This window comes from Zootoca vivipara, chromosome 3 (assembly GCF_963506605.1).
Source record: "Zootoca vivipara chromosome 3, rZooViv1.1, whole genome shotgun sequence".
In the NCBI taxonomy this organism is placed as follows: domain Eukaryota; kingdom Metazoa; phylum Chordata; class Lepidosauria; order Squamata; family Lacertidae; genus Zootoca; species Zootoca vivipara.
Window position 1 is genome coordinate 23,046,580 of NC_083278.1, and position 144,179 is coordinate 23,190,758.

Below are 144,179 nucleotides of genomic sequence, written 5' to 3' on the forward strand. Positions count from 1 at the left end.
CGACTAAACAACAACAAGGTGCAATTACTATTTTAAATCAATTATGTGGAAAGAAGACAAATGCTATGCTTTTGTTCTCTTTGATTTTTATAATATCTTGAAGCCGGAAAAGGTATCCATTAGATACTAATAAATGTACTGTACTCTGCAATGTATTGATTCCCCTCATGCTATATGCATTCTATTTTTTAAACAGTTTGGTAAGACTCAATTGCAAAATTTAGAAGAAAATTAAATATTTTGAAGGATCCTAGCATTAGCAGACAATAGCAACAAATTTATTATATTGTTGCAGACCTCATAAATATGAAACCTCGAAATCATGCAATTTTTAACATGCATGGGGTGTGGGGTGTGTGTGTGTGTGTATAAACTCAGAACAGAAATCAACCAAGACACCATCAAATTAGCAAAATCTCTTTATGTGTTTGAAAAAACTTTTTACATTTGTAAATTATGACAAAAAGGGGATAAAATTACATACAAACAAAATAGAATAACCCCCAAAGCACTAAAATCATATGCAACCTAAGGTCCAGCAGGAGTCAACAAACATTTACAATATTTTCCACGCAAGTAGGTATTTACTTAAACCAAGGAATTCACATACAATCGAAACAATGAAGAGTTGGCACCATTACTTCCCTTGCTTCGCAATTACCAATAGTTCAACAGAAATATAATGAGCACATGTTTGCTTAAACATAGTTTCATAAAATCCACACTTTGGAATAAGCAGGAGGGACCATATATTTATTTGTAAATAAAATAAAATAAAATAATGCCATATTGCAAAAAGACTCTTGCTACCTCCAGCTTGTGAGAAAACTTTCATAGAAGAGCAATTTGCCAGATTTTTCAAGACCAATAATCTAAGTTGAGAAAAGACACCATGTGTGCTCTCACCTGGCTGGTGGTTCAGCACACAGAAAAGCCCCAAGGCTAAGGAGACACCAACCTCCTTCTCCTTAAAGAAAGCCAGTGTGCTGCAATTTCCCATCATCTGCTTTCACCTCTCATATAGTCTAGAAACCAAGTGCAAGGACAGGCAAGGAGCCAGGAGCCCTGCTTTGGGAAACCTCTGCCATCTTTTACATTTGCTTCAGTCCATAACAGCTTTTTAAATCTGCCCTATGGTTGGCATTCCATGCCCTTAAATGGGGGGCATGATGCTCTGAGATGCCAAGGGCATCGGTGGCCAAGTTTCGCCAGCTAACAACACCACAGGAAAACTTGGTCGAGACGATTCAACCATACACAGAATTCCATTTGACTGTAAATATTGCACCTTTTGAAAGCCGTGCGAGACACCGTCTGGGTACTGCTCCATCCACAACCTCCTCCTTTCACACTGAGACACCCTGTTATGTTTGTTTTCCTTTCAAAAGGTGAGACTTAATTGGGGCAAGAGGCATGGCAGTAGTAACCAGACAACATACCATTGTCTAAAGAAGACTTTCAGATGCAGCTTTTGCTTTCTGAAGCCAGACACTTGTGTGGTTCAATTGACTACTCCTTACCTGCCGCAACAAGGGGATACAGGAGGATAGGCAGGGTCAGGCAAACATACCAGCTAGTTCAGACTAGCATCCCTTCATTCATTCATCTACTCCCACCCACTTAGAATCTAGCCAGCGGGCACAATTAATGAGTCACTCTTAATTAAATGCAACAAGAGATTACACTGCATAGAGCCAGAGTTAGTGAGGACAGGCACACGTGATGGATTTTGTCAAGTGGTGTCAACTTTACTTGGGAATATTATTAATTTAGCAGCAACTAGCCATCATTATAGAGAACCCCCTGCAAGACGATGGTTTCCTAAGGATTTCATTTGGTCTGCTTTGTTAAGCAACCCCCTCTGATTCACCCTCTTGATTACTATACAAAATGGAATGTCCTTATCTGTTGGGTTTCACACACCTCTCTGTATTTTGTAATCAAGGCTTTGGCTCAAAAAAGTACCAAAATTTGTATTAAAATGCACAAAATATTTTGAGGACAAAATGCAAAATACAAAAGCCACAGCGAGCGTTTTTGGATTTTTAGAACCGAATGTGCAAACTGAGGATGTACAAGGCAGAACGGATGCATGCAAAACTGACACGGGCCAGAAATAGAATAATCTGTTGAGTTACCACCAGCTTAGTCCCATACCCTGCTCTGGAATAATTTGAGCATCCAAACGGTTGACTGATGCAGGCATGTAAACTCAGATGGCGACATCGTCAAATGCCCTGCAAGGAAAAGTTTCTGGAAGCAATGTAATGCACAAAAGTTCTGTCCGTAGTTTAGTATATGGTGGCTGTGTCACATGGAAGAATCAATTAAGGGATGAACGAGCCTAGGTAGTGTTGATAACTTTGATTATTTATTTACTTATTGGGGGGGGGCATCACAACCCAGAGGGGCTGAACAGAGCAACGATGTCACGGCTGTATCCACATCTACTGGTGCAGCAACTGGTCCCAGATCAGGCACAATGCTGTCACTCGACAGCAGTGAAGATGCCTTGGGATTCAACGGATCCAGGGCTAGCGCAGCCCCGCCCCCTCTCCCTGCCATTTCAGGCCCTTCTGGTGGCTGTTGCTGGTAGGGATTTCACTTGTGATACTTTTGCCCAGCTGTACATTTAGTGGGTGGAAGGGAGAGGTTGGCGCTGATGGAGTGATCCTTGTTGGCAGTGGCTGGTAGGAGGTTGGCTTAACTGGCAGAGCAGGGCAGACATGCTGCTCAAGCCACAACCATCCCAACCTAGCTGTGTATGGCAGCCCCCAGTATTTCTCCACCTTTTCCTGCCTTTCTAAGACAAAAACCAAACAAACAGGGAACGTGTCAATCCCCTGCTGGACGGCTTTGGTATATCTCCATCCGAGCTAAGTCTATCACTCAATTTAATTTGAAGCAGAAAAGTCACCAAAGATCTCATATCCTTCATGTCTTCTTTGGCTGACAGCCTTATAAATGAAGCAAGAAGAAAAGATTAATTAACGTGGATGAGATCAGAAGCAGACCATCAAGCAACCAGGAAGAATAGAGCAGTGGGAAACAGGGCATAGGTGCAGAGTTTATATTTTAAGACAGATACATAATGAGAGGAAATTAATCATACTGCCTTAAAAATGGTGTGAGCGTGTAACCAAGCAACTGTGCCACATTCATTTCAATCTTTTGTCCTTTTTATTCTCACAATATTACTTTTAACAAAAAAATCTACATTTCCTTCTCTAATGAGATAGTGTGTGAACCTGTTGCTGAAACCAATGAATGTTAATTTTAAAGCATCTAGTACATACCCTTATGAGTTTGTGGGTGCCAGACCCATTCTAAACCCTGGACCCAGCAAGTGTTAAAATATAAGCCAGGCTAGGACCCTCGTACTTACAGGACCGCCTCTCCTTGTATGCCCTGCAGAGGACCCTAAGGTCCACGAATAACAACAGCTTAAGGGTCCCAGGCCCTAAAGAAGCCAGACTATCCTCCACAAGGGCCAGGGCCTTTTCAGTGATGGCACCAACCTAGTGGAATGCTCTGTCCCATGAGACTAGGGCCCTGCGGGGCTTGATATTCTTCCGCAGGGCCTGTAAGACAGTGTTATTCCACCTGGCCTTCAATGTAGCCTGATCCCCCATTCCTTTCCCCCTTCCTTTTTTAATGAAGAAACCCTTCTGGGTCCCCACATCAAAATTCTTCCCTGGTCTCCTTGCTGGCCTTAGAAGGACTAACTTGGCCAGTTAGCCCTGGCAATGCTAGATTTATGTTGTATTTTATGCTGTTTTATGCTGTTTTTAAAGTCATTTTAATCAATGTTTTATATTTGTTGTTAGCCGCACTGAGCCCGGTTTCTAAACTGGGAAGGGCAGGGTATAAACATACGGTATCATCATCATCATCATCTTCCTGTGTTCTGGTAATCGACTGGGTGATGGACCATTAAGAGAGCAAAGGAGAGGGGGCTCAGTGCCAAATGGCGAATGGGTGGGATCCATCCTCCAGCTTTGAGAGCGTTAGAAGGACCAAGTCAGAGTTGGAGGGTGGAGTTTGCTGTGACGTGACCTAGATAATAATAATAAAAAGCTACAGGAGAGAGAGAGAGAGAGAGAGAGAGAGAGAGAGAGAGAGAGAGAGAGAGAGTGCTCACTACGACCAATTTCAGCTTGGATCCAAAGCTGTGGCTATGTGAGAAACAAGACCTTCTTAGGGTATTAATACTGTGAGCCCCTCCAACATAGGCTCAGGTTGTGTGAATAAACCATATACAGTGGAACCTCTACCTGTGACCATAATCCGTTCCGGAGGTCCGTTTGGAGGTTGAAACGGGTCGCTGGGAGAGGCGCCGTTGTGCGCAGGTGGAGACGACGATTGCCCACTTCTGTGCATGTGCGAATGGTGATCACTACTCCTGGGAATGCGCAAACTTGTTCGCCACTCTCAAGAACAAGCAACGCAGAAGGAGTACGGAAGCTGTTGCCCTTCCAGTGCTGTTGGGCTCCATCTGCTACCAGCCTCAGTGATGATGGGAGTTGAAGTCCAGCAACATCTTCAGGGCCACCAGTTCCCCACCCTTGCATTATGGTACGACAGCCCATCAAGATCCCCTGCCAAGCAATCACAGTGCAGTTTACAAACAGGACAACATATGATTGAGGTGGAGTGGGTAGACTTCAGACTCATGGGATCCGTCTCATCTTTTTACTAGAATCTCAAGGTTTGCAAGCCACCAGAGCCAGTTGCAAAAGACATACTGTGAGACTCAAAGAACAGTGAGCCCAGGAATTTACTTTGAATATAAGAGCTGGTACTTCCACACAACACAAATCCACCACAGAATTTGAGGTGAGGATGTGTCATGGAGCTGCTTCTCCCACCTGGACCTCCTCTTCACCTTTTCTTGATTTGCGGGTGGCCTCGGCTTCCCCAGGGGATATGGGGCATACAAAAAGTGCACGTCCTTTGGGCATGTGCTGAGTGTCGTATCATGAGTGAAGAGGGGAATGGTGACTCAGGGATTGCCTAGGGTGCAAAATACCCTTACACTGGCACAGGCTATATTGACCTGTAGTGCATAACAACAACAACAACAACAACAACAACAACAACAACAACAACAACAACAACAACAACAACAACTCAGGGGGGAATCATATTATTTTCAATGTTTTAAATCAGGTATAGGCAAACTCAGCCCTCCAGATGTTTTGGGACTACAACTCCCATCATCCCTGACCACTGGTCCTGTTAGCTAGGGATCATGGGAGTTGTAGTCCCAAAACATCTGGAGGGCCGAGTTTGCCTATGCCTGATTTAAATGCTCAGGATTTCCCAGCTGTAAGCTGTTTCTTCCAGGGAACTTTCTCAGTCTTCTGGGGCTGGTAACCCTGAGACAGATGTGAGCAAGCACTTTCAGGTGCTTTGACCCCACCCTGTACTAGTGGCAGCTTCGCAGAGCACGCCCACCCTTTCATGTGTGTTTCTTTTTCTTTCTTTTTTAACTTCTCAAGAAGGAACATGTTCGTTCTGCTTGCCGCTTGACTCCACAATCAGGATGGTAAGAGCCCTCAGGCTTCCCCTCCGAACACACGAACCACCTGACGTGGGGAGAAAAGTTATTTGCTCTTTGAAACAGGGACAGCCCCCTTTTCCTGCATCTATTTCAGGGCTCCAGATCTGTTTTTTCCACTGGACTATCAGATCGGAGCCATCAGAGCAAAAGGCATTTCTGGGGGTGGGGGTGGGGTGGGGTGGGGGTGGGGAGATGGTTCTTGCCTCAGTCGTGGGCAGAGCCAAGCATCCCCCCTCCACACCAGTAGGATCCAAAAGAGCTTGCAATGCGTTTGCAGAGGATAGTCGGTGAATGCAGGGGGCTTAATGCACCCCCCACCCACCCCTCCTACGTAGCAATACGAACCTTCCCATAATAATATTCCCGCTATCGTGGGCGGTGCGGGTTTGGAAACATGCATTTTCTGAGATAACATCTAGCACCCAGCAGAGAAAAAGGGAGATGGAGAGGCAGATGTAGAAATCAAAGGAAAAGACCAGCGGGAAAGGGAAGAGATTTCTGCTTGCCAGTGGATATGTAGAAAGCTTTGACAAGCTCCCATTGCGAAACAGCAATTATTAATGCCGGTGGGTAGAAACAAAGCCCACAAACACATGTCTGTACTTAAGAAACCTGATGGGATTGTATAAACTGGGTGCGAGGCACCCAGGCCTCCTGTCCTAGATGTGGCAGGATGCCGAGGAGGGAGCAGGAACTCAGAAGCAAAATATAGGATAGAGCAGGGAGTCGAGGGAGCCCAGGACCTGCAACTCTCTGATCCCAGGCCACACACCTCACTGATCCCACTCTGCACTCTACTGAAGTCCTTTTTTGCCTGGCTGGAGTGCATCCTTGAATGACAAGAATCCTGCCTGCCTGCCTGGATGAAAGACAGAGAGAGGTGGAAATGGGGTGGGGGAGGAGAAAGTGTGCATAGAAATCTCTGGGTTTTGTATGGCTTGGGTGTAAGAGCTGCATCCAATTCCCTGCTCACCACTGAAATGGTTTTAGTCCCAAAACATCTGGAAGGCCGAGTTTGCCTATGCCTGGACATAGTTATTCTTTTTGGATGACCTCCCCTTAGGTAAAAGTAAACGTACCCCTGACCGTTAGGTCCAGTCACGAACGACTCTGGGGTTGCGTGCTCATCTTGCTCTGTAGGCCGAGGGAGCTGGCGTTTGTCTGCAGACAGCTTCCAAGTCATGTGCCCAGCATGACTAAGCCGCTTCTGGTGAACCAGAGTAGCGCACAGAAATGCCGTTTACCTTCCTGCCGGAGCAGTACCTATTTATCTACTTGCACTTTGACATGCTTTCGAACTGCTAGGTGGGCAGGAGCTGGGACCGAACCACAGGAGCTCACCCTGTCATGGGGATTCGAACTGCCGACCTTCTGATCGGCAAGCCCTAGGCTCTGTGGTTTAGACCACAGCGCCACCCGCGTCCCTTGACCTCCCCTTAGGGAGTTCATAATCTAAAGGGGCTCCAGCTCGGACTGCAGGTAAAAGAGAGGACATTTGGTACCTGAGAACGAGGAGGAGAAAAACTAAAGTTTAGGGTAGCCACAGCCATTGATTTAAGTGGGTCTACTTTGGGTGCGATTTGGCTGGATGCAATGCTTTGTCAGCAACATATAAGATACTTAATCTTTTCTCTCTGATCAGCTGTTGCACTATTAATTTATGTCAAGTTACTTTGCAAGGTTTTCATTACCTTCTCCCTTCCTTTCTTCAACGAGGCTGGTTTAAGTCCTCTTGATGGATAGTGGTATGTGACTTGCTTGTATACCAAACATTTGAAAATTACTCACCTCAGTTGTCATAACCTTGTGGATTCTCACTTCATTAGTTCTAGAGACACTTGGGTGAGAGGACAGAAAGAGCTTGGTTCCTCCTGGCCCTCCTGTGAAAGTTTGTTAAGTCTAGAGCACTTAACTTACTGAGATAGCAAGTCTTTGTAAAAAATAATTAGTCAATATTCACCTTTAAATCTTGGCAAAGAAACATAAATACATCATTAATACGCCGTGTTAACAACCTGTGAGGAGATGCCACGAGGCATGTAGTGAACAGGTATTAATTAAACACTGATGACATATCCTCCTATAACAGAGAATGTATTTTTATAATGGATGGGTTCCTTCAGAAGGGAGGAGACAATTGATTCAGTTTGCTTTTGAATGGAGAGCCTACCCAATCTGCATTTTCTGAAGCAGTGTGAAAACTGAAACACAGCCAACCTTTGAAATTTGCACTTACCCAATGTTTGTGATGCAAGTCTCCAACCAATGTTTACAAAAAAAAATGCATATGTTGGTCGGGGGGCGGTGGAGTGTGCATATATTCATAAAAATGACTTGCAAAAATCAGAACATTAGTCAAAACTGCATGCAAACAGGTGTGCATTAGAAGAAACTCGTGAATGGCTGCAGAAATGTGGAGAACTGAATTGAAGATTGGGAAAATGAGAAACTGAGAGGACCAAAATGGACAGTTGTGCTCATCCCTGCACCCCTCTAGTAGTAAATGTAAGAGGTAGCTGCTGAAAGGGGGCCACTGAGATACCCTGAGGTCTGCAGAAGTACAAAAAAATGTTTTGAAATAAAAACTAGAGATAACAAACCTCCAAAACAAAACTTTCAATGAGGGCTGAACTAGGGATGGGGTGGGTGGGGATTTGTTTATAATTTACATTTTAACATGAACATACCCCACTGCTTTTTGTGATGGTATTCCCCTCTACTTTTGCTGCCCATGGCAGCCATCATGTGTTGGCACCCAATGACACTTTTGTCAAGATTTAAGTACCTTGGGGTGGTTGTTTTTAATACTAAAAATACCAGTGGCCCCACCTAATCCACACTTTTTGAAACAGTATGAGAACAGAAGCACAGCTATCCTTGGAAATTTGAGCTGTAAGTGCTGTTGTGTGGCCCTTGAAGGCTGCTTGTGAGGGAATGAAGCCCTCAGACTTTTAAAGGTTTCCCTGCTCCTGCTGTAGCACTCTCTTCTGACACTACTCTTCTCCAGAGCCGGTCACATAGGAAGAAGAAATGCTGCGAAATAATGTCTCTCCCGCCCCCACCCAAATTCTAGAAAATTATTGATAGAGCTTAGATAATTAATAGGGTCTCACTCTACATGTGTCAAGGCCACCAAAACCAATTTCTGCCTCCAAACTTGGCCAAAAGCCCTTCTGAAATGCAACCAGAAAAATCAATTTTATCCGCACAAGCATTGCTTTTCATCTAACAAGTACGACGTTTGTTTGGCTGGATAACATCATTATGCCAGCGGTTTGGTAGTGTTTGCATTGCTCAGCGTCAATTATTGCTTCTGTAATCTTTGTGTTTTTGTGTACTGCCCAAGTCAGTACGTTACCAAAGCCACACTGAGCACAGGGCTGATATTTTATACTTAGGCAGTGCTATTTTTATAGAAAAAGAGGTGCCAGAACTCACCATGAACACTTCCCTTGTTCTCTTATAATGGCAATGGCATCCACCTGAGAGGAGCTAGAACTGAGTTCTAATGAGTTCTGGCTGAAAAAAAGCCCTGTACTTAGGTATAGTAGATGTCTGGGTTATGTAAACACGTTAGACCACTACGAGAAGAGATTACTGCTGTGGTAACATGGCTCCTGGTCCACCAAAAGCTTGCTGGTGTACAACACTGCAAGTCTACGTTTTTAAAACGCTATTTCTCTGAATTGGTTGGAAAGGAAGTCCATGAAGTGGTCACATCGCTACACTGAAGTTCCATACCTGTAAGTCATTTGCCAGCAATTTGAAATTGTGCTAATTATTAAAACAGGAACATTATGTGTTCCTTCAGTTTCTTGAAAGTATGTTCTTTCCTCTATGGCGGAGGCTTTCATTTATCTACCTCAGGGTTTCCCAAACTTGGGTCTCCAGCTGTTTTTGGACTGCAACTCCCACCATCCCTAGCTAGAAGGAGCAGTGGCCAGGGATGATGGGAATTGTAGTCCAAAAAACAGCTGGAGACCCAAGTTTGGGAAGCCCTGTTCTGCCTCATTCTCAGGGCGCTTGAGAATTTCCATAACATTTGGGTGTGTGCTGGCTTTTGAGCTCACATTGTTGTGAGGTGGCCACGGGTGGCAAAAAAATGTGTTTTCCTTCCCACTAAACGTTTCTCCAGCACTCTGCTACCTCCCCAGATTCCTAGGATTCCTGATCTGGGGGAAAATAAAATGAACAACTTCTATAGGCTGAGTTACCTCGTAATGTCAACCCCTGGACCTCAACTGAAGTGCACACAACCAGGAAGGCTTAAGAATACCAACTACTGGTAAAATGATTTCCAGAATGAATGAGAGAATACTCACAAGCACCGCACAACCCACTCAAAAGCAATTGGCTCAAAAACCCTGCGCTCCACATGTGAGAAAGTCACCAAAAAAAAATCCCCTCCACTTTGGTAATTTTCAAATGCAATCTCTTTTCTCACAAATTGATGGAGAATAATAGTTGAAAGATGTATGGATCCTTCCATTTCAGCATGCAAGAATCCAACTGTGGTCGTAGGAAAACGGACAAGAAGAAGAACCCTTAACAAACATGACATCTCTTTTTGCACTTTGAAGGCTCAGATCACCAAGCTTTCCCTTTCTTGTCTGGAGGGAATCCCCCTTGCAACTGGAAAATCAGCTAAGAGATGGACATCATTGGAAAATGGATGGTTCATCTCTATGAGGTTAACTGTCGTCTTGCACAAACAAACTTCAAAGTCACCAGGGTGTGGGGGGAGGGGAGGGGGAAAGCGTTGAGCGGCTCCATGTGTTCTCTGACAAGAGCTGCGTGTTCTGGCAGCCTTTGTGGCTTCTTGCACCCCTGAAGGGATTAGCATTGTGTCTACGTGCTTTTTTTGCTTTTTTGAAGGTTAGGCAGGTTCTTGCTATTGCTAAAGCATATCTATCCATATATATTTGACAGCTAGCTTTTGCAAACAAGCCTTTCCCAGTCCAACCTTGATTGTGACATGCTGGGTGGCTATTACCCAATTCTGTATTTTTACAAAATCTGGTCATGCAGCACAATCCTACGCATATATATATATATATATATGCGCAGAATTAAGCCCCGCACTGAGTGTGATGGGGGCTTTCTGCTGAGTATGTGTACTGTATGGTTATGATGGAAGTCTAGACTGTTTAGTATATCTGAATGTCTTATATGCATTGCCTGTCATGATTGAGTCCTGCTTGCAGGTGTTTCCATATAATCTGATGCTTTGCCTATTGATTCAGAAGCAGGTTTGACTGAGATCAGTGGAATTTGCTGCAAAATAAGTGTACACGGGATTGCAGCCGTAATTTCTCTCTCTTTATCTTGCTTTCTCTTCTGCTCATCCAAGAAGACTATAGCAATATGGGCAAAAAAATAACAATATATATATATATATATTCATTGCCCTGTTCTGTTAAGGATGTTTTTATTTCAGGACACAATGATTATTTCCCAAGCTCTCCTGTCAAAGTCAGGACATTTGGCAAGCCAGAGTTTTAATTAACGTGCAATTGATTATCTATCATATGATTTGGTTGCAAATTGCTGCAACGTCTTTGTGCAGAATTTGGCAGTTTTCCACATGGTGTATGACATAAGGTACTCTAAAGGACATATTTGAATGTGAACTATACAAATTGTCAGTTACAAACAATAGGATCATAGGTGACCTGAGGTATGTGTGTGGAAGTGAGCCATTCATATGAATCTCCCCAAGATGTTGGGGGGTTGGAACAATCACCACGAGATGTTAAGGCGGTTCTTAAATGCTGGGAAGCTGTGGACACCCACTTTGGTTGTGAAGAAACACCATCCCTGTGTCATAATACAAGACACGGTGGAAGATCTGACATCTACTTTTGTAGGAGTTCCTGGCTGTATCCCCAGATAGCAGGATCTTCGGCCTCCGTTCTGATCTTTGGTCTAAACTACGGTAGTTGGTTTTGCTCCTCTGCAAATTTCCTGCTGACCATGGTGAAACCAGCCTCCTTGCCCTTCAGAAGAGTATCGTAATCCATAATTAGTTTTTTAGATGCTTAGTTACATCACCTCCTGCAGCAGTTCCCACAACTACAGACTGCTAAATTTATGGCAACTCCAGGGCAATAAGGATCATATATTACTATTCTGAGGCCGAGGATGAGAAAGACTTGGAAGCTTTTCTCTGTCAGCCGTGAACGTGACAGATAAACTATCACTGAACTGGGGAGAGTTTCCTGGCATTTTCTGTGAAACTGAGCCTGGAATCCCACAAGTGAAATAAAGCAAGCTTTAGAAATGTCGTAACTATTTGGATTGGGAAAAAGTTCTGGTAAAGAGTGTGTCTTGGACCACATTTTCCCCAGCCGTCTTTATTTTATGATAAATGCAGATCAATTCCCATTAGTATATAATATTCCAGATATGTTTAATCATTGTAATTGTAATATAATTCCCTTTTATACTATCAAAAACATAAAAAACCACTTCCATTGCCAACGTTAATCTGTTCGCTTCCTTTCCTATTTTTCCAGTATTTCAAACACTTACATCAATTTACAAATAAATACACTAATTACTGCCTTTGCGTGCTGTTTTCTGACTTGTTTAAATCTCCCCTAACATGTCTTGGGACATGATGAAAGGATGAGAAGATTATCATGAAATAATCTATATGAATCCATAAGGTTAGAATTCTGTTTGTGTTCTTTGGATATTTCAGAGATGGGGAAAAATGGGTCTCTTTCAAAAAAATGAATATAAAAAATTTGCATCACAGTATCACATTCTTATCCCCTGCTCCCCAAATTGTGTGGAAATGTGCATGTTCTTCTTTGGTTAGGTGTAAGTGGCTATCCTATTGGTTGCTACTGCTGGAGCATGACATGTTGCGGAGAGAAAGAACCCAACCAGGAGACGCCATTTGCTTTTTCCGTTGTGATAGGAGAAAGTGGCCCTTGAAACAAGTGGTTCCCAAATGCTTAGCTTATGGCAAGGCAGTCCCATTGCATCCTCTGCTAGGTGCAGCAAACTTTCTTTGCTTCCTACATTGGATCCTTTTGTCTTCAATAGTCACTTGGTGTGCAGATAGGTAATAATGCTCATCACCATCTCATGGGGGGTGGGGAGGGTATCATTCACCTAGCCAACCCCATCAGCAGAAGCCAGAACACAAGTACTGTACTTCCACTTGCACAATGGGGTTTTCCCCTCCTCCTCCTGTCCCCTTACCCCCCCAATATATTTTTTAGACTCAGAGGAGTTAGAAGAAGTTCCCAGAACAGCGCACAGGGGGAGGAGAGTGTGTTTTCTAAGCCGCAGTGATTGAGCAGATGGAATCATTGGTAGAGTGCATTGCTTTCATGATTGCTGCATAGCAAACAGCTGGAACAGCACTACTTCGGGCAGTTAGTTTGTGTGTTAGTATTTGCACACAGTGAATTACTTGTGCCCTGTTTTCTTGGGTACAGGACAGAGTCTCCCCGACTTTTCTTCCCCAGGATTAGGAGAGACTCAGCTTCAGGCCCCGAGGAGCCCTGTCAAAGAGTTGTATACTCCTCGGTTTAATCACATCCTGCTGGTTGCAAACACCTGCTCGAAACCCAAATCAATAGTTGAGTTCAGCGGACAAAAGAGGTGCAATTCAGTTTTGATGGAAGGTGTGACAATTATATGCCCATTGGAAATTATTTCCCTTTAGCAGAATGCCTTTCATCTCCCCGCCCTCCCCCAACCTCAGGTTTGTGTAGTCTGATCTGATAAGGTCTGCTAGTTGCCCTTGGAAATTAACAGTTAGATGTATTAAGATTCACCCCTAGGAAGCTTCTTTGCTTTTAACTACCCATGCTGCCTACAGGCAATGCCCATGTCTGCTGAGCCGGTTCTCTTGAAGACTTTGCACTTAAGCAAATGAATTTGCGTTCTGTGACCGAAGCAGAAAAAGGAGACTTGGAATAGGTGGTGGATTTGTGTGTGATGCTGTCAGAGTAAAAAGTGGTGGGATAGAGTAAACAGACTGGATAAATGCGTTTCCCAGAGAACAAAATATTTCTAGTTCCCAGAATTTGAAGATCAAGCTTTCGGTTGAAAGCTCTCCACACATCACACGCACCCCCTAAAAGGGGAATTTGTTCACATTTTCTACTTCACAGCAAACTTCACAGTTCCTTATAAATGTTTATGCATCCTGGAGAGCTATTAACTTTACCTTCCTATCTTTATAAACATTACTAGAGTGAACATATTTACACTGGTCTACGGTACCAGATTAATGTTGCTGTGTTCCAGTCAATGGGCTTAATGTTACAATGGAAATCAACCGGACTTAAATGTGCTTATAACTTCAGGTGAACTGCTGACAACTGGGCCATAAGAAAGATCCAAGCTGTGTCTTCTTTGCTTCTTACCCTAGCCATTTTTACCCCAGATATTTCCTCCCTATCTGCAGATTAAAAATAATTCAGTGTGGAAACCTGAAGAATGCTGAACCCCAGACTTGGAAGGCTCCAGCCTCATTTTGAATTCAGTCCAATCCCTTTTGAGCTGGGACCCACTTAAAATGGTGCATTTTCTTGCTGGGGGATCATGGGGGGGATTGCAAGCCCCACTAGCCCTTGTGACAAATTGACGCAGTTTTGAAATGTTTATTCCTACCTGGCTGGCAAAGAGTTAAGCCACCTCCAGCCTGACTGACATAGAATTCTGATGGGGGCGGGACTGTGCCCGGTTCAAAAAGGAGGGAGTGTCGGTTTGGTCAGTTAGAGAGAGGGAGGAGGGTGTGGTGTGATATGAAGAAAGTGGAGAGGTCAGGAGACAGTGAATTTAGATAAGATTTAGGAAAACTTGAAGTTAAATGTTTGACTGAGTTTTTTTTTTGTACAACGGGGAAAAAAGCAGATAAATACATGACATGTTAAAGAAACACTTATGCTTTTAAGACAATAAAACTTCATCTCTGTTTTGCCAAAAGGGTCCGTCTTTATTATTCCAGTGAGGTATCAGGACTCACAGCCGTGGTGGCTCAAGAGAGGGCAAAACTCACCTCAGGCAGGGAGGTGGCAGTTTGTGTCCTGGAGTTACACGGAGGAGGCTTAGTAGGGTAACCTGAGGCGCCAAGAAGTTGCCAGAGTGAAAAGGGCAAACTTTTACAGTGGGGAATCAAACTGAGGGAGACCCTTTACTGTAGGCAAGAGGTTATTCCATCGGACAGCCTAGAGTTTCTTAAGGTACCAGGCCACGTAAGCTGGAAGGCTCTCCTTATTAAGAAACCCACAAGTAAAAGGGGTTTATTTTTGGGGTGGCAGGAGAAGAGGGTGGGTGTTTTCCCCTCTGAATTCCTGTGTCGCATCGATAGTAACAGAGAGTGGGACCCATCGTCACAGCCCTCCTTATCAGCAATCAGCAGTGGAAAGTGTTCAGAACCAAATACCCATAGTAGGTGCAGATATCACTTATCCTTCTCTTCTCTCTTTCTATGCTTCACTCACCCATAATATATTTATACCCATTGATTCTCTCTCTCTCTCTCTCTCTCTCTCTCTCTCTCTGTGTGTGTGTGTGTGTGTGAGAGAGAGAGAGAGAGATACCTTTCTTCACCGTATCCAAACATCATCCATCCATCCATTCATTCTTTCCTTTTATAGGTTTCTAATGCTGTTTTACTGATTTCATGCTGCTATGCGGTTTCATGCTGCTTTTTGTTAATTCTGTGCTGGTGCCGCTATTGATTGCTTTCGTATTGTGATTGGTTATATCTGTGTTGCACTGATTTAAATATGTGAACTGGCCAGACGACAGTTGATTGGATGGGCTTGAAATGCCAGTCTTGACCTGCAAGAGAGTCCAAGTTGGCCTGTAAGGTCATTTCCTTCAAACTTTGCCCATGCGGCTATCAAGTTGACATTACCTGACAGGCAGGAAGGTGGGATTTGACCCAGCTATTGAGTGGAGGGAGTCAGTCCCGCTCAGTTTGGCTGAGCATGCCTGTTCTCCTTCTGATGTCAATAGATGCACACATATAAATCAATGTTCAAACCTTCAAATAATTTAGCATTCCGGAAACAAATGCATGAAGGTAGCCTTGGACTCTTTGTTTTCTCCTGCAGGTAGCGTTGATGTGTGAGCTCTGACAAGATCAGAACGTGCAGCTCCTGCACAAGTGCTTTAGTTTCATGAAGGGGAATATTTTAGTGTGCAGGAAAGAGTGAATGGGGAGCTTGACAACCTAGTAGGAAAGAAGTTCCTGGAGCTCAGTCCTTGCTTGACTGATTGATAATCACAAGTTGGGTTGACATATGGCAACCCCAAGTCCTAGGGAAGACCTTCAGGGTAGGGAAGCCCTAACCACACCAGATTGCTGGATCAAGGGTGTCAACAAACAGGTGTAACTACTTACCACAATAGAATTGTCTTGAGCAGCAAGGTTGGGGGACCGGGAAATTGTTACATACATACTGTACATTGAAGGATAAGAATACTGTAGGAAGCAATGGCTGGAGCAATATCATTCAGCTGATGCAGATCTTTGGCACAGGGCAAGGAAACGATTGGTGGAGCAGTTGGAATTGCTAAGTGTATGATAAACAGGCCGAAGGAATGAATGAAAGAGAATGTGCATGGTTTAATGAGCTAGATTCTTGTCAGCAGCATTATAAATCCTCTGGTCAGAACAACCTTGAAATGGGCAGGGAATACAGCTCAGCGAAGCCAGCTGAATAAGAGATCGCCTTTCCTTCTCTGCACATTTGTGGGGGAGATTTCTCTTAAAGGGATCACTTCAGCTTGCAGCCTGGCTCTGTAACAACATCTAGTGGTTTCCTTAGAATACTGCCACATTCCAAAGAAGCTGGATCACTTGGGAGAATACCAACAACCACTTCAAAAAGGATTTTGATTTTTGATTATCACACACACACACACACACACACACACACACACACACACACACACACACACACACTATGGCATTGTAGCACCTGCATTATTCATATGACTAAGAACAATCATGTCTGATTATAAAGTTTCTTATTTGCACATAACAGACTTAGAACTAAATTTCACCAGGTTTTTAATCGCCATGCTTTTTTCCCTTGTAACATGCATACTTATGAAGAGCAATAGTAAACTGGAGGTGTTTTAGGCTGACACTTGATGAGGCTGCATGTTTGTTTTTTCAGATGAACATAACTGTTTCTGCCAGTGCTTTTTCTAGAAAAAGAGGTGCTGGAACTGACCACGAACATTCTCTTACAATGGCAATGGTACCCACCTGACAGGTGCCAGAACTGAGTTCCCGTTGAAAAAAGTCCTGATTTCTGTCATGTTTTTAGTGTACTGAGCCCGTTGCCATTTTGTCATCTGTGCAGGAAGCTGCCTAATGCTGCATTAGAGCATTGCTTAATCTTTCTCAGTGTTGTTGATAATGGTCCTCCAGGATTTCAGAGAAGGGTTTTTCCCTCCCCTACTTGGATATGTCAACTGGGACCTTTTCCATGCAAGGCATGTGTACAACCGCTGAGCTATAACTCCTTCCCCCACTTGTTAGGAAAAGCCATCGTTTTTCTTAGGCTATATGACCATGAGTTCAGCATATTTCTCAAAAATTCCCAAGAGCCAGTTGGGATTAGGCCTTGAGGTGTGTTATCAGAAATCCCTGTATCCCCTTGGACCATAAATGGATAATCTTTGAGACTAGTGAGGGGCCAAACTTTCGACTCTGATCAAGCAAGGTGTTCATTGTTTACATCAAGGAATTTTGCTTAAGGCTCCAGAACTTCACCCTCAAGCCAAGACATCAACATGCACTATGAATTTTAAGCAATGTAGAAAGGTGGAGGAGGAAGCTGGCACCTCACTGGCATCTAATCAGATTGTACTATTTTACACCCACCCCACACAAAATAACATCAGGATTAAATGAATACAGAGCAATTAGTTCGCATTTGGTGATGAATTCCAGAACTAAACAAAATGTCTTGCTTAATAGTGGTAAGTTTTTATTGGTATGCTATTATTTACATAGACAAGTTTCTCTCCAACATGATATGCACTGCCATACCTAATATTCCCATTCCAATATTAAAAAATGAATTCCATCTTTCAGCAAATTCAACACGATAGTCTTCCCTCCTTTGAACCAACACATTTTCCTCATCTATTTCTGCCAATTCCAAACATTTTATTAACCACGCCCACTCTGTTAGGGCCTGCTACTTCCTTTCTTATTTTTTTCCAAATTGTGACAAATCAAACCAAATTACTTTAATACAATTTCTTAAAATCAGGTTTCCCGCTCCTGTTGCAAACATATGCCGATCATTTTCTCCCACAGCTGCATCATTTCTTATTTAGTGTTCAGTTGTCAACCTTCATTCGCCGTTACGTTAGTGCCTGTTACTTCCATTCCTGCCTGCCACAAGCATACACACATACTCAGCAACTACCAGCCAGATACATACTAATGGTACCAGATTCAAAGCTACCCAATCCTCAATTACTTTGAACAAAATCAGCTGCCCGTGGATCGCCATGTCAGAGATGCCTCCAATAGTTGCGATTTGGCATCCCCTTTGCACCACATATGCAACAAATGGACATCCCTGGCTGTGCATTTCCAGCATTTTAAACAGTTTACAGAATAAATTTCATTTAACGGCAGAATATAGGCCTGCGTTCTCTACTGAGGGTTATTATAGCTGCTGTGAAAAGTAGCCCAACATTGCAACCGGCCGTCTGATTGAGAGACGCAATTGCGAGGCTGAGCAGAGGGATGCTAGGAATTGGTTTTATTTAGCTGCAGGGCCACAAGGAGCAGACAGGTGCCACTTTGTCTAAAGTGTGACTCACCACCTGTCAAGTGGAGCAGAGCCATCTGGAAAAGGGCCAAACGAGGCTCCAGTCTGTGTCACTGGGGCAGGATTCAGATCCCTGACCGAAAATGCAAGAGCACTTGTTGTGCCTTCATCTGGTCCTGGGATCTTAGAATCAGGTCCTGTGATCCTCAGCGGGGTGGGGAATCTTTTTTCAGCCTGAGGAATGCATTCATTTCATAAGCAACCTTCTGGGAGCCACACATGGGAGTGGTGGGTGGGGCCAAAGAGGCAAAAATGTGAGTGGAACAATGGGTGTGGCTCTGACCACAGGAGCCTACATACCAGCCAGGTAAAAGTCACATCTCAGTTGTCCATTCAGAGGCATTATCTCATCTCAAGGGGGGCATTCCAGGCAGGCAACAGCACTTGAGGAGCCTGCAGAGCAGAACTGTGGCCTGAAGAGAAACTTGGCAGCCAGAGAGAAATGCGTGGCGCCACCTTGGACTACAACTCCCATCATCCATAGCTACCAGAACCAGTGGTCAGGGACGATGGGTGTTGTAGTCCAACAACATTTGGCTATCCAAGGTTGAGAAAGGCTGGCCTGGAGGGTCACATTTGGCCCCCAGGCCTGAGGTTCTCCATCTCTGGTCTACAACCTCAGTGTCATGGCTCCTAGGATTGGCTTTAAAGGAAACACGGCTCTCTCCCAAAGCTTTAATTGGAAGTGCTTTCATTTAAAGACTAAAGAACGCCTATCAGCCAAATTCTACTTTTTAAAAAATTGGAACAGTTCATATCAGCCCTGGGCAATCACCCTGCATGTTACATTTGGGTGGAACAAATGTTTTAGGGTATTTTCAGAGATGAGGCAAGGCAGATTTGGAGATAGTTTAGCTTGTTGCAAATCCAAGAGCCTGTGATTTGTAGCTTTTTTGATCTTGTCACATTGGAGTGGAAGTAATTCAGTTTATACATGATGAGCATAGCTGCCAAGTTTTCCCTTTTCTCACGAGGAAGCCTATTCAGCATAAGGGAATTTCCCTTTAAAAAAGGGATAACTTGGCAGCTATGATGATGAGAATAGTGATGAAAAACTCATTTGCAAGCTGGAAGTTAAAGTGTTAGTGTAAAAGATAGGTTGAGTTAGTTCTTGAGTCGAGAAAAGTTGTACTTGCACTTCTTCAAAGAGCTGCTCTCCTTTTAGAAAAAGAATCATTAGTGCCTTTCCATTAAATAAAATCTCTAAGAGAGCCATCTTACTTTTCTAAGATGAAAGGATGAAGCCTGTAGCTTCAGCCTCACAGGCTAACTCAGATAATATAGTCATGTGGTGTATAGAATTGTAATACCTGAATGTAAATTGAATTCCTGTTTGTATGTTTAGACTGGCTCCCTATGGCTACTGTTTATGACACTCAATGTGAGTATAGACTCAGTGAAGCATCATATGCAAGGCCTAAACTGTTTATGGTTCCCACCAGACAAAAATGGTCCCCACTAGCAGGGGCGTACCCAGGATCAAAACTGGGGGGGGGGGGAGCCATGGTCATTCAGGTTGTGACATTTCAGCACACAAAAGGTGAATGAAACCAAAATTTTAAGAAAATTATATATAATTATAGCAGTGCTTTATTATGGTAGTTATTACAATTATTTGCTTGAAATTTTTTGAAATTTTTATTCTAGTTACATGTCTTATACTAATATCATTTTTCTTGGGTTCGAAGAAAACTTGTTCAAAACTTTCATTTCAATCCAGTCCTGATTTTCCTTGAAGAATTTCCGATGGACGCTCATCAAACACAGCCCAGTCAGTCTGTCCTCTCCCATTGTACTTCTGAGCCAGGTCTTTACCCTTTAAAATTTAATTTTCTACAGAAATTACTTACCTTACCTTTTTGGAACCAGTTTCTTATATCCATTTAGGCAGCCCCAATGTCTTCTAAGTGTAAATAAGAAGGTAAACTAATAGCGGGCGGCTCAGTTTAGCGGCGGGCGGCTCAGTTTAGTGACGCAGAACTCACTAGACCCCTCTAGAAGATTCCCTCTTCTCTCTGCTAGAGCCCGCTAGAGACCTCTCCCTCCCTTGAATCCCAATGGCTGGCTGACATAGATTCCTCTACCAGTTGCTAGGTGGTTCTAGATACTTCTCGGTTTTTACACCATTTCAGTGTGGTAAACAACTGATTATTTGCCATCGCCCTACCTAATTTTGTTTCGTTTCATCACTTTATAACCATTTAATTTTTTTTTGCTTCTGGGGGGGCAGCTGCCTCCCTGCCCCTCGCTGGGTACGCCCATGCCCACTAGACTGCATCAGTAGACAGTGAACTCTTCTTCACTGGAGGTATTTAAGTAGATGTTTGACAGCCCTGTTATGGATGCTGTATTTGCATCCTGTACTGCAAATCCCATAATGCATCAGGGCTTAGGCTAGATGACCTCCAAGATTTCCTGCAGTTCTCTGGATCTATTTTTGATTGGGTTTTTTTGTTTTGTTTTTTTAATCGAGGGCTACTACAAACGTGCAAAAAGCAGCACAGGGGGAAATAAAAACAAATGAGTTAATGGAATAACAAAATTAAGCAAATCAATGGTGTCCTATATGCACATGGTCATCTGCAAGGGATTCCCACATGGTGGGGCTGATGTTGCCAGCCTTCATGTCATGTTTGAAGAATCTTTGTAAGCGTTGCCTGGTGCCTGAAGCCAGCTCCCCGTAGAGCACACCCTTGGGGATCCTGCCACCTTTCATTCGTGGAAGTGACCGAGCCAGCGTAGACGTCACTGAGACAGGAGTGCGAGCATGCTGGGCAGTGACCAGAAGAGGACTGACTGATGGGTGGAGAACAGAGAGAAGAAACGCCATGGTGCAGCTGCAGCAGCTCAACTGGACTCCTTCATCTGCCCCAGCTGCAACAAAACATGTCTCTCCCGTATTGGTCTCTAGAGCCACAGCAGGTGCTGTAACCTTCCAACAGTTTGACTCCCCACCTCCCAAAAGGTGCACTCCTCCACTGTCTCCCGAGAAAGTCAGATTCCAACATCAACAACATGCATGCATATAAATTATGGCAGATGGTTATAAGCCGTAAGAATGGCTATGCAGGCCAGAATCAGAGAAAGGTAGCTATGCTTAAGTCAATGGAACCATTTAGGTTGTGACTGATCTAAGTCCCATTGACTTCTGCATCCTAATCATAGTTAGCTTTGTCTGGAGCAGGGCAAAACACTCTTTGCTCTTTGATTTTGCTTGCTCAGTAAGAGACCGCTCAACCTGCCCTGTAAGTGATCTGTAGGACTTGTTCTTGTTGCCAGTGAGGCACCCATTATTAGAGGCCATATGGGAGCATGCTATGAGGCTGCTTCAAAGAAATGCCCCTTTGAGCATCTGATTGTGAATTTAAAAAATACAATGAGATATTTTAGCAAGTAACTGTGCAATTCTATGCATCTTTTTCTGAAAAGCAAGCCCCATTAAACTCAACGAGACATACTTTTCAGTAGACATGCATGGGATTGTGCTGGTTTTAAGTTAATAAATAGCTGCTATTTCCTAAGGCCTTGCTGCATAAGCATAAGAGTGGTTTTAACCCACAGCAATTCAACATGAGAAATCATGGCATTTCAGCAACGCTGTAGTGTTGCCCCTGGCCGTGTGACAGGCAGGTACAACAGTCCAGATGTTTAGGCTAGGAACACAAAGCACATTAATCCTCAGCAATTCCACTGCAGGGCTTTGTTCCACAGCTGCATTTCACTTTGTGCTCAATCACACATTGATCAATGGCAACAATAGCTTTGAAAGAGAACGTTTGATTTGCTAATGCGCATTGAGTCATGAAAATCGGCATGGCTTAGGAAACAAATTGGGAAGAATCTTGATTCTCTTATAAATATGTTAGATGATCTCTTGCATAGTTTCAGTGTTCGCTAGTTTTACATGTCTGACCTGAGAGCTTTCTTTCAGAGAGGCTGCGCCTACCTACTTTCCTTCTTCTTATGCATACAAAACAACAGAAGTAGATGTCTGGTATCAGAAACAGGTTCTCTGTAAGACCCCCACTTACACTGTCCAGGCTACCAGCATGTGGGAGGTAATTCTTGCCAGCATCATTAAACCTAGTTCATTGTTGTGCTTCAAACATGTTGAATGCTTGTCTTCCAACTATAACAATTTGAATTCTCTGCCACTATTACAGTGGTCGCTGCTATCATTCTGTGCTATGTCTGTCTATTTTAACCTGACAAAGGAGTCCATTTATTTATATTTCCTTTCCAGAAGCTAAGATGAGTTATTGCCATTTCTAAATCAGCAGTGTGCAGCTGCAAGATGTTTCTTGTTCGAGCACATTTCCTGTTTGTTCTTTAAGTTTTAAACACTAATGTATTTCATCCCTTAGGTCCAAGGTAAGGTTTATGTTTAAGATAACGATCACACCTCCATCCATCAATAAAATGACTCACTTACATGCAATAGATGGCAGATAGAGCAGAGTGGACACACAATCCACCTAGCCCTTTCTAGGACTTGTTCATCCACTCATTCATCTTGTGGGCCTGAGGAGATGATGGCAAACTAATGGACATGAATCTGGTATTAGCTCTTGTCCAGAGAAATGAGGGCTGCACGGTCTTCCAGAGTGTTCCCAGGCAGCATCTTAACCATTGTGTAATTCTTCTGCATTTATACTTTGCCCTACACAGACACACACAAACAACTTTTATTTTGTGGTAAGAAGATTTTTAGCCCTATTTCTATAGTCTTCTTGCATGAGCAGAGAAGAGAAAAGAGAGAGAAATTATGGCTGTAATCACATGCATACATACTTTGCAGCAAATTTCACTGATCTCAGTCAAACTTCCTTCTGAATCAATAGGCATAGGACAGGCATCCCCAAACTTCGGCCCTCCAGATGTTTTGGACTACAATTCCCATCTTCCCCGACCACTGGTCCTGTTAGCTAGGGATCATGGGAGTTGTAGGCCAAAACATCTGGAGGGCCGCAGTTTGGGGATGCCTGGCATAGGATCTGAATCAATAGGCATAGGATCAGATTGCATGGAGCCACCTGCAAGCAGGACTCAATCATGGCATTGCTCTCATTTTAGATTTAAAACCATGTGCAGGAATAATCTCTGTACAAATCACAGCCATCAAATCTATCAGTTACATGTAAGTTAAAAAGGTCAAAGGCCCCTGGATGGTTAAGTCCAGTCCAAGGTGATTATCGGGTGCGGCGCTCATCTCCGCTTTCAGGCCAAGGGAGCCGGCATTTGTCCACATACAGTTTTCTGGGTCATGTGGACAGCATTACTAAACTGCTTCTGACACAATGGAACACTGTGATGGAAACCAGAGCTCATGGAAACACCGTTTACCTTCCCGCTGCAGTGGTACCTATTTATCTGGCGTGCTTTTGAACTGCTAGGTTGGCAGGAGCTGGGAGAGAGGAACGGGAGCTCACCCCATTGCGGGGATTCGAGCCACTGACCTTCTAATCAGCAAGTCCAAGATGCTCAGTGGTTTAGACCACAGCGCCACCCACGTGGGCTGTTTGTAGATCAGGTCAACTCACTTATCAGGGGTGTGGAGGAAATCAGGAGGCAGGAAAGTCAGCTACCACCAGCTTCCTTCTGCACATTTGACTCTGGATCCAATTCATTATTTTTTCTCCCATTTATATCCTACCAATGAAGAGGAAACGGAAAACCTAGACAAAGCTTTTGTTCACTGGTAATAGTGCTGCTGAATAATTGCTATGGCTTCTGCAATGATATTGACCAGGGACATAGCAGGGCTATGGTGATTTAGCTTTTGTTCTGGGAAACTCTGATGTTCACTCAATTGTGTTTTCATCTTGACTTAGGTGGTTATTACATTGGTGTGTGAAGCGAACATAGATCCCAGAAGGAAATTAAATGCACTTAGTTCCTCTTCATCACTACTGCCATGAATTAAATCTGCTGAGCTCCAAGTAATAGCAGCGCTTGAGGAACTGCTGCCTCTAACACAAATTAAAGCTAATTAACAAATGACAGAGAACACAGCTTAATGGTCTCCACCTCAGATTTAAAACATTTGCTTGTTATCCGCCCATAAATATCACATTGCAGAATGTGGCTGAAGCTGGCTTTAAAGGGGATTCATTGCCAGTGCAGGTTCCCACATACGAAGGATGGGCTGACAATTTAACACAGTAAAAATGATGCCAGTTCAAAAGAAGAAGAAGCCTTCATTCTGGGCCCACCTACATCTTTTCAGCATTGTGAAGATATTTTAAACCATGAGCACAAAAGGAGCTGCCTAGAACTATCGCTTCTCTGGTGTCTTGCAGCTTCACCAAGTTCTCTGTTTCTCAACCAGAACTCCATTTTTCCAGAAAAGAGATGCCAGAACTTACTGTGAACCTTGTTCTCTTATAATGACAATGACACCCATCTGAGAGGTGCCAGAACTGAGTTCTGGTGAGTTCTGGCTAGAAAAAAAGCCCCACTCTTATCCAAATGGAGAGACTTAAATCAGTTCATACAGAAACAGTATGCCATAGTTGCTTATATAGTGAATGTATCACATATTAAGCCTCATTTTTAAAGAAACAAAGTGTTGACAAAAGGGAAGTGTGGTAGAGAGCATCCTAAAATGCCAGGATTATCCCTCATGCCTAAACAGAAAGGCACTTTGAAACCACTGTGTTGTGTCTTAGCAGCCACATTTCCCCACTCTGCTGAATTTGTGCTGTCTCTGATTTGTGTGTCAAGGGACTGTGTGCGCACCACAGCTTTAAGACGCATTCAGGGTTGCCAGGGCTGTTTTAAGTATATCTGGCACCATGGTGCAAAGATCCCTCCGGTGCCCCCCCCCCGTTTCCCAGAGTTGCTGACCTTTTTATAGTGCTGCTGGCAGCTTTGCGGGGCTGGCGGAGATGGGCAGCGGCTGGAGGGTGGCTCTTCCAGTGGGGAAGAGGTGGAAGCTCCGGGCATGGCGAGGCAGGTGAGGGAGGGAGCTGAAGCTGGGAGGCACCGCGCCCAGCCTCCACCTCTTCCCTGGTGCCTGTGCCGCGGTGGCCACGGCAGGCAGAGGCTCTGGGCACAGGGCTGCTGCAGTGCGGCATGGCGGAGGCAGGCGAGGGCAGCGAGCTGATGCTGGGAGGCGTCGCATCCAGCCTCCACCTCTTCCCTGGCACCCTCCAGAACTTGGCGCCCTGGCGCCCCACGCCACTTGCCTCTATGGGCAAGACGCCCCTGAGGGTTGCTCTTTTTCCCAATTTGAAGTTAATTCGGAAGGAAAACGCATCAATATGCATTGTTTTATCAGCAACAGCGACAGGCTAGATACAGGCTAGACATGGATTGTGTCGAATGTTGTGTGTACACCACTTTTCAAAGCAGTGGTGGGAATGCACCGGATGTGGAGTAAATAGGAGTGTGTACACAGGCTGGATGAGTTTTGAACAAACTGTAAAGCAAATCCGGCCGATTCTCTTGGAAGCCTTGCTTTGAGCAGAGGAGGAGCTTTAGGAGTCCTAGAGGATGGCAGGATACTGGCAAGAACTGCTAAGTCATCAGAAGATGTTGAAAGAGAGAGAAGCTGGGTCATAGGGGACCCAGTGCAGCATTTGCTGTGAGGAGAAGGGCCAAAGAGCAACCAAGTCTGCAAATGAATAACATTAGAATTGGCGGTTTTACACAGGGATTAGTCAGCGATGCAGTTAGGTAATTGCAGGCTCTGAATTAAATAAGCTTATAGAAACCCACCCCCCCTTCTTGAAACAGCAAAGTGCATTTCTTCACTTTCTTCAAAATGTGGTAAGCCTTGTTGCATTTGAAGACCCTGTTGCCCATTTTCCTGAGTGGGGACCTGGATTCTGTCCACACCCCCCCCCCCAAAAATCCTGCCCTGACAGTGCTGCTGGTCTTACTGGGTGCAGCAGGTCCATTTAAACTGATACTTTATTGCATAATTATTAAAGAAAGAAAAGCAAAATAGAAAACACACACACACACAAAGAAGGAGGGAATGGTATTAAAAAACAACAACCAATCAGTTAACATTTACAATAAAATAAACACCAATACATCCACCATAATTTATGTATACTGATCAATATATGTCATCCAAATGTCCAATTAGGTATCCAGACGAAGTTGTTTATGAAAAGTGCATAGCAAGAGCATTAAGGCCTTCAGCCCACTGCATAATACAGTTGTACCTTGGATCCCGAAAACCTTGGTACTCGGACCTTTTGGCTCCTGAACGCCCCAAACCCGGAAGTGATTGTTCCAATTTATGAACGAACCCGAACGTCCGATGGGACTTCCGTGGCTTTCAATTGGCTGCAGGAGCTTCCTGCAATTATCAAACGTTTTGGAAGTCGAACAAACTTCCAGAACGGATTCCGTTCGACTTCCAAGGTGGCGAGTGTTTATCCTTATAAAATCAAAGTATAAGTCTCTTAGTGACCATAAGGCTCATGCATTCCATATTTGTTACCCTGCCGTTAGTTCCCACACTACAGGGAAATAATTCAAGAGTACATGAACATTGACAAATATCAAGGATTTTGCCAAAACAAGATTAATACGGACAGCAGCTTCAGACCAGAAAGGAGATATTACTGGACCAATCATATGCCCCAGTGAGGCATTTCTAGCATTATACCTGCATTAGACAACAGATTCTTTTAGAGACTGCCCAATACACCTGAAACATCTATGCCTGTCTCTGACACCAATCTCACTCCATTGCTCAGGGTTTAGGGATAGGCACCAGCAAGTGTTTCCATTCTGAGGTTTATCAGTCATTTCACAGCTGTGCAGCTTAATTCTTCAGACACCCACCAAATCTCTCATATCACAGTACAGTATCTTATCTTGGGCTCCGATCACACACTGCTTAATTTCTTTAAAATATATAATTACGGCTCACCCTTCACCAAATGGTCTCAGGGCTAGGGTTACAAAAATATCGCCATTAAGTATTATGTACAGTTGAAGGCCACCTCATGAGAAGAGAAGAATCCTCGGAAAAGACCCTGATGTTGGGAAAGATTGAGGGCACTAGGAGAAGGGGACGACAGAGGACGAGATGGTTGGACAGTGTTCTCGAAGCTACAAACATGAGTTTGACCAAACTGTGGGAGGCAGTGTAAGACAGGAGTGCCTGGCGTGCTATGGTCCATGGGGTCACGAAGAGTTGGACACGACTAAACGACTAAACAACAACAATAGTTGAAGTAATCGTAAAATTAAAAATGCAATACCAACCAATATCTGCATCACAAAACCCCAGGATGGGACATCAGTGAACAAGGCAGGAAGACAGAATCTCAGTCAAAGGCATCTTGACCAATCATCACAAAGCAAAGAGAGATGGCACGCACTGCATCTCAGAGAGGTCGTTCTACAGCCTAGCAGCCACCACATAAAGGCCCTATCATGTAGGGCTGCCTCCTGAACCAGAGAAAGTGGTGGGGGAACCAAATGGGCCTCCCTTGCTGATCTTAACACCTGGGTAGGGAGTTACAGATACACCTGTTTAGGAATGTCCCATTGAACTTAGTGGGTCTTGCACAGGATTCCACTGTGATATGAAACTGTAAGACAGCAGAGAAAATGAAATTTCTTTCTCCACATTGAACTCAAAAGAGTTATTTGATCTGCCTCTCTTGAGGCGGCTAGAAATCTTTGAATTTCCCTAAGCTTCCTTAGCATTGGCTGCATTTCAGAGAATACACATTATTATCAATGCTATTTGGAAAAATAATAATGGAAATGCTCTTTCCTCTGTCCCTTATGAACTCTAAATGTTCAGTAACTTAATTTCAACCTGCTGTCTATTTACTACTCTGATGTTTCCTCTATGTTCGTAAGGAGGCTTAACTGAGTACATGGAATGTTTTATGTTCCTCACCCTCCGAAACGTATACACAAACAGCTTGTTTATATTTCATGATCTCCCACTGGTGCTACTGAATCCTCTGCTTCTTTATGTTTTGAGCAAGATTCCACTCCTCAGATTAACAACTATGTAGCTGGAGGCCCACAGTAAGATGGCAATAATTTCACACCATGCTGAAAACAATATAATAAAGCTGTTGTTTTTTAATTCTCCTATTGAAGAATACAAATGTGTTTAAGAGGCCGGGTCACACACATGTATAATCAAACTCTGTTTGAATTATTTCAAGGGTTTAGCTTTACTATTTTTTAAAAGGATGGCTTCTCCACCGCCACCGCAACACTTTTTAGCAGTTTCTATTTTAGCTGTAAGGTGCCTTGAATTCCTGTCAGAGAAAACCCTGCTATTTGCATGCTCTGCTTTCTACAGGATAAATCTCTCAGTAGCTCCTAGGGATGGATGAATCTCACAATTTTGTTTCTCTAAGTTTCTCATTCTTCCAACCTTAACTCCAGTACTGTTTCTGCAGCAATTTGTGATCCTCGCCCCCCGCAGAAAATCTTCTTGAAAAATCACCAGGATTTTAGGGTGAATATTCCTTTTTTCTGTTTTATTGAAAGAAGAACAGGATATTTTAATGCCACCATCATCACAGAGGTGTCTGTGGAGGGGATATATATTGATTGAAAATGTATTGTCTTGTAACTTGTGAATAAATGTTGTTGTTTTTTAAAGGATGAATATTTCCTAATGATCATACTTTTGTATGCAGTTTTGAAGAATATGCACATTTTCGGCAAGCAGGTTCCCCATATATAATGTCTTTTTGTATGTTATTTTCACTTACACATGCTTCTTGTGCATTTCCCCATAATGTATGCATTTTTGTGTGCATGCTGCTTGGTTGGAGAAAACTTTTATGTTATAGGGCTGGCATACAAATAATATAAATTAGTATGATTGCACTGTTAGTGACACTTAACTGTTTTTTAAGCATGTCTGTATAAATATCTAACATCATCATCATCATCATCATCATCCCACCCTTCCCCCCCCCCCAACAGCTAAAATTTAATCATTTTGGATTGCAGATATATTTTTCATAACATTTACAGTGGTACCTCGGTTTATGAACACAATTGGTTCCAGAAGTCTGTTCATAAACTGAAACGTTCATAAACTGAAGTGAACTTTCCCATTGAAAGTAATGGAAAGTGGATTAATCCGTTCCAGACGGGTCCGCGGAGTACTCAACCTGAAGCGTACTTAACCTGAAGCATGGGTGTAATTGGTTCCGGAAGTCTGTTCATAAACTGAAGCATTCATAAACTGAAGCAAACTTTCCCATTGAAAGTAATGGAAAGTGAATTAATCCGTTCCAGATGGGTCCGCGGCGTTCATAAACCGAAAATTCATAAACCAAGGTGTTCGTAAACCAAGGTTCCACTGTATATATAAACATATTTAAAATACTCTTGCTGTTGCTACTGTGGAAATGCAGTTTTGATGCACCACTTGTGGAAGGGGACTGCAATTACAGGGAGGGTGGGACCCCATAGCTCTCTCTTCCAACTCAGCCTTGCTACCACTGCACTTTCAGTCTTTGCCCCCTCCTCTATAATAGTGGCAGGCTGCATTTCACATATGTAGGCTGCTGTCAACGGCCCTTTATCTCTCCTGCCTGTTCTATGTGTAGTTCTGGCCCAAATCTGGAGTGAAATGAGTGTACTTTCAAGTATGACACAATTTCCCACAGCACAGGTTTCAAGGTGACCTTGCCCTGCGTCTAATCAACAGAGCCACTTGCTCTTTTTATTTTGAAACTCTTTTGTTTCAAAATCTACAGCAAACTACAAATCCTTGCCAGGGTTGTCGTTGTCGTTGTCTTGCAAGGGGGAGCAGGAGTAACATACAGTGCTTTCTAGGGAAACAAAACATTTGAGATTTGTTGCTTAAATTGAAATCCTACCACGGTCATCTCTCTGGAGGGAAGCGCCGCTAACATTCCGGAGATTTTTGATTATGTTTTGAAAAACAAGGCAAACAGCCGTCAGGCCAAAGCAGTATGTGGCATCTCCAGAACATTTTTCCTGCCAAGAAGATTGCTTTCATGGCGCAGCTGGCCATGTGGATTTATACAACAGCATTTCAAAGTACTTGGAGCGTCCGTTGCCATAGAATTAAACTTCACTTTCAGGGAGAAAGCTTAGTTTGTGATAAAAGACATAATAAAATAGGAGGATGATTCTGAGATGCCAAGTGTTGGTGTTGACCTTTAAAGCCCTAAACGGCCTCGGTCCAGTATACCTGAAGGAGCGTCTCCACCCCCATCGTTCTGCCTGGACACTGAGATCCAGCGTGAGGGTCTTATGGCGGTTCCCTCGCTATGAGAAGCCAAGTTACAGGGAACCAGGCAGAGGGCCTTCTTGGTAGTGGCACCCACCCTGTGGAATGCCCTCCCACCAGAGGTCAAAGAGAACAACAACTACCAGACCTTTAGAAGGCATCTCAAGGCAGCCCTGTTTAGGGAAGCTTTTAATGTTTGATTTCTGTATTTTAATGTTTTGTTGGAAGCTGCCCAGAGTGGCTGGGGGAACCCGGCCAGATGGGCGGGGTATAAATAATAAAATATTATTATTATTATTATTATTATTATTATTATTATTATTATTTAACATAATTTTTATTGATTTTACAAATTACAAAAAACGGTACATACATGAACACCTTTTCCACCTTCTTCCCACCCCCCTCCATGGGTCCTCCCCTGCCACAGAAGTATCCCACGCAGGTGAGCAGTCAGAGATGGTCCATTTTATGGTTGGATTTCTGTCCTCCTCCCCCTCCCCTGCCCCCAAAGCCCCCCCCTGCCACCAGAGAGCTCCAGGAAATCAGGGCAGTACGCAGGAAGGCATCCATCCAACCATCTATTCTCATACCAAAAAGAATAAAAAAGAAGAAAAAAAGACAAAAAAGGAAAACAAAAACAAAACAAAAATAATCTTTTTCCACTCATAATTAATAAACCATATTTTGTGGGCTTCCCCGACCTCCCGCCTTCCCCGGTTTTCATCCCTTTTTTATCCTCTTCAACAGTTTCTTTAATCTATAAAATAATTACCTTTATACCTTGTACTATTTTAAAACTTGACTATTATCATTTTCACCAAATATCTAAATCATTAAAAAATCAAACTCCAATTTTTCTTCCCGTGCCTAATTCCCCCCCCCTCTATAAGCCTCCATATTTTCACCTTTTTCCAAAATCAATTCACTTTTAAACTATAACTATTCCCAATCTAACCTTTCATCCCCAATTTCCGGCTCCAACCCTCCAATCCAGCAAGTTCCGTAGTCAGCAGTCCAGTTTTAATCCTAATAATCCATCCTATTAATCACAACCTCACTCTCCCTTCACCCCACCCCCTTTTTACAGTATTTTGCCATCCATGCCTCCACACAGCACCCCTGAGATTCTTCTCTTCTCTGATTATTTTTTTCCACTTCCCTGTGGGCATTCTGGAGTTCCAGTGAATCCAATCGTACCCCCCTCAAAGGAGGGGCACTCCACCTGACTTTTTGTAGAGTAAAATCGTCTTTTCTTTCGTGGTGAGCTTCATTTTGTATTATATTATCACAGTCATCGTCTTCATCTTTTCGTTCCAAATCATAGTCCCCGTCATTGTCAAAATCCTCCAAATCACTGTCACTGTCATTCTCACACTCGTCCTCCTCAGTTTCAGTAGCTTCATCCTCTAAGAATTCATATTCCGCCATCACCATCTGGAATTGTAGCTTTAACTCTTGCTGTTGTGTCTCATCTTGACATAGTCCTATTCTTACTTCCCACATGATGGTCAAAACAGTACGCTGGAACTCAGGCGAATACCTTTTTGTTGACATAGTTCAATCCTGTCAAGATCAAAACTTGTCACATGGGGTGGAAAATGGTCACAGTTTGTTTTCTCAACTCCATTTTAACAAGCTGGCTGCATTCTCCAAGTCTTAATACATAGAAGTAAAGTCCAAACTCATATTTCAAAAGCATATAAACAAAAAAATTCCAAAAATAAAAATAAAACTAAAATTCCACTTATAAATCCTGATCAGCTCCCTGGGTTGTCTGGGCTGCCGGCTCCCGGGGAAAAGAAAGGTCTTTCTGGATCTTTTCCTCTTTCTGCAGGGTATTCACGTCCATAGTCTTTCTCCCCTTTTACCCTGCATCTAGGGGAGATCCTCTTTAATGCCTTTGAGGGAACCTTTTAAATTAAAATCTTCTGTTTACGGCTTCGGGTTTCTATTTACTGTTTCTTAAACTGCCGGTGGGGGGCGGGGTGGCTTCCATTCCCCCCCCTCTCTCCCAAATTATTATTATTATTATTATTATTATTATTATTATTATTATTATTATTTAAAAATAAAACGATAAAATATTAGGCCCTGCATCAGAGGACTACTGTAAAATATATTCAAAAGTAGCTCTGGAAAAATCTGCTTAACAGACAAAATTATGGTACTCATATAATCTTTGACATCCTTTGTCGCCAACTGGTGACTATAACTCCCAGTGGTGGACATGAAAGCCTTGTGATTAAGACAGGTGTGGAATCAAGCAAATTAACAACAACAACATCATTGTTGAGTTCAGGATGCCTAAGTAAGAATATCATATACTGTAAGGGAGCATGTGGCGCTGTGGTCTAAACCACTGAGCCTCTTGGGCTTGCTGATTGGAAGGTCGGCGGTTCAAATCCGTGCAATGGGATGAGCTCCTGTTGCTCTGTCCCAGCTTCTGCCAACCTAGCAGTTCGAAAGCGCACCAGTGCAAGTAGATAAATAGGTACCGCTGCAGCGGGAAGGTAAATGGCATTTCCGTGCACTCTGGCACTCGTCACAGTGTCCCGTTGCGCCAGAAGCAGTTTAGTCTTGCTGCCCACACGACTCAGAAAGCTGTCTGTGGACAAACGCCGCCTCCCTCAGCCTCAAAGCGGAGATGAGTCAACTTTGACTGGACTTAACCGTCCAGGGGTAATTTACCTTTTTATTATATACTGCCCAGACTTACCAGAAAGTAAGGCCTGTTGAAGCAATGGGGCTTCCTTCTGAGCAGACATACATAAGTCTCATACTGTAACTTTAAACATGACTGTGGTAAGGAACTTTACTTGCATAAGGCACTGAGAAATATACTGCTTTGTAGTGCCTGTGTTTTTTGTTTTAAAGTGTTATCCAGATGGCTTAACAGTGTTCACTTTGAAGATTAGGTTTCTGGAGTTGTTTTGGGATTCATGCCAGCCTTCTGTGCAAATGAAATGAACATCTTCCCCACCCTGGACAATGCTCCCCTAGACCCATTATTACTGAGGATTTCATTGGTTGCTAGCCTGTTTCTAAAGAGCATGTTACATCTTTGCTTTCACATGGCTTCGGGTACCACACTCTGCCTGAACTACCTGTCCGGTACCAGGCTGTTGTATGATCTACTGATAAATCAGTACAGTACTGGTAGTTTTAGAATGTGCTCTTATATCTAGTAAGCTATTAGAAGGAAATGAGCGCAGATTTTTCAGATCAGGTGGCAAGAAATGAGTGCTGTTTGAAGGCAAACTGCAATAAGTCCATGTTGAAGCCAGGCATGGTGTTTAGTGACATCTAGGGACCATATTGCGTATTTTCCTCACTGCATCCAAAGGTTTGAAGTTGAGATCAAAACTGTTATCTATGGAATGTCAGATGCGTTTCATCTCCACAAACGGCAAGTTGGCCTTTCTAGGTGATTGAGAAGCAAGCGAGGCATAAAGTTAGGAATAATAAATTGGGAAGAGAACTCCTAATTTCCTGTGGAAGGGGGAAAGGATCCACAGTGGCAGAACTCTGATTGATTAATTAATCAATGAATTAAATTTATATCCTGCTGTTCCTCGCAGAGGAGTCCAGGGTGGCAAACACACACAGGGTAACAATTAAAAACATCTGAAAACGATTCCAGTCCAGAAGACCACAAATACAGTATGTGCTGCTCATGTGCCATAAATGCTGTTCTGCGTGTGGGTGTGCAATGCCTTATACAAGGATGTGCGTGCGAACTTGTGCAAGGGAAGCCAAGCTTCTAGATTTAAACTGGACTCCCTTCATTAAAAAAAGAGAGGCTTCACAGTCTTGTTTTTCAGCCGTGTTGCAAACCTGCCTTCGCGACTGAACAGCCAGACGTGCTCCCACTGCCACCATTGCTTCAAGCTCCAGCCCATTATTAACACCCCTGAAGGTACTGCTCTCAGACTTCTGCCTGTTTCTAGCCCAGTTCTCCCTCACACATCTCTCTGGCTTTTGTCCTCACTACCAGTGAGGTGAGGTAGGGAGCCCACACATTGCACAGAGCAACTTCCTTTCTTATACAGAGCACCCATAGTTGGGGGCCATATCGTTTTTGCTTTGCTAATTCCACAATCCTCCATTAGATCTTAACCCTTATTGGATCCAGGAATTAAAAGAGACTCTGGAATCATACAGCCTCCCTGCTTTCCCCCAATAGCATATTTTTGTTCGAAAAATATGTCTAATACTGTAATCAGATATACAGTGGAACCTCGGTTTTCGAGCGTCTTGGAACCCAAACGATTCGGAACCCAAACGCCGGAAACCTGGAAGTAATTGCTTCTGTTGTCAAATGCACCAAGGTGTGTTTCTCCGTTCCCCCCCCCCAATGGATTTTGCCGACTGCCCATTGATCCTCAGTTTTCGAACATATCGGAAGTCAAAAGGTCTTCCAGAACAGATTACGTTCGAAAACCAAGGTTCCACTGTGGTTCATATTGAACCCATTACCAGTAAAAGAGAGAGGAAAGATAGTTTCCCTTCAGACTTCTGTGTGCAAAGATGCACTATTTGCCCTGCTACAGAAACAAAACTTGAAACATAAAACATTTCCATCTTTTGTTTAGCTTCCTGCTATTCTGTTTACAACTCTGTTCCAATGGTTTTCCATTCCGACCTTCCGACTCATGATGTAGCTATTGATTTTGTAATTACCTTGTTCTGTGTTTTCCTTCCAGGTTGTCTGTAATCAGGGGTGGGGAAGAGACAGCTGATTCTATGGACCAAGCTAAACATTATCTGATCCATGTTTCATCCCTGCATCTCCCAATAACATCTTGATCCAGGATAGGCAACCTGTGACCCTCCACCTGCCATCAGACTCCAGCTCCCATCAGCCCCAGCCAACACCACCAGTGGAAGATGGGGATTATAGTCCAACAACAGCCTACAGTTTTCCCATCCTTGAACCAGGTAGAGCAGATGTGCAACACAATGCCATTGCATTCAGTCTTCCTCTAATGATCTTCACAGTGCACTATTGCAGAAATCTTTCCCGTTTACATGGCAGTGGCGTGTGAGGTCTTCTGTTTTGAGAGACTTGGCCTTGCTGTTCCCCCCGGTCATATTTCTGCCAGTATACTGTTTTAATAAAACTTGGTCCTCTTACAGGGTCTCTAAACACCACAAGAGTCTTTGATCTACAGCCATAGCTCTTTTCAGAACACCTCCTGGAAAACATAAGATATATTTTTCCAGATGGGTACGGAATCGGACCCAATATGGACTAAAAAGTGTCTACAAACTGGGCCATTTGAGTTAGGGCAGTGTAAACAAACTCCACCAGCCTCCTGTTATTTATTTGTTTATAGCATTCCTCCAGCGTTAACTTACAAACGTTTGAGCCTATTTTTATCAAGTTTAATAAAAAAGCCTCTCCTGGGTTAAGAAGCCGGAGGCCAAGTTTCTGCCTGGATCATAGCCACAAGGCTGATCTACAAGATTCAGAAAACGCAGGTTGGCTATGTAAGCAGGAGAGATGTTTTAACTTCAACAGCACTAGCTACTATTGCTCTGTTGTAAATTATAAAGTTGACTTGAGGGGAAGTATATGGTTTTAAGGCTGAGCACACACACACACACACACACGAGAGAGAGAGAGAGAGAGAGAGAGAGAGAGAGAGAGAGAGAGAGAGAGAGAGAGAGCTTTTTTCAGCTGGAACTCACCAGAACTCAGTTCTGGCACTTCTCAGGTGGGCGCCATTGCCATTATAAGTGAACAAGGGAGGCGTTCATGGTGAGTTCCAACACCTCTTTTTCTGGAAAAATAGCACTGTGTACACACACACACACACACACACACACACACACACACACACACCACTATTCCGCTTTACAAGCCGACGAGCACCGCTGTCACCCTGAAGCTGTAATTGCCACAATGTCCATCTGGCGGTTCCCTCACTGCGAGAAGCAAAGTTACAGGGATCCAGGCAGAGGGCCTTCTCGGTAGTGGTGCCTGCCCTGTGGAACGCCCTCACATCAGATGTCAAAGAAATAAACAACTATCTGACGTTTAGAAGACATCTGAAGGCAGCCCTGTTTAGGGAAAATTTTAATGACTGATGTTTTAATGCATTTTTAATCTTCTGTTGGAGTGGCTGGGGGAACCCAGACAGATGGGTGGGGTATAAATATTAAATGATGATGAGGATGTACCAAAATAGCTAGAGCTGTACAAGACACCTGCCTCAAACCTTACATAGCTAGGAGTCAGTGTTAACAATAGGAAGCTTGATGATTTGACTCGGCATAAGGAACCACCCTGTGCTTCTATAATTAAGATCTACATCAACTGCAATGGAAGCTGCTGAAAATGGAAGATAAGGCCTTTTCATCTATCATGCCGCATCCATCACACAGCTGGTTACTGAAGCAAAGAGGGGCGAGTTTCAGCCTAGAGAGGAAAAGGTTGCACATGATTTAACATCATGATTGACGTTTCGAGTTCAGCTGTGGGACTCAACCCCATATTTGATACACAAGGGGTGGTGGTGGCGGCGAAACACTTAAGACCTGCTTGTCCGGTGCAACAATATGAATGGCCGCTAAGTCACGAAAAGCATAAGACAACTTCCATTGCTTGTTCCCTTCAGATGTGTTGCAGTTGCAAGAACTTCCTTTCAAATACAGCCATACTTCGGTTTAAGTACGCCTCGGTTTGAGTATTTTCAGTTTAAGTACTCCGCGGACCTGTCTGGAACGGATTAATCCACTTTCCATTACTTTCAGTGGGAAAGTTCACTTCAGGTTAAGTACGCTTCAGGTTAAGTACGGACTTCCGGAACCAATTACTCTCATAAATCGGGTTAAGTACGCTTCAGGTTGAGTACTCCGCTGACCCATCTGGAACAGATTAATCCACTTTCCATTACTTTCAATGGGAAAGTTCACTTCAGGTAAAGTATGCTTCAGTTTAAGTACTCACTCCACGCCCCTTTATCACGGGGAAATGTTCCATACCCTTGTGCGATCCCACCACTGACGGATCGCTGTACAGAAGGGTCCTTCTAACAGGCTATCCCAGCATTGTTAGAACGTTACATATTGTTGTAACTCCAGCCAGACTGGAATTCATTTAATTCTGAAGGTCTTGACCTTTTCTTGAGCACATCCTGCAATATTATAACATGAAAAAAATAGATAAGACTTTCCTCTTTTTTTTTAAGCGGGGCAATAGGTTACCTAGTCCATGTGAGGAATGTGGAACTTTCTTCCCAATTCAGCATAATATTCAAAGGGATCAAGTTTCCTGGAAGCCTAGGATATGAGGAGGGTGGGACAGAGAAGAATAGTAAGAATAAATGGGAAACACAAAGGCAGCTTGAAAATAAATTCCTGTGCTTGGAGCTATTTTAGGATTATGTGAAATGGTAATGTCGCAAATTGGACTATCCAAATGCTCATAAGGTCGTAAGCAATATAGTACCAAGTGCTTCCCAGGAATCTAAAAACAAGGAGTCTTTTACCCTGGCTGATCCTGCGTTTCTGAATATTTTTCTTGGGCTTATGTTTTCCATAGAATTAGTCAAAGAAATCCATTTTCTAACTAAATCCAGTGATGTGCATGCTACACTTTAGAAGAGCATGGAAATCTGGTGCAGTTCCTCACTAAAATATGTTTGTTTCCAGTGGACTGTGATCAACCTTTTACCATTTACTACGTTCTAGTTGCAATGACTACTTGTAACTTCTATTGATCACTTACAGATGTCAGGCTAGCAAAGCCATCTTTACCTGCAACATAAGCCTGGGGAAATGTGCACAGCTCTACAAATCATGCAAGATTCTGCATGGAGTCCAGAACGGTGCTGGTACTTGTTCTTGTTATTCTGTCACACTGTAAAAAGGCATCTTTTCCTTTCCTTTAGCTAGCAGAAGAGATGGCTACAGAAGTTAAACTGGAGCAGCTGGCTGTACAAAGAGTCCTTGGCACTCCTAGGCTGCAGTTGACAGACTTTGGGTTAGTGCTGGCTGACTGCAGCTTCCCAAATGTGAAATAGGATAAATTAATGAATTGCCACAGAGACCGAGGATACCAACGCTGCTTTTCCAAAGAAAACCGTTCTTGCAAAAGGTGTTTTTGAACATTACAACATGTACAGAAGGTGGTGGGGTGCAAGCGGTAGCTATCCAAAAGTTTGAGATTGCTGCAGAACAAAAAAAGAAAGCACTCTGAAAGAATTAATATATTGTTGTGGATTTGTGGGTGCCCTCCCTCTACCATGTAGTGCTCTGATTTAATTTATTTTTCATATTATGTTTATGCATGTTTATGTATGTGAATATTGTTATGTGAGTTTATTTGACATGGTTTATTGTGCTGTGTGTGTATGAATACACACTTACATATTGATTCAATGCAAACCACTGAGACCCTTTGGATAGTAAGTGGCTTGTAAATTAAATTAATAATAAAAATAAAAATACAGAGCAGGTCCGGCTCCAAGCAAGTAATCTTATTGATATGTAATACATAAACAATACACCAATTGAAATTACGATTAAGCAGTTTTTAAGAAAGAGAAGAGACAAAATATAGGTTAATTCAAATATTAACAGGGTAAGGTAAAGAGACCCCAGACCGTTAGGTCCAGTTGCTGATGACTCTGGAGCTGCGGCGCTCATCTCGCTTTATTGGACGAGGGAGCCTGCGTACAGCTTCCAGGTCATGTGGCCAGCATGACTAAGTCACTTCTGGCGAACCAGAGCAGCGCCCGGAAACGCTGTTTCCCTTCCCGTCGGAGCAGTACCTATTTATCTACTTGCACTGTGTGCTTTCAAACTGCTAGGTTGGCAGGAGCTGGGACCGAGCAACGGGAGCTCACCCCGTCACGGGGATTCAAACTGCCAACCTTCCGATCGGCAAGCCTTAGGCTCTGTAGTTTAACCCACAGTGCCACCCGCGTCCCTATTAACAGGGTAGGTTCACACTATACATACATCGCTTTGTTGTTACGACCAATCCAGTGCTGTTCTTGCAAGGATAGAATTCATAATCCTTCAAACTAGGGAAGTGCAAGGTACTTTTTTTTTTTAAAAAAAGGAGAACATGTGAGGGGTAGTATGGCTGATCCATTAGACCATCTGTAAAATAGACTTAATGAAAGGTAGTTGTACAGACAAATCAAATTCATCCATCTTCGTTAACTATTCATTATTGGCTCGGCTTAGCAAGAAAGCCTAGGGAATTTTCCGGCCTAGGGCCGTGACCTCCATAGACGTGAGGGTCTCTTATTTTGGAAATCTGTTTATTTTTATTATTTGCACAGGGTACCTAAGTGCCCACGCAACTGGTGTCCCTATAAATAAAACACAAGATGTAAACAATTGGGCCTTTGTAGGATTTAGCATTGTTCCACCAAAGTTTCCCCTTGCTCTTTTCCCAACTTAAGATTCCCACCGCTTTTGCCTGAAGAAACATTTTCCGTTCCCACGTTCTTGTTTCTTTTTAATAACATGCATTTAATTATGAAAATAAGACAGGGCCACGGGGTTGCTTTGAGACTGATGGGTGCTTTGGACAGCTGGGGCTTTCAAGAAACGACAAGTCTCCTTTTTGTGGGAATGTAGTCCCGGGACTGATGTTCTGTGAAACTGAGGCCTGCAGTCACGAGGCAAAGACATTCCAGGGACTCCCCTTTTGCACAGCACACTCCTTGCCCTTTTGCATCTCCTAAATCGGGCATTGTGTTTGGATGTAAAGGTACACAAAGGCTGTGTATTGGGGTGGGGGGAGTCACAAGAGGCCCCCCAAAAAAGGCTTTCAACTCTCATTGACAGTTGTCCAGGATCATAGAGTTGTACAAGTCAACAGGTGACTGACAATGCCATGTGAAATATACTCGGAGTCAAGAGTGAATTTCATGCTCTTTATTCAGCTCATAGTCATCAAGGAGGAGAAGAGAAGACGAATCGCTCTTTTCCCAAAACCATCTGCTTATATACATTATTTACACAATGGGCCTTGCGTGATTGGCTACTTCAGGGCTACACCTGTGGGCCAATTATATTGTGGATTGACTTTTGCCTGCAGCCTGATTGGCTGCTCCTCCAGGCCAATCAGGTAGCAGATTCACTTCTGCCAGCCGCCTGATTGGCTGCTCCAGCAGGCCAATCAGGTTGCGGATTCACTTCCACCTGGCGTTGGATTGGGTAGCTCCCGCTGATTCTGAATCCTATTGTTCTAGGATTCAGCTCAGTACATAACACCATGCAACTCCAAACATTTGCGAAAAGGAGGCCACTGAATGAGTCAGATGTTTAGTATCTACAACAGGCATCCCCAAACTTCAGCCCTCCAGATGTTTTGGACTACAATTCCCATCTTCCCCGACTACTGGTCCTGTTAGCTAGGGATCATGGGAGTTGTAGGCCAAAACATCTGGAGGGCTGCAGTTTGAGGGTGCCTGATTTACAAGAAGAAATGTTTCAACATGGAAGAGATGCCACAAACGAGCTCTGATGCTCAAAAGAGCAATCAGTAGCTGAACTGGGTTCCACACAGTCACGAAAACAAATTAACCAAAAAAGACTCAAAAACAAAAATGTAAAATAAATAGCAAAAACAAAAGCGCCAAACTTAAGTCTGTTTGACTTCTATAATGTATTTTAAATCTTTGTTGGAAGCTGCCCAGAGTGTCTTGGGAGACCCAGCCAGATGGATGGGGTACAAATAATAAATTATTATTATTATTATTATTATTATTATTATTATTATTATTATTATTCTGAAATGTTTGAAAACCAAAGTGCAGCTTCTGATTGGTGCAGGCACCCCGGAAACAATAGCCGACAGTTGCATTGGACGTTTGGCTTCTAAAAAATGTTCGAAAACCGGAACACTTACTTCTGGGTTTTCGGTGTTTGAGAACCAAGACGTTTGAGTACCAAGGTACCACTGTATGCTTATTGAGACATTCATATTCCTTGTTTATGACCACTTTTGTAACCATGCAAATCTTTCCATAGTGTATGCTGCATGGAAAGGCAGCACGCAAATAAACAATGCTGGTGATGAAAGATGCATCAATATGAGCAGTGCTATTTTCCTAGAAAAATAGGTGTCATAAGTCACCACGAACACCTCCCTTGTTCTTCTAAAATGGTGATGGTGCCCACCTGAGAGGTGCCAGAACTGAGTTCTGGCAAGTTCCATCTGAAAAAAGCCCTGAATATGAGGCTAACTGTACTAAGTTCATGCCTTGGGAACTACCACTTCTCTCATCCTATGATCAGGCCTCTGCCAGGGTCATTGCCTTAGTTTCTTTTCAACTATGCAAATGCAGATCACAACTTTAATCCTATGCATGCTTGCCAAAGCTGAGCGGTTAAGTGCATGCTTTAGCTGCAGAAGATCCCAAGTTGAAGTCCCGAGGTCTCCGGCCAGTGCCGCTCTGCCCGATTTCCGGTGCCAAGACATGGGCAGAGCAGCACCCGAAATCGGTTCTGCGCATGTCCAGACATGTGCAGAAGGAGCCTCCCTGGCAGGTAGGAAATCAGGGGAATTACGGGATTTTTTTCTATTCGGGATAACAGCGGGAAACGGATTAAAATCCGGGGGTTTCCCGCGAAAAAATGGGAGACTTGGCAGCTATGGACCTTGAGGGCTACAAGAGCATCAGCTAGCAACAAATCTGCTCCTTTTCTGGGTTGAAGGCAGGTGGCTGCTATCCAGCTTCCAGAAGTGGCATTTGAGGTGCAATGGGGGATATGAAATGCTGCAGAAAGACTCCTCCCACACACAAATCTAAGCCTTCCTTACATTTGCAGAGTGTTGTGCACAGCCTTTAGATCCAAGACATTGCCTCTCGATAATGGTGATGAAAATAAACTACTAACATTGTTTTTTTAAAAAATAAATCACCAGCTTGTAACTTGCTAGGCTTTTGCTGCCCATGCACTCCCCGCCCCCAATTCCTGCTTGCCCTCGCCTGGCGTTCTTCTCCCCCAGCAATCAGGTTTCTGTTGAAAGAATGCTGCAGAAGAGTGGAAAGCGACTTTCATCCTCTCTTAATGATCGGATCTCTTCTTCCTGAGAAGAAACAGCCTGGAGGTCTCGGGTGAAGAATGAGATTTTCAGCATTGTGACAAGAATCCTGTTTGACAACCCTGTTTATGTTGCAGGAAATAATGACTGCTGACAATTTTGAGGACCACCCGCTGGATTATTTACTTTCAGAGTCAACTCTGTTTAGATAGTGTTACAGTTTCGCATCTGGCTTGCCCGCACATGCTACTCGAATGCTGTGTTTCAGTTAGCGCAATGCGCCGGGAGTGTAATCAATAATGTGTATATGTCACGTTGTCAAGCAAAGGCTATTAATATCACACTCTTGAGGCTCACATTAAACATTTTGCTCACTTAAAAGGCTGGGAGCCCATTAATGGAATTGGGCTTTCTTTATATAATAGGGATGGAAATGCTAGTGGAACAGCATGTGGATGATTGTGGGTCACTTTTAAGATGGATGAAAGTAGTTTGTGCTTGTATTAATTCAAGGGGCACTAGCTGGTCCTTATTTCAGGATCAAATGTGCTGTTTAGCCCCTTTTGGACTGTGGTACAGAAAGGGAAAGGGAGATTTTGTGCTTACATGAGTCTGTACCGTTATTAAGCCCAGGACCAGCGTGGACTGCAGTGTACAAAGATGAACTCCAGATTCACTTTACAGTAGCTTATATGTTCCTTTTGAAGCTGCTTTATATTGAATTACTGTGCTCTCAATTTTTGTTTTGTAAACCATTTTGTGATGGCTTTATCCTAGAAGTCAGAACTGTTTCATAGAATCATAGAGTTGGAAGAGACCACAAGGGCCATCCAGTCCAACCCACTGTCAAGCAGGAAACACCATCAAAGCATTCTTGACATATGTCTGTCAAACCTATGCTTAAAGACCTCCAAAGAAGGCGACTCCACCACACTCCTTGGTAGCAAATTCCACTGCCGAACAGCTCTTACTGTCAGGAAGTTCTTCCTAATGTTTAGGTGGGATCTGCTTTCTTGTAGTTTGAATCCATTGCTCCGTGTCTGCTTCTCTGGAGCAGCAGAAAACAACGTTTCTCCCTCCTCTATATGACATCCTTTTACAGTATATATTTGAACATGGCTATCATATCACCCCTTAACCTTCTCTTCTCCAGGCTAAACATACCCAGCTCCCTAAGCCGTTCCTCATAAGGCATCGTTTCCAGGCCTTTGACCATTTTGGTTGCCCTCTTCTGGACACGTTCCAGCTCGTCAGTATCCTTCTTGAACTGTGGTGCCCAGAACTGGACACAGTACTCCAGGTGAGGTCTGACCAGAGCAGAATACAGTGGTACTATTACTTCCCTTGATCTAGATGCTATACTCCTATTGATGCAGCCCAGAACTGCATTGGCTTTTTAAGATAAATAATTACATAAAACTTGCAGGTTTTCCCCAGCACGTTGTCTACATGGCTGGTTGTGCTCTACAGCACAAAACCAGGAACGCTGGAAGTTCCCAGGATGCTTGGCCCCTTTGGTTCATACACACTAGGGCAGGTTACAGCCAATTGGCTGGATCTGGATATGTGGAGCCCTACCGTTAGGCAAAATGAGGCAACTGCCTCAGGCAGCAGATGGTGGGTGATGGGGAAGAGTGGCAAGATGTAGGAGGGCAAAGCTACATAGCTCACCCAGAGTTCCCCAAGCTAGACTACTGACCTCAGCTGCTGTGGAGGACATTGTCTCATTGCCAGCATTGAAATAAGACTCAGTTGCCAATGTGAGTGGCTTTTGTACATGGAATGGAGGGGGAATTGTTCTTTGCTTCAAGCAGCAAAATGTCTTGGACTGGCTCAGAATCCAGACTGCATCAGTCACACTTTAATCCGAGCAATCATATCTGCTGCTATGGAAGTATCCACTTGAGCGCCATTTTGTGGAATGTACCCACGAAACAAGGTGGGACTGGTTTCTAAGTAAATATGAGTGGGCTGTTAGTCCGGATCCAACCCAATGTGCTTATCCTCAGAAACCTCCAGGTAGAGACTGAGGCACTAGAACGACAGTTATCTCCATGGCCGGTGAGGCTCTACCATAAACAAACACAGATTCACCTAAAAATTAAGGCCTTCGCAGTTAAGGAGGTGTACTCAAGCAGAATGTGCCATCAGTGGGGCGGAGGGAAGGATCGGTGCGAAAGAGGTATTCCTCTCAAGGCATGCTGTCATTCCAGCACATGCACGAAAACGGCTACTTCCCGTTTACCCATCCATGTTACAAGAAAGCATACCTATGGTGTTTCATAGATAGCACCCTGGTTCACACGCCACAGTAATCCATACCTTGGCTCAGCTGCCATGCTAGCCTAAAAGGCAAGTGGGAGAACAAATTTGTGTGCAACTCTTTGGGAGTCAGCGCAGTCCTGGCACACCATAATTTGGCTTACCGTGCAGTTTGAATGAGACCAGCTGAAGCTCAAAACTGATTATTAACCCCTTAGCATTTTTTTAAAAAAAACAAACAAACAAGTGTTCCGAGCAGCTGAAAGGCAACATAATTGTGCAGCAGTGCCAGAGGGCCAAAAGTGAGCAAATAGCCTGTGATTCTCTAGCCCGGATAGCTTGGTTGGTTACAGCATGGTGCTGATAACAGCAAGGTTGCAGATTTCATCCCCGTATATCCCTGCATTGCAGATGATCCTCAGGGTCCCTTCCAACTCTACAGTTCCACGATGCTATGAATGCCTCTCTTACTCTGTTACGGAGGATTGGTGCTATTTTGAAACCCTGCTGTCAGAGGGCCTGGTATGGCTACTCTAGAGTGACGACTCCAGCATGGTCTTTTAAGGCTTTTATTAAGTGCTGATTATTTACAGTGTTCAGAGCAGTAAAAATGCATCCTTAAGGTGAGGTGTCAGAACTCCTGAATGGCGATTGGCGCGTTTTCTTCCAGCACCACAGCTTTGGCAGACCCAACCTCTTCCCCCTACGTTTGCGTCGCAATTCGGGAGTTGGGGGGATTGGCCTCCCCCCCCCGTGCGTCCAACTTCCTGTCCCACCTGCGGCCTGGGCTCCACAACCTTGCCTGAGCCTCGGACACCACTTCCTGACTCTCCGCTGGAGGCAGAGCTCTCCTTACTCTCTCCAGCGCTTGGGGATGGGCTGGAACTTAAGATGGGAGGGACTTCCCTGTATCCCTTGTCCCTCACATCCACCCCCCTCCCAGGCTCCTCTCCCCCCCTTCCTAGTGGCTCTCTGCTTGCTGGGGACGAGTGAAACCCCAAGAAGTCTGTGGCATCCGACCCTGTGGGTGTAAAAATTTCCCCCCAATCCTGCGATCTTTCTCCTTCCCCCTGAGAAGACGGGAATCCCAAGAAGTCAGTGGCGTCAGAGCTGGTGGGAGTAAAAATGTTCTGCCAGTCCTCTCCTGCCTCTGACGTCGTCGACCTCGGTGAAACCCACACCTCTTCTTCCGTGTCCTCAAATTCCGCTTCCCATCTCCATGGAGAGCTGCTGCCTGCTATCCCTTCCTCCTGCCCCTCCCCCTCTCCCTCCCTTTCCATGTGCCAGGGCTTGGGCCTGTGGGGGAACAGGGCGTGGAACTCTTCCACTAAAAATTCCTCAGGTACTTCCGTGGCCGGTATCCACTCATTGTGGGACGGCGGAGTGTCCTCCCATGCTATCAGGTACTCCAGCCCTCTCACCCCTCTCCTTGAGTCTAAAATCTCAGTTGCCTCATTGAGCTGTCGGGCGTCTCCCGTCTCCCCCCCTCCCTCTGGAGGCTGATCGCTGTCCCTGAACCTGGTACTTTCCCTGTACGGCGACAGCAGCGATCTATGAAACACTGGGTGCACTCTCATGTCCTCCGGCAGTGCTAGCCTGAAGGCTACCGGGTTGACCTGTTGCGGGACCGTGAAGGGGCCCAGCCTCCTGGGTGCTAACTTTTTGCATCGCCCCCTGGTGGGAAGACCTTCTGAGGATAACCAAACCTTGTCCCCCACCCTGATGACCTCTCCCGGTCGCCTGTGGCGATCTGCCCCCTTCTTGTACGCTTCCTTGGCCCTCTCCAAGTGTTCTCTGAGCTGCTGGTGCACCGTCTCCAGGTCCTCTGCCCAATCCTCTGCCTGTGGGCCCTCTTCCTCCTCCTCCCCCTCCCTCTCCGGGAAAGATCTGAGGTCGCGCCCGTAGTTGGCCTTAAAGGGCGACACCCCTGTGGAGACGTGCACCGCATTGTTGTAGGCAAATTCTGCCAGTGGCAGGCGATCCACCCAGTCCGTTTGCCTCTGGCTGACGTAACATCTCAGGTACTGCTGCAGAATGGCGTTGACCCGCTCCGCCTGTCCATTGGTCTGCGGGTGCCGAGCCGTAGACAAACTGACCTCCACCTGCAGGAGGTTCATTAGCCGCCGCCAGAAACTGGAAACAAATTGGCGGCCACGATCCGAAATAACTCTTAAAGGCAATCCATGCAGTCTGAATACGTGGTCAACAAACAGTTTGGCCGTCTCTTCTGCCGAGACCGCCCTGGCACACGGTATAAAGTGGCACATTTTGGACATGAGGTCCACCACCACCAACACTGCGGTCTTGCCCCTGGACGACGGCAGGTCTGTGATGAAGTCCATGGACACTACTTCCCACGGCCTGTGCGGTGTGGCTAATGGCTCCAGCAAACCTGCTGGTGGCGCTCTGACCACCTTTGCTCGCTGGCAGGTGTCACATCCCCTTACATAATCCCGAACATCCTCCCGCACCCCTGGCCACCAGAAGTGTCTCATGACTAGGTGAGTGGTTTTGTCCCTTCCGAAATGACCCGCCGTTGGGTTGTCGTGCATCTGCTTGAGGGCCTTACCTCTCAGCTGTTTGGTTGGCAGGTACAGGGCTCCCCTGTAAAAAAGCAAACCCCTCCTTTCCTCAAAGTCTTTGGCCTGCTCCCTCCCCCCTCTCAGTTCTCTGAAGATGCGGGTGGCAAATTCATCAGCTGCTGTCAGTGCTGTGAGTTCTGCCTCGCTCACCACTGCTGCTCCGCATGACCATGCTGATGGGGGGAAAATGTGCCTGGGTGCTGGTGGCAACTCCTCCTCCATGTACTCTGGCTTGCGGGAGAGGGCATCCGCCCTGACATTCTGCTCCCCCGGGATGTAGTGGATGGAGAAGTTGAAGTTCGAGAAGAACTCTGCCCACCGTATCTGCCGCTGGTTGAGCACCCTGGCAGTTCTCCAGAACTCCAGGTTCTTGTGGTCTGTGCACACCTGGATGGGGTGCTTGGCGCCCACCAGGAAGTGTCGCCAGTGCTGGAACGCAGCGTGGATCGCGAGAAGTTCCCTATCAAACACTGTGTAGTTGCGTTCTGGCTGGGTCAGCTTCCTGGAGAAGAAGGCACAGGGTCTCCACTCTCTGTTGGCGTCCAGTTGCAACAGAATCGCTCCCAGAGCCTTGTCCGAAGCATCTGTCTCCAGGCGTAGGGGCGCATCCTGCACCACGTGGAACAGGTGCTGGTCTGAAGCGAATACCCTCTTGAGGCTTTTGAACGCTGCTTGTGCCTCTGGTGTCCACCGGAACTTCTGCTTGCCTCTCAGGCAGTCGGTGATAGGAGCCGTGACACGAGAGAAGTTCTTGATGAACTTCCTGTAGAAGTTAGCGAAGCCTAGTAGGCGTTGGGCATCTTTGCGCGTCCTGGGGCTGTGCCAGTCCAGGATGGCCTGCACCTTGTCCTTGTCCATCGCCAGCCCCTTGTCTGACAGCTTGTAGCCCAGGAAGTCCACCTCTTTGGTGTGAAACTTGCACTTCTCCAGCTTCACATACAGGTGGTTGTCCTTCAGGCGCTGCAACACCTCCCTGACATCCTTCACATGTTGCACTGGGTCATTGGAATAGATAAGGATGTCATCTAGGAAGACCAAGCAGTTCTTGAAGAGGAGGGACCCCAGGACGTGGTGCATGAAGGCCTGGAAGCATGCTGAGCCCCCTTGCAACCCGAAGGGCATCACCAGATATTCAAAAGAGCCCAGAGGCGTGAACATCGTGGTTTTCCATTCATCGCCCTCCCGGATCCTGATCAAGTTGTACACCCCTCTTAGGTCTAGCTTGGTGAAAATCTTGCCCCTGCGTGCCGCTGTCAGGAGATCATCCACTCTGGGCATGGGGAAAGCCACTGGCTCTGTCACTGAATTCAGTCGTCTAAAATCCACCACAAGACGGCGCTGTTGCGTGTCTTTCTTGTCCACCCAGAAGACCGGGCTGCCCCCTGCTGCCTTGCTTTCTCTGATGAACCCCCGCTTGAGGTTCTTGTCGATGAAAGCGCGCAGATCCTCCAGTTCCTGATCTGACATGGCGTACAGCTTGGCTGGGGGTATCGTTGCCCCTGGCACCAGGTTGATCTGGCAGTCAAAAGGCCTGTGTGGGGGTAGGTGGTCGGACTCCGCTTCGCTGAAGACCTCCTGCAGGTCCCAGTACGGCTTGGGTATCGCCTCACCCCCTTTGACATGCATGGTGGCCACCGTGGCTATCGGAGGCCCCTCCCCTGGTTGGTGCTGCATGCAATGTTCCAGACAAAAGTCCGACCCAAACGTGATGCATCTCTGGTGCCAACTTATGGAGGGGTCGTGGCGCGCCAGCCAGCTCATTCCCAAAACGATGGGGGGGGTCTGAGATGGTTGTGACGTTGAAAGCCAGTGTCTCTGAGTGCCTTCCCACCGTCATTCTCATGGGGGGGGGTTTGATGAGTGATGGCCCCTCCCAGCAACTCTCTGCCGTCAATGGTGGCCACGTGCAGGGGAAAATCCAGCTGCAGAAGTTGGATCTGGTGCTCTTCTGCAAAGTTTCTCGAGAAGAAGTTGGCTGAGGCACCACTGTCAATTAAGGCGAGGACTGTCAGGGGATAGCCATTTGGGAGCGTTAGCGTGACTTCTAGAACCACTCCTGCTCTGGGAGGGGTGGGCTGGCTCTGCTCCTCTCTGTGCGGGTGGGCGGGCTGGGGCTGTTGTCTGCTGACTGTGCCTGGCTGCTGCCCCTTGTCTCCTGCAGCCAGGCTGTCTCGTTTCCCTGCTGTGGTGCTGCGTCAGCGGGGGAAGGTACAACCGTTCCCGCCTTTCCTTGCCACTCTCTGCGATGAGGGCAGTCTCTGACGCGATGCCGGGGGGAGTTGCAGAGAAAGCAATTCCCGCCTCTTCCCTCCTTGCGTCTTGGCGCCGCCGGGGTTTGAAAAGCCCGCGCGCGCGCGCTCCCCCGATCTCCATCGGTTCCGGCTCTGGGCTTGGTCTGGGCGGGTCTGGGGGCGGTCCCTGGGGTGGGGTTTGGTGATGTGGTCTGTCCTGGGAGCGTGGGAACCAAGGTTTTGCTGCGCGCGTCGCTTGTTTGTCATACCATCTGGATTCCTGTCTCACCCCCACCGCTAGCGCCGCTTTGCTTAACTGATCCATAGTCTGCGGTCTAGGACCTCTTGCCAGCTCATCCTTAACGTCTGCGTGCAAACCCAGGTAGAAGGCTGATTTCACTGGCTCACTTTGCAGATCCCACCCCAGTTTGTGCACCAGCATGGTGAATCTCGCCCAGTAGTCCCTAACTGTCGATTTTCCTTGTGTTAAGTTATGAAGCTCCTGTTTAGTGGCCTCCATTTCACTGTCGCTAGCGTACATTATTTTTAAGGCTTCTAGAAATAATTTTGCGTTCTTCATGCAAGGATTTTTTTGCGCGATGAGCGGTCTTACCCATTCCCGGGCGGCCCCCGTCAAATGCTCTATGATAAAGGAGACTCTGTGCGCGTCATCTGGGAATTCTGCTGCATGCAATTCCAGCGCATAATTTATTTCTGTCTCGAATCCTAGGTACTCCCTCGGGTCGCCGCTGAACTTGGTGACTAGGCTCTGTCCCCTTCTCACTTGGACTAGCTGCGGCTGGGGCGCCCCCCCACCTCTAGCGGCTTTCTCCTCTTCCAACTTTTTCTGCAGGTCCAATACCATCACCCTTAGCTGTTTCTCAGTCTCCTCTTTTGTCCTCACCTGGTCCACCAACTTGTTCAGCTCCTCCTGCGCCCCTCGCGCTTCCTCCTGAGCGGCATGCAATTGCTGCTGTGCGTGCGCTGTGAGGTTCTGCAGCTCCTGCTTCGCTGCTTCGGCCTCCAGCCTCCAATGCTCAGCCTCTTGAGCGCTCATCGCTGCCCTCCAAAGTAGCCAAAAAAAGATTCGGGAGTTGCTGTCAGAGGGCCTGGTATGGCTACTCTAGAGTGACGACTCCAGCATGGTCTTTTAAGGCTTTTATTAAGTGCTGATTATTTACAGTGTTCAGAGCAGTAAAAATGCATCCTTAAGGTGAGGTGTCAGAACTCCCGAATGGCGATTGGCGCGTTTTCTTCCAGCACCACAGCTTTGGCAGACCCAACCTCTTCCCCCTACGTTTGCGTCGCAATTCGGGAGTTGGGGGGATTGGCCTCCCCCCCGTGCGTCCAACTTCCTGTCCCACCTGCGGCCTGGGCTCCACAACCTTGCCTGAGCCTCGGACACCACTTCCTGACTCTCCGCTGGAGGCAGAGCTCTCCTTACTCTCTCCAGCGCTTGGGGATGGGCTGGAACTTAAGATGGGAGGGACTTCCCTGTATCCCTTGTTCCTCACACCTGCAGATAAAACAAAGGATGGTTTATCCCTTCAAACACCACACCGCTCTCTTAAATATTATCTTCACTGCTGCCACTGCTTCTGCAGATCAAGGACAATGCCTTTTGGAAAGCAGCAACCAGTCATTTATATACAACACTTGCGGAAAAGAATCCTTGGTCGGCAAAAGAAGGCACACACTTGAGAATAAGCTTTCCAGATGCCCACATCTTATAGGAAAAACTCTGATGTGATAAAATGTATAAGAACTAAAACCCTGAGAGGCACAATCTAGCTAAAACGAAGCACATGTTAGCAGGTGCCCAGACCTCTTTAAGAGAGCCAGTGTGGTAGGGCTAGGACAGGCATCCCCAAACTTCGGCCCTCCAGATGTTTTGGACTACAGTTCCCATCTTCCCCGACTACTGGTCCTGTTAGCTAAGGATCATGAGAGTTGTAGGCCAAAACATCTGGAGGGCTGCAGTTTGGGGATGCCTGGGCTAGGACTTCAACTAAGTTCAGCCATAAAACTCCTTTGGTAACCTTGGGCCAGCCCTTATCTCTGAGCCTAGCCTACCCTCTCAGGATTTTATGCAAGCACAAAACGGGAGAGGTGAGGATAAATTTGTGGAGAGCAAGCATGTATGCGACCTTGTGCTCCTTGGAGAAGTAGGATATAAATGCAAATGTAATAAATAAAAATGGAAATCAGTGGGATTTAACAGTGCTTCACTTTGGCTAGAGTATGGGACAAAGGAAGGAAAGGGGAATGCGTTTTTTTGGGGGGGGGCAAGAGCAGGGTTGTTGTTTTTAGCAGGAACTCAGGGAAACTGAGTTCCCTTACGTTTTTCAAATCAAATAATTCGGCTTGTCTGTGTGTGTGTGTGTGTGCTGGAACAGATATACACCCAGTGCCTGAGCCACTATACATCTATCTATATCTATATCTATATCTATATCTATCTCTATCTATCTATCTATCTATCTAATCAATAAAGTTGTCGCCATATCATTGTCTGCTTGAGTTTATTAATCACATCTTACATTTAGCCACTGTCCAGTGGCACTGTGACTGGGCCAGCAATAAATTAACTAAACAACTTCGTGGTGAGTTCCCCCTCCTTTTTCCAGGGGAAAAAAGCACTGGGAAAGAGTATGACATATCTGTCATTCAAAACTGAAAACCTTAGGCCTTATCTTAACGACATACAGAAGGGCAATATTTGTAGCTCAGACAGGCTACTGGCACAGACAAAATGGTGACTTCTAACTTGAAAGCTAAAAGTCATCAGCTGAACAGAATGCCAACGGTTACTTCAGGGATACAAAATGCTAGGAAATGAAACTTGGGTTAGGGAGCTAACGTGCTGGCAAGGATTAGGTGTTCCGAGCACGAGAAATTTAAAAACCAAGCTAAACTTGACAAGGGGGTCAGTTACATGGGGATATCTGATGAGAAATATCCTGTTACTATTAAAGCAAATGGAAACACCATCCATTGCTTTGGACGCACGGAGACACTTTTTTGGACGTTAGTCCAAGGCCTAATGAAGCCAACAAAAAACAAGAAAACCTTCAAAAAGGTCCCCTAAGGTTAGTGGATCCATGGCATCCTGTTTATAGCCCAAGGCAAACTCTTCTTGTTGTATGTAATACATGGGTATTTGCTGGCCCAGATTTGAAGTTAATTAAACACACATATACAAAGTAAATGACCCACAACACTTAAGTAAGTGACCCGCAGAACTTTTGTCAAGCTTTTCTATGTCTGTTTGTCAGAGCCTGATGGATGACAAGCAACCAATTAAGAGTTAAAAAATGATGGCTTGCATTTTGTAACTCAACATGTGAGTTTATTTTAGAAATCAAGTATGAGGGAAATAGACTAGGTGAACCAATGCACAAAGGATGTGCTAAAGAAATCAATCTACATGTAACATGAGAATATAGTGTGTGTGTGTGTGTGTGTGTGTGTGCACGCGCGCGCATGTGTAAAATGGGACTATATTTCATTCAGGGTTTTTTTATTAAAAAACCCCAATAACAACCAATGAAGCACATGCATCTAGTATTTTAAAGGGAGACCATTCTGAACCAAGCATTACAATAAAAAGTTCTAATTCTGGATGGACTTGTTGACCAAACTTTCAAAACTGCACCACTTACCATGGCAATGATAGATGATGACACAAGCATAACTGGCCAAAGAAAAATGATGTACAGTGGTACCTCGACTTACGAACAACTCAACAACAAGGGTGTGATGGTGAAACAGCCAGAAGACAAATTCAAAACATGGAATGGCTTTGTAAACGTTGTACATACTGTAGATGCTTGTCGGTTTTTAAGAGAATGCCGAAGAAATCCAATTAGCAAGATTTTTATTTAAAGATTTTATTCGACATTATTAATGACAAGTGTTAAATGCAAAGCACGCAACATTAAATCTAGCATCCCTGATGCACCTCGTTGCGATTAGGCACCATGATTCCACCCATTTACAAATAAGTTACAAAAAAAATATTAAAACACAAAATTTCTGAAAATATTAAATTAAAAACAAAATCTGTAAAAAAATATAGGGCTTGATCCAGCAGAAAGAAGGCACAGGCCCCTCACAAGGAGGAGCTGAATAAGGCTCAACAGAACCAGTGTAAGGCAGGGCAGGGAAGCACTGAAAGGAAAGAGAAGCCCATGCGCTTCTCCTCCTTTATCCACAGGTGCATCAATGGGCAACAGAGATGGCACACACAATTTTCTCATTCTCTGCAATACCTGCATGTACACCTGGGAGGGGAAGGCCAAGGACAGGTAAACGGGGCTCCCTATGGCATTTCTCTGCTTTGGCCAACACGCAACTGGATCAAGCCAAATATTTGTAATTAATAATTTTTTGTTGCATATTTAAGAGCAAGTAGTTAGACAAAAAGGGCAAGGCCGCTTGAATGTGCTTTAATCCATGGTCACATAATTAGCAGGGAAAATGCCAGTCCTGCCTTGCAAACTTCCTTCCCACCAATCAAACTGTGAATCTGTTTTCGTCGTGATCTTGATCCGATCGCCCGCGTCGAAAGTCAAGTCGCCTGGCTGCTGTCCTTCAAACGGATGTAGCGCCGTAACGAATGTAGGACTGGTGGCCTTTGAGTTTCCTAAGAAACAGAAGAAGTAGAAGAAGACGACAGTTCAGGACCTGGGTTTCATCTTGAACGATACAATTTCACAGAGTGCTAAAGTCCAGTGTGCCTTGATAACAGGCGAGCTGCCACAAAGTGCAACATAAATCACCCCCAAACCACTCCACGAATGTAGACCAAATCCTGTTAGAAGTCAAGCAGGAAGCCAACCATTTTCATGCAGGATTCTCCTTCAAGCCCTCTGGTCCAACTTCATTGTACAAAAGACGGTCTACTCAGCATGTATAATATGTAGCATGTATAATATGTTGAAGATTGGAGCAATTGAGGGGAGGGAGAAAAGGGGAATGTGGTACAGAGTAAGATATGGGGGAAGGCCTACGCAGATCTTACTATGTTGCTTAGAGGTACACATCCAAGATCTGTTGACTTTCGTAAAATTCCAATACATATTGCATAAAACACAGATACCGTTTACAGAGATGGAGAGAGATAAAGTGTTCAGAGGCCATGGAACGCGATAGGGAATCAATCCATAACTTGCTATCTAAACAACAACTACAAGAGGAAGGCGGCCCATTTTCTTCATTCCCTCCTTGTATTTGGCTGGCTACTTCTGGGCAAGGTGGACCTTTGGTCTGAACCAACACTATTAAGGCTCTTCTTGCATTCTCAAGATCTAGCAATATTTGTCTATCAAAATACTTCCTGTGAACAAAATATTCAAGACACCTCCTATTGGACAGACTCAACATCTAAAAGAGGAAAATGTTGGCATTGAATGGTTTGGGCAGTTCCTACTTGTGTTGCAGGCAAAGGGGGCTAAACACTAAAAAACCCCACACTGAAGCACTAAAAAGTTAAAATCTAAAGTCTTACAGAAACTTAGATCTGAGCTATCTACCAGCTCAAGCATAACCAAATTCTTTTTTAATTGGTTGGTGTGCAAGTAAGCTGCAAGGTTTTCTTCACAGCTTGCAGAAGAGAAGATATTTAACCCATTTCACTCATACGAGAGTTTACACGCACTTTACCTTACAGTTGAGGAAGCCAGAGTGAAGGGAAAAACGAAATTAAAAACTGCAAACTTACAGGGCAAATTAGCCAAAGAACTGTGCACCTTCAATTCCAAACTAGAGTTGGTAAACCTATAGCACAAGGATATGTAATTGTTACGCAAGTTGTTACACTGCATCTGCATTTCAAAAAGATTTAAAAAATGCTCAATCTACACAAGATGGTGCTACAGTGCTACATTCAAATGATGAAAACACTATTGAGCCCTGTTCATCTGTTAATAGCAAACGCGTAGACCAAACATTTGATGATAATCTTGTCTTGTGTTTTTGTTATGCTATATCCATGTAGAATGGAGGAAGATGTTTGCTACTGAGAAAGTTCCTGTGAGTCGAGGTGGGGTGGGGTGGGGAAAGGCCTTCAACACATCTAGCAAACTTTTATCTTGGGAAACCGGCCAAGGTGCTTGCTCAAGAATGGCTAATCCATTCAACATTAAGGCACTTGTAGCTTAGTTTTATAGGAGTGGGAAGCTCAGCGGATCAGCTTGTTGTGTTATGTGACAATCCTAAATGACTGTTGCTCTGTTTGCTGCCTTGGGCACTTTGTGGAAAAAGCCGATTCCTGGGCTTGGATCCATACGGAAAGCCCTGCTGATGCCAAGGTCCAGCACTCTCTTTTCACAGTGGTCAACCAGAGGCAGCCACACCAATGTGAGCATTAAAGCTGTTGAGGGGGGGGGGGGCAACCATCACCTGAGTTCACTTTCCTCATGCAGTGGGAGCCAAGGCAGAGAGAGAATTTCCCATGCAACCAGGAACCATGACTGTGCAGGTTCTCAACCATTAGACATGCAGGGGTGGAGCCGGGGAAACTGTGTGGTGCATTTGTGTGCAGGCACACAGGCTTCCTTGCATCCATGTATGTGCAAGTGTGTGGGGGAGCCAGCTGTACTATCCCACTGGTATTCATGGACAGCCTTTCATGAAACAACATAGGGGAGAGTTTTTATATTTTACTTCAGTTCCATCAAGGGTGGAGATAGTTGCCAGATTTTTGCAACTACTGCTGAATTCTAAGAGAGCCCTGCACTTACAAAACAGAGAGCTTTAAAAGCCCACTGTTTCCTGAGAAAGACGCTTACACCCCATCAATTGCTTGCCCGTCACTCTTGAAGATTACTCTTTTAATGCAGCTCTGAAGCAGGGCAAGATTGCACATGACTTACGGAGAAGCGTTGCAGAGAAGGGGTACGGTTGCGAAAGAAGCAAAATTTGCACTAACCAGTTTTTTGGAGGGGGGGGGGGACTCTCAAAGCACCAACATTGCCATTTACCCATTCCGTTGTTTCTATTAAGGAGACATGCCTATATTTTTGTGGCTCGCTTTGCACAATGGGTTGGCTCAGTCTAACAAATCTTCATGTGTTTACGACGAAATGATTGTGAGTCAAGAACTAGAAGCGAGAGTTGCCCTTTCTCTATCCATCATTACTCATTCAGCTTTGGTAAGAACGTTTTGCCTCTGTTTCAAGCAATGCAACATTATTTAGGGAAAACAGTGTTCTGAGGCTCCTATGCACGCCACAGACATTTTCCTGCGCCACATGCCACACTACAAATGCTGATAAAGCCTGCTTATGTTGAGAAGTGACCTATAGTAAACCCAAAACATAAGCTTTGTCAAAGACCACATTTCTCTCCCTTTACCCTCTTACAAAACAGATGTTGGGAGAGAGGTTTAAACGGCCAGCAACAGTGACCTGGCAACTCCATGGCTATTAATCCAATTCATATACAAAAGTATCATTTTTTTAAAAAATTATTGCTGTCTGTACTGGGAAAATCTTACAGCGTCTGCCATAACCGATCTGTCATAATCTCTAATCATGCTCCCCCCTCCGTCAGAGCTCCCCGAGGGGAGGGTTGTAGGGGTGGTAATATAATGCTCAGATCGTCTCCCACAGGATATTCGCTCCACAATAACAGCCTGCAACAAGGGGCTATTAGACCAACTCTCCCAGATTGCAAAAGTTTGCTTAAGGGCAGTTAATTACCCACCACTCTGTTAGATACCAAGGTATGGAATCAAGTTTTGAAACTAAAATTAGGATTGTTTCTCAAAAAGGCAGAGGAAGAAAATGAAGACATTAGGGAGACGGTAGCGATGGGAATGTTTTTTGCACCATTTGTCAAGGCAGTGTGCCCTGCCACAGAGGGGAGTCCCCACGCATCTGATCCGAGTATCCTACTTTTCAGTGGCACATTTCAGATCCACATCAGGAGTCCCGGTGGCTTTCTACTTTGGCAGCATGATTCATTTGGCTAAGAAGCTGGCCCTATAAAACCAGGCTCTCTCTGTTCCTACGACATGCCCTGTTTAAAATCCATGTGCCTATTATAGCCTGGAGAAACTGAATACAACTGAATTTTGTATAGATTGATTCTTCTTACAAGTTCTTTCCAAAAAGTAAAATGAATTATATGCCTTTGTTCCTTGCCCCAAGCCTAGGGTGCTATTGGATGGAGGCGGCTTAACTTATTTTTTTTAGTTCAGCCTTTAATAACTGCCAAAAAAACCTCCATTGTACACTAAATATTATTTGTTTCCTCTGTGAAAATGGCATAGTTGCCATGTTAAGGATACTAAAAAGGTAGACGCTCTTAGTGGCTGCCTATTACTCAAGTTAGTTTTTAACAAAATGGCATTGACCCAAAACACACATAAAACAAAGACCTCAATTTTCTAGTCCTAGCATGCACTGACCTCAATCTTTATGTGCCTTTGTAATCAGCTGGCTCAGCAGCAGGAGATGGAGTTCCCCCCCACACACACATACAATCAAAATTCCACATGGTATTCTCTCTCTCTCTCTCTCTTTTTGCTCAATTCATGACAGCATAAGCCAAAAAAGATGTTTGATTTAAAATGATGGCACAAAAGTGCCAGAAATAATATTGTAATAGCAGAGCAATTTCAAAAATAGGAATTGTTTCCTGGGATTTCCTGTTTAATGATGAGCATTAAGACAGTTTATAACAACAGAGGGTGGTAAGCTTGCTAGATGGATGTTTATTTTAGATGGAAATAAGCTACAAGCCTGACTAGAGAAATAGAACCACAAAAATAGGACTGGGCTGCCTTAAACCTTTTAAAAGGGAGAGAGAATTCACCCTAATGTTTCCAAAGTCTCGTACGTCACCGTGGCTTATGAATTTACAGGAACACATTATTCTCTTGCTTAAAGATCTGTTAATACAAATATCCATTAGTTAACCCTGATCTGATTTGCTGCTTTTTACAGTTTATAATCTGCTAAAGGTTTCTTTGTAGAGACCATTACACACTGCAACTCATTGCACTGATGCCATTGCAGACATATCTCCTTCCCCTGCTTAAAAAGAAAAAATACTTCAAGTCTTGCTTTAGTCTTGAGTTAACAACCAGCCATTACACATGCAAACTGTTTACATGCATGCTCAATATTATTTCTGTTACCAAAGAAATACAGTGGTACCTCGGTTTACGAGCTTAATCCATTCCAGAAGTCTGTTCTTAAAGCGAAACTGTTCTTAAACTGAGGTGCGCTTTCCCTAATGAGGCCTCCTGCCGCCGGTAACCTTCCACCGTTCGGATTCTGTTCTTAGACCAAGGTAAAGTTCGCAAACCAGGATACTACTTCCGGTTTTGCGGAGTTCGTGTCAGGGTTGTTGTGAGTAACGACCTTCCACATGCTTGTCTTTCAGAAGCTTTTATTAGTGCACATTATTTACAGTGTAACGAACTGCTGAATCCATGTCTACTCGCTCGAGTCAGATTCCTGCACTGCCCCCCTCCGCGTTTTAAAAGGTAAAGGGACCCCTGACCATTAGGTCCAGTCGTGACCGACTCTGGGGTTGCGCGCTCATCTCGCATTATTGGCCGAGGGAGCTGGCATATAGCTTCCAGGTCATGTGGCCAGCATGACAAAGCCGCTTCTGGCAAACCAGAGCAGCACATGGAAACGCCATTTACCTTCCCGCTGTAGCGGTTCCTATTTATCTACTTGCACTTTGACGTGCTTTCGAACTGCTAGGTTGGCAGGAGCTGGGACCGAGCAACGGGAGCTCACCCCGTCACAGGGATTCGAACTGCCGACCTTCATAAAAGCCTCGGAACTGTGAAGTGCCTCCCTTTTCTCCTCCTCCTCAATTCCGGCGTCGGTGGGAAGGGTCTCTGTTCTGACTGATTCCTGTCCTCTCTTTCCCCCTCCCTCTCTCCCTGCCTATGGAGCAGGGGCTCTTGGATGTTGCCAGAGGCCTGACACTCCCTTTCCGTTTCCTGACTCCCTCCGTCAGACCCTTCGCTCTCGTGACTGCTGAGAGACGGGCTGCTTCGGATAAGGGGGGGCTGTTCTCTGTAAGCCCTCCCCCTTACAGTTCATAAACAGGACTGTTCTTAAACCAAGGTACCATTGTAGTCGAATATTCATTTCACTATCTCACCATCTACAATAATCTCTTCTGAAGTCCCTTGAGAAAACAATCAATGGCTACTATTTTCTCCCGAGATATGCCATGCTATGTGCAGCAAGGCATTGCAATGCAGTCTTATCCATGTTTACTCACAAGTAGGCCCCATGGTGTTCAGTGGTTCTTAATTCCTAGTATACGTGCATGTATGACTGCAGCCTAAATAGCGAATTCCATGCTAGGGATCATTAGGAAAGTAACTGAAAAGCTGTTATCGTATACAAATCTATGGTGCAATAACCTTTGGAATACAGTTTTGGTTGCCTAAACTCAAAAAGGTTATAGACTGTTAAAGTTTCAGGAAAAGGCAACAAAAAATTTAAAAGGAAAGGGGGTGGAGCAACTCCTGTACGAGGAAAGATTGCAGCATTTGACTTTTTTTTTTAGTTTAGAGAGAAGTCAAGTAAGAGGCGACATGATAAAAATTTATGAAAAAATTATGCATGGTGTGAAGAAAGCAAATGGAGAAAAGTTTTTTTCCTCGCTCTTTCACAGCACTGGAACTCGTGAACATCCAACGAAGCTGAAAGTTGAAAGATTCAGGACAGTTTAAAAAGTACTTTTTTTGCCCAGTATGCTGTCAAACTATGGAACTCGGTCCCACGGGAGGCAGTGGTGGCCACCATTTTGGATGGCTTAAAAAGAGGATCAGTTAAAGGCTATCAATGGTTACTAGCCACAATAGTTAAGTTCTGCCTTCACTGCTAAGAATACAAGTTGTCTGAATACAAGTTGCCGGGACTGTGCTAGTGCCCTGCTTGTGGGCATCCCATGGGCATCTGGTGTGAGAACAGGATGAGCCATTGGCTTAATTCAGTAGACTCTTCTTGTTCTTATGTTAGGACAAACTACTACATTACCATTGCAGTGCAGGAGCCTGTTCCATGTGGTCAAGTCCTGTTCTGCATCAGGAATGTCTAGACATGCACACACAGCCATCCCTCACCAGATCCGTAAAAGTGGAGAATCTCCCTTGGAGCATTAATGCTGATGGGATATTGTTCAAGCATCTTCCTAGCAAGTACTAGCAAGAGCTGTGATTTCTTAATTTGGTGTGGTTTGATCAGTGATTTAACAAAACTAAGTGCAAAGAATTTATCTTTTTTTGGATGCAAGACCTTTCAACGACAAGAAATGAACACAAGATTACATTAATTAGCCTGCTCCTTGGATCTGGCCTACAAAAGCTAAATCTTGTAAGCTTTATTCAGCCATGTTAGGTACATTGTAAATAAATCTCTCTCTAAACATCTGAACCAAAATAAAGAGAGATGGAAACTCGTGCACACTTTCAAGGAGGAGGCTGGAATAAGAACAGAGCTGGAATATCAACACTCACCCACTGCGGCAGAATAGCTGGGAAGTTCAGGGTAAAGTCTACTAGGTGTTCTTACAGCTGCAGAGGAATTCAGAATGTATTTTATTAGTTTAATATGGCCATTTAATATCCTCTTTAATAGTCTCAGTTTGATTATCATGAAGTGATAGTTGCTTTTTCCAGAAATGACAGTCATAATTAGGCAGACCAAGAGAGTACAAAATAATGACCAAAACAATCATAATAATAGTGAAAATAACAAACTGTTTTCTTTCCAATACAATACATACATATATCAAAGCAGACACGGTAGGTGTAGGGGGGGTGGGGTGGAGAACGCCTCTTCTGTGCTTACCAACTGCAGGGTGTTTTTTTTTGCAAGGATTTGTATTAAAGTTATTTCAACCAACACCTGAGTAAAACTGATGGCAGCTTCTAAAAATCAATTTTAAAAACAGCATTTAATAACCCAGCTGATCCAGCAGCTAAGGCTACAATAATATCCCCACCTACCTGGATACAAATATCAGTGAAGCTAATGAGAATCACTGTATTTTTCTGTGTATAATATGCACCCGTGTATGAGATTGGGGGGGGGGGGTTGCCCAGAGTTGTTGAACTTTTTTTGGGGGGGGTTGCCGTCAATCGCTCACCCATCTGACCGCCACTGCCAAGCACACGCCTCACCAAAGCCACCCCTTGTCTGCCCACTCGCCACCAGCAGGCACCAATTGCCCGCAAAATTGTTGCAGCAGCAGCCAATCACTACCACGCCTTGCTGCAGTCACAAATCATTCACACAATTGCCGCAGCAGCAGCAAATTACCACCACACCTTACCAAAGCCAACAATCACCCAACCAATCGCCGCTGACAATCTCCTGCTTGTGGCTGTCAACAATCACACGTCCCACCTCTGCACTATCCGTGTATAAGATGACCCCCAATTTTTAACATTTTCCTATAATATAAAAAGCTCGTCCTATACATGGAAAAATATGGTACCTCTGAGAAGACCTGCGTAAGATCAGAGTTGAAGTGCCGGTGTTCAGCAGCATGGCCCTTTCCCCTATATACGTCCCTTTGTATACAGCTATGCCTCCCCATCCTTCCCCTCCTTGATGTAAACAGGGAAAGCACCATGGACAGAAGAGCTCTGGAGGTACAGGTGGCCGGTGATGCAACAGTGCGACACCCCAAGAACAAGGCAGAATCCTACCTATACGAGTCTTGTGCACATACATAGAATCACACATCCAATCTCATGCCGGCAGTCAAGAAACTTACCAATTTATGGAGAAAAACAGAACTCAGGGAACATAAAATCAGAATGTTTTGGGGTTTTCTTTACTGCAAAAAAGAAAGCTGGTAGTTATACAGTACCTTCAGGTGTAGTTTGCGCCGGAGTCCTGCGTGATTGTCGCTTTGACGGTTGCCCATTAACCTGGCAGGGGAGGGGGAAGAGTGATGCCAATATTTTTTACCTTCTGTTACAAGTGCAAGAAACTCAAAGGTTGTGTGTGTGTGTGTGTGTGTGTGTGTGTGTGTGTGTGTGTAGGTAAAGGTAAAGGGACCCCTGACCATTAGGTCCAGTCGTGACCGACTCTGGGGTTGCGCGCTCATCTCGCATTATTGGCCGAGGGAGCCAGCGTATAGCTTCCAGGTCATGTGGCCAGCATGACAAAACTGCTTCTGGAGAACCAGAGCAGCACATGGAAACGCCGTTTACCTTCCCGCTGTAGCAGTTCCTATTTATCTACTTGCACTTTGACGTGCTTTCGAACTGCTAGGTTGGCAGGAGCTGGGACCAAGCAACGGGAGCTCACCCCGTCACAGGGATTCAAACTGCCGACCTGATCAGCAAGCCCTAGGCTCAGTGGTTTAACCACAGTGCCACCATATATATATATATAAGCTTCCGTTGATTGAAGCACTTATAAGCCGAGCCATTTGGCTCAACGCAGTGCCATAATTATTGTTTGTTCTTCAAATGTTTGTTGTTCTTCAAATGGCTGGAAAAGTGGTCCTGAACTGTGCTATTGCCGCTCGCATGCGAAGAAACCACCAGCTTGCATGTGGCTGGAACTGTATTGTACAGCATACTGTACAATAGCAAAAATCATCTCCCCTGCCCCCACCGCCACACTATTTGCCTTTAGCCCTCGCCCTGCCCCCCCCACTATTGCAAGGGTGAGGGCGCCTTGTTCTTGGCTCTTCAGAAACAGAGCCAAACAGATTTCGCATAGGCCTGCCCCACACCTTCTTGGGTTCCCTTGTTACTGCCATCCAGCTTCTCCCCTCCTGAGTTTCATATTGCAGAGTGAAAGACTCGAGGATGTCGTAGAGGTCCTGCGCCAGAGGAGGAGGAGGGATGTCACCGTACAAAATGGCACTAGCGCGGATCTCCCGACCATAGAACCTGCGGAAAGATGTGTTCCGTGTGTTTATTCCACTAGGCAGAGAAGAGCGATTTCATGCAGTACCCTCACCAGGCGTAGGCAAACTTCTAGCAGTAGGTGAGGCCAAAGCCAAAAGTGGGTGGGGCATTCATTTCCCACCACCGATTCATTCTCTTTTTCACAGACATAGAACCCCCACACCCCACCCATCCTTCTACACACAAGCACATCTACTACAGTCATCTATTATTATTATTATTAATTCAATTTATATAACACTCTTTTATCAGAAGATCCGAGGGCACTGCACAACATTTAAAACACATTACAGAAAATCCGTGATTAAAAACCTAATAGAAACACAGTGAAAAAACATACTGACAGACAGCCTAATAATAAAACGGTCACCATAATGACAGTCCACCCCCCCCCCCCCACACACACACTTTCACAGGCCGTAGATTATTTAATAGCCATAGGCCTGGGAAAGACGAATGTTTTTGCCTGGCGCCTAAAGACATGGTAGTGATGGTGCCAGGCGAGCCTCTCTGGGGAGAGCATTCCACAATTGGGGAGCCACCACAGAAAAGGCCCATTCTCTATGTCTCTCTTCCTGGCCCACATAGGCACACAGAAATGCGTGTCTGCCTCTTCAGCTGTAGGAACAGCATCAAGGAGCAGGGGATGCCCTGAACTAGAAAGCCATAGGCTGCTATGTTTATGCTCATTTTTTATCTCTATGCTCTGGAGACAATGTGCGCTTGATTCTCTTGCTAGCTAGACTGAGTGTGAAACATCCCGGCCTGAAATCCTGGAGGAAGGTGGGACCTTCCTAGGTTTTACAATGTGTTCTATGTTCTTTCATCATTTACAACATGCCTGTTACTCCAAAGAGCTTACGGTAGAGTCCACAGCTCCTCCTCCCTCTATTTTATCCTCACAAAGACCTTGTGTGGTAGGTTAGACAGAGATCATGACCCGCCCACGGTTAGGGCAAACTCCCTGGATGGGTGGGAATTTGAACATGGGTCTGCCCTGTCTCAACCAGACACTCCAGCCACTCCAACTCCAATTATATTATTTCCTAAATGTATACCCTTGCCCTTTGTGGAGCTGTCACAGTGTTCTGACAACAGGAACGAAATTTTGAGAAGAACCACCTCAACTGCCCAGCTACTTACTTGCCGTTCGTCTCCTTCCTTTCAATTAAGCAGCTTCCTTCTAAAGACACCCCGGCGAACAGCCCTCGAGATTTGCAGTACGTATAGACAGCTGCAGAGCTTCTCAAGGCAACGTCACCTTCGAGATTTCTAAGTGGGAGGAAAAAGCAGAGGGTGGGATCCAACTCAGGAGTCATCAGCGGAAGCCCTGTGCGAGGACTTGCGCTTGTGCAACGGGGCTCCCCCTCCTCCTCGGGGTGGGGGCCAGGAGAATCCCCGGATAAGGGCAGGGCGGGAAGGGAGAGAGGGGAGACTCTTCTGTCTGCCAAGCTGAAATGATTGCTCCGATGGAATAATTGCCTTAGTACAACACAGAATTCCTCCTATAACCACAGAATCATAGACTTGGGAGAGTTGGAAGGGACCATGTGGGTAATCTAGTCCAACTCCATGCAACGCAGGAATCTTTTTGCCCAACATGGGGCTTGAACCCACCCACGACCCTGAGACTGAGAGTCTCATCCTCTATCTGAGCTATCTCATCTCATGGTCTTTTCTCATCTTGTGATAAGTTTCCACATTTCACCACTACTTGAGTTCCTGTGTGTGTGTGTTTGGCATTTGTTTGGCATTTCCACATTTTCCCTCTTTTGAATAAGGCTGGCAGAACAGTATAGTGAGCTGCCAGTGGTGCCCCCCCCCTTGGTGTTAATAGTAAGTCAACTACTCTATATGAGAATAAACCATTACAAACCCATTTGTGTATATGGACCATTATGGATGTTTTCAACAGAGATCTTCACCCTAGGCTAAAGTCCTGTCCAGCCCACAGTGTTCACTGCTGCAACAAAGAAACCTTATGCTGCAAGCTGCTTGCACCCACGTAGTGCTATTAAGAATCTTTAGGGATTCCGCAAAACAGTGCAGTCCCCATGAAACAACTCTTGCTAAACAGAGCGAGCGTCCCCTCTCCTTGCTTAGGAGCCAGCGAAGAAAGACCTGAAGGATCCTAGTGAACTTGGGTCTGCAGCTGTTTTGGGACTACAACTCCCATCATCCCTAAACTAGCAGGTCCAGTGGTCATGGATGATGGAAAGTGTAGTCCCCAAAACAGCCGGAGACCCAGGTTTGGGAAACTCCACCCTAGAGAAAGCGTGTCCATGTATCCCTTTGAATTCTCTTTTCTTGGAACTAAAGGGAGAGAAAGGAAGTGGAAAGCGGAGACACTATAATAATAATAATAATAATAATAATAATAATAATAATAATAATAATTTATTATTTATACCCTGCCCATCTGGCTGGGTTTCCCCAGCCACTCTGGGCGGCTTCCAACAGAAAAATAAAACACAGTAATCTATTAAACATTAAAAGCCTCCCTGAACAGGGCTGCATTCAGATGTCTTCTAAAAGTCTGGTAGTTGTTTTCCTTTTTGACATCTGTTGGGAGGGCGTTCCACAGGGTAGGCGCCACTACCAAGAAGGCCCTCTGCCTAGTTCCCTGCAACTTGGCTTCTCGCAACGAGGGAACCGCCAGAAGGCCCTTGGTGCTGGACCTCAGTGTCCGGGCAGAATGATGGAGGTGGAGACGCTCCTTCAGGTATACTGGACCGAGGCCATTTAGGGCTTTAAAGGTCAGCACCAACACTTGGAATTGTGCTCGGAAACGTACTGGGAGCCAATGTAGATCTTTCAAGACCGGTGTTATGTGGTCTTGGCGGCCGCTCCCAGTCACCAGTCTAGCTGCCGCATTCTGGAGTAGTTGTAGTTTCCAAGTCACCTTCAAAGGTAGCCCCACGTAGAGCGCATTGCAGTAGTCCAAGCGGGAGATAACTAGAGCATGCACCACTCTGTCTAGCCAGTCTGCAGGCAGGTAGGGTCTCAGCCTGCGTACCAGATGGAGCTGATAGACAGCTGCCCTGGACACAGAATTGACCTGCACCTCCATGGACAGCTGTGAGTCCAAAATGACTCCCAGGCTGCGCACCTGGTCCTTCAGGGGCAGAATTACCCCATTCAGAACCAGGGAATTCAGACACAAGTCATGTAAGTGGGTGGAAAGCAACAGTCCACAGGATCTGGCCCAAAGACTTCCTTGCACAGCACCCATTATTGTCAGGAGCACTTAGTGCTGGTTCCTGACGTGCTGATGTTTTGTGTTAACTGTTTTGGAGAAACGCCCTGCTAAAATTCTCCCGCCCACTCGGCCAGTAGGCGGTCTCCAGAGACTGGTTTTGATATGAGGAAACAAACATTCAGTCAGCCGACTCCTTAAGGCACCATGAACTAGAACAAGTCCCTGGGGGACTATATTGCAGGCTTTCCCTCAACTCCACTCTCATTGGAGGATCAATAACACCGTTTTCAGCTTACTGAAGGTAAATAAAGCTGTACAGTAACAGCTTTTGAGAGCTCAGTATCCTTTAGCATTTCAGTGACACTCACCTTCCCAAAGGCCCAATTGCTACTGTAAAATTTCCTCCCAGGGTAAGATTGCCACCTTTTGCAAAAGCTTCAACAGCTCTCTCGTGGTTCAGTATTACCACAAGGTCTGACACCTGGGGAGAGAAAATTAAAAAGCAGAATGTTGAATCTATTTCCAGAAGGAAAGAGCAACTCAGAATTGTTTCGTTTGCCTACAAGCAGGATAACATAGAAAAAGAGGTCCTGTCGAAAGACTACTTTCGTGAAAACAAGCTGAACCAACAAATCTAGTAATTCTGGTGAATGTTTATCCTGGGAAACAAGAACTGAAGGTAGCTATTTATTAGTCTGACCAGGGCACACTGAAGGAGGTGGAAGGACACACACAGCCTGCAGGTTGCCCATCACCCCATTGGTGGATTTTCATTTTCATTTTAAATAGACAACTGTTTAATACACTTGCATGTGTACACAGGGCACCACAGTTACCTGCTTCCGAGCTATCCAAACAGATCACCTCAAGATCTGTTATTGCCCAGCCTCTGCTCACCAAATGATTAAACTGGGTATACCCCACCCCTTATTTTTTGCTGCTGCAAAAACCAGTGGGATCTGGAAAGGTTGCTTTTAAGTCATGCTCAAGCCCCCAAACTTGGGTGTGGGTTAACCACACTTGAGCTACTATACATAAGTTTTTTGGTTTTTTTAAAAAAAAGTGCTCTTCCCCTCATTTAGCTTGATAAACCCCTTGATCATATGGGAGACTGAAGGGAGTTAAGTAGCTGTCATCTCAGAAGGAGCAAAAATGTAAACAAGCCCTTAGGAATGAACTGGAATACAGATGTTCGCTCTGAAAGCATCCCTTTGTCACCTTGACTCGCGTTGGCACAACCAGAACTGAATTAAGTGCACTGTTTTCAAACAATGCCTAAGAAATGTAGCATTTGTTTGAGTGAAGGGAAGCAACCAGGGTGACTTTCTGTAGAATGAAATAAAATTAGGATGTAACCATTTTGGGGTGGAGGGGAGCAGGGGCTTGCTCTGCCGCCGGGGGGGGGGGGGGCGACATTAGGCTGAGAAAACTCTCCACACAAGCTTCTTGACATTTCATCATTTCAGGTTACCGGGGAGGGTGGCAATACAGACCACGATCATTGGGCCAGTCCTTGGTGAAGTGTAATTGGAGGTTCAAGTGACGATTGTTTTGCCCTAGTTATGCCTGCTGTACAATGCAGGTAAGTTGCATTGCTCCCAACTCAGACAAGTAGGTGGGAGGAAGGAAGCTGGCTTTCCAGTTTGACTTCTGTGGCTGCACCCTCACATGGCAGCTGCTTCCAACTTCCTTCCAAGTTGAAGTAGCTTTCAACAGAATGGGCAGCAGCATAGGGCAGCAGCATCTGCAAAAATGGAGCAGCTACACCAACCACACCTCCAGGGTTTTGTTTTGATTTCTCTTGGCTAGCGACAACGGTGCCACGGGGGAACAAACCCCCGGCAGGCATAATGCAGGGATGTCTCCAGCCTTAACCAACGTCTTCATGACCTGCATGTCTTTTAGATAACACCGGGCACATAGTCCATAAATCTTGCAGTGTAAAAATGCAGAGGAACGAGGCAGGTGTGTAAGCTACAAAGCTAATTTTATTGCTACGAACTGAACAGAGTAAAAGAAATCATGTCTCCTCTCGGCGAGAGAAGTCCGAAGAAAACAACAACAGCGGAAACAGGATACAGCAAGACATCCTATCCCGTGATCCAACAGCCTTTAGCTGGAGTGCATCAACACAGTCTTGTGACTGCTCAGAACTGCACAGTGGGAGGAGTAGAAACCAACAAATGGGTGGTATTCACCGCTAGTACTATTCAGAGTAGACCCACTGAAGTTAGTGGACATGACTAACTTGGGTTCATTATTTTCAACAGGTCTACTCCAAGTAGGATTTAGCTGCATATAACCCTCTGCTCTAGGTTTTTTTGACCTGCTTGGGCAAGAACTGGTTGGCAGTCAACAAAGCATGCACAGAAGAGATCAAAGTTATACAACACTTGCTGGCAGCATCTCAGGGCTCTGTAGCCAATCCATGCCAGTTATCCATCACCAGGAGTGAGCAGCTCTTTACTTACTTTAGAGGAAAAAACAAATTGCATGCTTCCTGTTCAAGTTTCCTCTCTGGACCCAATTCTCAAGGAAAAGCATTATAGCTGTGCTTTAGTTTGGCAAATGAATGTACAAGATAGGCAAGCAATCTCTTTTTTGTCTGCCATCACTGACACTTGAAAGACACAGGATGGGATACAAAAGTCCCTGCCAAAAGTCCCATATCACAGGACTTTGACCCTCTAGCTCAGTGCTTCCCAACTTGGGTCTCGAGCTGTTTTTGGACTACAACTCTCATCACCCCTAGCTAGCAAGAACAGTGGTGAGGGGTGGGAACTGTAGCCCCAGCTGGAGACACAAGTTGGGAAACACTGCTGTAGATGTTCACAGAATCGTAGATTGGAGAGTTGGAAGGGTCCCCGAGAATCATCCAATCCAACCCCTTGCAATGCAGGAATATGCAGCTGTCCCCATATGGAGATCGAACTTGCAACCTGGGGATTATCAGCACCATGCTCTAATCAATGGAGCTATCCAGGCTACAACTCCAATCATTCATAGAATCATAGAGTTGGAAGAGACCACAAGGGCCATCCAGTCCAACCCCCTGCCAAGCAGGAAACACCAACAGGTCTTTAAGCTGTCAAGCCTCTGCTTAAAGACCTCCAAAGAAGGAGACTCCACCACACTTCTTGGCAGCAAATTCCACTGTCGAACAGCTCTTACTGTCAGGAAGTTCTTCCTAATGTTTAGGTGGAATCTTCTTTCTTGTAGTTTGAATCCATTGCTCTGTGTCCGCTTCTCTGGAGCAGCAGAAAACAACCTTTCACCCTCCTCTATATGGCACCCTTTAATATATTTGAACATGGCTATCATATCACCCCTTAACCTTCTCCAGGCTAAACATACCCAGCTCCCTAAGCCGTTCCTCATAAGGCATTGTTTCCAGGCCTTTGACCATTTTGGTTGCCCTCCTCTGGACACGTTCCAGCTTGTCAGTATCCTTCTTGAACTGTGGTGCCCAGAACTGGACACAGTACTCCAGGTGAGGTCTGACCAGAGCAGAATACAGTGGTACTATTACTTCCCTTGATCTAGACGCTATACTCCTATTGATGCAGCCCAGAATTGCATTGGCTTTTTTAGCTGCTGCATCACACTGTTGACTCATGCCAAGTTTGTGGTCTACCAGGACCCCTAGATCCTTTTCACATGTACTGCTCTCAAGCCAGGTGTCTCCCATCCTGTATTTGTGCCTTTCATTTTTTATTTTTTTTGCCCAAGTGTAGTACTTTACATTTCTCCTTGTTAAAATTCATCTTGTTTGCTTTGGCCCAGTTGCCTAATCTATTAAGGTCATTTTGAAGTGTGATCCTGTCCTCTGGGGTATTAGCCACCCCTCCCAATTTGGTGTCATCTGCAAACTTGCTCAGGATGCCCTCAAGCCCATCATCCAAGTCATTGATAAAGATGTTGAATAAGACTGGGCCCAAGACAGAACCCTGTGACACCCCACTAGTCACTACCCTCCAGGATGAGGAGGAGCCATTGATGAGCACCCTTTGGGTTCGGTCAGTCAGCCAGCTAGAAATCCACTGAATGGTAGCATTGTCTAGCCCAGATTTTACCAGCTTCTTTACAAGAATATCATGGGGCACCTTGTCAAAGGCCTTGCTGAAATCAAGATAGGCTATATCCACAGCATTCCCTTCATCTACCAGGCTTGTAATTCTGTCAAAAAATGAGATCAGATTAGTCTGACATGACTTATTTTTCAGAAACCCATGCTGACTTTTAGTGATCACAGCGTTCCTAAGTGATCACAGCCAATTCCTAAGCATTGGCTATGCTAGCTGAAACTGATGGGAGTTGCAAATCCAACATCATCTGGAAATGCATGGGTTCTCCATTCCTGACTACAACTGAGCCTCTTGTAGTCTAGCTACCATAAAGAAGTACAGTCATACCTTGGAAGTCGAATGGAATCCGTTCCAAAAGTCTGATGGACTTCCAAAACTCAGAAACCAAAGTGCGGCTTCTGATTGGCTGCAGGACGTTCGGTTTCCAAAAACAGTTTGCAAACCAGAACAGTCACTTCCCGGGTTGCGGCATTTGGGAGCCAAAATGTTCAAAAACTAGGCTGTTTGAAAACCAAGGTATGACTATCATAAATATGAATGCAAATATGAATGCTTTAAAAAGTGCTGTCGCCCAATATAAAGAAAATCTTATTGAACCATATATGAGTCAATCACATATCAAATCTGCATAAGTTTGCATGCAGGGGGGGGGGATAGTCCTAAAGGAGGAAGACATGCTCTCTGTGTTACTGTGTGATAAACACAACTGTTGCAGCAAGCACTGTCTTAAAAGAGAACCATTCCGCCCCCTTTCACACACAGGATCATCATCTGTAAGTTTTACTACGTATATCATCATAATTTAAAATCTCTGCCCAATTAATTAGGAGTCAATCAAAATGTGTGTGTGTGTGTGTTTTCTAACTAACTGAACGTTGCAGCATTAACTTGCCTCGATTCCGATTTCAAATCCGCCACCCAGGCCAGCTATACCGATGGCAGATGGAGCTGACCAGACTAGAAGAGAAACAGAAACACACTGTGAACATGCAGAGCATTTTACTTTAGAAGTGAACAGGATAGGGAGGTGCAACAGGAAAAGAGGATGCTGTTGTATTAGACTCTCATATTTGAAGTTCATTTGCAAATAACCCCATGCCATTCTGCAAAGCTTTACTCCCAAAGAAAAATAACTTCGAAGGAAATCGCTTCATGATCGTGCTACATACAGTTCAGGCATTTCTACAACGCTGAATATTTTGTTCCAATACCGATTTGCAAATGAAAGACTGCACATTCAAACAAAAATATGTATGTACCGGTAATATAATACGTAGGTCATTTTGAAAAGCATGATACAAATGTCTAGGTCAAAGTGTGCTGAGGAAAGCTGGAAGCCGTTCTTCAAAATGTTTTATTTTGCTCCCAGTTTTGAAACTCATGCACAGCTGTAGAAACTACAAAATCCAGACAGTTTTGGTAAAATTTAGAAGGCTCGAGTAAGGCAAGCCACATCATGTGCTACAAACTAATCAAGCCACAAACTTTTGTTTGGGAATCTTAACAGGAACCAAATTCCTTTCAAACCCTTCATTAGCTTCTGCCAGCCACTAATTGTCAGACTATCTGCCATGTCAATAGAAGGAAGTGTGGCAAGTGGAGAGACGCTACTGTCTCATTATTCTTCGTAAAATGTGTCCACGCTGGTTTTTGCGACCGAGGTCCTGTGTTTGTGTCTGGCCACTGAAAGAACAGGATTCTGGACTCAGGCCTGCCCCAAGACATTTTGGCAGCTGAGGCGGACCACAAAACAGCACCCTCCACTAGGGAAGAAGGGGTGAGTGAAGATCTACCCATCAGGAACGAGGAGAGGAATAAAGATCAACATTGAGAACAAGGCTGGGAGGAGACCAGCAGTCCCTCCTACTCACCAAGAGGCCGTTGTAGAGGTGGCATTTGGACTTCCAATGAAGTAGGAGATCCGGTCTCAAAGGAGACCACCACAGCTGTTGCTGCAACTGTGGCAACGGGAGATGCATTCTCACTCCCCCTGGGCATCCTGCCTTCTGAGGCAATTGCCTGCCTTGCCTTGCCTTGCCTTGCCTTGCCTTGCCTTGCCTTGCCTTGCCTTGCCTTGCCTTGCCTTGCCTTGCCTTGCCTCTTAGGCAGGCCAGCCCTAGCTGGAGTAGATGAGCCATTCGTTTGACCCAGTAGGATCTTCTTATGTTCTTAAGACAGTTCCAAGGATGTCACTGGGCATCTATTACATGAAGAGGGAACTTGTAACCCAACAACATCTAGAGGGGCTACAACTCCTATCCTCTCTCACCACTGCTTGTGCGACCTGGGGCTGATGGGAACTGAAGCCTATCATCTGGAGAGCCCCAGAGGTAAATATACTTCTTCTAAAACAAACATGGAGCTGCTCATTTTTAGTCATTGGAACTAACCGAACAGGACTCTCACATACCATACAGGAATGCTCCCATTATGTTCTATGCAGTGTTTTCAAAACAGCAAATCGCAAGCTGCTTTTTACGACCAAGTATAAACTCAAGACAAAGGGAACATTTGTTTGTGAGCTATTCTTCGGAGATTACGGAAGCTCTCAGTGCCTGCCAGCAAAAGGACACAGATATGTGCCTTTGAAACATGCCTCCACCAGTAAGACAATTCTGTCTCAGGTTTAGGATTTTTGTTTTCAACGAGCGCCTTCGCACAAACTGAATTGCGGGAGGGGATCTGGTCTAGGGAACAGCACACAGTTCTGTACTTTAACTTCGCTATTACGCTCCTGGACATCATGAGACTGATTTCTTTTTGTACAACTGAATAAACCCTGATAGAATGATCTAACCTTCTCTGCCCACCCACTATCTTCCCATTTTTATAGTGCATAAATATACTCAGCCAGATAATCAAACAGATGAACAGACACATACTTCAAAGTAGTGAAATTTGTGATGGGGGCCTAAGATTCAACATCCTATATGTTCAGCTAGGAGGGTAGTTGCCAGATATGCCTGATTCATAATAGCTCACAATTTCATCCCAATGGACACGCAAGCCCTGTTAAAGCATGAAAAACTCTCGGCATCTTTTTGTGCACGAGAAGCATTTGGACTGTTTTAAAATGAGGAAAGGGCAAACTTACTTCCATTAGGCAGGCGAGCCAGAACAATCCCACTGCCTCCTCGAGCTGTTACCAAAAACCCAGCTTTGATGACAGACAAGACTGCAAGACCTTTTGCTTTGGCAATTACATGGGCTGCAAATAATGAAATTAAAGTTATATATTATGGAACCGCTACTAGGGTTGCCATATTTCCAAAGGGAAAAATTTGGACCAAAAAAAAAAGTTTTTGAGCTTTTTTGTGCGATCGCCCAATTTTTTTTTTCAGCTGCCGGTGCCAGAGCCCATTATAGAGACAGAGCTCGGGTTGCCCGCACACACACAGTTTTTTAAGAAACCACAAACCCAGATATTTGCTTATAATTGTAAAAACCCCCCCAAATGGGCATGTAGGCCCCCACAAAGAGGACATGTCCAGGATTTCCAAGACGTATGGCAACCTTAACCACTCCCAATTAGGGGGGGGGGAGAGTTTATTATTATTATTTAAGTTGTTATGCAGAGACATGATACTTTGAGGCACAATTTTGCTTTGATACTCTTGATCAAGGAAGTCAATGAAGTCTGGGGGACAGACCTTAGTTTCACTTTCAAATCTGGGGCCCATGGGCAAGCTAGTTTTGAAGCTTGCCCTTCTGCGTGTGCTATTGATTATTAAAAGCAGAGAGGTAGGAAAGGAATAACCAGATTGCCATTTAACTGGCATGTTACGGGGACCAGTTGAAAAGAAGTAGTCGTACCTTGGAAGTCGAACGGAATTTGTTCCAGAAGTCCATTCGACTTCCAAAACGTTCGAAAACCAAATAGCGGCTTCTGGTTGGCTGCAGGAAGCCCCGTCGGACATTTGGGTTCCAAAAGAACGTTCACAAACTGGAGCAATCACTTCTGGGTTTGCGGCATTCGGGAGCCAAAACGTCCCGAGTTCCAGGGCGTTCGGAATCCAAGGTACGACTGTACATTGCAAATGATTTTGCAGGACGTACCTTGGGCCACTGCTTTTTCCTAGACTGCGATACCAGATTCTTTCCGGGAAACAGTTTATAGAAAGCTGGGATTACAAAATGTAACAGGGGCTCTTTAAAAAAAAAAAAATCATCATCACACAATCCATTTCATGTTACCAAATGCAGCTCCCAGGCCTTTAATCTGGTGAACTCACAAAGACAGACTAGAGGGAAACTTAGCTCTAGAAAAAACAAACAAACTCAAGTTGTGATCAACAAAAAGAAAAACTCTTTTACTAACCAGGTATGATCTTGTCAGGGCCATTTCTAGAAGTGATTTCTGTAAATTCTCTTAAAATCTTAGCTGCCTTCTTTGCTTCCGACTTCAAATTGGAAGGTATAGGGTTATTCACTGAAAGGAGAGGGAATATAAAGGAGTATTATAACCAAAACATGACTCTTTCAAAAGGGGGGTAAGACGCATCTGTTAGTTCCAAAGAGCTGGTAACATTTGTTTCAGTCCGCTTATGTTGCATCCCTGACAATCTGGAACAAATGTCTTGCTTAGTAACACCATATAATGCTACCACTATCTCCTCCATTATCAACATAAAGACATGACTGTGGAGAATCATTCCACAGTACAATTTGCTATTTTTGAGTATTGAGCCTATGGAGAAATGACACATTCTTTCACTGGTAGCTCTGAAGCGTGTGTCAAGCTAAATGAAAAAATTGATCCAATTTTATTCTACCAATGAGCAAGCAAGAGGTGCAGCAGGCAACCTTAAAATGCAGATTAAGTCCCAGCAAAGGGACTTACTGGCTGATGGCTTTGGGGTGATTATGCCAGAGCTGATTGAAGAATGATGACATCGAACCTACGTGAGTCAAGCATACGGCAAAACAGGAAAACAGGCAGGTTTTTAAAAGCTTGAAGTCTGCAATTAGAATTGGGACTAACAGTGCTGTGTTGGCTGAGTATCTCTGCAAAGTAGAGGCTCATTTCTCATTTCATTTTGAGATGGTTTAAAATACCGGTAAATAAGGTTCCACTGCAATCTCCATTAGCCCAAGGGGAGGGGGGGAATCAAAACAGAACCACATTATTTTGGGTCCTCTTGAAATACTTTATAAATACCTGTCCTTCATTGCTGTCACAAGAATAAAAATGTAAACCACAATGGCTATGGAGCACAAAACCTATTGTTAGTAGTCAAATTGTGTACATTCCACCCATTCACCCACACTGGACCTGAGTATTATTAAACAGTAAGCTACTTAAAAGCATGGGCACTTAGGCTGAGCTACAAAGGTTAAAACATTTTATCTGGATTACTGAGGTGTTAAAAGTTACTGAGGAGCAAAAGTAAATATGTGAATAGCTTAGGTGGCAGAACCATTAAATTTTTGGCATAGCCTTGAAATACTTTTCACCTAAGGAATGATTGCAGAAACCTCATTCATTTAACACAGTGCCATCATTGTCCATTGCGCTTGCAGCATAGGAAAGGACAGGAGTTTTTCTTGAGGAGCTTACAATCTAACAAGATACACAGCAGAGAGGCCACAGGGGAAGAATGTGCTCTCATGAAATTGCATGCATTTAAGGCTTAGTTTTCGTCACTAATGCACGAGCAGATTGCAACAAAGGCTTCACCAAGGTGGCAGGTTTTGCAGGAGGGATTTGAAGAGAAAGAGTTGACCTCACAGAGAATAGTTTGCCATCAATACAACGCAAATGTCTGACTTCATTTTAGTCCTCAAGAGAAGTTAAAATGACTGATGGTGGCAGGATAATACAGGCAGTGTACATGAGAGCTGGTAAAGATTTTTCAAATACAGTATTAACAGAAGCCCTGTTGAGTATAGGACTGCAGTCACAGAATGTGAAATAGTTGGGGATTTTTAAACTCCTTTGACTTAGATCCAGATGAGAAACTCAAAACACTGCCAACCCTATACAATGGAGTAATATATCCATAAACAAACAATGTGTATGAGTTAACAGAGATCCACCCAGTAAGATAACAGAAGGCAAAACTAATCTGCTCATCATTTCTCAGGTGAAATAGTTCTCAAAATTAAGGTATTAATATACAAACAAGCTATTAGACACAAGGTCAGCTGTGTCCAAAATAAGGGGCCAGAAAGAGAGAAGAGCATGAGGTATCAAGAAAGGAGAAAACTCCCTCCAATGAAATTGCTCAGTACAACAAAATCTGGAGCAAGGATTGGGTGGAAGATAGTTTTGCAAATGCACTGTGCCAATCAAGTTATCCTTTGAGTACCTCTGAGGTCTTCCTTGTTCATGAAGGAAGGGGGGTGTCATCAAGAAGTCTTGCACAAAAACATGAACAGAGCAGGTGGAAAGAATTTATATCCCAGCGCAACAAACCCGACTTGCAAAACTTTCTTATCAGCAAGAGAGAGAGAGAGAGAGAGCCATCAAGATGGTTTGTTGGAAATCTGGCTGCACATGGTTATCAGAGTTTAATTACATTTTCAATTATACTTTCAAACTGTACAACGCCACAATCATAGTAAATACACGCCATTTTAAAACATCACATACAAGGTACACATACAAGGTACCTACGGGACCGCCTCTCCTGGTATGCCCCGCGGAGGACCTTAAGGTCCACAAACAATAATATTCTGGAGATCCCGAGTCATAAGATGGCTAGATTGGCCTCTACTAGAGCCAGGGCCTTTTCAGTACTGGCCCCAACCTGGTGGAACGCTCTTTCCCAGGAGACCAGGGCCCTGCGGGATTTGTCATCTTTCCGCAGGGCCTGCAAGACAGAGCTGTTCCGCCTGGCCTTTGGGTTAGACTCAGCCTGACCCCTGTGTTTTTCTCCCTCATGGCTTGGATTTATGGCCTACTTGAAATGAGGCTGCACTTTAAATTTTAATACTGTATTTTAATCTGTATTTTAACTAATTGTTTTTATGTTTTATTGTGGTTCTGTTGATGTCAGCCACTTATGGCCTACTTGAAATGAGGCTGCACTTTAAATTTTAATACTGTATTTTAATCTGTATTTTAATTAATTGTTTTTATGTTTTATTGTGGTTCTGTTGGTGTCAGCCGCCCTGAGCCCGGTTTTTGACTGGGGAGGGCGGGGTATAAATAAAAATTTATTATTATTATTATTATTATTATTATTATTATTATTAAAAGGCACATGTTTTAATCAGTTGTTAAGTTCAGTTTTATGTTTGCTATGGGAACCTTGTCACTGGACACACAAAGTGATATCTAAGGGCAAAATTCACTGGCGGCATAAACAATAATGAAATGCAGCCCTGAATCCCTTTTCGGGGAAGTCCATAGGGAATCTAACAATCCTACCTACCACTACTCAGAAAAAGTCACGTTAAGTTCTGTGGGGCTTGCTCCTTAGGAGGCGGCTGGGGAGTTCAGTCTGTGCGTACTTAGATGCTTATTTCAAGCTGTTTCAAATATGAAGGTAATTTGCTGTGGGTATAGGATGCTGTGGGTATAGGATTTCAACCCAAATGACAAAATATTATCAGAAGGATTTTATGAATCTCACAGCAAATTACCTTCATATTTGAAACAGCTTGAAATAAGCATCTAAGTACGCACAGACTGAACTCCCCAGCCTCCTCCTAGGCAGGATAATCTTGCTGAATGAAAGCTAAAGGGTAAAATAATATGACAGCAGCTGAGCAGCAGAGGAGAATGAAAATATTTGCTTGAATTTACCTTTTTAAGTGGCTGCGAACACATACATAGATATTAGATGACTGCAATATTTTTGGGAAGCAAAACTGAAAAGGAAAGCAATGCTAGAGAACCATGTAACTTTTTGTAATTCAGGCTTTCAGACAATGTTTTTGTAGCAGTCAGGTGTCCACATACACAACAGAGGACAGCTGTGGTCCTAGCTTCTGGTATCTCCAGGTAAACTGGGGGGGAAACCTCTCCTGAAACCCTTGGCAACTGCTGCTAGTCAGTGTAGACCAGGCGTCAGCAACCTTTTTCAGCCGTGGGCCGGTCCACTGTCCCTCAGACCATGTGGTGGGCCAGACTATATTTTTGGGGAAAATAATGAACGAATTCCTATGCCCCACAAATAACCCAGAGATGCATTTTAAATAAAAGCACACATTGTACTCATGTAAAAACACGCTGATTCCCGGACCGTCCCCGGGCCGGATTGAGAAGGCGATTGGACCACATCCGGTCCCCGGGCCTTAGGTTGCCTACCCCTGGTGTAGACAATACTGAGTTAGACAAAGCCAAAATCCTGACTCGGTAAAATACGCTTTCTCTTTTTAAATTGTTTTTCATTGATTTACTAGACAATTATCAAGGCGGAATACAGAGCTTGGTAAGTGAGGAAAATATATATCAGCTATAGGCAGTCAACTAAAGGTGTTGTTCCATAGTGTTACATGTGATATAATGTATGGAAACAATGATCAACCAATTTTACCAAGGCAATAAAGGCATACCATGCTTTATAGAAAACGTCTGGGTTTTTTGTTTTGTTTTGGATGCAATGCACCTTTTGTAAACAGTTAATTTGTCCATAAGAATGATGTCCCATACTTGTGAGATCCAAGCTCTGAAGAGATTTGTATTTAGGGATTTCCAATAGTTTGCTATCACTAATTTAGTTCTATAAGTGCAAAGGAAGATGCTTATTAGTTGTATCTTGGTTCTGTAGAATAAAATAAGATACTAAAGCCAATTTTGGGTCTTGCTGCATGGGACTGCCTAGTATGGATACAAACATTTTTAAGATGTAGCTGAAACCAATTCAAAACAAAATACACAAAACAAAATAAAATACATTACACAATTATCAAAGCCAGAGATTTCAGAGAAAAGCAGAGAACATTGACCACAGCTAGACGTGTTGGCTTTTGTAGGTATATGATGGATACTTAGGATAAATTGTTTTTTATTTAAATAAAATTTAAACTTCAATAGCCAAGAACAACAATTACCAAAATTCACCAGGCAACAGTTCTTCACCATCACCCTTCCAGGTCCCGAGGTACATTCAGAGGATAATACCGGTAAGTGAGTGCATGCAGAGGGATTTATAATACAGTAGTTCCTTTGGACTGGATTTCCAGGTTACTTTTGACACCATGGCAAACTCTTTGGTCATTGGCAAAAAAAACTTACAGGTGCTCACAGCAGATGATGGAGAAATTCATGACTTTGTTGTAGCAGTGATTTCGCACCCCCATCTTCATTTGCATGCAAACAGGTCCTACTTAACCATTTTCAGCCAAAGAGTGGGATAAGTATGCCAATAATATGACTCTGAGCTATTTTTCCCATTGCAAAATTATGAGGGCATTAACAATTAATGCCAGGTAACAAGAAGTTTAAATCCCACTTTGGCCACAGGTGGTGGTCTTAGGAAATCCACCACCCTCTCAATTTCAGTCCCCACCCCTATCTGCAATTCGCAGATAACTATATTGGCCTGGTTTACAGGGCTGTTGTATGGATTATTTTCGTAATCTACATTAACTCTTGAAAAACACATTCTAGCCACTATTATTATGAATGCATATCAATTAGCCTATACGGTTTCATTAGATGGGCATTAATTAGCTTTTATCATTAATTAGCTTTTATGCTGCCACAAAAATGCAGAGTGCAATTAAAGGCATAAGGAAATCATGGAATACAATAAAAATAGGAATATAGTAACAAACATGTTAATATTACATAAATGGGGATTTTGGCTAGTTTGCACCTATTTAGTCCAATAACAAACAACAACAACAACAACAACAACATTTGTATCCCACCCATCTGACTGGCAATAAAAATAGGAATAACACACATGTTAATACAACATAAATGAGGATTTTGGCTAGTTTGCACCAATTTAGTATGATGATGATAGTAATAATAATACTGTATTTGTACCGCACCCACCTGACTGGGTTTTCTGGGCCACTACACCATTACACATTACAATCATCTTTTGACTGAACAAGGAACATAAAACAAACTCTCCAATAACTGGACTCGAGTCTGTAATTCTAAAAGTGACTTACACTAGGGCAGTCCTATTAATTTATCAGTGGACTTGTTTCACTCTTTTTAAATAATAATTTAATAATGATTTACCAGCCCCTCTTTTAAAGATTTCCAAGCCGCTCATGTGGAAAAAAAAAACTGGACTTAGAACTAGACAGGGAAGAACTAGGGAAACTTGGGGAATAAATATCATAGCTGCCAAGTTTTCCCTTTTCTCGCGAGGAATCCTATTCAGCATAAGGGAAAATCCCTGTAAAAAAGGGATAACTTGGCAGCTATGAAATATGGGCAAGACACACCCCACGTATACTTTCCCCCAAAACTCAATTTCCTTTCTCGCCCCCCCCCCCTTTCAAATTCCCACCTCCCTCAAATCCACACCAACCAAACATACTTACTACTTCCAAGATGGTACCATCCACACCCACCCCTGGCTCGGAAAAGCCTCGGGAGTATCTACTACAGCAATGCAGCCAACCACTCGCGACAGAAACTATCCCTGCGTTCCACTCTAAAGACCCCGCCTTGTAAGAGGCAGCTGCAGCAGCAGCAGCAGCTGGTGGTGCTGCCGCTCACCTGGAGCAGGTGCATGGGCGGGCGTGAAGCGCGATAGTCGTCTAAACCACGCGCCTGATTTTCTTTTTCTAACGTTGGAATCGAAGCCGCGCAAGAGAAGCGCGGTGGCGTCAACTCCTGACAGGGAATTAATAAAATAAAATAAATAATTATTTCAAATCCTTCACATTTCGTACCCCACACCCCACGCAGGCATTATACGTGGACGGCTGTCAGCTGCGGTAAAGCGGGAAGGGCGGCTTTTCGCGACAGTTGCGAGGGCCTCCGAACTGCCTCTTTTGCTGCTGCTTCCTGTTGGCGGTTCCTGAAAGAAAGAAAGAGAAAGAGAGAGAGCATGGCGGCCGAGGATGCTAAGTCCGTTTTATTCGTTTGCCTGGGTGAGTGGAAAGTGGGGGTGGAGAATGTGGGAGGTAAAGACGCAGCTTTTTTTAAAAAAAAACCAAAACGCATGGGGTTTCATTATTATACTTTTCTGTGTGTTGGAAGCCACCCAGAGTGGGTAGTAGTAGTAACAAGAACAAGAAAATAATAATAATAATAATAATAATAATAATAATAATAATAATAATAGGTGTTATGCAAGCTAACAAAATATGTTCATGGACTTGGAAATGTGGTGCACATTCATATTATTCAGTTCTCTGTCTTTAAGCTGTCCTGTTTCTTCCCCCAATTACTGTATACCAGAAGAGCTAAGCCAGGAGCAGTTAGAAGAGCCAAGGCATTCTTACTGGTCAGGAAAGAGATGGGCAGCCAGAGTGGAATCCCGTGTTACCACTAAATCTCTCAAAACTTGTACATACAAGAGCTGTCTAGAAGCGAGAAACATTTACATTTGGAGTAGGACAGAAGCTGCCTTGCTTTGCTCTCTGTGGTGCTGGAAGGAGACTGCTTTACATAACACACACGCCCCCGGTTTTTTAAAATAATATACAGTGGAACCTCGGTTTATGAACACCTCGGTTTATGAACACCGCGGACCCATCTGGAACGGATTAATCCATTTTCCATTACTTTCAATGGGAAAGTTCGCTTCAGTTTATGAACGCTTCAGTTTAAGTACCCTGCGGACCGTCTGGAACAGATTAATCCACTTTCCATTACTTTCAATGGGAAAGTTCGCTTCAGTTTATGAATGCTTCAGTTTACGAACAGACTTCCAGAACCAATTGTGTTCATAAACTGAGGTACCACTGTATATATAAGAAAACCACCGTGTTCACACTGCTGGTTCACATACCCCCCCCCCACCTTCCTCTGGGGCACAGACAGGCCTACCTCAATCCTAGTAATGGGAATTGGCCTTGATGAGTTTTGTTTAGTGGTTTCCCAACATCACCTTCTCTCTCTCTCTCTCTCACACACACACACACACACACACACACGGCCCAAGGGAGGAATGGCTGAGTTGGGAAGTTAAGATACAACTTGGCTGCAGCCTTCCATGGGGGTGGGGGTGGGTTGGGGGTATAGGTCTGCTTAGAGCCTGCAAAGAGCCCCCTCAGCATCAGGCTTAAAAGCTTACCCTGGTGCAGCATCCTGTTCTCATGGTGACCCCTCAAAGAAGCCCCTGAGTAAGGTTTCCATTTTTTAAAATAATAATAATAATAATAATAATCTTCAGATTGTGTTTTCTTCAGATCAGTTACATTTGTTGCGAGACTTTGGTGTTATATGCAGTAGTATAGGAGTTGGGGAGAAAGGGGGGGAACTGGAGAGAATGGGGTGGAGTGGTAAAGCATATGTTCTTTTACTTAGTGTACCTGTATATGATATGGCAAAATGCAGTGCTGTGCGGTTGGGGGACAGTTAGTTTTTTTTAGTCACTTCGGCACCAACTGAACCACCACCACCCCCCACCCACCCCGATTACAATCCATTGCAGACTAATAGGATGGCCTCTTTGGAATTTTGTCACACATGCACACACATGCTCACACATACACATGAATTTGTAAATCTCTTTGTGCTTGGCTATCAGGAGCTTAAATATGCGCCCTTTCAAACTCATGCATTAGGAGGGGTCTGTAACTTGGCAGAGAGAGAGTGAAGACCTAAAATACAGGACAAAACTATCAACTATCAAATGCGGGATAATCCTGTATTATACAGGACAGGTGGCAACCCTACTTTCTGACGATCTCCTGGTTCAGATCTTCCACCTTCCTCTGTGGCACTGGCAGAACTACATTTATCCTAGTAATGGGAAGGGGCACTGGTGAGTTTAGTGGTTTCCCACCACCATCACGTCCCCTGAGGAATGGCTGAGTTGGGAAGGTAAGATACAACTTGGATACTAGGGGCTGGGCGATATCTTGTTTTCCACATCACGATATATCACCAGCTAAATATGATACCTCGATATATCACGATATATATCTGTGGTGGTGGAGGGCCTTGCTGCCCGCCCCCCACAAAAGCAAAGGGTCCTACTATACCTCCCTGCAGTGGTGGAGGGTGCATCACACTTCCTCACAGCAGCAGAAAGCCTTGCTGGGCCTCCCCATGGCAGCAGAGGGACAGTGATGGATGCTGTGACGGCACTTTGTAGCAGAGGGCCTTGCTGCACCTCCCTGCAGCAGTAGAGGGTCCCACCGGATTGTTAGCAGGCTGTGCAAAATTAGCTGATCTGTAAGTGGAAAGATACCTTTGAAGCTGAAAGAGTTTGCTGGTTTGTGTGAGGGCTTATCTTCATTTCTTACTGGTTAGGGGGGAGGAGGGAGAGAGCAAACAAAGCTGGAGACACTGTGCCTGCATATTATGTGCCTGCAAAGTATCCTTCAGCCACTTGTCACGATGTTATTTCAATACTGGTATTTAAAGGTATGGCAATTTATTGCACAGCCGTATTGGATACAGCCCTCTAAAGTGGATGGTATGTCTGCAGAAAGCATATGAACGGCTCCTTCACACCAGACTTGAAGGCTCATCTGCTGCATCATCCTGTTCTCATGGTGACCCTCAAAGGAGCCTGTGGGAATCTGCCTGCAACATACCGTGATCCCCAGCATACTGCCTCTGATGCAGGAGTCAATCTTGCCATTGCAACGAGTAGCCTCATCAGATTGTATAACACGCACATACCCCGCATTTAAAGCCGTGAAAGTTGGTTATCGCATCATGTGGCATATAAGTATGTGCACTGTGGAAAAGTTTTTGTGTGTTTTGCCTGGAAATTACAGGCTGCTTAGCTTAACACCTGTCCCTGCAAAACTGGTGGAAAGCATTGTTAGATAAAACAACCAAACATATAGATGAGCAAGCCTTGCTGAAGGAGAGCCAGCATAGCTTCTGCAAATTTAAGATCTATATTACTAACCTGTCAAAGTTCTTTGAGAGCGCCAGCAAGCATATAGGTGGAGGCAATCTGATTGACATAAATGTACTTGGAATTTCAAATGACTTTCAATAAGGCACCTCACCAAATACTCTTGAGTAAGCTTAGCAATTTTAGAATAGGAGGAGAGGTTCTCTTGTGGATCAGGAATTGATTAAGTAGCAAGAAGCAGAGAATAGGAGTAAACAGGCAGTTCTCCAAATGGAGGGATAGTTAAACTATGGAACTTACTCCCACATGAGGCAGTGTTGGCCACTGTGTATGGCTTTAAAAGAGGATTAGACAAATTCATGGAGGATAAGGCTAACAGTGGCTACTAGCTGTGATGGTTATGCTCTGCCCTCCTCAGTTGTTGATAGTGTGCTTCTGAAAAACAGTTGTTGGAAACCACAGGAGAGGAGAGTGGTCTTGTACTCATGTCCTGCATGCAGGTTTCCTGCAAGCATCTGGTTTGCCACTAAGAACTGGATATTGGATTAAATGGGCCATTGGCCGTGATGCAGCAAGCTCTTGTTGTATTATTATGCTCTTAACGTGGGGATTTGACTTTGGTTATAATTCTTGGTTTGAGGATTTCAGAGTTGCAGGTGCATCTCTGTCATCTGTGAAATGTTATAGGGTATATGCTACACTGCATGTCCTATGTTTACATTGATCTGCAAAATAAAAAGCTGGTCAAATATCACTTAGCCTCTGCTTTTGGTTTGTAATAGGAGTAGTGGATATTCTTTACATAGCAGACTATAAGTTACTTACTACTTGAAGAGTAACATATCTGTGGATCTCTTGTGGTGTACAGCACATGTGAGAAAGAAATGGGAAGAGTAACAACAGAAATGAAGGCTGTATGCTGTTACGCTTGCTCAGAAGTGGCGCTGTGGGTTAAACCACAGCCTAGGGCTTGCTGATCAGAAGGTCGGTGGTTCGAATCCCTGCGACGGGGTGAGCTCCCGTTGCTTGGTCCCAGCTCCTGCCAACCTAGCAGTTCGAAAGCACGTCAAAATGCAAGTAGATAAATAGGAACCGCTACAGCGGGAAGGTAAACGGCATTTCCGTGTGCTGCTCTGGTTCGCCTGAAGTGGCTTTGTCATGCTGGCCACATGACCTGGAAGCTGTACGCCGGCTCCCTCGGCCAGTAAAGCGAGATGAGCGCGCAACCCCAGAGTCGGTCACGACTGGACCTAATGGTCAGGGGTCCCTTTACCTTTACCTTTTACCACTGAATTATGGGGTTTACTCCAAAGTGCATAAAGGTAAAGGGGACCCCTGGGGTTGCAGCGCTCATCTCGCTTTATTGGCCGAGGGAGCTGGCGTACAGCTTCCAGGTCATGTGGCCAGCATGGCAAACCAGAGCAGTGCACGGAAATGGCATTTACCTTCCCGCCAGAGCAGTACCTTTTTATCTACTTGCACTTTGACGTGCTTTCGAACTGCTAGGTTGGCAGGAGCTGGGACAATATTTAATATTCCTGTTGCTCCTAGGGCATCACTGGTGTAGGAAGGACTCAAAATGCCCCAGTGCTGCCCTGGGTAGCGAAAATAAAGCATCTCTTTATCTTGGGAAAAAAAATTCCCACAGGCATGCTGTCATTATTAGAAGGTCTTAGAGAGAGAAGATCTCTCTCTCTCTCTCTCTCTCTCTCTCTCTCTCTCTCTCTCTCTCTCTCTCTCTCTCTCTCTGGTGTGGCATTGTTTTGAGAACATCCTGTTTCCTAAGTCTGACTTTCTAAAAAATGGTGCCATGCCAGAGAGAGAGAAGGAGAGGTTCTTTTACAACGGTAAAAAGAGGGGACATCGGCCCTTCACCCTGTTTCTTAGATTGGCCGACAAACCAATGTAGTCCTGGGGTTCAACAGTGTCACCTGCTGAGAAAAATAATAATACTTCTGTTAAAAAAAAGGGAAGCCAAATCGTTTGGGGTTTCAGGGGCCACCAGATGTTGATAGGGGACAATTACAGCCCAGGTTGGCTACTCCTGGTATTCAGTCAAAAAAATCCTCTGGAAGAAATGGATGATGAACCTTTCCCTTATAGCCAGCGCTGAAACTACCCTGCAGAATGAAAGCAGGAGATGAATTTTATGGAAGCTACAACCTGTTTATTAGATTGCTGTTACTCTGCCCAGCCTCATTGCTTCTGGGGCAGGAGAAACACGAAATGACTATTTTGAAACATGTATCAATTGGTAAAAATTAGATGCATCTAAACATGGGCCCTGTCCATAGTTTTGCAGCCTGGACCATGTTTCAGTGAGGCATGCACAATAATCATTCAGTGGATTATGCCTGATATATCTCATTTCTTTTCCCACAAGTGAAGTAGAGATGAGATATCACTTTATGAAACCTTTTTGCTTGATTAAATTGTGATGATGGAGGTGCTGTAGCTGAGAGAGCAGATGATGTCTCTTAATATCTCTAAACAAATGATAGTGATAGTTTTTCTCTGTCTACATTTAGAAATCCTGCTTTTAATCCTGGTTGGTTGCTTTTGGAAACTATGTTCAACTAGGATTAGACTAGGGTCTGGCACCATGGTGTGGAAACTGTAGATAGAGCTCTCTCTTTCTCTCTCTCACTGGAAGCAGTGTTAGAAAAAGAGATATGAAAGCTAGGAGCTAAATGGCACCTTAAACCTAGGTTATGGGTGCAACAACTGAATGTCTATGCACACTTTTTAATAACAAGAAGACAAAGCTGAAAATGAATGAACTGCAGTTAAAATACTATGTTCATTTTCCACATGGTCTAATCCTTCTCTTGCCCAACCCCCTAATATTCTTAAGAGGGTCTCTTCTCCAGTCTTCAGAGAGTAGCTGGAAGTGGGGAGGCAGAAAAAGGTCCTCCTTTCCTTACATTCTGCAGTTTTAATCTGAAATCATGGGTGCGGTACTGCGCCCAGAGCTCAAAAGCTGCTCGCACAATTCCCTATCACAAAATGCACCTAGAGCAATGGGAGTTTCAAACACTGATTGGAAGTTGGGCGTTACCCAATTAAATTGATTAGCAGTAGATTGGACATAGTTAGAAGACAATACCTATTTGTGCAACTCATAGTTAACTTAATTTGCTGCCACAATCTGTGGTTTTGGCCATTGGACAGGGATAACTTTAAAAGGAGATCAGACATACTCATGAAGGATTGTAAAAAAATTCCTTCAGTAGCACCTTAAAGACCAACTAAGTTTATATTTTGGTATGAGCTTTCGTGTGCATGCACACTTTTGTGCATGCACACGAAAGCTCATACCAAAATATAAACTTAGTTGGTCTTTAAGGTGCTACTGAAGGAATTTTTTTATTTTGCTTCGACTCAGGCCAACACTGCTACCTACCTGTATCATGAAGGATTGGTTCATCAACAGCTTCATCCATGACTGGACATTGAAGATGCATCTAGAGCTGAAATAAAACTCCTGGCTGGCAACAGCAGGCGTTGATGCAGCAGTGTGTACACCACTGCATCCACAGCCCCACCACTCACAGTGGGGCAACATGAAAAAGTGCCTCTTCACTACACCAGATCCTAGGCTGAGCTCATGGCCATCAACTGATGGCATCAGAGCCAGCTGAAGAGCCAGTGTCTGCCATTTGAGGATCAGTATTGAAATTTGGCTGTGAACACCCCACCAACACTCTTTGCTGGTGGGGTTCTCCCTTCTCTGCCTCATCTAGTCCTCTTCCAGCACAGAAGAGTGAAGCTGTTAGTGTACCTCTAAATACTAGCAGCTGGAGGGGACAGAATACTGGAGAGGGAAGGTGCTGTCTAGTCCTGCTTATGTGCTTCCTGGGGACATTTGGTTGGCTGCTGTGTGAAAAGGATGCTGGACTAGATAGACACTCCCTCTTGATCTAATTGAGATCCCAGGAGATAGTTATTATATGCTTAGTAGCTATGTTAAAATTGCACTGTAGACCAAGCATCCCCAAACTGTGGCCCTCCAGATGTTTTGGTCAGGGATGATGGGGATTGTAGTCCAAAACATCTGGAGGGCTGAAGTTTGGGGATGCCTGCTGTAGACCATTGTCAGCCAAAACGAGAATGTGTGCATGTTGTCATTGGAAGTTGTGTTGCTGGAGAGTGATGAACAGACTGAAACCAAAAAGTAATCCTACCTTTACTGTTTTAGTATCAGAAGAGGGATTATCCATTAATGACCCCCTTCACAATGTAAACACTGAGTCAGGCAATCCCAATTCTATGCAGCGGTACCTCTGGTGACGAACTTAATTTGTTGAGGAGGTCCGTTCTTAACCTGAAAGTGTTCTTTACCTGAGGTACCACTTTAGCTAATGGGGCCTCCCGCTGCCACCACACGATTTCCATTCTCATCCTGGGGCAAAGTTCTTAACCTGGGGTACTACTTCCAGGTTAGCAGAGTCTGTAACCCAAAGTGTTTGTAAGCTGAGGTGTTTGTAACCCGAGGTACCACTGTACCCATTATGTTGAGGTGCAAGGAGAAGGTTGGCCTATAGTTCATCTTGTAGCACAATTCTATCTGTGTCTACTTAGGGGGGGGGGAGTATCATATTAAAAATAATATAACTTACTCCCAAGTAAACAACTGCAGGGTTTCAGATTTAAGATTATTTTTGTAGGGAAAGGAGATGGGGCAGAAATGAGTTAATACCAGTACCTCCCCCATCAGGGCCGTCTTAATCCTAGCCAGCGCCATGGCTCAGCGATCCCTCTGGCGCCCTGCCCCCCCCCGCTCCCCCAGCTGGAAAGCCGGAGCCACGCACTGCCTTGGGGACGCATGCACGCGCTTCATTTTAGCAACTGCGCCTCACACACCTCCAAGGTGCCGCTCCCCCCCCCCACGATGCAACGCCGTGCCTTCTGCTTCTCGCCCGCCGCGAGTAGGACCAGCAACGGCAACGCTGGACTCGCGCTCCACCGGGCAGGGCCAGGCGCAGAGGGCCGCCGGAGGGCTCGGCCTGACAGGTGGGGACGCTGCCAGCTGTGGTCCGCCTCCTTGGCCAAAGCGGCTGCCGCGGGTGGAGCGCGGCGCCGCCTGGCGCATTGCGCCACCCAGCCTTGCCTTAGGGTGTCCCCCATGTAATTCCTTGTTGAGGCCCAGCTTGCATTTTAAGGACTGCATTACAGTGTACTTGTAGCTTGAGTCAAAGCAGGTAGTTGTTACTCAGTGGAAAAGTCTGCAGGTCATAGGCTGTGATTTCACTAGGTGGCTTAGGAACTAGGCTTAAAATCTGGAAATGCTGGTGATTTCAGGGGAATGTGTTGGTGAAATTGTCTTTCGGGGATGTAGAATTCAATATGTCATAATACATTGTCAGCAATGCTACTGGAAACCAATACAGCCCATAGACTACTGGTGCGTACTGACTTGTAACAATCAACCTCTGCTAAAAGTTGGTTGCTATTGGTGAACAATAATGGGCTTCTTGCAAGCCAGATGTGGAAGTCAAGAAGTGAACACTGCTGTGAAACTGCATAGAAGGGGGAGCTGATGAACTCTGTGGCTTTCTTCAGTTCTTCACATCTACCTCCACAGGTTCTGGAATGTTTCACCTTAAGAACACAGGTGTGAGAGATGGCATTTTAGAGTCACTGAATCTTTATTTCCACAGGGAACATTTGCCGCTCTCCTATAGCAGAAGCAGTTTTTAGGAAACTTGTGACTGAAGGGAACATTGAAAACAAGGTAAGTTTTATTTTAGCTGCCAAAGCTGCCATTCTGTTAGCATGATATAAATATTTTGACCTTACCTGCATATCTTAGAAATCTGTCTGTACCAACTTATCGGTGTCTCTTTACTAAAGCTAGATTAAATGTATTTCCATCAGAAGTGCTAAATGGAAGACTGAGAGGCATCCCTTATCAGAATAGCTCTCAGGACGTCGATTGTATGAGGCATATCCTACTGCATTGTGGACAATATGAGGAAGCTAGGGATCTATTGATTAAACCCCTACTGGCAAATCGGCCAGGTAAATCTGAAGCCTACTATACTTAAATACCGTCTGGACGACAAGTCTAATGATATCACAGTGGACGTGGCAAAGTTTCTTTCAGTAGTCATACGTATCAAAGATCATCATACTCAAGACAAATATCGTCTCAGTCTCCCTCTCCCGGGGGGGTTGTCTGTATGAATCTGCATTTTATTCTGAATCTGTTTCGGGTTTTTGGACTGCAATAAAGATTATTATTATATTTTGACTTGTTTTTCTGTAGTGGAGGATAGACAGTGCAGCAACATCTACATATGAAGTAGGAAATCCTCCAGATTATCGAGGCCAGAATTGCATGAGGAAACATGGTGTTACAATGAATCATATTGCCAGGCAGGTACTGTACCCATATTGCTTTCAATGTATGTATGCATATGTTCTTCTTGTTCACAGTGGGTGATAGACAGCGGTGCTGTTTCTAACTGGAATGTGGGGCGCGCCCCAGATGCGAGGGCTTTAAGTTGTCTGAGAAATCATGCCATTCAGACGGGCCATAAAGCACGACAGGTAGAAAGAGTCTGTTCGTTGTTTTCTGGAAACTATGGATTGTGCAAAAGTCTTGGTAACTGCTGTAGGTTTGATTGCGCATGGATTGGCAAAGTATTAAATGTTTTACTACTCAGAGTCATCGTGGTTGGAGCAGTGGAAATTCTAACAGTATCTGTGTAAAGTGCATGGATGAAGCCATGTTCCAGAGCCTGTTAAAGCTGTCCCCTGACTGAAATTATTTCAATGGTTAGGAATGTTATTATTTTATTTCTTTGCTAGCCAAGGTGAATGAACCTTGTTTGCCATTTTGTTGCCCATTCCTCCAGTTTAGAGAGATCCTTTTGAGTCATATTGCATTGGGCTTTTCATAGTGCTAGATAGAGAATTTGGTGTTGATTGCAGACTTGAACTTCTCACCCCTGGTTGCAGTTCATTAATAAACAAGTTAAATCACACCAGTCCCAACAGAGACCCTCTGTTAGCTTCCTTCCATTGTGAAAACTGTTCCTGGTTCAGAGCTTAAGCAGCAGCTACAACTCTGCTCCAGGAGACAATTGTAGGATATAAAAGATGGCTAAATGATATTGATTTAAATGTCTCAGTTGTTAAAATAAATGCACATAATTTATCAAAATTCCTTTAAGGCCTGACCTTGTTTAGATGGATTCATAACTGCAGCATTTCTGTTAGACAAAGGATGTGTCACATGTTCCCTTCTGACTTTTTCCTTTCCTTTCGTGAGGTCTTGCTTTAGTTGTTTTGCCCATTTCCAGATCTTTTTAATATTGTTCCTTTAGCTTCACTGGTGCCCCTTTTGACCTTAAACTCCCTTTAGTCCACTTCATGTAAAACCCATAGAACTCAGCATCATAGCTGCCAAGTTATCCCTTTTTTTAAGGGAAATTCCCTTATGCTGAATAGGCTTCCTTGTGAGAAAAGGGAAAACTTGGCAGCTATGCTCAGCATAGATTAGAGCCTCTCAACACTCAAACAGTTCTGCCTGTCTTCTGCTTTTTCTTCTATTCTTTTGATATCTTGATTCCCCCACCACCACAATATTTACAAGCTTAACAAGGAAAGCTTAAATGGTATAGTTCAGGGGTGGCCAACTCCCAAGAGACTGTGATCTACTCACAGAGTTAAAAACTGGCAGTGATCTACCCCCTTTTAGGGGGTTCAGGTCAAAATTGTTGAGTTTTTTTAGGAAGGAGGAACGCCCATTTTTGAGGGGTGCAGGGCAAAAGTGTTAAGCTTCTTTTAGGGGAGTCAAACTTGTTGAGCTTCTTTGGGGGGAGCCAGTGATCTACCACAGATGTCCAGTGATCTACCGGTAGATCACGATCTACCTGTTGGACGTGCCTGGTATAGTTCACATCTGTTATTTTCAACACATCAAAATGTGCTCTGAATGTTATCACAGTTCAAAAGAAAAACCGATGGCATCTTTGGAAGAGTGCATTGTTGAACAATACTTTTACGTCGTAATCATTACAGCCTTATCCCAGAATTTCTGGACAGTGTTTGATTTTTGAGAGATAATAAGAACAATAACTTATGTAAATGTTCCCTGGCCAAATGCTAAAACACTTAATTGTTCTGTCTCCAGTTTTCTTTTTCTACAGTTGATTTCTTGATTGCTTGCTTTGCAGCTGTCAGTCAGCATACATAAATGTTGTTTGGCTTTAGAATTTTAAATATGTATTGCTAACTGCCATCACTGCAACACTGGCTTAACCTCATTTTGCATTTTTTTAAAAAATAAGAATTGTTGTGACATGGATCTCTGTTAACAGTGTTTACACATATTTGTTAAATTCTAGGTTACAAAAGATGATTTCCTGACGTTTGATTATATGCTTTGTATGGATGAAAGTAATTTACGGTAAGTTGTGAAAACTATGTGCTTTTTGCTTACAGGTGATGATAGTTCTGATTATTCTAGCCTAAATGGGTTGTTTGCTACATTTAGTGCCTCCTAATAGAAGCTAGAGCCATTAAAGAGTATTCCCACAACACCCTTCATCTAAAACATGGGAAGGGTAAGAGATTAACTTCCAGGTGTTCTTGAACTCGAACTACCCTCAGCTCTGGCCAGCATGGCCAATGCATAGAGATGATGTGGGTTTAATTCAAACACAGCTAGAGGACCACAGGTTCCCCATTCTGAGTCTAAAGCAGGCATCCCCAAACTTCGGCCCTCCAGATGTTTTGGACTACAATTCCCATCTTCCCTGTCCACTGGTCCTGTTAGCTAGGCTAGGGATCATGGGAGTTGTAGGCCAAAACATCTGGAGGGCCGCAGTTTGGGGATGCCTGGTCTAAAGGATGATGATCCCTAGGAATAGTCAAGAGAATAGACAGAATAACATTGTACCTTTTGCATTATAGTAAGCTATTCCTCATTTGAGCAAATGATTGCCAGGATTACTCTGCAAGAGGAGAACGTGCTGCTGTATGAAATCTATATTTCTGGTGGATCCAGGTGTCATTTCAAGTCAATGTTCTGAAACTGTTGCATATATTTCCTGATCATCTCATTAGTATTTTTGGCTCCATAGTGTTCGTATTCCATAAATTATACTTGGGTACAGCATTACATAAAAATATGTGTGTTAGATGCTGTATACTAAATCACATCACACTGGTAAAAGTGTGGGGGGGTTTTCTTTATACACTGTGATTTTTGTTTCCTTTATGCACTGCAAACTCTTAGGACATCCTAGTGTCAAATTAAAAAAGAAAGACATGCCCCACTTAATGACAAAAAGTTGCCTAAACTTTTGTCTTGTAGAGACCTGAAAAGAAAAAGCAATAGTGTTCAAAACTGCAAATCTCAGATTGAGCTGCTTGGGAGCTATGATCCGCAAAAACAGCTTATTATTGAAGATCCGTACTATGTAAGTATTCAATTCTATTAGTCCTTTTCAACTCAAAATCAGTGTTGTAGCAATCAGTGTTGCAATAAAGAAATCTGTTTAACTTAAATTGGTTCATTTTATCTTTTGTCTCTGTTTCTTTCTATAGGGGACTGATGAAGATTTTGAAACTGTTTATCAACAGTGCCTTAGATGCTGTAAAGCATTTTTGGAGAAACCTCATTAATGGGGCAAGTGTTTCTGAAAGCAAATAATATTTAGCTGTTCTGTAAAATTACTCTCAATTGATATTAAATTGTAAAGATTCTAAAAGTCCTTTTTAGCATACTTAATTTCATGATGTGCACTGCACCTTGTACTTGAAAAATGGTAGGCTTATAAAATTTATATTAACCTTGATCAGGCATCTATATAAGGGGGAAAGCATCCAGTACTGACAGAATAAATGTGTGTGATTCTTGGTATACATATTCCACATAGTATGTAAAAGAATTCCTGTATGCATACTTTAAATATGATACACCTATGTCTGTTTTCCATTGCTACTTGTATGTATGGTACAGTACTTTTTAACCTTAAACATCTTTCTTAGAAGTATTTTTTAGATGCTTTGTCACATGATTAAGAAATGAAGACTTAACAAAACAGTCTCTTTTTACTTTTTCCATTATTTGTGATTTGAAAGAGAGAGAGACTTTCAGCCATATAAAGTTGTTGAGCTGTATGAATTTCACAAGTCTGCATAACCACAGAATAAGTTCATTGTGTGGTATCTTGTGCAGTCTGGTACAGTCTCCTAGACTCTTGGTCTCTCTTTTTTCTATATATTAAAACAAAATCTAGCCTTTAGTAGCTGCTGAGATGATGCTTGAAAGAGGATAAATACCGCCTTGAGAAGTCTTGGAGCAGTGTGCACGGCACAAAGTGTTCTTTGCAAATCATGTGTACTAACGGAAGCCGAGTAAATGAATTAAATATGCTTCACTTGCCCTAACATATACAAACTACAACCGTGTTAATTTTCACACAACAGAATTTTGGCACTACCTTCTTCTTAATCATAAGTATACACAGCCCTGGCTATATATGAGAAATGTCTGAAGAGAAGAGTTAAAAAGCCAGCCATTGCCTCATTGAGAACTAGGACTGCTCTCTTCTGCTTCATGGAAATTCCCTTACAGGTCGATAAGCGAGATTTCCTTTTGAAATGCTCTCTTATCATTTTCATGGTAATCATAATCATTATAATTTTATACCGCCCATCTGGCTGGGTTTCCCCAGCCACTGGTAAACATTCCATAGATCACAACCACATTCACCATTTTTTAAAAAGTTATATATGTTTTGCGCCTACACCCTCCTGTCTCTTATAACTGATGCCTTTCCTGAATATTCTCATGCTAGAACTTTTATGTGTCTCCATCATGCTCTTCATTCCCATCATATCAAACACATCCTCCTTGGTGGTTTGCTTTCAAGTAGCTTCACCAGTTACTGATACTCCTCAGAGCTTTTCTTCCTAAATTGTTTAAAGGGTGCTTTTAATACTCTTCTCCCATCTTCTTTCTTGTAAATAAGCTGTCTTTCATGACTATGTCAGTTCAAAAGCATGCCAGTGCAAGTAGATAAATAGGTACCGCTGTAGCAGGAAGGTAAACAGCGTTTCCATGTGCTCTGGCACTCGTCACGGTCCTCAGTGCGCCAGTAGCAGTTTAGTCATGCCGCCCATATGACCCGGAAAACTGTTTGTGGACAAACGCCGGCTCCCTCGGCTTGAAAGCGAGATAAGCGACACAACCCCATAGTCGCCTTTGACTGGACTTAACCGTCCAAGGGTCCTTTACCTTTACCTTTTTACCTTCTTATCACCTCTTTGAGGTTCAGTTTCTCATGGTGCAGAGCAGGACAGAGAGTATATGGGTAGAATCCTTTTATGGTGTGCCATACCTTTGCCTGCGTTGATTGCAACTTGGCTTAGAAGAGCTAGCTAGACCCATGGGATTTGAAAAGGTAACTAAATCCTTGATCCCAACCTATTCCTTATAATGTCTGGCCATGATGACAATATGTGACTCCCAAGTTGGCATTGCTTAGCTTCTCTCTTGCCCTCCCCTTCCTTGGAAGAGCATTTCATTATTGCTGCTTCAAAACCAAAGAAAACCAAAGAAAACCAAAGCCAAAGAAAAGCTTCTGCTACCCAGAAGCAAAATCCATAGTGTGCCACAAATGTACTTTACTGCTTCTAGTAAAGGACACTATTGAGTGCAAAACTCCTCCGAGTAATAAATAGCTCAACATAAAACATAAAGCACATGCTGAAGGGTGTTGACGGGGAAAAAATGTTTATCTGTAAATAGTTGAATGTGTGAGCTATTCCTGGTCTACTGCTTGGTGTCAAGCCATGCAGTGTAATAATGAATGGTAGGCTGTCTTATCTTTTAAACAACCAATTATAAAAAAATGTTTGCCAAGATCTTTATCTTCCCACTTAGCAGAATTAATAAATGCAAGCTGCAGACAAGAAAATAGGAAGTTGTCATAATAATTCCTTTGGCTGAGTGTTGCTATAAACAGTGGTTACATATTAGAGTATTTTGCACTGTTTGTACACATTAGGACACTAACATTTCCCCTCTCTCCTACTGCTTCTTATGTCCCAAGCACATTTGCAATATGTATTTATTAGTTTATCTTATTTATTAGATTTATATACCACCCGCCATCATAAGATTTCAGGGCTGTTCATGAGATTAAAACACAAATAAATAGTTAGAAACAGCAAAACAAAAGCCCCCTCCCACAGAAACATTTAAAAGGCTGTAGAATATTAAACAACTAAAGGCCTGATTGAAGAGGAACGTTTTTCACCTGGCACTTAAAGATATATAAAGAAGGTGCCAGACAAACCTCTCTGGGGAGAGCATTCCACAAATAGGGAACCACTGCAGAAAAGGCCACTTCTCATGTTGCCACCCTCCAGACCTCTGCATGATGAATGCAGAGTCCAAGTTGGTTTAAATGGGGAACGGCGGTCCTTGAGGTATTGTGGGTCCTGAGCCTTCAAAGGGAAGCTGAGCTTGAAAGGTAGGGTTTCAAGAGTTACTTTGATTCTGTATAATTTCCGATCTATACTGAGTTAGAATGATATTATATTTGGACCATAAGAATCTTTTCCTTTTCCTTTTTTGGGGATTTGTTTTGTACACTTTATTTTGGAAGATCTGATGTATCTTTTTTTTAAACTTTTCTCAATAAAGTTTTTTTTAAAAAAAGGGAAGCTGAGCTTGAATAGCCTGCATGCTGCAAACCCTGAAAGAAGTGAGGCTAGTAGATCTTGGAGCAGCATGAATCAACTTCCTGTTGATGCTGCTGGACTGGAATGTTGTGTTCCTGGTTAAGGACTAGCATGGGCAGAGAGATTTAATGGTGCTACTAGATAATACTATACTTTTACTGAGTGTTGAGGGCAAACTTTCATTAAAGCATCTAGATTCAGGTAGGTAGCCATGTTGGTCTGATGCAGTCAAAATAAATTAAAAAATTGTCCAGTAGCACCTTAGAGACCAACTAAGTTTGTTCTGGGTATAAGCTTTTGTGTGCACACACACTTCTTCAGATAAGGTATCTGAAGAAGTGTGCATGCACACGAAAGCTTATACCCAGAACAAACTTAGTTGGTCCCTAAGGTGCTACTGGACAATTTTTTTATTTAAAGCAGGAATAGTGGTCTCCGAGATTGGATCCATGTTTTGGGTACCTGTCCCATTTTCCCCAAATAACAACCCTGCTGGATTTAAAATGCACCCCGAGTTGAATTTCATTGCATGCAAAATTCCATAGTTTTGATTTAAAATGCCATAGGAATTTCAGAGGCAAATAGCTATAATTTATTTTAATAGGCTAGGCTCAAGTGCTGCTAGGAATATATTTTTGTTTTGATAAAAATGTTAAGTTTTATTCCTGTAAAGTTTACAGCTGTACTAAAATTAACTGTCATGCTAATTGACTTGAAAATACAAGAGCAAATAAAATAGGAAAAAGATCAGCTTAGCTGTATTGATCCTTGTAATGTTTTCATTGCCTTAGTTTCATAATGTAGCTAATTACTTTGGGTACACCTTGGTTTGTTTGTTTTTTAAAAAACTGCATGAAATACAAGTGGCCACCTGAATCTCCGATCCTGATACACATGGAACACTTTTCTGTGGTTGCTTTCAAACTTCCATTTAAAGGAAAAAACTTTCTGGTGTTGCAGGTATATGGAAATGAATGTTTCATATTGACTGGACCCCAAGGAAACACTTAGAGAGGAGGAACAGGAGCAACATTTACCTTCCATTAATTATAGCTACAGTGTTGAATCGGATAGAGATGACTGTTTTAATAAGCCTTCATAAAGGTGACTTGGCAGGATGGGAACGGTGGTGGCACAGGCAAGTAGAATCATGGGTGGGTTACCATTCTGAATGAACTGTTTGCAAGGATGCTGTTAGCCCAAATGAAGCCCACCTCGGGGCATGTTCTATCTCTCATCACATGAAACATCGCCACTTTGAAAAGGAATTTGATTGTCTTTGGTCTAGTGCAATTCTTTCCCATCTTAAGTACTATAAGTAGGAAGAAGAAGAAGGATGAAGAGCCAAATTATAAACCCAACACTTTATTATGTATGTTATTTACAGTATTTACATATTGCACATTTAGCTGGAATGTTCATACCTCTATTGTACAGGAAACAGATGGCATTTTAGTGGATGCAGAATCCCAAGTTTTACTTAAAACATGTTTGTCTCTTCCACATGGCATGCAGTTTGCACTCGGTAAGAGTACACCATAACAGATTTATGAAACATTTGTAACCAAACACTTTGAATTGCATGAGCAAGAAAGGTAACCTTCTCCACAGGAAGGCTTCCTTGAAAGTGTCCCATGACGTCTCTAAATGAAACATGTTCTTACTTGGGAGGTTGGTATTCACTGATTTTTTTTGGCAATGCAACACTTCTGATATAGGGTGGCTTTAGAGTATGAAACATTTTAAATTGTTATGGTAGAAAAACTACCAGAAAAAATGCGTATCTGTAAACAGTGGTGACAGAATAGAAAACACATTTTTAAAGATTTTATGGGAAGTCGTCTATCAACTTGCAAAAATAAATCTCTTGTTCACAATGGAATATGTTACAAAGATGGTAAGTTCAATTTCCCTGTTGGTTTCCAAGGCACTTCTCTTGGTTCTTGATAATAGCTTTTTCCCTTGATAGTAGTAACATCTGAAGCTAAGACAAGACAACACCGCCCCCCACAAAATATTAGTTTATCGGTTTTCAAGAGAGCAAAATATTTCACTTTTGTTTTCGCTGCACAATCTGACATACTAAAACTCTGGGCCAGTTACCATTTGCTGTCAAGGGATGGAGATTTAGATAAGTGAGATAAAGCCTTCACAGTTCATGAGCACCAGTTCTTGGATACTCCAAGGACTATACTATATTTTTAAGGTAAAGGGACCCCTGACAATTAGGTCCAGTCATGACCGACTCTGGGGTTGCGGCGTTCATCTCGCTCTTATGGCTGAGGGAGCCGGTGTACAGCTTCCAGGTCATGTGGCCAGCATGACAAAGCCGCTTCTGGTGAACCAGAGCAGCACACGGAAATGCTGTTTACCTTCCCGCCAGAGTGGTACCGATTTATCTACTTGCACTTTGAGGTGCTTTTGAACTGCTAGGTTGGCAGGAGCTGGGACCGAGCAACAGGAGCTCACCACGTCATGGGGATTCAAACCGCCGACCTTCTGATCAGCAAGCCCTAGGCTCTGTGGTTTAACCCACAGCACCACCCGTGTCCCTATATTTTTACTTCTTTTTAAATACACTGATTTCCCTACTTGTGGCAATCATTCCTATATGACAGGCACCCCCAAACTCGACCCTCCATATGTTTTGGGGCTACAATTCCCATAATACCTGACCACTAGTCCTGTTAGCTAGGGATGGTGGGGGTTGTAGTCCCAAAACATCTGGAGGGCCGAGTTTGGGGATAAGTTGGTGGTTCTAATGTTTGAGGACTGACTACAACATTATTATTTTTTAAAAATGGCTTTATCATAAAAAGAAAGTACAATTTGTTTTGTTCTACAATATTTTATTCACAAGGGCTGAAAAGGATCTTAATCTCAGTGTTGATTCCAAGAGAAATGAATTGGTTTTGATTCCTGATATTGCTTACTGTTGTTAAGTTGGTATTTCAGTAAAATATAAATGTGCAGTTTTGGAGACAGATTCAGCTGAATGCGCATAACGCTCATGTTTCAACTACATTATAACTGTATCATAGACACATTAATCACTCCTACATGTATATTTTTAAGCTGCATTCAAATATGGCATAATCAACCTGTAACTTTAAATAGAGACCCAGTGTCAATACATAGAAACGGATGCTGACTCAGCCCCTGAAAATTAGCTGTGCCTGGATGTGCTTTGTTTTACTATCTGCTAACTGCATACAGCTATGAATTCACCCTTGATGTCTGAGAGTCTTTATGCTGCTTTCCAGTAGGGGGTATCCTTTTATTTATGGCCAGTATTTTGCCAAGTGAAGGGGTGTTGTGTCATTCTCTCTGAAAGGGGAATACCTTCTCCAAAGAGCTATTGCGCAATGCTCATTAATTGTATCAAATCCACAATGGTGATGTTGCTATGCATATACGGGCAGTGTGCAATTGGTCCTTTCAAAAAGCTTACCTTATCCTTCCGTGCACATTGGACTTACTGCCAACCGAGTAAGAAGCCTGGCACATCTTTTATAGTCTAGTGAAAAGATCATAAATAGAAGTTAACAAACAACCCAGCATAACTTGAGGGTGTTTTTTTTAAGAAATATTATTGTAGGGATATACAAGGTACTGCAAGCCTGTTGCAATTCATTTTGAAACCATTTATTTTTAAGTTATAGGTTTGAATTCTTTGCTTAGAAAGCTGGCTGTATAAATGAGACTTTTTTTAAAAAAAAGTTTTTAAAGGGATTTTATATGCTATTGCATGTATAATGCTATGCAGACTGGCCTGGAAGAAAGCACCTCTCAAGAAGAAATGGATGTGCACATGTAAACAGCTAGCTATGAACACGTGCAGGAGAAATAGTTGCAATGCATGCCTGGACAGGTTAGGTATGCAGGATAGCAAATAAAATTGTGATGTTCATTCCATAAAATGAAAATTCTCATTTTCTACTAACAATGAACTAGCAAAGACTGATAATAATCTGAAGCTGAAAACGAAGGGATCTTCAGTTTGAATTTCTTGCCCTTTATTTGAGCCACAGATTACATTTTAGTTGTGTGTACAAAAACGTAATAATGTGAATATTGCTAACTTGTACCTGCTAATGTATATATATCAGTCAGGATTGGTCCAAGCTCATATGACATGTACACTTGGTGGGAAGCTTGAATATGGGACAATGAAATGGCCAGAGTAAGATAATCATATCTCTAGCTTAATAAATCAAGATATGAGCAAGGATTTGATCTGTGCATATAGGCCCTTTGCTCCTCCCTTTCTGATGTGAGCAAGCAAATCAGAAAGTCTTCAGCTAATTACAGTTTTTCATTTCATCTGGGCTAGGATATTATCTCAGCTTTAAACCATGGCTTAATATCATGACTTGTTCCAAAGTTGGTGAGCATAGTATGAAATGGAAAACTGGTTAATTAGAGCCTTGCATACAGAGACTGCACATGTGCAGAGAAAAGGCTTGTTCATTTTACTGTGTGAAGGTCAGCAATGTGTGAAACCTCTAGACTTCATAAAATCTAATGGCAAGGATCGAACTTTTAGGCTGCTTATCAAACTATACCTGCAAAATTCATTCAGGTAATCAATTTTATGTGAACTGCAGCCTGAAAAGAAACTATTTCGGGAGCCTTCACATTTGAATTAAATCATTCTGCAACCTACTTTGAAGGCCAAAACATTAATGTGTGTGTAAAAGCCCTGCTGTTATGGTTTTTGGATAGTACAAAAACACAGTTAATCTAGTAAGGGAATTAATTCTGTGATTGGCAGTGGAATTAGTAATTTTCTCTAATACAGCAAATGACATGTGTCTGACTTGCACATGCAAGTAGTTTTTTTTATGCACAGTTGCCAAGAATAAACAAATCAAAATGTGAGTCAAGGTATTTAAATGGCTGCCAAGTCAGGCTAAGGCTACTGGTGGAACAGACATTAAAGATGTGCCATTAAGTACTCCTCCCTATAGCGCACTAATATAATCTATCAGCTATCTGTTGAAAGGACTGTCTGTTGAGAAACTAAGCAGCCCAAGCAGTGATGTGCAACAGGGTAAAACCAGCTGGATGGGAACTGTTCAATTAGTGTTGCCTCATAACTCTATTAATTTTTTTTTCCAAAATGGTGTGCCTAGGTTAGGAAAAGAAAAAGCCCAAACGCAATAGTTAAGAGTCATAGTTATCATTCTTAGGCTCTTGGATGATGAGTTTACAGTAAGCCTGCAATTTATAGGCAATTAACTTGTGCACATTCAGATTCACATGCATGACGAAAAATAAAAAGGGGCCAGTGTTCTGGGAAAAATGACTTTGGCAATCCCACCCACCCACCATTGAACCCAGTGTGTTTTGACTACCGTGTTTCCCCTTTTTTAATACGTAGTCAAAAAGTAAGGCATGGCAGGGTTTTTAATCGTTTGAGAAATGTAAGACATACCCCGAAAATAAGCCATACTTCTGCGACATGCGGAGCAAGACCACCGAGTGCCCCAGCCAGCTAGCGGGACCCAGCACGGCGGCCACAACAGGAGGAGGAAGCCTGCCGGGTTGGGTCGGTGCCCGGAAGCGGTGGCTGCTGCTGAAGCGCCGATAAAGCGTGCAGCAGTGCCGCACGGAGCACCAAGGGCACAAGCCAGCAGGACCCAGCTCCTGCAATGCCAGCCATGGCAGGAGGAGGAAGCCTGCCAGGTCGGGTTGGCGCTCGGAAGTGGCGGCGGCTGCAGCGCTGACAAAGCGCGAAGCAGCGCTGCACACTCTGTGTGTGTGTGTGTGTGCGTCCGTCTCTTTCTCTGTGTGTGCGTGCGCGTCTCTCTCTCTCCCCGTGCGTCTTTCTCTCTCCCCCCCCCTGTGTGCGCATCTGTCTCTCTCTGTATGTTTGTGATCGCGTCTCTCTCCCCCCCCCTCCCCGACAGAGAAAAGGTGCCGCGCAGGTTCCTCTTTGGCTCATCATTCAGCTGCCCTGGCCTCCTTGCCGAGAGCTGACGCCGCTCCTCTCCCCCTCCTTCCCTTTCCCCCCTCCCCTTCCTTCCGTCGGTCCCCCTCGCGCGCGTCTCAGAGCGGGACGGGTCCCAGCCTCCCTCCTCATTCCCCGGCCAGCGTGAGAGAGCCCGGGGAGCAGCCTCTATTCCTCCGCATGCGCACACACCCGGCCGCCGCCGCCTTCGAAGCCATGGCGGCGAGCGCCAAGCCGAAGCAGGAGGAGAAGCACCTAAAGCTGCTGAGGGAGATGAGCAGCCTCCCAGTGCTCCCACCCAACCACAAGTGCTTCGACTGCGACCAGCGCAGTCCCACCTACACCAACATGACGGTGGGCAGCTTCGTGTATGCCTCCTGCTCTGGCATCCTACGAGGTTTAAATCCACCTCACTGAGTGAAGTCCCCCCCCCCTCGTGTGCACGTCTGTCTCCTAGACAGGTGGCCACCCAGCCTCTGCTTAGAAGCCTCCAAGGAAGGAGAGCCCTTGATTCAGGATGGGGAGGAGGGGAAACGGAGACAATAGAAGAGGCAGAAAATGCGCGCGGAAGAGAGCGCCAAGCGTCCTGAGCCAGTGGGACCCAGTTGTACCGACACTTTTTTTAAAAAAGACACCCCCTGAAAATAAGCCACCGTGTGTTTTTTTGAGGAAAAAAAGTTGTAAGACGGTGTCTTAAAAAAGGGGAAACACGGTATACACGATTTTGGCTTTAGGCTGCCCCTGGAATGTAAGGAAATGCATCATTTTAATAAGTGTGGCATTGGTGTCAGCTGTGACTTCTGCCAGTTAAACAACTTCTTAACAGCTTGTGCATATATATATCCCAGTGCTTCAAACCCATATTTTATACTTTATCTGATGTACTATTAAGTTCCAAGTTACTATATTGCAAACCAAAGGCAAAGGAGTTGACAGATAATTTGCATACAAATATGAGCTGCCTGCAGAAAGTACGTTTTAAGTTGATGGTTAAAGCCATGAGGCCTCTTGCAGGAGTCACAGCAATAGCACTTAAAATATTGTCCCGTGGGTTGCAACTCTGTGTGTGTAATCCAACAGTGTCTGTCTGCCAGCAGAATAACTGCTGTTGACAGAATGGGTTCTCCCACCTGCAAACTCCCAACATCTGCTCTGGGTGGTTGGAAGACCCTATGAAGCAGATCTGTAGGGAGAAGTCTGCTCACATGATGCTGGATGTTGCCCTATGCTTAGGAAATTTAAGATGAAACTCATAGTTCACACTTATAGGTACTGCTGGTTGTCTTCAACTAACCCATTGAAATTAATAACCATGGCTAGCTTGTGTCCATTTCTTCAGTGCATATACCCTTGAGTAAAATTTACATTTGAGTCTCACTATACAGCAGCCTGTTTAATTACTGCAATTCCACAAACTCCTTAAATAAACCGAATAATAATTGCATTGGAAGACGGCTCTTTATTAAATGCAACTAAATGAAATGTCTGGCAATGGATTCTTGTGTGACAGCAGCACTTACATGCAGGAATGGTGCAGTCTCTTGTATGATGGTAAAGTCTATGAAAGTGTTTAGTGCATTTTGGACCAAAATAAAGATGACCTGGGGGAGAAAAGAAGCAGTGGGTCAGTTGAATTAGCACCATAAGAGAATAATTGCGGGCAAAAGTACCATGTTAGAATGTTAAATTCTGCTTACCTGTTAAATGGTTTAAAAACTTGTCTTTCATTCTCAGATCTCTAGGAACTATTTCTGTTAAAAGGAATGAAGAACACTGGTAACAGAATTATCATTCATGTTCTGTACATTTAGCTTCTAGAGGTTTTTCATTTTAAGATGTTAAGCTGGTTGAAAAGAGCAATGGCATTTTCATGGATCTTAAAAACCAAGTAAGTGTAGGCTCATTATTTGCCCTTTGTAAAATTCTCATGTTCTTAAAAAAAAAAAACAACGCCACCTAGATACACCTAAGCAAGTGTTTATAGCAATTAACGCCCACTGGAATCAGTAACATTTTGAGTAAAAACAGCTGGGATTGAATTTAATTTTTTCACAATTCTGGGAAGCAAGTGCCATTGGAAACAAGTGGGATGGCTTTTGAGCAAAAGCAGTCAGCTTCTGTCCTACTCCAAATGTAAATGTTTCTCGCTTCTAGGCAGCTCTTGTATGCACAAGTTTAAAGAGATTTAGTGGTATATTGGATTCCACTCTGGCTGCCCATCTCTTTCTTCACAAGAAAGAATGCCATGCCTCTTCTAGCTGCTCCTGGCTTAGCTCTTCTGATGTAATTGGGGGAGGAAACAGGACAGCTTAATGGAATAATATGAATGTGCCCTTCATTTTGGAATTCCAAGTCCATGAACATCTTTTGTTAGTTTGAATAACACCTAATATTATTATTCTCACTATCACTATTCTTCCACCCATCTGACTGGGTTGCCCCAGCCACTCTGAGTGGTTTCCAGCAGACTTTTAAAGAACACAATAAAACACCAAATACAGTGGTACCTTGACTTACGAATGACTCAACAACTGAATTTTTCGACTCACGAATGGGGCAAATGGCCGCATGTTTACGAATTTCTCGACATCCGAATGGAAACCGCAGCGGTTTTAGATAGGGTTTTTTCGACTTACGAATTTTTAGATAGGGTTGCTTCGACTTACGAATTTCTCCGTTTCCAATGCACTCCTATGGGAAATTGCGTTTCCAATGGCGCTTTTCGAATTTTTCGACCTACGAAGGTGCCTTCGGAATGGATTAAATTCATGAGTCGAGGCACCACTGTTTTTAAAACTTCCCTATACAGGGCTGCCTTCAGATGTGTTCTAAAAAAATCATATAGTTTATCTGTTTGACATCTGATAGGAGGGAGTTCCACAGGGCGGGTGCCACTACCGAGAAGGCCTTCCGCCTGGTTCCCTGTAAGTTCACTTCTCACAGTGAGGAAACCGCCAAAAGGTCCTCAGAGCTAGACAATGGGAGTGGAGACGCTCCCTCAGGTGTAGGGCTTTAAAGGTCTGCACCCACACTTGGAATTGTGCTCGGAAACATACTGGGAGCCAATGAAGATCCTTTAGGACCAGTGTGATATGGTCCTGGTAGCCACTCCCAGTCATCAGTCTAGGTGCCACATTCTGGATTAGTTGTAGTTTCCAAGTCACCTTCCTAGACATTCAAACTGCACCATGTTTGTGCATCTGAATTGAGCTGTTGAAACACAGGTGCCACTGCTTAGGTATGTGATGATTAATGGGAGTGTCAGTAAAACATGCAAATCTACTGACATGTCATGTTCATGTTAAAGAATTTTGCATTATATGGTTTTAACACATATATTTACATATACAGATGTATGTTGTTGTTGTTGTTTAGTCGTTTAGTCGTGTCCGACTCTTCGTGACCCCATGGACCATAGCACGCCAGGCACTCCTGTCTTGCACTGCCTCCCGCAGTTTGGTCAAACTCATGTTCGTAGCTTCGAGAACACTGTCCAACCATCTCGTCCTCTGTCGTCCCCTTCTCCTAGTGCCCTCAATCTTTCCCAACATCAGGGTCTTTTCCAAGGATTCTTCTCTTCTCATGAGGTGGCCAAAGTATTGGAGCCTCAGCTTCACGATCTGTCCTTCCAGGGAGCACTCAGGGCTGATTTCCTTAAGAATGGATAGGTTTGATCTTCTTGCAGTCCCTTCATGGATCAATGCCTTGTCGTGGCGAAGGGGCTTGAATAACTCAGAGAAGCTATGAGCTATGCCATGCAGGGCCACCCAAGATGGACAGGTCATAGTGGAGAGTTTTGACTAAAGGTGATCCACCTGGAGAAGGAACTGGCAAGCCACTCCAGTATCCCTGCCAAGAAAACTCCATGGACAAAGACAACAGGCATATACAGATGTATAGACAGCCATAATGAAGAACCTGGAGTTTGGCATAACAGAATCTGTAGTGTCCTGTTTAGTTCCTAAGCTCAATTCCTCTCAAATAATTGCATTTTGTTATCCAGAGCACAAATGTTCATCAAGCGCGGTCTGAGAAACTGACTGAATAGGAGCATATTTTCAGGAAATGTAACCACAGTATGGTAAGGGAGGACAACATAATCTACTTGCTTCTTATTCATGTGGTTTGCTTCCCCACGTCTTGTATTAAATGAAGGGGAATGCAACTAGTTTATTGAAATCCTCTTTAGCTCCAAGGCTGTCTCCTTGATTTAGTGTCATATTTTATTGCTTTTTGTTACTTACATTAAGACATCCGTGTTGATTGCACTTGTCTTTTTTTTTACCATAAATGAATGCCTAAGTGGCCTTTGAATTCCCTTGTTGCATTTAAAGTCAGAACTACTTCCAACTGGATCTGATTCACTGGTAAGTTTTAGACATTCTCCAAATTCACCATTTATTTACTTCTAAGTAAATATTTACTTCGAAGCATAGTCAAGCTCAGTTGAATTGACCTTATAATATTTGACCTAATTGTGTCATGTGCCACATTAAATGCTTAGACGTTTCTTTCAAAAGTGCCTCGGGACAGTCAGGCAGTAGATGATTGATAGGTAGAGTTCTGGCTTGTAGTTCCTTGCAATGATAGCGAGACTGCTGGGGGGGAAGCCTTTCAGAAGTTGGCAAGTTGCTTCAGCACAATTTTATTTCGTGTAGAACAGGTTCTACTTCAGCTGTTGTGCTCCAATTAAGTGCTGCACAGTGGTTCTACACCTAGCTCAAGCCATTAGGCAGGTTTTCAGTGGGAAATCTGTTTCTAACATAAGGTTACCAGGTGTCCCCGTTTGCCGGGGACAGTCCCCAGATTTACAAATCAGTCCCCATACAAAATCCATTGAAGTTGAAAAGTGACCCCAGATCCATTGAAAAAAAATGGGAAATTTATTCTAACACATTCCTCACGAAAGTTGTCCAAAACATGAATAGCACCAGGTTAGGGAGGGCTGATACAGACTGTGATGGATTCTATGATTTCAAACTGCAGCTGGAGTCATATTTTTGAGTGCTCCTCTATTTATTTAAATACAGTATTTAATATCATTCATCCGCCTGCATGCTAAAAGAAAAAGAAAATCTTGTACAGGGAGAAATTTAGATGACTGTTCTTGATGGGCCAGTTTACTGGGTGAAGGGGTGTTTTCCATGTACCCTGTTTCTCCTAAAATAAGATGTAGCCATAAAATAAGCCATAGCAGGATTTTTAAGCATTGAAGGAATATAAGCCATACCCCAAAATAAGCCATAGTGATAGGCAGTTTAACTTTGTAGGTTAAACTGTACCATGCTTAATAAAAAAATAAGACATCCCCTGAAAATAAGCCATAGTGTTGTTGGTTTTTTGAGGAAAAATAAATATAAGACGGTGTCTTATTTTCGGAGAAACACGGTAGCAGAGAGACAAATGCTCTGACCTATATCTAGCACAATATGCAATAAATCCTAGAAATTTACAGGCTTCTACATAATAGGCCGGATTCAACTTACAGATTCAATTAATGAGTCAACATCCAGCACAGTTGGGCAGATGCTGGGGCTTATACACTCTGGGAGAGACCATTGGTGCTGATGTTTACCTTGCCTGGACCTCCTGCAGTAATTGCCACTGGTTAGGTTGTATTAGTGCCAATGCCACTTAAGCGATTGTATTGGTGATGGTGGGTTTCCTAGGAGAGGTGGGCATTTGTTTGATTCTGATCAGTACTGGACAGCCGCCATTTTATATTTCTCATAACGCAACGGTGTAGAAATTTGCCAGGTGCTCTGGAGCGTTGCAGTGTAGGGAATTTTAAATGGTGACCACCAGGCACAAATTCAAACTAGTAGCCACTTTTGCTCCCCAAGGAAGAGTGTTGGTGCTGCTGGGTAAGCCCACAGGGGTGGGCTAATTGGCAGCACCACTGCCATTCACTGGTGCCAGAACGACCCAATTGGAGCACAAGGCAGGGAGTCTGCATCAGCACCATGGCTGTCCATCAACAGCACTGATGGGTCACTCAAGCCTGGTACCTGCCCTAGATTTCAGGGTTTTGCATAGTTCCTTGCTTTTCCTGTGACTAGCTGAATTGTGTATATTATGCATATATTGTGCAAAATTGTGGAAATTTATAAAGTAATTCAGCATTTTAAGTCAGAGAATGCACAGTATTGTATACAACCCAAAGCAACCTTATTACTTTGAGAATTTACTTTGAAATGAGCTTGTTTAGATCTGGATGCAAATCTTATTAAACATTAGCTGACATTACCATATTATAGTGGCTGACAGGACTGGGAGGGAGGAGCTGCACCTTATTAGAATAACTCCTGGTAGATTGAATCTACACTGGCATGTGGAACCCTTGCAAGTGAAATTTCACTTTCTGAAAATTTTAACACCCACTGCCTGGTTATTATTGCTCAATAGCAATGGTATACTTGAGTACTGTGCTTAATGAGAACTCTCTGTAGGAATTCTCACTTTGTCACTCTTTCAAGGAAAACCTCCCAAGTTCCAGATGCATCAGAACTTGGGATGTTTTTCAGTATATAACTTTTTTCAGCCTTTTGGAATCTCCCCCTTTCTTTTCCTGTTGTGCTTTATAGCCATTTATTTGCAGCGGGGAGGGGGGAGCAATTCGGTGCCACCCATGGGGTGTGGTCTAAATCTTCACCATTCCTTTAAGGTGCCTCCTAAGCAATATAATACAGTATGTGATTAAATACTACTCAAACAGGATCCAGCAGATCAACTATCTTTGCTCTAATTGGCAAGTATTTATGATAAGCCTAAATTCCCATTTTCAAGGGACTTACATGTGCAGTCTGCAAATCTTTTAGTATTGCACATAAGATTTGACAGTGCAATCCTGTGAACAGTGCAATCCTGTGGATTCAACCCCAGGAAAGTACAGACAGGAATTGTAGCCTAATTGTCTAAAGCCAAATTTCTGAAATAATTTACTGCAGAATTGAGCCCCCTACAAAGAAATGCTGTTTCAGAGTAGCTAAGCCAAATAGTATGATTTTAAACAAAGTTCCAGTGATATAAACATGACTAAAATTGGCTAATTTTTTAGTCTGCAACTAGTCCTGATTTCTGGTCTTAAACAGTTCTTAAACAGAAATTTTGACATTGGTAAGACTTTTCCCCAGAAACATGTTTGTGGTGTCAAAAACACAGGCATAGAAATATAATTATAGCATTTCTCAATACATAACAGAGACAAATCCAGCCAGTACAAGCACTATCAAACCCCATTGATTTCTGAAGAGTAGCAGCCAAGAGAGAGAGAACTGCTTACATTTCAGCAATGAGTATGCTGCCACATTTTCTGCATACCTTATGTATATAACACAGCCTTGTTTGGAGAATTGGGGTGGGGTAGCTGCTGTTCTGGTTTAGAGCATAAATCAGTTTTGGGCAGCACTGATGGGCTGGCCCTTGTATCAATCATGAAGCACCTCCCTCTTAAGGGCTGGACTATGTGCAGTGCTGATTGGTTTGCCCTTGTGCCAGTCACAAAGCTATCTCCCCTATCTGAGCAGATTTCAGAGTTAAACAATGTACAACCACGGGAAATAAACAAGTTGGATGCCTAGAGGGGACCAAAACAACAACAACAACAAAAACAGTTGGCTGTCTCAAAGCCAGGGAAGGGTGCTTCCAAGCTGGAGGTTGTTTTCTGGTTGATAAATTAAAGCATGAGGAGTGGAATACAGCTTGCAATGCAGCCGAAAAAACTGTCATGCTACTCTTTCAAGGTATGTCTACAAGTAGCCTTAATAAGTTCACAATTGGAATATTTTGTCATTTTTTTTGTAAAGTGTTCATTTCTGTGAAGCTTACAAAGAATTGCATAGCACAAACATTGTATTGAAGACTGTTCTAAACAACGGATAGCAGACATGCTTCAAAGATCTTCCTCAGATAAGTTCAAAAAAACATTCCCCACGAGAAACTGACAAATATTCATTCAACCAATGCAATTTAGTTGCTAAGGGAGTTTTTCCAGGTGTCAACCAAAAACTCACCTGCAGTCAGCGGTTTAGAACAGGGCCATCCAACAGGTAAATCGTGATCTACCGGCAGATCGTGGGGTGTCCGTGGTAGATATATCGTGGTAGATCCCGGGACACTCCTCCGCCCCCCCCCCCAAGAAATTGCTCAACAACAACTTTGGTAGATCACTGTTTTTTTTTATAGTGGGAGTAGATCTCAGTCTCTTGAAAGTTGGGCATGCCTGATTTAGAACATTCTTCAATACATACAATACTTGGCATTTGTAATTATATTTTTCCTGCTTTATTGTAAATTTCTCCTCATTAGTATATTGTTACAGTCCTGTGCTTTTCAGGCCCCTTTTCTCGGTTGTTATACAGAACTGTATACTGTAACTACTTCACTCATCTATTAAAATCAATGCAATATAAATTTTCTTAACCTTCAAGATAAAATCTAGAAAAAAAACATTAAAGAAGCAGAAAACCTGTGGGAGACATCCGAGTGACTAGCAGTAATCAGATGTGAATTTGCATAGGAAGTTGCCTTATACTGATGCAAACCAGTCTATTAGGACGGGAACCCTCGAACTATGGAAAACTTTTAAAAAGAAACTTCTGAGAGTTTCAGATTTGCAATTGACTAGACTAGAATAACAGACAAGGAACTGTTAGCGAGCCTCGGAGCACACACATCGCAAAGTAATCTCATTTAGATGATGCTTCTCGGATTTCAACCTATTAATTTGCTCTTTAGCGCCATCGATCGTCGAAGGAGCACGTAGCATGGTTATTCCTCGTTCAACGGGAGCGGAGCTTTACTAGTCTGGCGTTTGCCTTCAGAGCGGTTACAGCACTGAGGAATCCACTGTACAATTAAGGAGGACTGGAGCAATTTGCAAGCCCCCCCCCCCGAGATTTCTCAGATGCAAACTAGCAGCTTGATGACCGAGCTCTCCGTTTTGTAAAGTTTAACGCCAAAAGAAAAACGAACGTAACAGGTTGCAGTGTCTTCTCTAACACAATGTAGTTATTATTTGACTTACCAACTCTCTGTTCTTCTGAGTAAGATCCATAATCGGGTACTACTTCCCTTCTTCGGTCCAAAAGATAGTCTTGTTTGTACTGAACCCCGTTCTCCTCGTCCTCCTCCAGATGGTATTTTTTCAGTTCCTGAATGATCTCCATGATTAGGTTTAAGAGGTTCTGCCTTTCCTTCAGCCCTGCGCTAGATTCGGGTCTCTCTTCGCAATGTCCCGCTGAAAGCATCGCCAGCACCAGCCCCACCAACGCAGGAGATCTCAGGAATCTGCCCATGGCGCTTCCGAAGGATAGATGGAGCCACCTTCCGAGTCCACTCCCTGAAACCAGCTGTGGAGGGGAGATATGTGTCACTGCCAGGTGTCACATCAACGCGAACAGCGAGTGGCAAGTTAAAGCAATTATTCTCCCTTCAAGTTGAGAGCGCCCAGATTTTCTAACCTTCTCTCTCCCTCTCTCTCTCTTTTTACTTAAAAGAGGGGGAGGACCCAGATCCCCAGCTGGCTGCGCAGCTCTCTCTGCTCTTTAGCCAAGTAGGATCTAGTAGCAAGAAGAAGGCAACTGAATTTCCCCTGCGGGATTCGCGTCTCACTCGCTTGATACGGAACTCACTGCCCTGATCTTGGTGCCACGGAGTTAAAGAGCGCTTGCTTAGGACAGAAGATGGGTATCGAATACTTTCAACACATGGTGTTGGGGTTTTGGTTTGGTTTTAAAAGCAGTGGGTGGGACCTGGAGATCAACCAATCAATAAACTTTTCACTTCGAAAACAAGGAAGAAGCACAGCCCTATCCCTCATTGAGTCCACAAGCAGCAGAGGGCTAGGAGGGATTTGCAAGAGGAGCTGCTTTCTGGAGTGTTCAGATCAGCTTGGCAGAAGACACCCTTCTGAGCGCACGGCTTCCAAAGCAGGACCTGAGCGCCAGCGTTGAAACTCCTCCTTGCCTGTTTGGCACGCGAGGGAGCCTTGCACGAAGGGAAGGGCTTACTCACCCCTCTCGCTTAACTGGGAAGAGCCCCAAGAGTGGGAATCAATGCTTCTAAGCCAGAGGCGGTGCCACCGAATGGTGAAAGGGCGCCTTGAGACGCCACTGCTGATGATGCTACTTTACTCCGGAGCCTTTACACCAGGGATGAGGTCCAGCGTGGACCCTCGAGATGCTGTCGGATTCCAACTCCCATCAGCCACAGACAACATGTCCAATGGTCAGGGGGTGATGGGAGATGAAGTCCAGCAACTGGGGCCGCACAGGTTCCTAACCGCCCGCCTCGCACCAAAGGCAACCCGCCTCTCCCAAGTCAGCAGCCTGCCTCACAGCCTTGCTTGTCCCCCCCCCCCCCTGCTTTCTACTGGAGATCGGCATGGCTTTATATGAAAAGCGAACTCTAGGCGCAGGGGAAGCAAAGGGGATTCCGCCCCTCCTCTTTTCCTTTTGGAAACTTGGAAACCTGTTTTTGCGTAAGGAGAGGCAGGCCGAGGAAGCAAGAAGCAAGTGCAAAATGCCAGGCAGGTAAATAGAGTCTTGCCTGGAAAAGTCTGGCAAGCTTTCACGGCATTCTGCAAGGGGGTGGGGCCCTCAAGAGACGGCTGCCTATCAAGTCTACTCGCTCCCTAAGCGCTTGGCTAGCCAGCAGGCTGCCTTGATCCGAGAAGAGCTTGGCCGCTTCTTTGCTCTCCCTAATTTGATGAGGAAATATGGTGGGGTTTCCCCTCTTCGCTCGGCAAGTAGCCTAATTTATCAAGTGGTTACATTTACATCCGAGGGCATACGTAGAGAATCCAAAGTGGGACGCGCAGGCTCAGATGCTCTGGTCCAGCGGAGTAGGAACTTGTGGCACTCCAGATGTTGCTGAACCCTCGACCCATCATCCCTGACTGTTGGCTGGGGCTAATAGGAGCTGGAGTGCAGCATCCGGAGGGCCGCAGGTCCCCCATCCTCGACCTAGCCTAACCCCCCTCTCTCCGCGGACGCCAAACCCTACGCAGGCACATCGGCGGGTCTGGGAAGCGCCTGCCCCTTCGGTCCTCCTCCACGTGGCTTGCGGGTGCTCGAGGAAGAGCAGCCTTCGCTAGCCTGGTGCCTCCCAGATGTCTTAGGTTTGCGACTCTCCGCAGCCAGCGCATCTGGAAGGCACCAGGCTGAGCAAGTCCGGCGTGGAGAGAGCGAGAGAGAGGTATGAACATCTGGCTGGCTGAGAGCGACCTATTCATTCGAAAAAGGCGGCTCAGTCCAGCCAGAGCTGCCTCTGCACTTCTCAGCCCCGTCGATTTCGCGAAGAGAAGAGCCAAAGATTCCATCCGTTGAAATCAAGGCGATTTCAAGGAAGCGCTTTAACTTTGGCTAGGACTTTCTTCTCTCTCCGTTCCAAGCGCGGCTGCTGCGCTCCGCTTCTCCTCTTCCTCCTCCCTGCCCCACCCCCGAGAAAGACGGCGTGCAAACACTCGCTAGGCAAAGCCTCCTCCTGCTGCTCCTTGGCGAGCGGGGCGCCACAGCCCTCTCAGCTCGACCCTCCTCCTTGCCGGGCGGCGGCTTGGTGCCTCGGGCTCCCTCCCCTCGCTTCACTCGCCGCTCAGCAAGTGAATCGGCTGGCTGGGCCGGCGAGTCGAGCCAGTTGAGCAACACCTTCCGGAGGTGCTCGAGCGCAAGTACGCCGCCGCCTCTGGCCAGAGAGCGGCTGAAGTTGGCGCGAGGCGCGCGGTTGATCCCGCTATCCGGGCGCGTCCGCCCTGTCGTCTCCTGATCCTTGAACGCTCGGGAGCATTACCTGCCTCCGTTTGCCCTTTGACGATGTGCGTGTGCGCGTCACGGGGTGTCCCTCCTCGCCGGCCGGAGCCTCACTTCTCTCGCCGCGCTCTGCCTCCTTTCCCGGCGCGCACGCCGCCCGGTCTCCCTCCACCTACTCCATGTGCGCGCTTTTATAGAGGCTTATATAGGGTATCCGCGAGGTGGCCGCCGCCGCAAGTCAGACGGTATCGACTTGCAAGTGGGTGGACGGCCGGCTCCCCCAAGTCCCGCTCTGCAGCCCCTCGAGCGCCGCCGCTTTCTCGCCTCGCAGCCACTGAAGTTCTCCCCTCACGGCTCCCCCGCCCCGGTCCCTTCTTATGCTGCCTCCCCGCAGACGTAAAATGAGTAGTCCCGGCTCAAGCGGGGGGGGGGGGGGGGAGGGAAAGAAGGCAGGAAAGGGGGGGGTCCAGCAGCCCGAGTTTCTTTAATTAGAAACTCCGCCTGAAATATTCATTTCTTCCCCCTTCCCAACCACCCCACCCCCCGGCTCGCCCGCTCGCTTGCTCGCTCGCTTCCCGCCGTTTCCTCGGGGCGCGCAGCCTCCCTCGCGCACTTCTCGTCTCGGCCCGCCCGGAGGGCTGCATCCCTCTGGCATCACTGCCCGCCAGCTTGGGGGGGGGATTACCAGCAGCGGCTCGTGGGCTTGGCCGCTCGCCCCGGCCTGGCGCGCTTTGCGTTCGGTGGGGCGGGAAAGGGCGGGGTGCGAAGACGAGGAGCCGGGTTTGGTTTACATTATCTAATCTTCCGGAGCGAGAAGCGGGAGATCGATGCCGTTCCCACTCGTCGGAGAGAAGAAGAGAGACTTTCCCTTCCTTGTGGCAGGAGCTGTAATGCGGGCGACCGTGAGGTTGGGGTCCCTCACAGCCGACGGATGGGACGAGGACCCCACGCGGAGAGAGCCTTTGCCACTTACAATGTCGCAGGAGACAGTTCTGACTGGATTCTACCAAGCAGAGGAGCCAACTCCTAGGGGCAGAGGTCCCTTCAGGCCCCCCCAAAATATTTGAGGGGGCCACCGACCCCGACCCCAATTGATGGGCGTTGCCATTTCAAAAGCCTTTGCACAAAGTGTCATGCGATCGATTATGTGGGGTTGGGGCTTACCTGCCCTCCCCACCCCTGGCTCCAATATTTTATTCAAGTTCACACCCCCTGCCACCAAGGGACCCTGCTGGCTTGTCTTCAGAAGTGACAGTCAGGACTGGGCTTGGTTCTGGGAAGCCCACAAGCAGGGCAGGAAGTCGGTAGTGCACAAACCCTAGCAGTTGTGTTCAGTGGCTGCAATCAGTTGGAAACATAAGACAATAATCCAGAAACAAGTGAAGTAATAATCATCAACCAAAGTGCTTCAGAGCATTTGCAGAGTGCCTTTCTCTCTTCAAACAAATCACAGCAGGCCAGCCTCAGACAATAACGTGCTATCAGAAGATAGGTTGGTATTGTCCTGCCAACTCATTTGGATGGCTATTATTATTATTTTGCCTCAAGCTCCCAATTATTTCATGTTGTGCTTGACCCACACACCTGTCCACACAACCTAATGTTAAAAAGAAGAGCTTAAAGGACTTTGAAACCCGACATGCATTTTATTTTCTAAATAATTAAGCACTATCTTTGGATGAAGGGTGGCGTAGAAATTTCATTAATAGTAATAGTAGTAGGTAGTAGTAGCAGTAGTAGTAGTAGTAGTAATAATAATAATAATAATAATAATAATAATAATAATATATCATGGTTCAGGCCCAATGCTTTGGCACAATGGCACCACAGACACAAGTTGCACTACTGACATGGGGAAATTAGCACCTCATTGTTTGGGACACATACTGACTAAACCAGGCACCCCCAAACTTCGGCCCTCCAGATGTTTTGGACTACAATTCCCATCTTCCCCAACCACTGGTCCTGTTAGCTAGGGGTCATGGGAGTTGTAGGCCAAAACATCTGGAGGGCCGCAGTTTGGGGATGCCTGGACTAAACTATATGAAAATCTTCACTTCTCTCACGAGCATTTATTTATTCTCTACTTTTTAGGAGAATCTTGCAAAGCAGCAGTCATGGTATAGGATACCAATAGAAAACCCAGTATTAAAAGCTGAAAATCAAAACACCACAAAATTTTAAGACAGTTTTAAAAAGCAACCGTTTGCACAGTGCACCATAAAACACAAACGTAAACAGAATAAAACAGCATGAAAAGTCCAGCATGAAAAGGCTGGCCTTGTTTATTGACTTGATTACAAATGAATTAAGCTGGCTAAAGGATACTGTATGAAATATGTAACTCTCTCCCTTCCCCCACCTTAAGGCAGGGGTCAGCAACCTTCTCCAGCCGTGGGCCGGTCCACCGTCCCTTAGACCATGTGGTGGGCTGGACTCATAGCTGCCAAGTTTTCCCTTTTCTCGTGAGGAAGCCTATTCAGCATAAGGGAAAATCCCTGTAAAAAAGGGATAACTTGGCAGCTATGGCTGGACTATATTTGGGGGGGGGGGGAAATGAACAAATTCATTTGCCCCACAATTAACCCAGAGATGTATTTTAAATAAAAGCACACATTCTACTCATGTAAAAACACCAGGCAGGCCCCACAAATAACCCAGAGATGCATTTTAAGTAAAAGGACACATTCTACTCATGTGAAAACACACTGACACGGGCCGGATTGAGAAGGCGATTGGGCCGCATCCAGCCCCCGGGCCTTAGGTTGTCTATCCTTGGCTGAGTAGGATTCGAACCTGGGTATTCCCATGCCTCCCCTTCATGGATCAATGCCTTGTCGTGGCGAAGGGGCTTGAATAACTCAGAGAAGCTATGAGCTATGCCATGCAGGGCCACCCAAGATGGACAGGTCATAGTGGAGAGTTTTGACTAAACGTGATCCACCTGGAGAAGGAACTGGCAAGCCACTCCAGTATCCCTGCCAAGAAAACTCCATGGACAAAGACAGCAGGCATATAAAAGTTATGACGCTGGAAGATGAGCCCCTCAGGTCGGAAGGCGTCCAACATGCTACTGAGGAAGAGCGGAGGACAAGTACAAGTAGATTCAGAGCTGATGAAGCGGCTGGGCCAAAGCCGAAAGGACGCTCAGTTGCGGATATGCCTGGAAGCGAAAGGAAAGTCCGATGCTGTAAAGAAAAATATTGCATAGGAACCTGGAATGTAAGAACCATGAGTGGAGGTAAGCTGGATGTGGTCAAAAATGAGATGACAAGAATAAATATCGACATCCTGGGCATCAGTGAACTAAAATGGAAGGGAATGGGCGAATTCAGTTCGGATGACTATCATATCTACTACTGTGGGCAAGAATCCTGTAGCAGAAATGGAGTGGCCCTCATAGTCAACAAAAGAGTGGCAAAAGCTGTAATGGGATGCAATCTCAAAAATGACAGAATGATCTCGATACGAATCCAAGGCAGATCTTTTAACATCACAGTAATCCAAGTTTATGCACCAACTACCGGTGCTGAAGAAAGTGAAATTGACCAATTCTATGAAGACCTACAACACCTTCTAGAAATGACACCAAAGAAGGATGTTCTTCTCATTACAGGGGACTGGAATGCTAAAGTAGGGAATCAAGAGATAAAAGGAACAACTGGCAAGTTTGGCCTTGGAGTTCAAAATGAAGCAGGGCAAAGGCTAATAGAGTTCTGTCAAGAGAACAAGCTGGTCATCACAAACACTCTATTCCAACAACACAAGAGACGACTCTACACATGGATATCACCAAATGGACAGCATCGAAATCAGATTGATTATATTCTCTGCAGCCAAAGATGGAGAAGCTCTATACAGTCAGCAAAAACAAGACCTGGAGCTGACTGTAACTCAGATCATCAGCTTCTTATAGCAAAATTCCAGCTTAAACTGAAGAAAGTAGGAAAAACCACTGGGCCAGTAAGATACAATCTGAATCAAATCCCTTATGAATACACAGTGGAAGTGAGGAACAGGTTTAAGGATTTAGATTTGGTGGACAGAGTGCCTGAAGAACTATGGATGGAGGCTCGTAACATTATACAGGAGGCAGCAACGAAAACCATCCCAAGGAAAAGGAAATGCAAGAAAGCAAAATGGCTGTCCAACGAGGCCTTACAAATAGCGGAGGAGAGGAGGCAAGCAAAATGCAAGGGAGATAGGGAAAGATACAGGAAACTGAATGCAGATTTCCAAAAAACAGCAAGGAGAGACAAGAGGGTCTTCTTAAATGAGCAATGCAAAGAAATAGAGGAAAACAATAGAATGGGGAAAACCAGAGATCTGTTCAAGAAAATTGGAGATATGAAAGGAACATTTCGTACAAAGATTACCATAATCAAGGACAAAAGTGGTAAGGACCTAACAGAAGCAGAAGACATCAAGAAGAGGTGGCAAGAATACACAGAGGAATTATACCAGAAAGATATGGAGGTCTCGTACACCTCAGGTAGTGTGGTTGCTGACCTTGAGCCAGACATCTTGGAGAGTGAAGTCAAATGGGCCTTAGAAAGCATTGCTAATAACAAGGCCAGTGGAAGTGATGATATTCCAGCTGAACTGTTTAAAATTTTAAAAGATGATGCTGTTAAGGTGCTACACCCAATATGCCAGCAAGTTTGGAAAACTCAGCAATGGCCAGAGGATTGGAGAAGATCAGTCTACATCCCAATTCCAAAGAAGGGCAGTGCCAAAGAATGCTGCAACTACCGCACAATTGCGCTCATTTCACACGCTAGCAAGGTTATGCTTAAAATTCTACAAGGCAGGCTTAGGCAGTATGTGGACCGAGAACTCCCAGAAGTGCAAGCTGGATTTCGAAAGGGCAGAGGAACCAGAGACCAAATAGCAAACATGTGCTGGATTATGGAGAAAGCTAGAGAGTTCCAGAAAAACGTCTACTTCTGCTTCATTGACTATGCAAAAGCCTTTGACTGTGTCGACCACAGCAAACTATGGCAAGTTCTTAAAGAAATGGGAGTGCCTGATCACCTCATCTGTCTCCTGAGAAATCTCTATGTGGGACAAGAAGCTACAGTTAGAACTGGATATGGAACAACTGATTGGTTCAAAATTGGGAAAGGAGTACGACAAGGTTGTATATTGTCTCCCTGCTTATTTAACTTATATGCAGAATTCATCATGCGAAAGGCTGGACTAGATGAATCCCAAGCCGGAATTAAGATTGCTGGAAGAAATATCAACAACCTCAGATATGCAGATGACACAACCTTGATGGCAGAAAGCGAGGAGGAATTAAAGAACCTTTTAATGAGGGTGAAAGAGGAGAGCGCAAAATATGGTCTGAAGCTCAACATCAAAAAAACCAAGATCATGGCCACTGGTCCCATCACCTCCTGGCAAATAGAAGGGGAAGAAATGGAGGCAGTGAGAGATTTTACTTTCTTGGGCTCCTTGATCACTGCAGATGGTGACAGCAGTCACGAAATTAAAAGACGCCTGCTTCTTGGGAGAAAAGCAATGACAAACCTAGACAGCATCTTAAAAAGCAGAGACATCACCTTGCCGACAAAGGTCCGTATAGTTAAAGCTATGGTTTTCCCAGTAGTGATGTATGGAAGTGAGAGTTGGACCATAAAGAAGGCTGATCGCCGAAGAATTGATGCTTTTGAATTATGGTGCTGGAGGAGACTCTTGAGAGTCCCATGGACTGCAAGAAGATCAAACCTATCCATTCTTAAGGAAATCAGCCCTGAGTGCTCCCTGGAAGGACAGATCGTGAAGCTGAGGCTCCAATACTTTGGCCACCTCATGAGAAGAGAAGAATCCTTGGAAAAGACCCTGATGTTGGGAAAGATTGAGGGCACTAGGAGAAGGGGACGACAGAGGACAAGATGGTTGGACAGTGTTCTCGAAGCTACGAACATGAGTTTGACCAAATTGCGGGAGGCAGTGCAAGACAGGAGTGCCTGGCGTGCTCTGGTCCATGGGGTCACGAAGAGTCGGACACGACTAAACGACTAAACAACAACATTCCCATGCCTAGTCCTATTTCATATCAGCTGTAGTTTGTATTGGGCAACTACAGTCATTGGTGTGTGTGTGGGTGTACAGGCATGCATGGGTCCTTTAAATGTGATCGTGTAAATCATGGGTACAAATGGTGTACACTCAAGGTGCAAAGTGGACATCAAATCAAACAAATCACAGCAGGCCAGCCTCAGACAGTACTAGTTTTGAATCAGAACAGGCGACTTGCTCAAAACTAGCTTACAATCACTTGGAAATATTACACAGTGGCAAGCTTTTTTTTTTTTAAACTGCTTACAAATTCACCTGTACAGTCAAACATTCACACAAGATTACAGTTCTTCAATGAAATGAAAAAAGCAACGCCACCTCAATGTCGACTCACCGGATTCTCCTAATTATTTCATTTGCTTCCAGGCTCATTTTGCCACCTGTAAAATGGGACTAGCAGGTATTCCACAAACCCTCCCATGGACATAAAGGAATGTTAAAGTGTTTTGTGCTCAAAATCATATTATGATTAATAATAAAGAACAATGGTTGTGTTTGTATGTTTGCTGTAAAGGAAAAAAAAAAACCCTGTCTCCATGAAATCCATTAATTTTCCTACAGGGAAAAAAGATTTCCTTTAAGGTGCCTCCTAAGCAATATAATATGTGACTAAATGCTACTGAAACAGGATCCAGTGGAACAACTCTTATTTGCTCTAATTGTGTGCATATAAACCTCTCCCTTTTCTGCTAATAAAGTAAATAGAAAGTTGGATCAGACAATGTGACCCTTTCCCAACCTGCGTGAAATGGATAGGGAGGGGGAAGAAGCAGTAGAGATAATCAAGATGCACTCTGGTTGACTTAGGTAAATAATCTAGTACTTACCAATGCAAATAATGTTTCAGGTGCAAAGGACAAGATATTTAGAAGCACCCTGTCCAGGCGAAGAGAGCAGCGACCCATGCTGGTGCTCTGCTAAAGTCCAGCATTTGCAGCATTGGCTGAGAGGAGCAAGAAAAAGGAAACAGGCAAGAAAAGGAAGTATCCAGTGCCTCCCTTTAGGAAACAGCAAGCCGCTGAACCCACTGCTAGGCTTAAATTCTAACTCATGTGCTTAATCTTGTGCAAAACTTTAAAGAACCAGTAGAGATTTGTTGCTCTTAGCCAGGGATTGGCAACCTAAGGCCCATGGGCCACAAGCGGCCCACAGGGGTTGTTTAACTGGCCCACAAGCCACCCCCGAACCAAGCAGCCTGCTTGGTGAGTCTCCGCATGCTGCGCTAAACCGGCGCAGCGCGGGAACTCGCTTCTGTGGTGCCAGAAATCACGTCTGCACAGACGCAGACGCCAGAAATTGTGTCTGTGCAGATGCAGACGCTGGAAATCGCAATCCGGCCCACAGAGGGATCTCCGCTGGAGTGAACTGGTCCAGGCGAGGTAAACCTTGCTGACCCCTGCTCTTAGCCATTGTTTTCGACAGCTAGCTCATTTTGGGGGGAACTTTGCAGACTGTTAGCGATGGTCTTTCCAAGCTAGCAAATTGACAGATCGTACACATTGTTAGATCCAAGTATAGTATACATAAAAACTCATTCTGAGCTATACAATGAAATCAGGACTAGATGTCTATTTCAAACAAACACATGTGGGTATTTCCCTGTTTTGTGTCATCTGTCTGTACGATAGAGGCACACAGCTTGTGTTCTGCAAGTCGAGATATATTCCTGGCTCTCCCTGGGTATTATTTCTCTCCCCGTGCCAAGATTGCTAAAGCAAGTGAAGGGGGAAGTGTCACACTATTGCATTATATGACATGTATGGGTTGTCCCATTTTCAGGCTTGCATTCCTGCCTGCCACTGCAAATTTCTTTCCTCCTCATCCTAGGCTGTTTTGGAACTCCTGCAGCCCAGCATTCAGCCCCATGTATGGCTTGACTTGCTCCGTGTTGGAGGGCCAGCTGTTATTATGAGCTAAAAACTGTTGTGCATTTCAGCTTGTAGACGTCAAAATGCTGTGTTTTCAGAACTGCTTAATCAGGGTTTCGTGGACTATGTGTGAGCCAAATTTCAGCTTTCCAGATGTTGGGGAAGTTCCTCAACAAATCTGATACCCCTCTCAGTGATATTCAAGTGACGTGTCTGCAACATATCATTGCAGTGAAGCACAAAGATTTTACCAGCATGCCTCTCTGCACGTAAAAGGACAGTTTGAACCATGGTTCTGGAAGACTTAACATTTGGGCAAACGTCTACTGGCAAGTCTGTTGATGATGGAGGTGGAGGTAATGGTGGAACCTCAGGCAGATGGAAAGACAGACAGATGGCTAAAATGTTGTTTCATGTACTATCGGAGGTTGTTTCATAATCTAGGACTTACTGAAGCTGAAGTAAGTCTAGGTCTGTCAAGATTTCTATAAGTGCATTCTATGTTCTTGTGGAGGTTTGGGACACACTGGTTTTGATCAACTCAACCTGATATTCTTATACATCAGCTATCGTAAGACAACTGTACTGGCTGCCAAGTAATTTCAGGACCTCATTTAAGAGGCTACTTTTGACCTTTAAACCTCTAAACCAGGCATGTCAAACCTGCGGCCCTCCAGATGTTTAGGACTACAATTCCCATCTTCCCGAACCACTGGTCCTGCTAGCTAGGGATCATAGGAGTTGTAGGCCAAAACATCTGGAGGGCTGCAGGTTTGACATGCCTGCGGCCTAAACCATCTGGGTCCCAATTATCTCAGAGGACATTTCCTCCCAGTAAGCATTGAAGATTCACTGAGGACCTTTTTGAAGATTCCAACATGCATATGGAAGCTAGATTGACGCCCAGCAAACCATTCCAGTCATCTTGAGTGACTGCAAGTCAGGAGGGATTGCAGTATAACACGTAGTCCTTTAGATATCTATGCACCTGAAGAAGAAAAGGAAAAGGGATAGGTGGGTTGGAAAGAGGTCACTCTTCAATTTATGAACAAAACTCCTTTGTTTCAAAAAGGACTTACAGAAATTGGAGACAGAAAAACACAATCTTCATCTGTCCCTCTGATAGGGGCTAGATATTTTTACTTCTAGAATAATATGAAAAATGTGCTTATAAGGAACTCCAGATACTAGTAGGGCACCTCATTGTTGTGGATGCTGCTTCTTACCCTACTGCGCTAATGCACAGTACCAACAGCCTTTCAATATAGTGGACACACCTTTAGACTGGGAAATAAATAAATGCTAAGTTGTGATATTTTCTTCTCTGGAGATTTTTGAGGAAATATATATATATAATATATATATATAATATATTTTAAATAATATATATATATATATATATATATATATATATATATATATATATATATGTCATATAGAGGAGGGTGAAAGGTTGTTTTCTGCTGTTCCAGAGAAGCGGACACGGAGCAATGGATTCAAACTACAAGAAAGAAGCTTCCACCTAAACATTAGGAAGAACTTCCTGACAGTAAGAGCTGTTCGACAGTGGAATTTGCTGCCAAGGAGTGTGGTGGAGTCTCCTTCTTTGGAGGTCTTTAAGCGGAGGCTTGACAGCCATATGTCAAGAATGCTTTGATGGTGTTTCCTGCTTGGCAGGGGGTTGGACTGGATGGCCCTTGTGGTCTCTTCCAACTCTATGATTCTATGAAATGCCTGTCAGAGACGGTTTAGTGCAGGGGAAGTTGTTATTATGCCGAGGAGGGAAATGGGCCAATTTGCGCTTTCTGAAATAATACGCCAACTAAAATGCAGCCTCCCTTCAAAATTTGCAGTGCTCTGAATTTTGTAACGCAGTTCTCCCGTTAAGTAATGTGTATGAAAGTGCTCTCCATTTTTAAGCAAGCCCACCTAATCCATACCTCACAGACGAGATACCTTATGTTAAGCTTCAGAATTCCCACAACAGCAAACATTTACGTACTCAAATACTAGTTTTGTACAGTTTTGAAACAAAACAAACAAACAACCCACAGCTTACTGCAGGAATGGGATTGACTTCTGAAGGAAGAAACACATGCAAAGCTGGCATGGACCCAAAGTAGAAGCGCCATCCTTTCCTACCTGCCAATAAATAAATAAAAATCAATAAACAATAGAAAAGTCACTCCTCAAACAAAAGGCTACCTAAGTTACTAGGCCACTTAATTCACAGCCAGCAATAAGAGTTTTGTCAAGAGCTACTGCTCATGCGCCTACAAAGCATCTGCCTTTGTAGTTTGCAGAGCAACCAATAGTTTTGATGAAGGGGGTTGGCTGACCTTAAAGTACTTTTGCACCTGTACCTACAATTCAGCTGGTTTGGAGCAGCTGGTCTGCTCAGTGATGACAGAATTTGCTCTGAAGCTAGAGAAAACTGGGCTAGAGAAAACTCAGAGGAGCATGGGGATAGCCAATAATTTTTTGGGGGGGGGACTTTGTTGGGGGGGGCAGGACGTCTGTGGGGGGGCAGCTGCCCCACTGCCCCCCTTGCAGGGAAGTGGTACTTGCTTTGCAATACAGTGGTACCTCGACTCACGAACGACTCGACAACCGACTTTTTCAACTTACGAATGGGGCAAATGGCCGCACACGTACGAATTTCTCAACATCCGAACAGAAACCGCAGCAATTTTAGATAGGGTTTTTTCAATTTACGGATTTTTAGATGGGGTTGCTTCGACTTACGGATTTTTCCGTTTCCAATGCATTCCTATGGGAAATCGCGTTTCCAATGGCGCTTTTCGACTTACGAATTTTTCAACCTACGAAGGTGCCTTCAGAACGGATTAAATTCGTAAGTCGAGGCACCACTGTAGTTTCTGTTCTTGACTGGAATATAGGTACACAACAATGGGCCCGATCTTTCTCGTCAAGACTGGAGACTTCTCAGTTTCACTGATTAAAGTCAGGAATAAATTCTCTCACATTGGAAGAATCAATAGGCTATAAAAGTGCTTAGCATTGATAGATCGTGCCTAAGACCAATAGCAAAAAGACAGTTATCATTTGAAATTATAAAACTTTCTCTGCCTAAACATAGTCCTGGTAGCCATAGATTCACTCTGTGTGTACCACTTCAAAGGTAAAGATGTTTTGACATTAAGATTTAGTTGGCCTATATAAAAACAATGACAAAACATGCTCCATTTGAGTCTGCCCATGGAAGATTGGTGAAATTTTCATGCTAAGAGGCTCAGTGCTTCAGTTGCACTCTTGTTTTGGCTGATTAAAACAGACATAGGATTCCCATCTATATTTAATAAAAGAAAGTACTATAACTTTCTTCAGTTGTGGAGCAGAGTTGACTGTTTAAGTATAACTGCAATGCAAACAACATCCAGACAGTATCTAGGCTTGGGGAAAAAAAGATTGCTGACAACAATCCCGAATGTGGATGATTAAAAAAAGTATTATTAGATCAATTTTTTAAAAAACAACAACAACTCATAGATCTTCAAACAATACTTTGTTTGAATCTTCTTTTCCTAAAACATCAGAATATGGAACAGGAGGTTTTATTTGTAAGATCGAAACAGAAAAGCATACTTCCTCCAAGCAAATGAGAAGTGCTATGTGAAACTCTCAGACTGACTGAGACAAGAGGTGCTGGCAATTCTGTCTGGTTCATTGAATGGATATCAGCTGGCTGACAGGACAACTGGACTTGCCAATCAATGCCCCCATCTATCATTCAAAAGGACTGACAGAGGTACATTATAAAATTCAAATTTCATGTCAAATATAAAGCTTAACCATTAAAGAATATCTCCACTGGTGACATCTGTTGTTTTCTGTTGTCTATGCAATGCAATTCATTCACTCATTCTTCATACTATTTCCCCACCATTGGCTCCAGAAAGTGGGCAACTGTGGCTTGGATACAGTAGTGTTCTGCACAGGTGGAAAAACACCTCCCATTGCCCAAGGGATGAGCCCCCAATTTCTGACCTCTCTCCCCCTCCCCCACCAAGCTGTGCTGCATGCAATACTATTCTAGAAGACCCAACATTGAGCTCTTGCATTTCAGATGGGGATATGGGCAGGAATGGGAAGGGAAGAGACAGAGAAAACTCATTTAATGAGCTGACGTTTCAGAGTTCATAAGGTTCAACCCAGTAGATTTTAAGATGCAAAAATAAAAATAAAAGAAATTAACACAAAGGGTGGTGTTAAGTGTTTATTGTTTTTACTCCATGGATGGTCTGTGGAGGGGAACTTCTTCCATTCACAGAGCATTAGATACCACCACTCGTATCTTTAATATGGTATTTGCTTTTGAGGTCTACCACTGCTACCAGGACTTAATTTTCAGAGTTGTAGGCTGCATCCTGTTGTAGAACTGCCACATGTCTGTGGAGGTAGAATTCAACCTTGAAATTTCATTTTGTAAAAATTTCTTGTGTGCATCTCAGTCTGTCTTCCCTCCCTCATATGTATTGCATTGTTAGACACAAGTAAGACAGTTTTGTATTTTTTTTTTGTATATAATTTTATTAAGTTTTCTGTTTTACAGTTTAAAATACTCATTATCCTTAAGATATCAATGACTTCCCTTCTTTCGTTTCCATGGTTCATTTTACATATCGTTTTTATTAAAAAAAATTAAAACTTTATTTGCGCACTTTAAAAATTACAAAAATTACAAAAGCGAATCCATAGATAATACAAAAAGCAAAATACACTTCAAAATTAAGAATACAGAATCAAACAATAAAGAAAGAAAATAAAAGAAGGGAAAAGTTACAAAAAATTTACATTAAAAAGAAAAAGAAAAAGAAATTTACATACAAAAAGAAAAATTTAAAAATTGACTTCCTATTGTTTGAACATCGCTTTCCTTTATCCTGCTTTATCTTATTCTACTTATTTTAACATAATTTTCTATCATGATTATCTAATTTTACATATCATAAATCACTGCATATTTTCCAAAGCTATACCATTCAGTATTACATCATTGCATCCATCAAAACCTGTTCACACTGTTGAATTTATCTTTTTTTTCCCCAGTGTTATTTAAATAATCTTTATTCAAGTTTTTAAAAGACACATACATAACAAAGGAAGACAAAAAAAACACAAAAATAATAAGAATATTCAAATTATATACATACACGAAAATAATAAGAATATTCAAATTATATACATACACAAACAATATTATCACAAATAAAGGAAAATATTATCACAAATAAAGGAAATTTATCTTAATGCTGCCAGCGTTTTCAGTTGTACACAATTCTTTCCTATATATTCAATAAACGTTTTCCAATCTTCTTTAAACATATGTTCTTCTTGTTCTCTTATTCTAATGTTAAGTCTGTGAGTTGTGGATATCCTGTCAACTTAATTTGCCATCCTTCTTTAGTTGGGACCTCACTCATTTTCCATTTTGGGGCAGTAATACAGTTTCGTAGCTCAGATTCGACATCTACTGAGTGTAGCCACTCCACCTTATACAATTGCAAAGTTGCATGGTATGTTCCCAGCAGGATTCAATTTGCATAAGTGTAAAATACTATTTGTTTGCCGAGCTCATCTCACGGAGCACTTGACTCCCAAGCTAATGTTTGCTGCAACAACAGCTGCTGGTGAGGGCAAAGAACTGAGAATTCCTCCAGAGCTGAAGTCAGCTGGGGAACATTTATGACTCCGACAGATGTAGAAATTCTTAAGGTAACCAAACATATTGAGCACTTTCCCCCGTTTTCCTACATGGTGCACATGCCAAGAAGATTAAAATCCCATTAATCACCATTGGAACCAAAACCCGAGGAATCCTCATAGAGTGTCACCACCTCTGTTAGTTAAATGTTGCAGTGAAACTTTGTAAATCAGATTTCTGTGCATCTCAGGCAAAGCATAAGAACATATAGGACTAAGGCAACAAAGAACATTATTGATATTTTCTGCTTCATTCTCACCTGTCTGCTACATCACTGGCCAGGTAACTGCAAATTTGGAATATTTGACTAACTCACAAATCTCCTGTCTTTCATGTGTGTATTTCACTTGTTTTGCATGAGGAAAACATATACGCTCAGCACTCCCCTGGCCCAGTACTGTCCTGGTGAGCAAAAACAAATTCATGCATTTTTGTGTCCTGTGTAGCAATGTAAGGCAAGAATGAATGAACAGACCAACGAATGAACGTGGCTGTTCTACAGTTGTAGAACTCCCTTCTCCTGGGAGAAAAAGCCTGCTGTTTTAAAGACACACAGAGTGAAAGTTACATTCCTTTCCATTATGTGGGGACAGGATATTGTGCTATTGGCAGGCGATTGGAGCTTGCAAGATCACCCTAAGGATAACATGCAGTTAGGAAACACTTTTATATATATATAATTGTACAGAAATGCCCTAAGTGGACACCTGATGAGTACTGTAAATTCTGAGTCCATATCAACCGTTCCCAGGGCAATTTGCCAGGCTACAGAGATTTCCTGTGTTGAAGAAAATCCCACGGTTAAAACCATATGGATAATATAAAACTGGTCCCAACTCATTTGCTGAAAAAGGAAAAACAATATGTGACCACCTAATAGGATATGGAATGGCAGGGGGACTAGCTTGATTTGGAGAAAACCTTGAAATGTAAATACTAACAAGGACTGGTGTTTTAGGTTGTGCTTCTTCATCTGACATTTATTCCATTTCACCTTCCTCTAGATTAGTATGTTTCTTTGTAGGTACTTGTATCTTGAAATTGCAAAGCATTCCTTATATTCACAATGTGGCAGGACAGCTGAATTAAATGGATATTTATTTATTTTTAAGTACAGTCGTACCTTGGTTGATGAATGCCTTGTGAGTTGAACATTTTGGCTTCCAAACACAGCAAACCCAGAAGTGAGTGTTCCGGTTTGCGAATGTTCTTTGGAACCCAAATGTTCGACACGGCTTCAGCGGCTTCCGATTGGCTTCAGGAGCTTCCTGCAGCCAATCGGAAGCTGCACCTTGGTTTCCGAACATTTTGGAAGTCGAATGGACTTCCAGAACGGATTCCGTTTGACGTCCGAGGTACGATTGTACTCCTAACTCTAATGAATTTCAAAGGATCCTGACTGATGTAGGGTCATCAAGGGAACCTCTTGGTATGCCATCTCTCCACATCCAATTAAGACTCTGACTTAAAAATTTGACTGATACTATGTTCACTTAGAGCACATACACCATAGCTGCCAAGTTCTCCCTTTTTTAAAGGGAAATTCCCTTATGCTGAATAGGCTTCCTCGCGAGAAAAGGGAAAACTTGGCAGCTACAACATACACACAACCGTGTAGAGGATTTGTTGGTTGGCTGACTACATGAAGACATTTGTGAAGCAGCTGTGGGCCCATGCTGAGCCCATAGACCCCATTTTACTTCACACAAATAGTGGGTTAGATGCATGCTAAATCTCGGATAGTTATACAGAAGATTGACAAATTGATTGCTTTAGGAAGCCAGATTGATGATGTTGCCGAGGGTGGAGAATATTCACCAGAAGTGCTTGTGTGAATTGGCTCTTAAAAGTTGTAAGTGAGGAAGCCAGGGATGGAGGTTGCAGTCAATGCAGAGACTTGATTCAAGACTGTGAAGCATTGCCAGATTAAATCCTGTGGAGGCCCCCGGGCAGTCAAAATCTTGGGGGCAGGGGTTCCTCATGTGCAAGCTTTAGTGGGATAACGTTGAACTAAGAAAGCTTGAATGTGATTTTCTTTCAAGATCAAATCAATATTATTTTGATCTGTTGTCCCGGGGCCCCTAAAAGGTGTGGGGCTCATAGGCTCATGCCTGCTCTGCCTATTTGGTAATCTAGCACTGGTGCATTGTAATAATATTACACAGCAGTTGTGAATCATTTCTCGTACATTATCTCTGTAATCCTTACCACAACCTTCTAAATATGCATATGGGGTGCTTGATATGGGCATATGAGTCTGAGATAGCTGTCTAAAAGCCACTTGGAGTATTTCTGTACTCACAGCCTGCATTCTTTACCAATACACCAATACAACCTTTGAAAGACATGGAAATATTCATGGTTCAAAGCAGGGGAAGGGGAGGGTTTTTAATCTCTTCAACCATAATTGGTCATCCATCCCAAAGTTTTAACCAAAAGAATGGGAACATTTCTGGTTGGATGAGATCCAGTGCAGTGCAAGTGGACACCCACTCATTCTCTTTCCTCTCCTCTCCATTATAGTCTGATAGCAGATTTTGGGGGCACATAGGAGACAGAAGGGGAGGAGAACAGAGAGACCAGAAGTCCTGTTGCGCAGGTGGATTTCCACAACCGGATTTCCTACTAAGATTCTCCCCTCCTGAACCAGTATATGAATATGAATGCATATATGTAGATGAATATACATGTGCATATACTCTACTATAGGGATACGGGTGGTCCTGTAGTCTAAACCTCTTGAGCTTGCTGACCAGAAGGTCGGCAGTTCGAATCCCATGACGGGGTGAGCTCCCGTTGTTCAGTCCCAGCTCCTGCCAACCTAGCAGTTTGAAAGCATGTCAAAGTGCAAGTAGATAAATAGGTACCGCTCTGGCGGGAAGGTAAACGACATTTCCGTGCATTGCTCTGGTTTGCCATAAGCGGCTTAGTCATGCTGGCCATATGACCCAGAAGCTGTCTGTGGACAAATGCCTTCTCCCTCAGCCTACAGAGTGAGATGAGTGCGCAACCCCAGAGTCGTCTGCGACTGGACCTGACGGTCAGGGGTACCTTTACCTTTAAGTTATACTCTACTATGTGCTAGGTTTTGTGCAGAACATCCGTGCAAGTAGGGCTACCCAAGTTTCATAATGTGGTAGTTGAAAGGACTGATCCATTACTCACAATGCCCTTAAATAATCCTTTCCTTTCTCTTCTTTGAGTTGTAAAGGCTGAATAGCAATGTCACTTTGCATTATTTATAAAAAGACACAACATGTTTATTGTACATCTGGATCGCAGCCGTCTCTCCGTACATAACTCTGCCATGATGCAATGACATGATCCTTCAGCTCAAAATTCTTACCGTCATGAAGCACAGCCACACTCACACATAGCGCAGTTTGCATGTTGGACTGTGTTTTGGAGCCAGTTCATCCTAAGGCTAGTGTTTATAATGATTATAAAACACCATCTTTTGTAGTTCTTTTTTTGCGAGTTTGCTAGTCCCGAATATGGCATTTGCTTTTTATTTCTAATACTTCTCTTGGCTTGCTCCAGTTTAGTTTATTTGATGCTCTTTAGTGTGCAGCAATGGTGAAAGAAGCAAATTCCTTCCACTTTAGGAACTATTAGGAAAGCCATTGAAAATAAAACCGCCAGCGTCATAATGCCTTTATACTAATCTATGGTGGGGTCGTATCGTTTGGAATCTGTGTACAGATCTGCCAACCTCATCTCAAAAAGTATATTGTAGGGCTGGAAAAGATGCCAAAAGCAAAGAGGGGAGAAGGACAGCAGAACAATCAGGTGGGGTGGAGAGTCTTCTGTACAAAGAAAAGTCAATGCCTTTGGAGGTTTTAGTTCAGAGGGGAGAAAATCTGATTTGCAGGAGGAATATGGCAGAGTTTTATAGTATGGTGTGGAGAAAATGGACATACTGTACTATATGTATTTTTCTCCTCCTGCACCACTGAAACCAATAAAATGGATTAGCAGTAGTTTCAAGATTGAAACAAATGAAAGTACTCGAAAATTCACCACCTGGTGATGGGTTGTGATTCTGATGGCCTTAAAAGGTGATTATTCACAAGGGAAATGGCTGTGAGAGCTCAATGGGATTTCCAAATTGAGAGTCGGTTTATGCTTCTGAATGCCAATTGCTGGGAGGCAAATAATGAAGGAGAATTGATTGTCTTCATTATCTACTTGTGGGATTTCTGGAATCATCTGAATGGCCCCTCTGCTGATCAGCTGCCAGAACAACCCAACAGTGAAAACTAAAGACATTTCCCTCCTCTCGTCTCTCTCTTTTCTGCCTGCTACAACCACTCTTTCTCTTCCATTATTTTGATGATCATGCTTGGATACATCCTCCCACTCTACCTGTCAAAACTTGCTTCTTGTCATTCACTATGCATTACAGGCTGTGAAACTGGACTCCAGTCTGATGGGGAGTTCAGGGTACCAGTGCAGCCAACCTTCGTCCAAGTTCTTTCAAAGTTCTGTCCATGGTCAGATTCGCTTAGCTTGGAAGTCTGAACAGTATCAGACCCTGCAGCCAATTCTCTGAGGCCTGACTAGTTTTGGCTTTCATTCACGAGAGGTTGGTACACTGTTGAAACCTATCATCTGACTTGTCACTCATGACCGGGGACCTTGAGAAACTGTGAGAAGCGCACTGCTATACACGACATCCATCTTTCACTAGGATCTTCTCGTATCCTCTAGGTTTAGGGTTCTTTCTGCCCAGTGCTGTTTTTTCTTGGAAAAGAGGTGCCGGAACTGACCATGAACACCTCCCTCGTTCTCTTAGAATGGCAAACGTGTCCACCTGAAAGGTGCTGGAACTGAGTTCCTGCGGGTTCCTGTTGAAAAAAGTCCTGTTCCTGCCCAGTCTGGTCAATATTGCTGTGCTTTACAGTCCTGGAGAGGAGTAACTCAGCTATCCTGGTCTGTTCAGAAAGGAAAACAGCCACACAGCAGCGTAGATGCCAACCCGCTAAAACCATTGCTTGTATGTTTAAGCAATCAAGTGTGTATTGTACTTCCCCTACAGTAGGAGTGAGCAACGTTTTTTTTGTCACCAAGGGCTACGTGCAACATTGGGTGATTGCTTAGAGTCTATATGTCATTGGTGGAGTGGCTCATCAACTTCGTTGGACTGGTCATCTTATGTGGATGCCTGATGATCGTCTTCCAAAGCAACTACTCTACTCCGAACTTAAAAATGGAAAGCGTAATGTTGGTGGTCAACAAAAGAGGTTTAAAGACTGTCTCAAGGCAAATCTTAAAAAGTGTAGTATAAACACTGACAACTGGAAAACACTGGCCTGCGAGCGCTCCAATTGGAGAGCAGCCTTTACCAAAGGTGTCATGGGCTTTGAAGAAACTTGATCTCAGGACGCAAGGGAGAAACGTGCTAAGAGGAAGGCACACTTGGCAAATCCACACCGTGATCAACTCCCACCTGGAAACCAATATCCCCACTGTGGAAGGACATGTGGATCCAGAATTGGCCTCCACAGTCACTTATGGACCCATTGTTAAAACCATGCTTATGGAAGACAATCTTACTCGGCTACGAGTGATCGCCAAAGAAGAAGAAGAAGAAGAAGGCAGGACCTGGAAGTATGAATAGCTATAAACAATTAGTGCACAGATCCACACTCAGTGATGCACATATACAGCACTCAACATACCCATATACACTATTTTAAAACACACACACACACACATTTATGCTGCACTGGATCACTGGGTAGGCTTTAACTCTGCCTTTCTCCAGTGATCTCCATGCTGCCAAGATCGCCGTCTGCCTGCAGGACATTAGCAGTGTGGAGACAGAGATGGGCTGCATCAGGATAGCTGCAGGCGGGAGACTTTAACCTTCTCATGTCAGCAATCCTGATAGGGAGTAGCCATTCCGGTGCAGCCAAGTGTCTTTGTTCTGCTTGGGGCTTTTACCCCCGTCACCCTATTTCCCCCGCTGCCCAGTTGTTCAGCAGTGGGAAGCGGATGGGGCTTCTGAGGCCTTGGCAGGCTTCCCACACTTGTACACCCACTAAGTCAGGAGTATCGAGCTTACTCAGGGGCCAGTATTTTCGCAATGGACCCTTTTCATGATGAGCTGTTCCTACAATATGTGCTATACTTACTAAACTAATAATCAAAAAACCCTGCATTGCAATCTTCAAAACTGAGACCAAAAAAAGGCAACACGAAGACCAATGACGAATAAATGTTATATATTTCTGTTATCATGTGCAATAACTGCAAAAATGTAAGCCAGTGTTAATACAGGATCGCTGTCCGATCACCTTGGCTTTATTTTTGTGGTCTCCAGTTATGTATATTGACGTGCATCGATAGGCATTAATAGACTTTTCAAAAATTGTTCTGCCTGGCGTATATGTTTGCAGTTATTGCATATAATACTTACTAAACTGACAGAGCTAGGGTATCAATCCACTTTGGAAAGGTCATTTTGGCACTTTCCCTCACTTGCAGCATTATCAAATGGGGATGGGTTCACTGAGGCAAAAGTTGACCAAGCTCTAAGGGGGAAATTCTGTTTATGGCAAAGTCAAAGCTCTAACTCGAGTCAGGATTTCATCTATTATATATAATGAAACGTTGTTTGTTCGCTATGCATTTATACACCAGGCAGAAGGCCTTCTTGGTAGTGGCGCCCTCCCCGTGGAACACCCTCCCTTCAGATGTCAAGGAAATATAACAACTATCTGACTTTTAGAAGACGTCTGAAGGCAGCCCTGTATCAGGAAGTTTTTTAACGTTTGATGTTTTAGTATGTTCTGTTTAGTGCTGTGAGCCGCCCAGAGTGGCTAGGGAAACCCAGCCAGATGGGTGGGGTATAAATAATAATAATAATAATAATAATAATAATAATAATAATAATAATAATAATAACAACAACAACATCTCTTGACCATCTACATCTGGATATTATTGGATGCCATTCTGAATCCATACCTTCCAATATATTTTTCTTATTAAAATAAGGACGTTCTGCGGAAAAGGGGGACAGGATCAAATCAGAAACTGGTACAGCTTCTGTAAATCAGGGACTGTCCCTGGATAATAGGGACATTTGGAGGGTCCGTGAATCAGGATGACAGACTCAACCTTTTAAAACTGCACCGGCTTTAACCAGATTTTTCATAAGATCAAGGAGCAGGATTTTGTCTATTTGTCATTTTAAAAATGAAGATGGAAGACTGAAACTCAAAACTGTACTGATCTTTTGGTTTTGGATTTCAAAGCGTCGCTGATTTTTTTTTTTTTTTTTTGGATTGCCAAGTTTGAGGCTGCAAGTTTAATATATATTTTTCACAATGGCAGCGAAGATTATTACAAATAAAATGCAAGCAGATAATATTGCTTAATGGGACAAATGAATCTATGTGTGAGTTTAGTGGCTTCACATCAGCCTTGGTATTATTCTCATGATCTCATGCACTGGCATCATGTTTGGGTAACAAATCTTGTGTGGGAAAGTTTATTTATTTTAGGGAAAAATGAATTTTGAAGTTGAAGGGACTATTTCTTTTGGCCTGGTGTTCTTAAAAAAGCAATTTTCACTACGCCTAAGGCACTGTTTTTTTGCAACTGAGGGTAGGACAGATGAACTGGACTGTCACAACCGTGTAGAGTCTGCTAACATAAACAGATTTCTGGCTGCCAAAGGACCACATACCCAGTCCATTAAAAAACAGCAACATTTTTTTTTTAGTTTTATACACTCTAACCAGCCTGTCATTCAGTCAAACAAGTTTTCCACCCTTTCAGTGTCAGCCTTGGAGAGAAATGGAGATTCTAATCTCCGTCAGCAATTATGTCAACGGAAATGGATATGGTGTCTATTCTAGGTTTATTGATGCTAAGCTCAAGGGTTTAGTGCTTGCCCATAAGGTATAAATTGCAGGATTGGAGAAGGAAGTTATGGATGCCTCCTACCTAAAAAGTCCATCTGTAGTAGCAAACAACTGTGAATAGTACTGATGAAGTAAAATGGATGAAGTAGATGTTACATGAAAATGTCCACAGTGGCACGGCTCTCTTCTTTAATGCAGAGTTTTTAGAATTTAGTCTAGGCAGCATGGAAACCTAACATTGTTTTATTTTATGTTGATGTAGCACAATTATTGGCACGTATATGACTGTTCAGATGAATCGTTTCAGGGCAAATAAGCTTAAATTAAGCTCACACGATTAGTGAGACAATTGAGCCAATCCTAGGAATAAGAGATAATTCATGACAGGTGGAGTAATTTTACTATCTTGTTTGGCACCAAGCACTAGTCAGATTATCTTAATTGCATTTTGCAAAATAACTTTCCCAACCCCCCCCCCAAACCATCTAGAAACCAGGAGTGCCAAAATGGAATTTGCTTGGCTGATCCCCACCACCACACACATTTGAAATATGATGGCCCTTATTATTCTTGAAAAGCTCTTAGAACATAGCTTTCTAATTCTGAAGCTGCGCATTAGTCCCAAGACCAGTTAGGACAATGTATTAGAGATGGCGTAAGACCAGTTGATTTCAGACTAAATTACATAAAATGTCTGAGAATAGAGAATTGGAGAATTGTGTGTTCAGACCCAGAGACCTCCCCCCTAAATAAATTCACACTTGACTCAAATTTTAGTTTGGTTTTTGGCAGAATTTAGGCCACAAGTTTATTGATTACAGAAAGTGAGTGGTTGCATAGGCTCTGGTTCGACTAGCTCCCTGCACCCTTGCAGGCAGTGCTGACCAAGGGCATAGGTCAGCCAAGGGTGAATACCTGGATAGGTGAAAAGCCGCGAACAGACTATGTCCACCACCCAGATGTCCCCCTAGACTGAGGCACAGGCACAACGCCCTCTCAGGGGTTGACCAAACCATTTGAGTCCCTGGATTCCTTTAACGGAATGCCCCTTCACATAGGGATGGCGAGAGTGTTCTCCCATCCCTATCACCTGAACCAGTGCCTATCCACACCTTACAAGTTGTGACGATTTGCTACGCGGCAGGTGAAACCCAAATGGCAACAGCCAATCAGCCAAGTGGGGAAAATTCCTGCCGTACCCCTGTCCCAACGACAGACTACACACGCCAGCATAGCAAGGTCAAGCGCAAAAACCCTAAAAGTAGGGAGAGGTGGGCAGGTGTTTCGAATGCACGCACCAAAAGAGGAAGCTCTGGGTCATGTGCATGGGTATATATAGGTCCCTTGATCCATTTGGACTGCGCCCCATTGGCCAGATTGAACCCAGCACCGAGGGACCTACCAATCAGGTGTTGTGGCTGACCAATCTTACCCACCCACAACACAGGTCAGGGCCGTCTCTAGGCCCGGGTCCGGTGGCGCGGGTCGCAAGGGCGCCAGGCCACCAGAGGCGCCGCTGTGCCCACAGCGCCCGCTGAGAGGCGCGGCGGAGGCCGCCCCAGGCACGCCTCTCAGCTGTTCAGTGGCTTCAGGCCGCTTTCCGGAGGCGCGCGGGCCTGGGGCCACCTCTGCCGCGCGCAGGGGCGTCACAACAGGGGGCAGGCAGCGCCCCCTGGCCCAGGGCCGGCCCTACGACCAGGCTGGGTTGTGCAGGGCTCCTGCTGCCCAGGTGGCAGCCGTGCTGCGCCCTGCGCCCTGCGCCCGCCCGCCACGCTGGGAAACGGGGCGGGGGCGCCGGAGGGATCCGTCGCACCACGGCGCCAGGGCGCCAGCTATGCTTAAGACGGCCCTGACACAGGTGGTCTCCAGGTCTCACTGCATCATGTGCCCTCTTTGAGGGATGACACGATTAACCCTAAACAAAGAAACACATTGGTTCCATATTGAAATCTGAATGGCTGTTCTCAATAGGTGATTTCTGAAAATATGTGTGTGTGTGTGTGTGTGTGTGTGTGTGTGTGTATGTGTGTGTATTTATGTGTATGTAGAATAAAGGATATTAGAGCTTTGAGAACCTAGGCATGACAAATGTTTAATACATTTAATACATCCTTGTAGAGTCAGCTGATCATTGGAGCAAAGCCAGGTTCATTTGTGGTTTGCACAGAGTTTTTCAAGTGCTGCTGATCAGCTGGTCAGCAGTGGCTGCAAACTTCATTTTGGCTCAGTCACCTCTTTACCTGCCACACACTGACGTCATTTATAAAGTCTGGTGTTGATTGGATGAAATGGCCAAATGACCTGGTGGGCATAACTACCACTGCCATAGACATTCTAATCTAAGCCAATGGCTTTAACTGCTATGTAACATTTATTTAGTACTAGAATGTGCTAAGAACTGTTCAGCCCATCATAAAACAGATGGCATGGACTAGTTCAGTTCTGAATGCAAGCACAAACCAGCCACTGAATCTGAACTGCCATATGTAGGTTTCAGTCCTATACACATGTCCCTGGGAGTAAAAACCAATTGAGCTCAATGGGATTTACTTCTGATCCGCATAGGATTGTGTTGTCAGATACTGATGGAAGATCTGTTTTGGCATGTACCCTGTATATGTTTTTTTTATTTTTAAAAAACAATTTAGGATGTTCTTCCCCGACATACATGATTTATGGGAGATCAGAGCATGCATACACATCATGAAGTGTCATCAACATGCATTGGCAACGTATTAAGGATATCTGCTTCTCTTGCCGCAACAGCCTTAAAATGTTGCTTATCTTATCCCATGCACGTGTGATAAATCAGATGAGTAACAATGCAACAGAATATATGTGAACAAGCTCAACCTGTTATGACAGGAAACCGTCTGGTTAATCCATTTGGCTAGAAAACACAAATATTTCCAGCTTGTAATCTGTATTCAAGGCTAAACCTTCTTCATTGCCAACTTGCTAGGTTGTCAACAGCTGATCTCAGGAGGATGGGAAATAGATATTGCAGCCCTCAGTATTCTGTTTGGAAAAGCAGGATATATTAGATCATTATTGGTGAGTATTATATATGTCCCACAAAGGATGATTCCATGAGTTGCTTTGAAGGTGGAAGATATGTGCAATGTGTTCCCAAAGGTAGGAAATCAGATTTACATTTTCCTGCATGTCTTCTTTTCTTTGAGGCTATGCAAAGAAGACGGGTTGCGTGATTAAAAAACAATATACAGGTCATTTCATTTTATTGAAAATGTACGAGGTTAATTTTAATGAGACTGTACAATGTCGTTCTAATGAGATTCCACTGAATGGTTTAATTTGGGGAGGAAATACTTTTCATGCCAAAAAGTTGTTTAAAATGAAACAAATGTTTTTTATGTATTTCGGGGCATGGGGAGGAGGGATCCTGCAGCAGACACAGGCAGAGACTCAGAGAGATGGGATGTCACAGAGAGGTAAGGGATATGTGAGACCTTTTGGCCACAGCACTGTATCTCTCACCAAAGATGCAGGAGAGGGGAACACCATAGCTCAGTGGCAGAGCACAGTGTAGATAATACTGAGCTAGATGGACCACTGGTCTGAACTGGTGTATGGCAGCTTCCTATACTATAGTCCCTGTTCACTTCTAATGGCAGTGGTGGATGAATGCTGGATTCCAAAAGTTCATACACATGCAGCAGTAGGCTGCTTACAACCCACTCCTTACACCCCTTCTGTGTAGGGATGAAGAGGCAATTGCTGCTGGGTGGAGAATGAAAAGTATTGGGTTGTGTAGCCAACTAAACTCTGCTCAGAATAGACAGACTGAAATTAGCTGACCTACATCCATTAAGAAGAAGAAGAAGATATCTTTATTGTCATTGTCCCCTTGCGGGAACAACGAAATTACTCGGTTGCTACATCCACTCAGATAAAGCATTCTGCATAATCCAAAATTACAAAACCTAATTAAAAACAGTAAATATAATACAAAATAACAAGTAAAATAAGATGACTTCAAAGTCCAGGCTTTCCATTTAAGGCCAAAATCGCTCTAGAGAAGAAACTGTTCCTGAGACGGCTCGTTCTTGCCTGCATTGTTCTATATCTCCGTCCCGATGGCAGGAGCTCAAAGAAATGGTGACCAGGGTGCGTTGGATCTCTTGATATGTCTAGTGCTTTTCTATGGCACTTGGTGGTGTAGATTTGTTCTAAGGTGGTGAGTGAGCAGCCAATAATTTCAACAGGTCTACTTTGACTATGGCCAACAACTTCACAGAGTGTTTTCAGTGCTGTGCACAGAGTTCCAGCCTTGCAACAGGGCTTCCTCTTCCATTCCATTGCTGCTTTTAGGCTCCCCACAGGTCAGCCATAAGATGCAGTACTAGATGGCGCAATAGGCTCTTCTTATAACCTTAAATTTCTTTCCCTGTATGCATCCCAAAATCTGCTCCGGAGGGTCCCATAACCCTCTGGAACAGATTTTGAGGCTGCACAGTGGCCTGCAAGGGAGCAGATCAAAAACTTGCTGCACAAGTAGAAGTTTATTGCACAAGTGGAACAATAGTGTTGGATGGAATGCAATGAGTCTAGCAGAACTGTGTTCTTTACTACTCAAGAAATGAGCATGTCCAGAGATAAAAGGCTAATGCTTTCCAGAAAGGTCCAAATTTCCCACATGTACATGTGCCCGAAACATTGAAAATAATGATGTTTAACTTTTCAAAGTTTTAAATAGCAGTCCCAGCCCCAATTTTAGTTTTAAGCATAAGCAAACAAACACGGCTTGGATTTTTCAAACAACGAATGCTTCATGTTGTTGAATCCTTCAGAATATTTTTGTACTTTCTCAAGAATTGTTCTTTCATGGTACAAAGAAATCATTTCAGGGTTCACAAATGTTTAATAACAATGCCGAGACTGGTTTCTATTTTCACCAGGAATGTTTTAGTTTAACAGGAGGACACTTCTCCAAGTTAAAATTTTTGCTCCAGGGACGCGTGGGAATTGCCATTTTCTTAGGAAACATCCTTTTATCTCGTTACATGCCATGGATTATATGCAAAGGTTTGTAAAGCTTTGCGCACTGTGGCTTAGTTCCAGAGTATGCCTTCCACAGCCAGAAGGGACCCTACCATTCCAGCAGAGGCTCCCACGCATGGAAGGAGGTGGTGATCTTCACTGATTTCCTCATGAGCTTCCTTTGACACTTCTCACCACCACCCCGGGCAGATTTTCAGGTGTTGCACAAAGAGCTGCAGAGGGGAAGTGGAATCATGGAAAAGAATCCCCCCCCATTCCTTTAGACCTTCTCACTCAACTTATGAAGGGCAGAGGTGGAGGTGAAGGAAATGGGGATGTTGGGCCTTGGTGCTGGTGTACACCATTCCCCTCAGAACACCTGAGCAGGATTTCAGTTTTAGCCAGCCAAGCACAAAAATCAACGGTTTTTCATAACAGACACTGATCCTCCCTCCCTCCCTTCAGGCAAGCAAGAGAGGCAAATTTTTAACCAGGCAGGGCAGGGAGCTAGACCAGCGAGGGGTGGGGCCTGGAGAGAGGCTGTGGGAGTGTGGTTTGTGTAGAATCCCAAGATCCAGACAGAGAGGTATGCAATACTCATACCCTCCAACTTTTCTCTGATGAAAATAGGGATGTCCTTTTTTAAAAAATTTAAAAAGATTTTATTGAAGAGCAACAAATCATATATAAACAATAAACAAATAAACTACAAACAAATAGACATAAATAATAATAATAATAACAATAAAAAGAAGAAAAAGGAAACACCAATTACCCTTCACAATAGGGATGTCCTTTTTGATGGTGATGGTGATGATTTTACCCTGCCCATTTGACTGGGTTGCCCCAGCCACTCTGGGCAGCTTCCAACATATATAATAACATAATAAATCACTGGGGGGGGGGAATCCCTCTATGGGGCTGCCTTCAGATGTCTTCTAAAGGTTGTATAGTTACTTATCTCCTTGGCATGGAGGTCGCATAACTCCATACTGCCCAACATTTCTCTGATGAAAATAGGGACATCAGACTGTGTTTGGCTCCTGAGCCGAGGTTCTCCCACACCTAGTCTAAAATTACCTTGCTGTGCCATTGTGATCACAAGCGGCAATTTGGTGTGCAAGTCCACTGTGGCCCAAGGCACTGCCAATGTGCTTGTTCTGAAGCCACAGTGATTATGAACTAGCCCATGGTCCATTATCAACAGTACAGGCTCAGAGTGTTAGGGGTCCCCAGAGGCCTCATTCAGATCCATTTCAGACTAAGCACAGACTCCAGATGCTATGCTGCAGTCTTTCATTTTCATAGGGAGCCTATGATAAGGTATGCTGAGTCACAGATTTTGCAGATGGTCGGGAGCCTGATTCAAAGTGAATCCACAGAAACTGGACTTGCAGAATCCAGTCTTCCAGAGCTCAACAGTTCCCCTCGTGTTCCCCCCCCCTCTCTCTGTGTGTGTGTGTGTGTGATGAGAGAGAGAAAGAAAGAAAGAGAGAGAGAGCGTGTGGGTGTGTCACCTACAAATGCTCCAGTGTGCCATAAAGTCATACTGTTGTTGTCTTCTTATTTTCATCATTTTTTTAAAAAAAGTTTATTTTGCCACTTGAACACATTCCCAAACTTTGTCTGACAATGATAATCCTGAGATATTCATCTATCAAATATCTTATCTAGAAGCTTTTGAACCATGGAGGAGGCTTTTCATGATCCAAGCCACTCACGATTAATGAGTAATCAGCCACCCTATCTTGATTAACCAAGTCTTTAAATCTAATGTTGATGTTGCTCCAAATTTTGAAGCCAAACTCAGTTCTAGTTCCCAGGTCATCAAGCACTGCTGTCAGAAGAGAAGTGGCTGGGCTCAGTGACCTTTTATATGTGTCCCATATACTTAACCAGCTAGTTAAAAATCATGTGTGCAATGGACAATCACTTACTTTAGTTACATGCATTGTTTCTCACCCAGTTTGGTCCTTAGCATGTCTCAGGCCCAGATCTTACACCTGAATTTTACTTGCCCCAGAAGTCAGGCAGTAACATTTGGAAAGCTGAAACTGGAAGGAGGTGTGCTCAATCATCCGCCTGCTTCTATTGATTGCAGTATGCTGAGAGCTTGGCCTCTGATGTAATGTGAAGAAACCGAGCGCATTGCAATCCTCCAGGGACTAAGAAGCTTTGCATTATTACATGAAACTTCTTTTCTAATAGGAGTGCAAAGTTTTCATTTCTGTCTCCAATGTCAAGACACAGTTTTGTGTCCAAGGTTGCATGCCTTCCAACAATTCTTTGATGAAATAACACCCGCTCCAACATTTCTCCTGCAAAAATAGGGTCACCCCCCTCCAACATTTCTCTGGTGAAAATAGGGACGTCCTATTCCATACCCTCCATTTCTCCAATGAAAATAGGGACTTCCTAAGGAAAAGCGGG

General features: G+C 44.0%; 3 protein-coding genes across 4 annotated transcripts; 1 reads left to right on the forward strand and 2 right to left on the reverse strand.

The window, feature by feature from the left end:
* Positions 1-53,251: 53,251 nt before the first annotated feature.
* Positions 53,252-81,518, reverse strand: SH3YL1 (SH3 and SYLF domain containing 1). Its single transcript, XM_035109930.2, has 10 exons — positions 81,347-81,518; positions 75,210-75,320; positions 73,986-74,099; positions 71,784-71,848; positions 67,175-67,287; positions 64,751-64,879; positions 63,430-63,589; positions 62,554-62,614; positions 61,193-61,249; positions 53,252-54,340 (listed from the first exon to the last, which is right to left on the reverse strand). Coding segments are annotated over exons 1-10 (1,008 nt in total). The 5' UTR covers positions 81,348-81,518; the 3' UTR covers positions 53,252-54,143.
* A 244-nt stretch (positions 81,519-81,762) lies between these two features.
* ACP1 (acid phosphatase 1) lies at positions 81,763-101,072 on the forward strand. 2 transcript variants are annotated; one of them, XM_035109928.2, is made up of 6 exons: positions 81,763-81,901; positions 90,453-90,526; positions 91,061-91,174; positions 93,147-93,208; positions 94,118-94,223; positions 94,351-101,072. In XM_035109928.2, the coding sequence occupies exons 1-6, from the start codon at positions 81,859-81,861 to the stop codon at positions 94,426-94,428; spliced, it is 477 nt and encodes a 158-aa protein (XP_034965819.1). In that variant the 5' UTR covers positions 81,763-81,858; the 3' UTR covers positions 94,429-101,072. The 2 variants fall into 2 exon arrangements, with proteins under 2 accessions (XP_034965819.1, XP_034965820.1); XM_035109929.2 differs by lacking the exon at positions 91,061-91,174 and adding an exon at positions 91,231-91,344.
* Positions 99,345-115,307, reverse strand: ALKAL2 (ALK and LTK ligand 2). The gene is made up of 6 exons (XM_035109927.2): positions 115,238-115,307; positions 112,476-112,800; positions 105,148-105,201; positions 104,971-105,051; positions 100,949-101,014; positions 99,345-99,481 (listed from the first exon to the last, which is right to left on the reverse strand). The coding sequence occupies exons 2-5, from the start codon at positions 112,744-112,746 to the stop codon at positions 100,950-100,952; spliced, it is 471 nt and encodes a 156-aa protein (XP_034965818.1). The 5' UTR covers positions 112,747-112,800; positions 115,238-115,307; the 3' UTR covers positions 99,345-99,481; position 100,949.
* Positions 115,308-144,179: the final 28,872 nt, after the last annotated feature.

Excerpts from the sequence above, each read along its gene's own strand:
- SH3YL1 (XM_035109930.2), bottom strand. Across the intron at positions 67,288-71,783 it reads GATTTGAAATCGGAATCGAG|GTGTCAGACCTTGTGGTAAT; the intron begins GCAAGTTAATGC and ends TTCTCTCCCCAG. Across the intron at positions 54,341-61,192 it reads CAGCTATTCTGCCGCAGTGG|GAAACTCAAAGGCCACCAGT; the intron begins GTGAGTGTTGAT and ends TCTGTTTCTTAG.
- ACP1 (XM_035109928.2), top strand. The coding sequence starts at position 81,859 with ATGGCGGCCGAGGATGCTAAGTCCGTTTTATTCGTTTGCCTGG. Across the intron at positions 90,527-91,060 it reads AAGGGAACATTGAAAACAAG|TGGAGGATAGACAGTGCAGC; the intron begins GTAAGTTTTATT and ends GTTTTTCTGTAG. Across the intron at positions 94,224-94,350 it reads TTATTGAAGATCCGTACTAT|GGGACTGATGAAGATTTTGA; the intron begins GTAAGTATTCAA and ends TTCTTTCTATAG.
- ALKAL2 (XM_035109927.2), bottom strand. The coding sequence starts at position 112,746 with ATGGGCAGATTCCTGAGATCTCCTGCGTTGGTGGGGCTGGTGCTGGCG. Across the intron at positions 105,052-105,147 it reads GTTTTTAAACCATTTAACAG|GTCATCTTTATTTTGGTCCA; the intron begins GTAAGCAGAATT and ends TTTCTCCCCCAG. Across the intron at positions 101,015-104,970 it reads AGACTGCACCATTCCTGCAT|ACTATAAAAGATGTGCCAGG; the intron begins GTAAGTGCTGCT and ends TCTTTTCACTAG.